Below are 129,727 nucleotides of genomic sequence, written 5' to 3'. Positions count from 1 at the left end.
GGCCTCTCTTGTTGAGCTAGTGATAACCAGATGGCTTTGCTCTAAGTTTGCTGATATCAGTCCTTGGTTTACAGATTACACTTACTCTTTCTTCACTTTAAGTTTGGCAGCATTCACAGTGTTAATTGTTATTATGATTGAGAATCCACTCTTAATTTCTAGAACTTTTCCCTTTTTTTTGTTAAGGAAAACAGCGGTTTGCAGCAGGTGTGGACAATACAATGTTTTCTAAGTAACAGGCTAAAACTTCTCTTTAATTGGATTTCTAAGCAGTTTTCTCACCCTAATTCCAGTAATACATTTTCTCTACTTACATGTTGTCCAAAGTGTGTTCAGAATCAGAGCCATGATACTCACTCTGGATGATACATCTCATTTTCACCTATAAAGCTAAAGTGGGACTTCATGCTGCAGGTCTGAGCTCTTGGATAGTCTAAGGATGTGAGTATTAAATTGAAAATGTGAATCCTAAAATTGTAGGTGGTGGAAGGCAAGCTAGATTGATGTTAGCCTTGTGTAACTTTCAGTTACTAGGTTTGTGAGGACATTCTAGTTAAGAGAGTTGGGTGCTGGTGGAAACTCCAGCAGATAGCAGTGCTGAAGTAATTTGAGAGTGGTGGTTGTCAAGTGTTCTTTTTCAAACAGGTGAGTTTGTTCTATTTTCACTAAAACCAGTTGTGGATATAGTTTTCATTGGTGTATGTCATAAACAAATCTTTTAAAACTGCAAATATACGTACACGTGTAATAGGTCTTTTTACAAATATATAGAATCTTGCTCACAAAAATCAAAAGAAGAGCTCAGTGCCTTGTGCACTAAGATTAACTCTAAAGATGGTTTGGTATCATTTCATGCTATAATCTGAACAACTTGTTATCTGGTAAGTACCAATCGCCACACTTTTACACACTGTGACATAATCACTATTACCTTGTGAACTGCAGGTGGAAACACAGCTGTTCTGTTTTGCTAAAGATTTGTAGAGTGACATTGAAAAAGATTAAAAGGTAAAAATGTGATCATTAGCTTTTTTTACTTTACCGAGATTTGTATTTATGTAAAAAAAGAAATATTAACAATCCCTTCACGTATGGTAGTTGTGACATAGTGCCACACATAGGGTGTACAGATGAATTACAACGTGCTGGTTTAATTAAGTAACAGGATTCATTGCTCCATGAAGCCTAAACAGGGGGTGATGGGCAGCTCTATAGCTTTCACGTGGCAGTATGAGCTAAGCAAGATTTTTATCACAGTGAAATTTAAGCTTAGCTGTTACTGACTGCAGCATTCAATTGGTGTGTGTTTGTGTATGTATATATAATAGCCTTTCAAAACTAATTTGGAGACTTGGCAGCCCTGGGCAAACCTTCCATTCCTTCCTTTACTATAGAGGTTTGTGCCATCCAAAGCCAAAGGATGTTTATTTGCTCCAGAAAAAGATATTGCCATACAGTATCAGTGTGTAATTTTAGAAAGCAGTATCACTCAATCTGTTTGGATATTTTACACCTGTAGCTCTTAAGAAGCTGAGCACTACCCACAAGTGAACTTACATTTGGAGATAATCCTCCGTATTTCTTGCATCTGCTCTTGGTCTCTCTGTATTGCACCAAATGCTGCTTCTTAAAGTTAGTTTCTTGTTGTCTGTCTTACTACATGGGAATACTAATGTGGTCCATGACGACAAAAAACTGGTTTGTCCAGCAATTAGTATAATAAATATTCCACAAAATTACTGTGTTTGATTGGGTGTAGATGAACCAAATACCAAGGTGTGAGGTTTTTGTTTGCTTGTTCAGTTAAAACAAAAAGCCAGTTTGAGTACGGGTCTCAACCTGATAAAGTGCAAAGCAGGACAAAAAGAAGGTGCTTGAGGTGGTTATGAACAGTGTCTTTTACATTAAAAGTTTCCCATTATATGTTTATGATTCAGCATCCTTGATGTTACTTCTTAGTAACAGAAGCAGAACAGCAGGTATCAGATGCGTGACTAGCTGAAAGGCTTTTGCCATCTCCTCATTAGATAAACAGAGCTAGACTGTTCTGATGCCAGTGGTTTTCTTATTAGATGGTCTGTACAAGAAAATTCCCATGTTTTATTTGAAAGGGACAATCTATGTTTGCTTCATCTTTTTTATGAGAATCAAGTTAACTGAAGTGTACAGTTGTGTAATCTGCAGTGTACATACTTAAGAAATACTAAACATTTTGGTAATACCGTCTTGCAAAATAACTATCTCACTGTGGTGCCAAATTTAGTAAGCCAGTAGAACTATTTTTCAGTTTCTAAACCAGAAGGCATGGGTCAATGCCTTTTGCTTCTGTGTATAATAACAAAAAGTAGAACATTAAAAAAACAGTAATTTTGAAATATTTACTATGTTAAAATGGAATAGAAAAAAATCCTATACCATTAGAACGTAAAATACAGAGTTGCTAAAACGGAGACGCTTTAACATTTTTTTGCAGTTGTAAAATCGGCATTTGTAGTATCATAGCGATTTGCTCTGGAAGATTCTTACAGGGTCCATCGTTGTCGCCAAGCCTTCTACTGGTAAGTTCTACCTGCAGTGAAACAATTAAGATTTTGTAAATTTTGAAAAAGGCCAGTCCTTCTATTATAATAAGATTATATTAAGTGCTGTTTGAGGGTTTTTTTGGCTGGTGCAGTGTGTGTGTGTGTGGCTTGCAGAGGGTACCCAGGTGACTTGATTGCAGTTCGGGAGAGGGTGTGGGAATCCAGTCTTTTGAAGATATTTAATAGGTGAAATACAAAGTAGAACCAGGCTTAGTATTACTTGTAGAATTGGCTGAGGACTGTTAAGTATGAAATAAAATGCTTTTGATTTGAAAAAATAAAAGGCTCACAGTAGGGCATCTCAGTGTTTTTTTCAAATTTAGTGGTAGACTTTGCAGGTGTGTTGAGCTGTTCTTGAACTAGCTGTAACTAGCTAGCGACTAGCTGTGTAATCCAACAGTGCCACTAGATGCCCAAGGAACAACACTTAAAGCTACAGGTAACTTAGAGATTTCTATTCTAAACCCCTTTTTACAGAAACTATGTTGGCATCTGGAAGCTGATCATTGGTACTGAATGCGACCAAATACAACTGGGCAGCTGAAAGTTGCCTTTACTACATTATTTTTTTAATCAGATAGCTAGAATAGGAGGAAAGTATAATTATGCCTTATTTTTCCTGAACTCCTACCAGACTTTAAATTATGTAAGAATTCAAATTTTTATGCTACTTTCAGGGAATATACTTTGGAGGAAGGAATCACTACTTGTTTCTGTGCATTTGTGCTGTGGATTTACACAGTTAAAAGTTATACAGACTAATTGAAATGTTTGTTCAGGATTAATTTTTTTCCTTACCTGTTAGTGGTGAAGGTTGCTGGCCTGGAAGTTTTGGAGATGCCTCACACTGGCCTGCTTGAGTACATCAATGTGAGTCTGGAGATAATTGCAACAAAATCGTGATTCAGCCTTCTGCTGAGGTTATCTTCATAAGTAATACATGTAAATCGTGGTGTTGTTTTTTAAAAAAAATCATCATACTTGAGACCAAAACATCAAAACAAATGGTGTTCAGTTAGGCATGGGGTAGCACTTTCAAAGGGCATTAAGCATAGCAGGGCTGCAAGTTCCCTGGGCACACAAACGCAGTGTATGATCTTCTGAGGAGCAGACTTCAATGTTCAATGAACTGGTGTATCCCGTTTAAGTGAAATTTCCAAATTTTTTTTCAAAATAGTCCCATTTCTACTTAGGTATGTAAATATAAGTTTAGGAACTAAAGATTAAAAAATGCTGTTTGTGGTTGTTTTTTTCCCTGCATAAATGAAAGGAGTGATGATCTTGAAGACATTTTAACCATTAGCTCAGCTCGCTGGCAGCTCAATATGAAGGAGCACAGGTTAGGCTTAGCCCTTAAAGAGCTCTTTTTAAAAGAAGGAAAAAAAAGTAAAGGAGCCAACCAGGAGCAGGATTTAGCCTTTGATCTGCCTTGCAGTGAGCTTCCTTCCCCTTGTACGCTGTGGAGTGCAGCTACCCCTGGTTTCAGCACTCAGCTAACAAGTGGGGACAGGAATTCTGTGGCCAGTGCCAGAGTGGCACCAACAAGCTCTGGAAAAGCGGTGCAGTGGAAAACTATATAAAGAGTTGAAGCAAAAATTTAGTTATGGAGAGGGTTGGTGGGTGGTGGGTTTGTTTCCTCATAAAAGGAATAGGGTAAAATTTAGGATTAGGATGCAAGCACGCTTGCTGCTAGCCTTTGCAGGCTGTGTTGCACCTTGCTATGAATTTAATTGTTCACCCGTTTTTTTGTAGTGGTATCTGTGGTCTGGGGTCTTTTTGTAGAGTATCCTTGCATTTGGTGCACGAGGAGGAGGGCCGTTTTTTAAGGCATGGGGCTAAGGATCAGAAGATGTTGGCTTACGCTTTTTCTTGAGCCAGCCATCCAAGCTGCCCTGGGATGTCGTCCCCTTGGAAGACTTCAGCAAGAAGCTGAATTCGGTGCTGATTTACGGTCAGGTCTGGTCTTGAACTGTGAGAAAAGGCATTATCACAAAACTGGCTCTGGAATAAACAGTGGGCACATGTGGTGAGCTAAAACATTGTTTCTGTTGCATTAAGGAATTTCTGAAATTAATGTCTAATATATTTTGCAAGTGTCGATTTTTTTTTCTTCTTCTTACAGTGAAAATCAATGTATTAACAGTGATGACGAAGCTGTACCTGTGCTGATGTACAGAGTTCTTGGCTTTGGTTTACTTTTGGACTTGATGGGTTTTTTTAACAGGCATAGCATGACTTTGATGGCTCGTTTGGCTGCTTGGTTGGGGGGTGGGCGGGGTGTGTGTCTGTGTGTGTCTGTGTGTGTCTGTGTGTGTCTGTGTGTGTGTCTGTCTGTCTGTGTGTGTGTCTGTGTCTCTGTGTCTGTGTGTGTGTGTCTGTGTGTGTGTGTGTCTGTGTGTGTGTGTCTGTGTGTGTGTGTGTCTGTGTGTGTGTGTGTCTGTGTGTGTGTGTGTCTCTGTGTGTGTGTGTCTCTGTGTGTGTGTGTCTCTGTGTGTGTGTGTCTCTGTGTGTGTGTGTGTGTGTCTGTGTGTGTCTCTGTGTGTCTGTGTCTGTCTGTGTCTGTGTGTGTCTGTGTGTGTCTGTCTGTGTGTGACCTGTTGCCTGCAGCACCATTAATCTGAGACTGGAACAATGATGGTGACAGAGAAGCGATGGCATTGAAGTAGGCCTGATTATACCTACCTTTGAATGGGACAGTCCAGCTCAACGTTAGTGTTGTGAGGGGCTAGAAAAACTGGCAGTACCTAATCTCACTTGCGTAATATTTTACTTTCGCATTTTAAACTAAACTTCAAAAAACAACAAAACCCCCTAAGATCTGAATGCAAATGAGGCACTCTCTTCTTGTACCTTCTTGAATCCAAATGACTACCATACATCTGATGGTGTGACCTGTGACCGCAAACAACTCTATTTCATTCCTTTCATTTCCCAGACTTTGGGAAGATTTACAGTGTTGATACATGTGCAGCGATGCCTATTAGCATAATTGCTGCAAAGCTAATAGTATCATTTAGAGTTGGCCTTACTTGTGATGTTTCAGTTTCTTGTTTAACAAGAAGTCATCTAAAGATTATTGAAGTTATGATTACACAACTGCACAACAAAACTGAAAGACATGTTGCCTGAGAGATTTGACAAAAATCTGTAATTAAACTACTCTTCACTAACTTCATAGGCATGTTAATAACTAGTTGTCTCTGCAATTAGTACTGGCTGAGGGAGGATTTTTTGCATTATTGTGTATTTGACCATGTGTTTGTGTTTAGCACATCTGTAACCCCTGTCATGAGCTTCTTTATGCTTTTAATTGAAGTTCTCCATATTCAGGCTGTATATGGTCTGTTACGATTTTGTGTGTTCATGAGCATCTTTATGTTAACTTAGAAAGTCCTCTTTCCTGTTCTGGCTGGGGTTTTGGGGTGGGGGAGGGTGGTTTTTTTGGGGTGGTTGGTTGGGGTTTTATTGTTTGGTTGGTTTGGGGTTGGGTTTTTTTGTGTTTTGTTTGTTTTGGGGTTTGTGGGGTTTTTTGCATAGTCATCTGCTAAATTTCTTGAAGTCCTGAAAGCAGAGGAAATGTAGAACCTTTAGTCTGACTTTCCACTTTGGACAAAGAGATTTTTTAAAAAAGTATTATGCCCACCCTCTGTACTTATTAGAAATCTAACAGTTTGCTTTATTTTTGCCTCTAGTTGAGCCTTTTCCTCTGAGCATGGCAGAGATTTCAGTAACTCTGCTGTTCCACAGCATGGGTCTCTTCGCTTGGAAATAGCTTGTCCAAAATTCTGAGGCGGGAGTTGACTCCTAGTGAGGTTGCTCTCTTGCAGTGATATAGGGTCCGTGGCAACTTCAAGTGAGTGATACTGAATAATGAAATAATGGATGGATTAGAGCTAGAACTAGGAGTTTGTTGAGAAGTGAGTCATCCATTCAAAAGCATTTGGTTTGATAGTATCCTGTTATGGTTATCCAAAAGTACTCATATGGTATTGCAAGTTGTATGCAACCGCAAGGGTAATGTTTTACACCCCCAGCCCCTGACGTGGCAGAAAAAGAAAATGCTGTTTCTATTGTGGAATTCAGGTTTAGGCTAGGAATATTTTCTAATATATCTATATAATGTTTCACCATTTGTTTGGGGCTGGTATTTTCTTGCATATTAACTTTGACATTTTGGTAAAAACTATTCTATCTCTATGGTAAAGGCAGTTTCTTAGGATTAAGGGAAACAGAGAAGCTAAAGCCATAGCCACGAAGATAAAACCAATTTTGAAGTAGAGATGAACGATATGGTGTAAATCTTTTCTGGTAACAGGCATACAAATATCTCAACACCACCCATGGACATGGTACTGTTTTATTTTGCTGGATGGCTGAGGATCAATGAGATCTGGATGGAGGTGATGCTTTTCTCCCCTCTCCACCAAACCAGATCTTACCTGGCGATTTAAGTCTGATTATAAAGAAATGCTTTCAAAGATGCTGAAACATCCTCAGCTCTCTTCCCAAATACCTGAGTCCTTCCAAGGGATCTTCTACCCCACTTTTTTTTACCACTGGGGGTGTGAAGAAATGGGGGAGTGTAGCTTGCTTCCCACCCTTACCTATGCTACACACCACACAGGCAGCACTGCATCATCTGAAGCAACTCTAGAAGCGGAGAGGAGACAGAAGCTGAGGCAGAGCAGATTAAAACTGGACTCAAGACTATGCTGGAATAATATAGGTGGCTAATTACTACAATTTAGTATAATTTGCTGCTGCATGTATTTAAAAGTTAAAGCCGTCTCCCTGAATGCAGAGAAAAGCCTTTAGCGAAGCTCAAGGACTGGGTTTCCATCTGTGATCAGAGATGACAACGAGCAGTGGGAAAACATGCCAGTAAATGTGTTATTAGTTGAGAAATCCTATTCTAGGAAAATTGAGACTTTCTGGGAAGTTTTTCTTCTGAGCTGTTTTGGCACAAATGAACTGACACAACCTTTTGGAGATGTCAAACCTAATCATTTTAACTTCAAAAAAATTTTGAAGTATGTCTGTAATAAAAAACACTGGAATGAAGAGTTGCAATAATCACCGCAGAGATGGGCTCCATTTAGCTGCTACCTGCATGGTTACAGCAGTTTCTCAGGATATGGCAGAAGCAGCTCCACAAACCTGTGGAGCAGACTCATGGCTGCGTCTACATTAACACTACTTGTGAACACGGACATGCCTACAAATGTAACGGTCTGCAGGAGCAGATCTGCAGAGCAGCGCAGCTGGCGTGGAGTACCCGGCTGCCCCCACTGCGTGCCATTCAGGGGACTTTTGCTTCAGAGGAGCTCGGGTCTGGCCCTTTGGACTTGGCCAGCTGGAGTGTAGTAGCGGTGTCTTCGACTTACTTTCCTGTTCGGTATCGTCCATTTTGTGTGTCCCAGGGTTCATCTGGGACGCACGCTTGGGTAGGTAGCACGGGGCAGGGTAGGGGGGGGCGGTCAGTGAGGAGCACTGCTGGCCTGAGGCAAGGTGGGGGGCAGTGCAAGTGCAGACCTGCTCGGTCACATCCTAAAGCTGGGGGGGCTGCAGCCTGGGGGGGCTTCAAGCCCGGAGCAGACGCCATGTAGACGCTAGGAGTGTAGATGCTGGTAGTATAGTATAGCAGTACTAGTAGACATGGGCAATGTAACCCAGCAGGCGCTTGTCAGTTGGTCTGTAGAACTGTTCCTCTCCTTCAGCCTCGGCCTGGCCCCTTCAGCCAAAGGCAGGGAGGGTGACTCGCGCCCTGCTCAGAACTCCCCCGCTCCTGGAGGGCTGCTCTGTTGCACTGGCACACGTTCTCCGGGGGACCTGCTGTTCCACCGCAGCGGCGTCCTCCTCGCATTTTACATTGCAGCGTGCACCGTGAGGGATGGCGGTCGGCTCTGGCCTCTCTCTTGCTTTTAACAGCCCCAGGCCGCGATCAGGAACGCGCGGCGCGAGCCCTGCTGCAAACGGGGCGGGTGTCTTACCGGCAGCGTTACCGGCGCACCGGTTCTGCTCCCCCGCCTCCTTGCCACGCGCTGCCGCCCGCACACCGGGGCGCAGGTTCCCGGCGCAGCGAAGCCGCCGCCGGCTTCGGCCGGGGGGCGGGGCACGAGCCGCAGGCCCCGCCCCGCCCCGCCCCCTCGGCCGGGGACCCTTCCCCGGCGGCGCACGCGGCGCACGGCGGCACCATCGCTGCGCCAGGCGCGCGGCCCCGCCCCGCCGGCCGTTGGGCGGCCGCGCGCTCCCCTGGGCGAGCGGTGGCGCTGACGTCACAGACCCCCCCCGGCGGCGGCGGCGGCGGCGTTGCGAGGCCGCCTCCAGTGAGGGGCGAGGCGGCGGCTGGCGCCCGCGCAGTGACTGCCGGCGCGGCGGCGGCGCTCTCGCGAGAGCGGGGAGCCGGCTCGGTTCCTGGTTGGTGGGCGCCCGCCGGGAAAGCCGGGGCGGCAGCGGGGACGGGCCTCGGCCGGCGGCCGCGCACCGCGCTCGGCGCGCCGCTTCTCCCAGCTCCCGCCGGGCGGCCGCCCGCAGCGCGCAGCCCGCCGGGCGCGGGCCCTGGGTTCCGGCGGAGCGTTGTCCGCGGCGCGGATCATGTCCGCCGGGCAGCCGCCGCCGCAGCCGGACGAGATGCCCGCGCCGCCGCCAGGCGCGAACGGCAGCGAGGCCGCGGGGACGGCTTCCTCCGCCGCCCCGCCCGGAGCCGACGTCGAGATGGAGGTCAGGCGCTTCTCCCCGGCGGGCCCCCCACCCTCACACCCCCTTTCCCGGTTCCGCGGGGCTCGGCGGCGGGCACGGGGGCCGCGGCGGTGGGGGGGCGCCCGGCTGCTCGGCGGCAGGTGTCCGCCATGAGGACGGCGCCGGCGGGGCGTCCCCGGGCCGCGTGGGGCCGCGGGAGACAATGGAGGGGCGGGCGGGGGCGGGCCGGGCCGTGCGCCGCGGCGCCTCCGGGGCGCTGCCGGGCTCCGGCGGGAGAGAGGGCGGGAGGGCGGCGGCTGGGGGGTCCCTGCGGTCCCCTCAGCGCCCGGGGTGGGGGCCCGTCCCTCCGCTCCCCTCAGCGCCCACCGCCGCGCGGATCCCCCTGACGTCGTGTTCCTCCGCCGGCTGCGGCCGCGGGGGTTGGGGGGGGAGGCCTCGCCGCCTGGTCGATTCGTTATTTATGTTCTGTGGAGCGGGGTCATGGCCCCCGGCCTCTCGCTTGGCTGCGGGGTTCGGGGTTCGCCCCCCTCCCTCGGTACCCGCTTGGTGCAGGCAGCCTGCCGGGCCTTCCTCCCCTGCCTCCATGAAAAGCCCTCCCGGCGTCAGAGCTTCCTCAGCGCCCCGCCGGCCCGTAGTCTGGCGAGCAGTAGGGTCTTCTGTCCTCTGAGGTGGTACAAAACTTTCTTTTCTTTTTTTTTAATTGGGGCGGGGAGGGTACAGGCCGTTGTCTGAGCAACCGTTGTTTCGGCAACAGGTGCTTCTTCCAGAAATTTCAGGGGGTTTGAGCGACTGCCTGCAGATGCCGATTTTGCCGGAGCATTGTGTCTTTAACGCGATGAGGAAACTGGTTGGTCCTGCTTGCGGCGCTGGGTGTTGTGTGCTCTGAGTCACGCTGTGCGGTCCAGCCTACTCGATCTAAATAAATTTGCAAATGCCATGTTTTCCGGAGGAGCAGGTCGCCAGAGCACTGTGGGTAATGGGTCCTGCTGGAACCTGCCGAAACGGGGCAGCTGCGGGCCGGGCCGGGCCGGGCGCACCGAGGCGCCAGGGCTGCTCTGCTCGCGGAGGCGAGTTGGCGCTTCGCCTTGGGAAGAGGTTGCCTTGCACCGAGCCAAGCCCCGGGTGAAATAGCCTTTTGGTCCCCTGAGAGACGGCTTTTCCTGATCGTCGGCTAAATCGCGGGGTTTTGTCATCTGTGTTGTGCGTGGTGAGGTCAGACGGTGCGCTGCTGGCTGCGGTTCACCTGTTGGGCGTTCCAGGAGAAACGGGAGTTTCGTACAGAGGTTCGAACGGTCACTGATAGGTGGGTGTTGGTTAAATCCAGTAGGAGATTAAGTAAGAAGATTTGAGTACGAGTTCAGAAGATCTTGTGGTGCAACTTTTTATGCTCGGTTCTTGATATTTTGAAGGGCAAAGGCAACACTTCTGCTAGGATTTTTCTCTTTCCATGTGCCTTACCTGCCAGAGTTCTGTGAGGAAACAACCGCCCACAAGCATCCCATGCTCTGCTTGCCTGCCTTTGTTTCATGTTGTTTCTTACTTTCCTGTTCCTTTGTTCTGTGTCAGCCAGTGAAGATTGAATTTAGCTCAGTTCTTGGCTCAGTTAAACAGATGGTTATTAATGATTTTGAAGGCATCTTATTTGTCTCCTTTTCTCACCTTTTCAAAATTATTTTGTAATATGCTGCCTTAGCATGTTTTACCAGGGAAGGATTATCCCATTTTTTTTGGTTTTAAGAACAGAAGATGAAATTAAACATGGGAGATGATGGGGAAAGGGTTAACCTATTAACAAGGCAAGGATAAATAAGCCCTGACCTGAAAGAATAATTGAAGGCAGTATGTAAAGGATTTGGCAGGAAGGGGATGAGGGAGGACTGCCCCCTCCCAACCAGCTTGTTTGTTTGCCTATTAGTACTGGTTCCATTGGTGATAACAACAATTATTTGATTTAATAAACTAAATAGGGAACAAATGCAGTGTGTCTAAATTCCTCTGCTTCCAGGACAAAACTGCAGTCCAGATTCTTACTTAGACTTGTTCCTTTGCTACAAAAGGATGAGGGATTGGGGTAACCTGCAAAAAGGAAAAAAAACCACCCCAACTTTGAAACTACACTTGCCTGGGGACCAGAGCTAGTTCTTTCACAGTACTCTCCAGAGCCAGCTTTAGGACCGTTTTGGCTCAGCACCCTAGAATCGCCATGCCAAGCTCCTGGACCACAGCTGTCTCTCTCATTCACATTGATGTGATGCTTTAATGATGTAGCTAAATCGGATTACAGAGATCTAGCTCTGTCCCTCACCCTGTGGTAGGGATCTTTGATCCATCTCCAGGTAATTTTACAGTAAGTAATAGAAAGCTGACTATATCAAAGCAGCAAAAGATGGCTGTGCCATCTGATGTAGATAGATGATAATTTGAAACAAGCTTGTTGTTCTTTACGTAGGTATCTTCCCTTGTTCAGAAAGTAATTTTTTTTCTAATTCTTTTTCATCTCAGGAATCTTTTGATGATGCATCACCAGGAAAACAAAAAGAAATGCAGGAAGCAGATCCTACATATGAAGAGAAAATGGTATGTAATATTTGGGACTAAGTATAGCTGTCCAGTACTTGTGCAGCCGCTTAAAATAGAATTGAGTTTTCTGCTTGTTTAATATCTCTGAACTGGGTTTATAATTTTTTTTCTAGTTATTAAAAAATACTAAAGTAACTTGAAACCAAAAAATATCAAGAAAAAAAACCTTCAGACCCTTCTCCTTTTTAGCGTTTTGTTCACTGGTCCTCTGCTCTTTCTCCGTTTCCATTGCAGTCGTTTGTGGCAATAATTGTTAATGTGTTTTGTTGTTTCCAGGAAGTATAGTACTAGCAGCTGTGAGGTGCTCTAGATTTAGAAGAATGATATAATGGGAAATATTTAAATGTCTCAGAGGAAAAAAAAAATCATGAAAAGCTGTCAAGTTGCTTTTGAAGTTGTCTGGAGAGTTGTCCTTCCTGTAGGCAAGGGGGATTATGAAGAGTTGAGTGTTCAATTTCTCTGTCAGAAATGGAAAGATTCTCTAGGAAAGCGCCCATAAGTATTTAAATGGCTGGTACCTTACTTTCTCAACATATGGAATCAGTTGAAGTCTAGAACCTTTTTTAGATCATGGTTGAATACAGGGAAATAATATCAAACTTATTTTTAGACCACAGGAGTAGCAGTCCTTTGTAGGAAGAGTACATTAATTTGTAGCTGGGGAGGTGAGCAGTAAAAAGAATGGTTTGGCATAAGGCTTTGAGTAGGCACTGCTTTAATTTTCAGTGGAAATATGCTTTCGTAGGAGGACTACAGAATAAGCAGAGGTTCTTTCAAACAGTTTAGGGGTCAAAGTAAATGAAAGTTAGCTTTCAAAATTCACAGGAGGCTGAGGAAACGTTTGCTGTTTGGAAGTGCTGATTGTAAGCCTTGGCCAGCTGTTCAGCCCTTTTACTTTGTCTAGACTGAAAGGGATTTTGTTAGAATTTTCTGGAATTTAATTTGTTCTTTGTGAAATTCTAGTTGGGCTCCTTGTGAGTCTTTTGAAGATGGGTGATTCTGTGCTTCATGGGTTAGGTAGGAGAAAACTTACTATTTTTATTATTTTTTAGTTTTTGTAATGTCTTGAATGTAAGAGATGGAGCTGTCTGCTCCTCACCATCTTCGTGCATTTTCTTTCTCTGTTCCCCTCCCCATTTTCCTTTCTTCCTGTTCATATATAATTCCAGTGTTTGTGACTTCATGTAGAATTTCTCCATAGGAAAATGAAACTTGATTCTTCTAATTTGCTGCTTCCAGTGTTGTTTCTTCTTGCCACTGAAAATAAGCCAGTCTTCTGCTCATTTCTTTGTGCTGCTTCCTGGCAAACTGAAGGAAGTGAACTTGGAGTTGTCTTTTCTAGTCTCTAGACAGACACGACTACGGGGAGGATTGTATTTTACTGTCGCGATAGTCAGAAGATGGCAAAACAGGAAAAGTTTCTCTGTTGACAGGAGGAGAGCTTGAGGTTGCAGAGTACAGCCTGTTCTTGTCTGTCCCCTATGTAAAAAATACTGATCATGTTTGTTAGTCCTTTGAAGGAGTAGCCTTAAGTGCAATGAAAACAAGTTGTGGGGATGTGTGTACAGCGCCGAAACTTGCAGAAGATTCCTCACTAAAATTTTAGAATGAGGCAACTTTTGCTTAGCAGTCTGTATCTCTTCTCTTTTGCACAGCCAGTGAAACAAGTACTTAAAAATAAGGTTCAGCAATTTGAATATCAGTAAGATCTTACCTAGTTTAAACTTCAGAAACTGTTGAGAAGTAAACAAAAAAACTCACAACCTATGAAGAATAGACAGGGAAGCTTAATTCAGTGGATGTGGATTGTAGCTGCCTCAGTCAAGCTTGAACTGTAGTTAGAGCAAGTCTGACTCTTCTGTGGTACATACGGGGTCTCTTTCTTCTCTAACTCTGTTTTCCTGTCTTTTACGTAGTTCAGGATCGGCTTGCTTTAAAGAGGAGAATGCTCACAGAGCTGGCATTGCTCTTGCAGAAGCCTGGAACATGTGGTCCTTTTTACTAAGAAAACTCACTTCCTGTAGCTGTGCAAGTTGCTAAATACCAGGTTACGCTGTGGCAGCTGGCAGAATGTCAGGGTGGTGGTTGTTAAGCTTGGAGCTGTTTTCTGTCTTGATTGTCTGTTCTAAGGTTTTGATGTGGCCTGGGGAAGGTGTGTTGATTCCCAGTGGAACCTGTCTCAAAGGAACTGGACCCTTTAAACACTCATATTGTCTCCTGTAATCTTTTTTGCACAGCAGATAGGGCGACTCATATCAAAGTGGACAGGCTGACAAGTTAGGTCGGCTGAGCGTATCTGAGAGGTGGCTGGTGCTGAAATGGGTGTTCTGGCTTGTAGCTATGGGCTCTTCTGCCCCCTCTGCTCCCTCTCATGCCAGCTCTTCAGCTTATCTGGCACCACAGCGAGGTGGTGTATCTCACTGAGCAGGCAGGAAACTAGTGCAGTAAGAAATAGTTCTTGGTGGGTTGGCGAGATGAGCGAGGTCACTGAAGGATCCTTGCCTGCTGGGCAGGGGTAAATTCCTGGGAGTGAGAGTGTCATCTTTGATAGGATAAGGTTGTTAAGGGTAGTCTGGCCTTGTCTAGTGACACTCATGCGATCTTTTTGCCAAAGTCAGATTTCAGTTTTGGCGCAGGTCTGTCGCGCGACTTTGATCTTACTGTGTAGCAAAGGCTAACCTTGACCCAAGAGAAATGAACATTGAGTCTGTCAGCAACGGTTACGTTGTTGATGTTGATCATCTCTTCTTTGTTATTGTAGCTATGTATGTAAAGAAATGTGAATCTGTATTGTTTAAAAAGCATTTGTTAGCTTTTTCTTCTGAATGAGTAGATACTGTAATGTCTCACACTTGTTCCACTTGATTTTCCTTGTCAACAGCAAACAGACAGAGCAAACAGATTTGAATATCTGCTGAAGCAGACAGAGCTGTTTGCTCATTTCATTCAGCCTGCTGCTCAGAAAACTCCAACTTCACCTTTGAAAATGAAGCCTGGACGACCACGAATAAAGAAGGATGAAAAACAGAATTTACTGTCAGTTGGCGAGTGAGTGATGACATGTAGGCCAGCTTGTACTGTAATTATGGATTTTGTTGTACTTTAGAAGCGTAAGTTAAACTTGCTAGTCTTTTGTCTTATTTTGGTGTGTATTTTATGCTATATAATTGCGAGTTTTTTTCAACTGCCCACCTGGAAGTTGAGGGTTGTTTAAGAAATCTAGGAGTTACAAGAATTTTGTATTGGTGGTAAGGCACTATCGTGATTAAAAGCATTCCAGCATGAGGAAAAGTGGGAGAAGTAGTGCACTTGTGTCTGTGAGCTGTAGGAGTTTGTGGAGAGCATCAGTGTACAGCACCTTGCAGGCAGCTTGAACAGCAGAAGTCTAGAAATTTGGATTGCCTTCATTGCAGCTCGTATAGCTAACGGCGCGTCTAGCGTTTGGCAGATGTTCCAGAACTCTTAAATAAGTCTTGTTGCCAGTCTTGTAGTTAAAGGCCAGTAATGATGCACAGAATTTATCCCTTTCCGGTCACTTTGCTCTGATATTTGAGTCTGCTAACAGCGTGGTCATCTTATGTTATTAAGACGCTAGTGGCTGTAAGAGTTAAAAAGCAGCATTTCAGTTGATAGCTAAACGTGAGTTCTTTTGAAGAATCTTGCTAGAAGCTTCTTTGGGTGTTGGTGGTCTGTACTGCAGTGACATTAGATTTCATTTCAGAACAGCTTCACATCTTTTTAGTTTAGCCAGAAACTTACTTCTTTCTTGCACTTTTTCAGCTACCGCCATCGTAGAACAGAGCAGGAGGAAGACGAGGAGCTGCTAACAGAAAGCTCCAAGGCAACTAATGTCTGCACTCGATTTGAAGAATCTCCATCATGTGTGTTTCCCTTTTTTTTTTTTTTTTTTTTTTTTTTTTTTTTTTTTTTCCCTCTCTGTTCTTTTCCTTCAAGATGTCTAAAATGAAGTTTATTTTGGTCTTTCCCAGTTCCCCCAATGAATCATTTTTGGGGGACAGGAGATGGAGGGGAAAGAAAATCCAGCACTGGTCTAATAGGACCAAATGTATGAGGGAGGGACTGTTTATTTTCAGTGAGGCTACATAGATCATCCAGTGAGTCTTGCCCTTTAGAAATCCAGTTGCTATATTTTGGTTACTAGGTGAGAGAGAGTGTTTTTCAGTATGCATCTTAATAATTTTTATATATGTAATGTGTCTTCTGATACAATTTGAAGTTCCTAACAGCTTTCTGTTCATTGAACAGAATTCAGTATTCTGTTGTTTTAACCTTTGACTGTGTTCTGATCTGGGCGGCGGTGATAGAGTTAGAACTTTTATGTGCTTTGGGTTCTTGCAGAAAACAGAGCTGTCGGAGCAGCTTGCAGAAACAGTTAACATGTCGCTGTCTCCAGTCTGCCTCGTGCTGGGAATTTACTGCATGAACTTTGCTACTTGATTTTGTTCTGTAGCTTAGATAATTGACGTCAATTAGCCGGCAAGGGGTGGTGAAATTCTTTTAAGTTTTTACAGGTCTTTTCATCTGTTCTTTCGTGTCTTTTAGATGTTAAGTGGGGAAAGCTGCGTGATTATCAGGTCCGTGGACTGAACTGGCTCATCTCTTTGTATGAAAATGGCATCAATGGTATCCTGGCAGATGAAATGGTATGCATGTAGTCCGTCTTTCGGGGGACTTGTGAACACATGCGATACAATACAATTTTAGTTTATATATATATATATACGTTTAATAGCACAAAATGCGGTAATAATTTGCCAGATCTTTTCTACTACGTTTTAAGTCACTAACATTACAACTGTCACACACATCTTAATTAACGGTGTAGGCAGTTTTAGAAATAGGCGTATGACAAGGGAATCTGTCAACCATTAGAAAAAAAGGATTCAGTGGAGAGTAGTTGTTCTATAGAATGAAGTATCCTCAGTTTTTTCTCTCTAAATTGTAACTATTTTGTTATGGTATTCTCAAGCTGTCCTTGAGAAGAGAGCGTCACATATGAGAAGAGCAACAAATGCGGAAATGCTTCCTGTTGTTGTTAGGGTGAAATGCCGAGAGCAGGACACAAGTGTCCTGTGTGGACTGATCTCAGCAGCAAGAGCTACGCCAGTGGGAAATTTTCTGGGAAAAATGATGCAAAGATAGATACAGCTGGAGAGCTGCATTAAAAATTTCACACCGTGACCACATAACATTTCAGTCAGCACTGGCTGTAGTAGCTTTTGCTTCTGTTTTTATTATTTTTCTCTGAAAGACAAGGGTTGAATGCAGAATAAATTGCAGTATTTTGACGGGCAGATACGTTTTTGTCCTCTAAGTGATCTTAGTTGTATCTGGTTTTCATAAGGAGCAGGTAAGGAAAAACAAAAATCTAATTACATTTCAGTATGCTGTATTTCTTATACCTTCTGGTAATTACTGAGTAATAAAGCTTCTTCAACATAAATTACAGACAAATGAATTTAAATTATTGTTCAGTAACATGTTTTACTTTTGTAGTAAATCAAGGGTTTTCTTCAGCATACGTGCTTAGGAATAGAGTAATTTTTTTTCTTTTTTTTGCTGAGTACAGTTCTAAGTGGAGCAGGCTTGTTTTAACAAAAACAACTGGGAAACTTTTTAAGTCCTTGGGTTTGTGGTACTCCAAAATCCATCTTGCGTTGAGGAGTTAAAATATTTACTATTACATATTTTTAGCTTTATTCTTAAATATTAATCCTTTTGAATTTATGCCTTTCACACAGCTTGTAAACACTTTTCCACATCTTACACCAGGTGGAACGTGGTTATTTTGAAGACAAAGACTTGAATTTTGGAAGCAAACATAACTTGTGCTGATGGTTTTTGGTTTTTTTAAATCTCATGTGCTTGAGTCATAATCTTTTTGAATTATTTCAATGATCTGGTTTTTGCGTGTCTTCCTCAGTGTTGTTTTAATTAAAATTCTATGCTGAAAATACAAGTTTTTAATCTGTCTGTTAAATACAGAGCACTTAAAAGAAAAAAAACATCTAAAGAAGCTCAGTATTTGTTTTATTCTTTGACATATGCAGCTGTTCACATTTATGTTTGGCTTTCTTCTCACAAGAACTGACATCACGTAGTGGCCTGTAAAAGCCTCTTTGCAGGGTTCTTGATTTATTCACTTTATTTCAAGTTTAAGAGAATGCATATGTCCAGTTTCTAAAGTTCGTTGACATCTAAATAAGTAATAAACAAAATCGAAATTTTATGAAATAACGTTTTCTTGCACTTCAAAGCATGTGTCTTATATGAAACATAAGGCAAAATTCTGACTTCATAATGTCACTCTCTCTACTTTTTTTTATTAAACGTGGGAAGCTATACAAGCTTTTCCTAACCAAGATTTTGATGCCTTTTGTGAGCAGCAGTGTATTTAATAGATCTCACTCATTTGTTCAGGCTGCTGTGTCTTCCATGTTGTACTGGGGAGCTTGCTCTTGGGTTTTTTTAAAGGTGTTTCCTGAGAGATGTGTGGTTTTTTCTGACACAATGTCTCTTACAGGGTCTTGGGAAGACACTGCAAACAATTTCTCTCCTCGGATACATGAAACACTACAGAAATATTCCTGGTCCTCACATGGTGTTAGTTCCTAAGTCCACTCTACATAACTGGATGAATGAATTCAAGAGATGGGTACCTACGCTTCGAGCAGTTTGTTTGATAGGTGACAAAGACCAGCGAGTAAGTTTTGATGTGATTGTTTCTGCTGTGTAAATCTAGCATGTGATCTTGCTGTCCTTTACCTTTTGTTCACAGGGAAGGATATTAACTTGGATTTGTAGTGGTTAAACAGTCAGGCCTACAAATGCTGCCTATTTAAAATATAACCAGCTTAGAAATCACACGTATGTTGCCCAGGTATTGCTTCGTCACTGTACGCTCCTCATTTCTTGGCCAAAGATTTTCTCTCTCCTTTTGCGAAGGCAGTACACTATGTAGACCAACAAAACCCAACAAGTCTTAAAATAGGAAAATGAAGTATTTGATGTAAAGTGCTGTCATTTGTATGAATATATAAATCTATAAAAAAGGAAATTTGCTTTCTCTCTATACGGTACAGCACATTGTATTGGCTGTAAGAGCTACTCTTAAGAGGATTATGGAGTCTCACTAAGGAGCTGTTTTCTGAAAACAGGCATCAGCTTGATGTTGGAGGGGACATGGTGGCTTGGTCAGTAAAAGTGGTACATGAATGGATCTTATTCAGCTTCAGTGTTGTCAGAGGAAATATTGTTCAGTTGTTCAGTTTCTTATGACTGTACTGTTTCAGTCATTCTCTTTTTGTTAGTTCAGTATCAATTCTTTGCTACCTTTTTTTTTTTTTTTTTTTTTTTTTTTTTTAGCCTAGCAAAGAAAACAAAAAAACATGGAATGTGATGGTGCATCTGTAGATTTGGCAACTAGAGATAACCTGTGTGTTTATGGAAGGAAGAGTTATTACCGGTGCCATTGAAATTCCACTTTTGTCAGCAGACTTTTTTTATTCTAAGGGCATCTGGCTCTATTTTCAGTTTGTTGGGTTAGAAATTGCAAAACTATTGATGGAACTTTAAATAGTTGTGGAGGTCATTGGTCCAGGTCTCATATCTCGTGGGGTTTTTTTAGTGCATCTTTTCTGAATTCAGTATTTTTTATTCTTTCTTCAATATATTTCTTGCTTGTTTGAGTTAAGTTCTTGACATTTATACATCTCTGTTTTGAATTCTGGCTAATTACTGTGTCCGCTTTCAACCTTGGATGTCAGCATTCTAGAAATTGTTCAGTTAGCCACATAAAGCTGTGCTTGGGATTATTTTTTATATTCAAACCCTACTGTTTTCTAAACTAAAAGAGAAAACAAAACAAAGCAAACGTACAGAAGATTAATTTTGAGTTCTGATCTTAGAGTTCAGCTATTGAAAGCCTTATGCGTGTAGGTAGTCATTCGCAGTTTTCAAGCCAGATGTTAGAGCTGAAAGCCCTTCCGTGCTCTGCCCCAGGGGCTTTAGCAGCTTCAGCACTGACAGAATTGTCAGGATTTGCCTTGGTTGTGTGTTATATTGCCTCTCTAAATAATTTCATCTTTTCATTTAAATTTAGTAGTAACATTTAACAGTGCTGGTGTGTTCTTTTTATTTCAGATTTGTCAAAGCCTCAGAAACTAACTGTAACCTTGATTTCTAGGCTGCCTTTGTCAGAGATGTGTTGCTGCCTGGAGAATGGGATGTCTGTGTAACATCATATGAAATGCTTATCAAAGAGAAATCGGTATTCAAAAAGTTTAACTGGAGATACCTAGTTATAGATGAAGCCCACAGGATTAAAAATGAAAAGTCAAAGGTAATTTATATTTTCACTGAAGGAGACATTTGTGTGGGTTATTAGGTGGCGGTGTGGGGACTAGTAATATTTTTATATTTGCTCATGTTTTCATGTCCTTCAGTTATCAGAAATTGTGAGGGAATTCAAGACTACAAATCGGCTGCTATTAACTGGAACTCCACTTCAGAACAACTTACATGAACTCTGGGCACTTCTTAACTTCCTTTTGCCAGATGTCTTTAACTCATCTGAAGTAAGTTTTCATTTCTGCTAATCAAATTAAATGAACTTGCTTGGTTTTCCACATTGGAAAATAGACCTGAATACGTACACCTGGGTGTGTGTGTGTGTCAGTTACTACTGATAATGATAGATTGGCAGTTAGAAATTTTTCCAGAATTGCGAAGTGTAGTAGGGTAGACTATTTTTCTCAGCTTGGCCATTTTTAAGGGCTGTTGTGAGTTAGCAGAAACAAGATGTTTTTAAAATCATGTCATGATCTCTGCTGCATTTCAAAACAACTTTAAGGGCTAAACCAACTTTGTTCTTTTATTTATTTAACTGTAAGTTACATTATTTATCTAAAAGTTTTTTCCTGTGAGTTCAGAGATAGTATGTAAGGAGCAACAGACTTCACAAAGTGAAGCATGTGCTTAACTGTTTTGATGAATTTGGAGGGTAACAGCTGTAGAAACAGGGGGGAAGCCTTGTGGTGCATTACACCAAAATTGTACTTTTTCCTTTTGATCTTTCATCAAATGCTGCAGTAGTATGTTTCTTCCAGATGGAATTTGTCCAATGGAGTGATATGAGTGAATCCTTTTAGAATAGAAAAGGACTCATGTATTGGTTCTTGAGGGTTGTTTGTTTTTTTTTTACTTGTGATAGTACAGAGGTTTTCTAGTTTGTTTGGGTTTCGGTTTTTTTGAAGACATATTATAAAGCTTTCCATAAAAATATACCAAAGAGGGTAATTTGTTCTTTTACTTACTGCCTGTGTAAGAGAATCACACTTGTATTTATTTACCATTGTAATGGCATTGCACCTTGAAAGGAAACCTCACACATACCAATGATTTTGTTGATACAGGACTTTGATTCATGGTTTGATACAAACAATTGTCTAGGGGATCAAAAGTTGGTGGAACGTCTTCACATGGTGAGTCTTTCTGCTTTTTGTATGTGTTACGCTTACCTAAGTTAAGTTCTAAATAATTCTTCCAACGCTTCTTGTGACAGAATATTAGGGTAGGATAGTTTATTCCAGAAACTGTGGTAGACTTTCAAAATAGGTTTATCAAGCTTAGAACGTGATCCATTTGTTGAAAAGGAAATGGTTTTGGAGGGGAGAAGAAGGGTCAATAGTTCTGCCTTTCAGCATTCTGAAATGCTTACATAAAAAATACTGGCTATGAAGAGACTATATTTCAGTCAAGCAAAATTAAAAAAAGAACCAAGGGGCATAGAACCATCTGAAAGATGATTCTGGCCTAATCTTGGAGTCTTCCAAAGAAAGCACGTGTATATTGCCATGTATGATAACTCTCCATATAGACTGCTTTTTCAGACGATCTGGTAACGGCTCTGGTGTTTGAGCATTTATGACAGTCTGTCAGCACTGCTTTGGTCTGTGGATCCGCTCAGTGTTTCATTTCCAAAACCTGTTTAATGGTGTATCTCTTTCAGGTGCTACGACCATTCCTTCTACGTCGCATTAAGGCTGATGTAGAGAAAAGCTTGCCTCCAAAGAAGGAAGTTAAAATTTATGTGGGTCTCAGCAAAATGCAACGAGAATGGTAATTCATGTGCTTGACTGTGCTGTGGTTAAAGTTTAGAAGGAATGTGCTGCTTGTGACTAGATTATTGTGTGGAACTTGATCTAACTCCTTCTGGTGTACTCCCAACTCGTACATATTTCCTTGTGACACTTTTGTGATGACAAAACCATGCATATCAAGGAGAGTTACCTGGTGAAAGGAGCAGGAGGGGGAGCTGTTGACTAGACTTAACCATTTAAAGAAAGGCCAACTTCATTTTAGTTAAAAAAGTTTTTTCTTTCTTTGATGTAGGTATACACGGATCCTAATGAAGGATATAGATATCTTGAATTCGGCTGGGAAGCTGGACAAAATGAGACTGTTGAATATCCTCATGCAGCTGCGGAAGTGTTGCAATCATCCGTATCTTTTTGATGGAGCAGAACCTGGTCCACCTTACACAACAGATATGCATCTGGTCACCAACAGTGGCAAAATGGTAGTATTGGACAAATTGCTACCTAAGTTGAAAGAACAAGGTATGCATCTTGTTGTTGTTTGAGGGTTGTTTGGTTCAACAATAGAAATGAAAGTTGATGCTTCTTAATGTTTTCATGCATCCTGAGCAAAAACCAGCACACTTTAGCCAGGATTATTGTTGTTTTCTAGCATGATACCAGCTTGTCAAGCACAGTATCTTAAAAACAATTTGTGAAGTGCCTTCATAAATAATTGGGTCAATTATGGCTTTTTGTAATGGTAAAGTGTTCTGATTTTTTTCCTTTCTTTTCTTTTGTCCCAGCTAAATTGAGACCACAGAAACATCAGTTCATCTGGGCTTCAGGCTTTCTTTCTTAGCGTTATTAGCTGTTTGAAACATAATCATGTTTGCATTTTAGTCACTCCTTTGATTTGCCATGAACTACCATTTCAGATTCAAAGTCTTCATGTAGGGTTAAACTCAAATCCTTTGTGAAATGTTGGTCTTTCTTGCTGGATGTAGTTTTGAGCAGCACCTGAGGTTTTTTCAGTGAATTTTTTTAAGGCATGCAGACATGGGGGGACCACTCAGTTATTTTAAAGTTATTTGGTAGTAGGGACAAAGCTCTGGAATAGATTACTGTAAAACTCAGTCGTCACAGAATTTTTGACTCTGGAATACATTTTTAACTCATTATTTTAATGAGAATGCTTACTGAAGTAACTTGGCTAAAGGAGTGGAGGAAAGTTTGTGACTGGGGAGACATTGCAGAAAAGTAAAACCAAGTCCAAACCCCAGCCTTAGGTAATATAAAAGTAATCTGTACTTTGTGTCCAGGTATCACTCATGCAACTGTGGCGAGATGCATCATTGCAAGACTGAAAAAAAATAATTCAGTGGTTACTGTGCTTTTTTTGATCATGGTTTCTTTCTGCTATGAGGCTTCTTGTTGAGATGTGGCAATTAAAATTGGCCTGGTCTTAAATCAAATTATCATTTTACACAAAGAGTTCGTTATTAGACCTTGAGTCCCAAAGGACAAAAAATAAAAATCATACTAGGAGAATATAGGGGGAAGTGGAAGCTTTGTAATATTTTGTTTTACCTACATCTCTCAAATAGGTTGGAGATGGTTGTGTGTATGTGCATAAATTACTGTACATTTATGTTCTTTGGAGGTTGTTCTTGGCAGGTAAATGAACTGACAAGTCTTAAAGAAGAACTTTCTTTCTAGGTGTCTGAAATACAAAACACATACTTCAAAATTTCATTGTTTATACTCCTTGACGTTTTTATATTTGTGTTACCATCTTGCTGTGCTGTGTCTGGGAACGTTCTGATAAGAGGTACAACAGGAAAAAAAAAAAAAAGCCAAAAGGCAGCCACTAACTAGACTAATACACAGTAAGGCAGGCGAGCCTGGCGGCAGCGCAGAAGCCTGCCAGTTAGTGGCTGAACAGCCACGGATTGAGTCTGGCGGGCTGCAGCGCCTGCAGTCATGTCTGTGGTTACCTGGAACCCTTCTGGCCCAGGCTGGGCACGTTTTAAAGCCCCACACAGCCGCTGTGACAGCAGCAGCTGCAGCCCTGCGTTACGTACTGGGTTCTGAAATCCCAGTGGCTTTTCTTTGTAGTACATGGAACTGTCCGCTTGCCCTTTCTGGTGACACAGACTTGCAGAGTTTGGTAAATTTTAAGTTTTACTGAGACGTAAGAAAGCTTTTAACCCAAACCAGGTTCAAGAGTCTTAATCTTCAGTCAGATGACCAGAGTCCTAGATATCTTGGAAGATTACTGTATGTGGCGAAATTATGAATATTGTAGACTGGATGGACAGACACCACATGACGAGAGACAGGTATTTAAAATTTCAAGTGTTTCTTTAAGTAAAAATAGTACTTGTAAAATATTTGGTTCAACTGATATGTGCCTTTTATTTATTTAGGCATCTATTAATGCATATAATGAACCCGGTAGCTCAAAATTTGTGTTCATGTTGAGTACGCGGGCAGGAGGTCTCGGAATCAATTTGGCTACTGCTGATGTTGTCATTCTGTATGATTCAGACTGGAATCCTCAAGTAGATCTTCAAGCTATGGTAAGAATCCAGATGGAAATTACATTCTTGTTTCTTCTCTTTCTCATGGAACTTCCTAGAAATGTGTGGCATGATGTAGTATTTCCAAAATAAATTAGTATTTTTCCTGGTTTAGCTTAGAAGTAAGATTTGTAAGACTGCTTCTTGGTTCCGGTGCAGCTTCCAGGGTGTGGAACCCTTAGTCACATTGGGGTACAATGTGTTATGCAGGAGGAAATGCTGGGTGCATGTTACAGTATCCTTAGCAGTATTTAATAAAAAGACCCTGCTTTGGTTTTCACAAAAACAAATCCCCCCAAAACCCTAGCATGTTAATTCCCAATCTGTAAAGCTTTACTCCTGTGGTGAGTGGAGGTGACTGTGTTTACACTGTCTTCTCTGAGACCCTGGAAAAGAGACAAAGAGCAGCTGAATTAAACTTCTCAAAAACTGCTTTTACAGGGGTGATAAGTGAGCAAGCTCCATTTAGTAGACATCTTTTATATTTTTTTTAGGCTGATTTGCATGCATCTCCAACCTTGGAACATGTCAGGAGCGCTACTTATCACATAAGAAAGTAAAGCTGTTTAGAAACTACCAGTGTTTTTTGAGAAAGGAGGCCTTTCAGTGACAAATATTGGATATTTCTTCATAATTATTCAGTTAAGCTGTAGGTAGGTTCTCAAGTATTCTAGCAAAAAAATTACTTCAGAAGAATGATGTAACTGGCGTTTGGAAGCTAAAGCAAGATAGTTCCAGCTGAAGGTGTATGTTCAGAATGCTGATTCTCACAGTGGGTACTACTTGCCAGTCGGGTGAGGTGGTGGATTGTATTTTTCTTGAAATATTCATGGCACAACTGAACAATAGATTTTGGTCAGTACAGAGATAACTTCCTAAATACGTTGGGTTTATAGAAGGTTACATAAGGTCAGGAGCCATCCAGGCTTCTCCCCAGTGTGATTCAACAAAAAACCCCACACTATTTTTAGACACGACATCTAGAGACATATACTCATTGCTGATGTTATTGAACAAAACCACCCCAAAACTTGCAGTGCGGATAAGAATGTGCTACCTGGGTAGTCATGTTAACAATGTTTATAAAGATTTAAGTAACCTATGCTATTCCATTTTTTTAAACTAGGATGTTGAAACTAATGAAAATTGAAGAGTAATTGTATGGTAATTCTCTTTTTTTTTTTTTTTTGCCTAGGATCGAGCACACAGAATTGGCCAAACAAAGACTGTTCGAGTGTTCAGGTTTATCACAGACAATACAGTGGAAGAAAGAATAGTGGAACGTGCAGAAATGAAGCTCCGGCTAGATTCTATAGTCATTCAGCAAGGCAAGTATATGAGGACAGTTTGTTTGTCTATATGATGTGATTCTCTTCTCCCCCGGCCCCAGCTTGTAAACTATGGCAGAATCAGCTAGTCCAAACGTCTGGGAATGCTGCTTTTGCCTCAGCTGAACTCCAAAGGTAGGGTGCAAAGGCCTGAGCCACTTCAAAAAATTTATTTTACTGTGCAGGCGTAGTAGGCTTTTCCTTATCTCCCTAGTGATACATACGTACAAGTGTGTATAATCAGATATCTTTTTTTTTTTTTTTTTAAGTACTCAACTTCTCCTGTGAAGTGGAGAAATTAATGCCTTTTTTAATAGATGGGGAGAAGTCATAGCAATGTAACCTCCTTGGTGTCTTGGAATTGGTACCTTTATTCCTGAAAAAAGGATTCAGTAAGCTTTAGTCTGGAAATTGTGAAAACATGCACCATAACAAAGCTTATATGGAAGACCTCACATCCAAAATTATGTTTCTTGAACACAATTCATGTATAATAAAGCAAATGTATGTGATCCCTGGGTAGCTTTTGCTGGCCTCCCCTCCCCCGCCTTGGAATTTCCTTTACCAAGAGAAAAGGATATAGCTTTAACGTGGAAGTGCAAGAGGAAAGAAAAATACTATATTGCTCCTTCTGTAATGCAACCTTTTTAGTTAATTGCTATCCTCCAATGCTTTGATCTTCAGGAAGACTGGTGGATCAAAACCTGAATAAACTTGGGAAGGATGAAATGCTGCAAATGATTAGACATGGAGCGACACATGTGTTTGCCTCAAAGGAGAGCGAGATTACAGATGAAGATATTGACCACATTTTGGAACGAGGTGCAAAGAAGGTGAGATGGAATTTTAAGAAAAAAAATGGAAGCCCACCTGTAGACTTAAATTTGATGGCAAAATCCCTAGATGATTGTAAGCTGGAGAGAATAGGGGATGGCTGTTGAGGGTTTTCAAGTCGGTCAAGGATGTTTGGGGTTTTTTTCCTACTGTTGTAAATCAGATGTTTTATAATGAAGTACCTTTCAAAATTGCTACTGTTTTGTTTTTGGGTGTTGTTTTTTTTTTTTTTTTTACCCCATCCAAGACTGCGGAAATGAATGAAAAGCTTTCAAAGATGGGTGAAAGCTCACTCAGGAATTTCACAATGGATACAGAGTCCAGCGTGTATAATTTTGAAGGGGAAGACTACAGAGAAAAACAGAAGGTAAACGCTTAAATTTCTTCTGGAGGAAAGCACTAAGTTGTATGAAGGAGCTATATTTATTTAAGAAGTGTTGGTTAAGATAAAATGTAAATCTATAAAACCTAAGTTTTAAGACTTATTTAATGAAGTAGATGCACACCTAGTTTTATATAAAACTTGGAGCTGGACTGAATGTTTTGCAAGGCTTAGTATTAATATTCTTTGGGGTGGCGGGACTTGTGTTTATAGATGGCATTTACAGAGTGGATTGAACCACCTAAACGAGAAAGAAAAGCCAATTATGCTGTGGATGCTTACTTCAGAGAGGCCCTTCGAGTCAGTGAGCCAAAAGCACCCAAGGTGAGTTGACTGACTTAGAAAAAAAATAATTGTTCATATATGCAGGATAAATGGTTAAAGCTGAAAGCAAGAGATTGGACTTTAAAAATGAATAGTGCAGTTTTTATGAATATAAACTGGGGAGGCAGTTAAAATTTGGAAAAATCCAAAGGATTTGGGAGAAACTTCTGTAACAAAACAGTAAGAGCAGGATGAAACTTGTAAGATGTTAGGAGGGTAGCACCAACGTGTTTCTTACTTTATTTTTATTCAAGCAGCTGTGAATTTTCCTTACCTGTGGAAGATTTACTTATTGCTGCTTAGAACATCGGAACTTTTTTTGGTGGGATGCATGTGTGGCTCTTTCCCCAGCCTTCTCTTCCTCCCAAAAGACCCTCTCCCGTTTCCTCTCGGGTCTTTTACTTTTAGAATTCTTCATGGCTGTAGTTGTCTCTTGCATGGTGAGGCCCTTTTTTTTTTTTTTTTTTTTTTTTTAGTTAAGACAGTGCATTTTTGTAACAATAAAGCTTTTTTTTTTCTTCTCAAAAACTGAAATCAGTTATTACAAGCAAACAGATTCTGGATGTGAAAGGAAGTCATATACAAACTTTGTATGTGTTTCAGGCACCACGGCCTCCAAAACAGCCAAATGTACAGGACTTCCAGTTCTTTCCTCCACGCCTGTTTGAACTATTGGAAAAAGAGATTCTCTACTACAGGAAAACAATTGGGTACAAGGTAATTAAAGAATTCAGGCATTGCAAAAGGTTGTGCAATAGTAGGAGAGTATGCACTTGTCCTGCCTTTCACCCTGTTTTAAAAGTAGTAAAATAATGTTGGGCTGAACAGATCATTAGGATATATAAACAGAAAAGTGACAATTAGCAATTATCTGTGAAACATTAAATGTTATAAAATGCAAAACCTTTCAGGTACCTCGTAATCCCGATCTGCCAAATGCAGCCCAAGCACAAAAGGAAGAACAGCTTAAGATTGATGAGGCTGAACCTCTTAACGATGAAGAACTAGAAGAAAAAGAGAAGCTTCTAACCCAGGTATAGTTGGGTCTTCAGCGAGATCAAAGCCGGCTGAAGCTTGCTTTGTGTTACAGCTGTTACAGTATTACAGGAACATTTCTTGGTGGTTGATGCACACACAGCTACAGATTTTGTTCTGGCTGAAAAGAGGTTTAGCAGTAGGTTTGTTGTGGGCCTGGGTGCCTTTGAAGAACGTGCACCAAATCAGCGCACTGGGAATCTACTGCATCTGACCCATGTTCTGTGTGTCTTAAGCCTGAAGAGTAAGAGCTACCCCAGTGTCAGCCTGGCCTCCCGCGTTTGCGCTGACCGTAGGCTGTGATATGTTCCCTCAGCTGTGGGACCCTGCAGACTGGCTGCAGAGCCGAAGGTGCCGCTTTCCACGTTATTTAACACATATGTTCTGCCAAAGTGTCACTGCCATGTGGAAGCGAATCCTGCAGGACGAATGGTCCGTTTTCCTAACCTATGGCTGGTAGTGGATAGTGTCCCTCTCTTAAAGAGGGTGTGAGCTACATAGGTATATAATTAGGCAGCACGTACATTTAAGTGATGTAAAACAGGTTAATGCCTATTATGCCTTATTAGGGTATTATATTTTCACATTGTATTTTGGGGGGGGATGGGACAGGATCTTGCTGGAGTAGTAGTGCACTGGAGCAGTTCACTATAAAACCAGTACAGTCAGAATGTTTTACTGCCGACTGTTTGTAGAAATTATTTCTAAGATGAAATTGGCTTATTTTGGCAGCTGATAACTTCAGCAATACTATTTCTGTCCCTACTGAATATCACCACAAGAAAGCTTTAGACTTTCTGAGGGAGGGGGGACCAGGGAAAATGGCTGATGGGGTCTATGAGGCACTTGCTGGGCCTTTTCGACAAAACAAAAGCATTATAGACACTAGCTGCCTCACTTGAGGGATTTTTCTTCTTAAAATGTGATCTCTTGTTCTCTTTCAGAGAATACTGGTAGGAGGGGTTAATTCATGAGCTGAAGACTTTTATCCAAAACTAGTAGGGCAGTTAGAGAAGCCGCGCTAATCATGACACTGTGTTTAGAAGGAGAGACTACAGTGACAGCAGTATAAAACCAGTTTTTCTAACATCATTAAACTGCAGAGAAAGCAGAGCTTAAATACTGTTGGAGTAATGGAAGTGTTACAGGTGCTTTAAAAAAATCTGTTAAAACAGATCTGGAGACAGACAAATCCTGAACTTCTGTGCAATGTTTCCTTTTGATTGCTATAAAGGGATTCACTAACTGGAATAAGAGGGATTTTAACCAGTTCATCAAAGCTAATGAGAAGTGGGGCCGTGATGACATTGAAAATATAGCACGAGAAGTAGAAGGAAAAAGCCCAGAGGAAGTCATTGAGTATTCAGGTAACTTACTTTTTAAGTAGTCGGTGCTCTCAGTCCGTGTCTAGTGCTGCTTTCCTAGTTTGAGCCGCCTGTGAACCTGGAAACAGCTTACTTCGGAGGATTTTTTACAGGGCTCTTTAAGACTTTCAGGGTGGAATTGTACTGATGGATTTGGGATCTGCTGGTCTGGATTTTCATATTTAGCCCCTGCCTAATTAAAGCTGTACTAAAATGTGAATGTAAACTATTACTGACCCACCTTAATATATCCTGAATCTGCTCTTAACTGGATAGTGCTGTCTTCAATACTTGTTAGTTTTTTGCAAAAGGAAATGCTCAGAAACAATGCTTGGCTGGGGAGATTTCACTTTTCCTTAGTAGTTTTCACTAGAAACTACTGATTAGTTTTCTTGAATCTTTGCACCTTTATTACCTCATCCTCATCAAGAGTGGGATACAGTAAACATTTTGTGATGGAATATGTAACAATTGGCTACTTACCTCTGATGTCTCAGAACTGTTTTCTGCTGTAGTGCAGCTGCAAATTCCTGGGGCTACATTTCTAAAAGTATATAGCAGCTTACAGATGTGAAAAACTCTTTAAAAAAAAAACAAAACAACTTTTATTGAAACACCCAATTGTCTTCTAGAGATTTGCTCTTGTATTTGGCCACCCAGTTGCCCTCCTGCTTCCTGTTGTAAAAACGTATTGTCATTGTATTGATTTCCATGTTAAGGAATGTTTTTTCCTGAGAAGGAAATTGACTAACAAAAACTTTTCTGGCACGTGTTGCACCTTGTTTAAACTGAAGACTCCTGTATCTACCCCCTTCAAAATAGCATCTGTAATACTGCGACATGTGATACCAGGAAGTGAAGGTTCCTTATCGGGTAAAAGCACGCCTCTTGTTAGAACAGCAGTAGGTTCTGGTAAAAGGAAGTAACAACTAATGTCTTTTTTTAAGGTAAAAACCTAACTTTTAAAGATGCATGCTAAGAAACTAACCAATTGTTCTTTTCTTAGCTGTGTTCTGGGAAAGATGCAATGAACTCCAAGACATAGAGAAGATCATGGCTCAGATAGAAAGAGGAGAAGCCAGAATTCAGAGACGAATCAGCATCAAAAAAGCACTTGATACAAAGGTACCTTAGCTGGGTTTCTTGCTTCCTTTATTTCCCTGTGCCAGCGAGGTGAGGCGAAGGACACTGTGCCTAGCCAGCGTTACTAATGTGTGAACACATGGTGGGCATAGTGTTTGCCTCCGTTGCATATTCCTCAGCAGTTGCTTCCTATAGCTTTTCCATTCTATAGAAATGCTGTCCTGGCTGATGGCTATGATGAAAACTTGGTGTGTCCTAACCTGTTGTTAGTAACAATTATCTTTTGTCGTACGACAAACAGTTCATAGTGCCATATAACAAACTGCCCATAACTACGTGCTTTTGGAAGAAGCGGAATTTCATTTGGACCCATATAACTGAAAATGCTATATATACATTTAGAGCACTTAAAAAGGGAAGACTTACCAAGCAGGGGCAGCTTTATTCTGCTGTGTGCGTCGCCAGTCCAGGTTTGGTAGTGAACAGATTTGGGGTAAATTAAGGCAGTGGAATCAAATTCCCTCCCCCTGCTTCAGGTTTGACTAGTTAGTTCTCTCTTCTAGTGCAGTCAGGGGAAGAACGGTGGCTGACTCAACCAGAACACAGCTGAACCATGTGCTACAGTCTCATGTACCTTTGTACTCTTACGCTGATTTTGACCATTCCTGAGGATTTGTGTGTTGAAAAGGATGCTTGCCATTTGAAGCCTGGCAGATCTTGACTATTGTCGTATGTGGCAACAGGCATGAAGTTAGCTGTTAATCAAAAGATGACTGACAAAGCTGTCTGTTGTCTAAACCAGAATTTACTAATTTAGATGGTGTTGGTAAATGTACTGCCTAGAACACACAGTGCCTTACGTGTGTGACTTAGCACCAGGGATCATTAAAAATATTTAGTTTTCTAACTTGGCATTGTTCATCTGCCTGTCTTCATGTGGATGTATTGCTTTCATATAAAACAGTTCCATGCTAATTTTGAACTGTTTCTTAGTTTTATATGATCTTATTTGTTTTATTTAGATTGGCAGATATAAAGCCCCTTTCCACCAGCTGAGAATATCATATGGTACTAATAAAGGGAAGAATTACACTGAAGAGGAGGATCGCTTTCTGATCTGTATGCTTCACAAACTAGGATTCGATAAAGAAAATGTCTATGATGAATTAAGACAGTGTATCCGAAACTCCCCGCAATTCAGATTTGACTGGTTTCTCAAGTCCAGAACTGCAATGGTATGTGTTAGTCTGTTTTGCTTTTTTGTTCGTGAATGCCTGTGACAGCACAGTTACACACCAGGCTAATTAAATAGCTTCTGAAATACCGAGGTATGCGTATGTGTACATTACATTGGATTAGATTCTCGTAGACTTTCTAGTAACTGTGGAGTGTTGATGTGGATGGCAAAAGCAGTAAACTAAGAAGTCTTGGGGGAAGAGGAAATGAAAATTCCAAGGTACTGTTTTTCAAAATCAATATGAGTTTGAGTTAAATACAAGCATGTTTTTAAAAGCAAATATCTGTGATCAGATCCATTCCTGCGAAGTCAGCCAGTAACTATCAAACTCGCCTGTTCAGAGGCATTTCTAACATTCCATCATGATTTTTACATTAAGTGGCTGCCTGATGTAGTAAGTTACTATGTTGTGCCATTTAGGAGCTGCAAAGGAGATGCAATACTTTAATCACCCTGATTGAAAGAGAAAACATGGAGCTGGAAGAAAAGGAAAAGGCAGAAAAGAAGAAACGTGGACCAAAACCATCTTCGGTAAGATTTAAAAAGGCATTTCTATGGGAAAGCTCATTTGAAGACAGGATACTTTTCTAATTGACGACTGATATCTAAAGTTACTTGAAAACAACAACTCTTAGAGGGCCACGTTCAGAGCTGGTTAAAGTTCACGCTGTCATTCAGCTAGCGCAGTTGTGGATGCCAAATAAAGGAAAGTAAGTGTAGGTTCTAAATTGTAGCTCACGTGCTTTGGAGCAGATGAACCACTTAGTTTCGGATCACTGAGATACGGTATGCTGTGTAAGTTTACCCTGGTAAAATAAACCACAGATCTATTTTGGTCTTTCTGCATATCTGCAAAGAAAAGTTGAGAGTGGTGGATTAAAAAGTTTCTTAGAACTGTTCACAGAATATTTAAACAAGTATTTAGAAATACCATTTCATAAATGGGAAGCATTGGAACATCCTTCTTTGCTTCTATACTCTTTTTACCTCTGCATAATCGTACTCTTCCCGATATGGAAGAATACAAAACGATGACTATCCTGAGGAAGATGTGTGTATTTGCCATATTACAACATTTGCAAGTTACTGTATTCTAAAGCTGCCAGGGTGTAAACATGTTGCTTACTTACAATCTTTTCGTATCACAGTAACTTAGTAAAAAACTTACCTTACAGGCACAGAAGCGCAAAATGGATGGTACTCCTGATGGTCGTGGAAGAAAAAAGAAGCTAAAGCTGTGAATGCAGAAGTTTTTTAATCAATAAATTTAAAAAGTAGTTCTTTAATTTACGGGTCTTCATAAGATGTACTGTATAATGCTCAACTATTATGTCATTAAACGACATCGGGTTCATCTGTTTACTGAACTAGGAACATAGTACTTAACGTAGTTTCACTTTTTTAAATGCAACAGCTGTGCTGAATTTTTTTTACCATTAACACTTGAAGTAATAAATAGGCTTCATTTATTAATAAGGCCTCGCGTGACTATTTTTCGTTAATGTTTCCACTTCAATACCTTTTTAGTCATCCCCCAATTTTTTTTCCTCTTAGAGCGTTGTGAACACTTTTTCCAATATGATCGATAGAACTATTTAGTTGTGTTTTCTTGTTACAAACCACTACCCATCATACCCCATTTCTGAAATTCTGTGGAACTGACCTTGCCTTTATTGAACTGAATTTTACTGCATAAATATACTTTATTCTTTGGCGTTAGTGGAAAGGCCAGTATTTACCTCAAGAACGAAATGATCAGCGTACATCCAGACTGGAACAAAATGATAAGATTTTTTCTGCTTAACCAGAAGAAAATGAACCAGAAGAAAGGTAAGTCAGTCAGTCATGCTGAAGTTTGTATTTAATTAGAATGGCCTAACAATGGTAGAATTTTTATTGCAAATAGCAACAAGTCAGAACAGAAAACTTAATATGTAAAACAACTCGCTTCTCTCAAACAGCTGCGGTAAATGCAGAGACAGTCTCGATTCCTGTGAGAAGAGCTGCTGCCAGCTGAAGGTGTGCAAGGCAGGAGCTGTCTGGCAATCCCCGCTGTTCCCTGGACCAGTCAGACGGTACCATGGCCACGTTTCCTATACTGTGTGTCCTTTTTCGTGTATCTGGCATGTAATGACTGAGGTGAAGTTGTGTTTCCCAATGCCATCATCTAATGTAGCATGATTTTGGAATTGATTAGGAAAAACCCACAGAACAAATGCTTGGTTTTGGCCTAATTAAGAAGGCATATCAAAAGGCACCATTGCTGTGTAAGCAGAGAAATGCAGCCCTAGAAAAATCAGCTTTTTGGAGCTTAAGCACTTAAGAAAAAGCTGAGACCTCACACATGTAGATTTCATGCACAGCAGTACAGTTCTTGCTAGTACATTAAATGAGTTCCTGTTTGCAGGTTTCCTCATTTGCAGACACCAGCTGGAAGCAGGTGGAGTAACTGTACTTTTTGAAAGTCAGAAGAACTCTGCACGTACAGCAGAGTCAACAGCCACTCCGCAGCACTTCACAGGCTGAATTGGCATGGCAGCCCTAGAAGAAATCAGCCGAACTGCTTAGGCATGGTGTACCCTAAACAAAAATGCTGCAGCCTTCCTTTAAAAGCATCCCTATTCACACAAAAAACCTGAATGCCACCAAAACTTTATAACCAGCCTTAATTAAAAACCTTTAGAGGAAGCAGGAGGAAAAGATTTGTTAAATAGTTAAGCAGCATTGCCTTTGTGCTCGCAGTTTTCAAGTGCCAATATGAGGAAAGCCAAAGCAGCCAAACCGTAATCTCCCAAATGACATCCTCTTAGTTACACAAAATCCGTTTTTTTTCAAGCAGAAGTAAAAAAAAAAAGCAAACTATTTGCTCTAGGTGATACAAGTGCATTCCCCCAGTGCCATCTGGCAAAATAAGCTACCTTTTACAAGTATTTGCCTATATTTTGATGTTATAATCAAGCAGAGGAAGAGAGGCAAATATTGTATAAATATGGGAAAGTTGTTCTGAAGTATTAGATTGTGTTTAAAGGTGTTTGAAAGCATTTAAGCATTAACATATTGTTTTTCTAGTGTAGCTTTACAATATAGGTCTTACTGATCGCATGTAATGCTCTCCTTACAGATAATTGCAATTACAGCCTTACCTGTGTGAGGCTCCTGTCCATGTCCGAGGTCCTCATAAAATTTGAGACAGAACTGTTGGTACCATTCATTTAAAAGAATACTGTCATCTGCTACTTAGCTTCCATTCTAATACTACTACCTTCTTCCTTCCTCAGCATTAATTAATTAAAAAACCCCTAACAACAAACAAAAAACCAAAACCCGTTACACAAAAACTAGATACTGTACATGTCATCAAAACCACCGTCTTCTAAGCACCAACCTTCCGTGGTGGATATAAGGCACATTTACAGCTGCATATTCGAAACATTAAAGAAAAACTAGGTTTAAAAAAAAAAAAAAAAAAAAAAAAAGAGAGAGAAAAGCACCAACTGTCATTCATGGAGTTTGAATTCCATAAATGCCACTCATATGTGACCCTAGTACACCTGCCCTGTCAGAAATAGCTGCTCATTACAAATAATTGAGCCAGCATTAGAACTGGAGCAGCCAATCGTCTGTGCAAAGGAGTCAGCCAAGAGCTAGATCTGAGAGCCTGCGTTTTGGTGACACGACATGTTAAAAGACAGGCACCCCACAACTTGGCTAGACTTCTGAACTGTCACCGCTGCTGTGTTGTACGGTCATCGTGTCACTGCCACTGGAGTGGCTGACGGGCGTTTTGCTTTTCCCAGCAGAGGGCTGCTGCCTCTGCTTCAAGAAAAAAAGAGTTACAACCACTGTGCAGACCAGAAGCAGCAGTCCTGTCAGGCCTCCAGTAATGGGTACAATACCGTTGCCAGAGTCCCCACTTGCAATTTCCAGTACCGGCCTGTGATGCGGCGTGCCTGCTGCGACCACATCTTTGTGGATGATGACAGCTTGGTCAGAACGGTCAAGTGCGACATGCTGGATATTCGTGCCCCTGTTTTTATCTGCTCCAGTTTCTTGCATGAAGACTGGGTAGTCAGGGTTGGCTCTTCTGCTGCGTTTAAAGGCTGCGGCGCTAATTCTTCCTTTAGCAGAGGACGGCACATGGCGATAGTCCAGGCTTCTTTTGCCATTGTGCCTCTGTGCATTTTCTTTCGATTGAACTGTGTAAATCGTATGGATGTACCATTCTCGGCCAGCTGCCACCTTAAAAAAAACCAAACCACAAACGCACCAGAACAGCCCCCTCATGCACTATAAACTGAAAAACACCAAGCATCAGATTCATCCAGACAGATGTCCCCAGTTTGCTGCCAAATATGGCTAATTAAAGTCAATGGCAGAAATAGGCACTTGGAGATAGGATTAATCTTTCCTTAATGCAGCCTGCTGAAGTAGGTCAGATAGAACATTGTTCTAAGAGAGCCTGTTTCTTTCTAGAGTTAATGCATAAAAGCTACTGCATTTACCTGACGAACACTAGTCTTAATTTAGGCAGGAAGAACCCCACTTTAGGAGACCAAAAAAAGACTTGAGGAATTTGAATTAATCTGACTTAAAGCAGGATGCGCAGTTGTCTTTTTTCTCTTTTTTTATTTTCCTATCATATACAAACCTTTTTTTTTTTTTTCAGTTGCAAGAAAATCAAGTCTAATTTCTTAGTTTTCTTCTGCATAAAAAGGCCTCTGTGGTAAGCTAAACCAGCGACTTCTGCTCCCAGCCCCAGGTGTACGTGTCTGCAGTAACAGCAGGGCTGCAGAAGGGTAGCTCCGTGTTACAGAGCAACGCTCTCATTGTTTCTGTACTGTTAGGGAGAGCGAACAAAGCAAAGCTGTTGCTGAAGCCTGTCACTGCCAACATAGTCCCCATGATTACCTGCACGCTCTGTTCTCCACCCGTCACCTTTTCCGTGTGAAAGAATTTCTGGGATACACTTACCAGACAACTTACCTGGAAGAGTGGAGCAGATGACAGGCTGAAACCATCCGAACCAGGCTGTTTGACTAGAGGAAAAGCATCTGCATGATCAGCTGCTAATGTAGCATGAAACTCCAGGTTTCCAAAGGCTCTTGCTTGTGTCTCAGGTTGAGCTTTATCCTAAAGGAAGTAAGTTTGGTATTTCCAGATTCACATGGAAATCAGCAATCTAAAAATACATGCTACCATAACTCATTGTTTACATACCAAGATCTTGAATCTGTACAAGAGGGAGGGTGAGTCAGCCAGACATCCGTATTCCTGAGTGTCTGGGCTGTACTTGGGCACGTACCCGTCGGCACCAGTGCAGAGGAACACCTTCTCGATGCTGCAGCTGAAGGAGTCACCGAGATTCTGAACTGGATCCACCATCACTCGGCCATAGATTTCAGATCCTGGTAAAGCAGATAAATGCATTTTACATTATAACAGTCAATTTAAAATTATTAAATCAAGTTATTACCAAACCGTTGTTATTAAAAATTCTCAGGACAGGAATTATCTAGCTTTAAATGTATTTCCCTTTGCACGAGAAGACAGTAGGTTCCATGACTGTTACTACTAATTTAGCATGGACTTTAGTCTTTATTTTCCGTTATGATTTGTACTGACGTTCAGTTCCTGCAGTGCAGCTCTTTTTTTAAGCAAGCTTTTCCCTTCTTTTCACTAGAGGGCAACCCATATTCACATATAAGAAACTCCCCAACCTGATAGCATTATCTCAAGCAAAAGAAAGTTCTTAACAGGGCATTTGGGATTTAGACTGGTAACTCAAATAAGGGATGGATTAGAAACAAAATTATTTCTGGTCCAGCACCGCCATTACCAGGAGTTTCCCTGGAACCTGGTAACAGCTCCAGTCAGTGAGTGAATACAATGGTGTGAGAGCACCTGCCCTGAGCCTGAACACACAAAAAGAACAACCAAAAGAAGGTGCCAGGTGCAGTTATTGTGCATCCAGTCTGCAATTGAGAACAGCTGCATGACCAAGTCAAGGAGCCTCAGGTGTACAAGTATTCAATTCCTGCATTTCTGACTAGAATAACCTAAGAACTGAAATTACTTGGCCTCCTCAAAATGGGGCAAAATGTTACAGTGTGGGCAGCTTCAAAGCAAAACAAGCGGAGTGAGGGGAATATGTGATTATGCAGTAACTGAGCAAGAGTTTCCAGAGCTGCAGTTGCAGATACACACACTTAAATTCTGCACCTACCTTTGGAAGGCTTTTCCTCTCGGAGCCCATAAATGGAACCGAAGCATGTTTCAATTACACTAAATTACATCATATTTTAGTGCCTCTGTATTTTACTTTTCTGCAGTGGAAGTATGTAGACCACATAAGGGTTATAAAACTAGTAAAATACATATTCAGCTCTTGTTAGAAGCAGTCCTGTTCTAGCTTTCCCCATATGCTGAATGTACAATTGACATTTTACCTTTGGTAAAGGCTACGTCAGCTCCTTCTCCAAATCCCATTGAACCGTCAGATATCCAAAGCTCCTTTTTGGACAGCAGAAACATTTGAGTATTTAGACTGAACTCTGCTGCCACTGGGTCACTGACCTGTAGGGAAAAGTGATAGGAAATGATAAAAAAATGCCTTGGTTGTAGCTTTACAATGATCGTTGTACACCACTGCCACAGCATTGATGCGTGGATCAAACCTTTCAGCAGTACACAGCATTTATAAGAATCCCTCCTATACACGTACATACATAAACCTCTCCTTGTGCTTTTCTGTCACAACCCATTAAAGTACACAAACGTAGCGCTTTGTTTCAGCGTTGGTAAGTAAACCGGCAAAAGGTACCTGAGGAAAGAGATACAGGACAGCAACGTATCTTTCCAGTGGCACTTGCAAAAGTTACTGGGAGAACAGGGCTGTGGGCAAGGGGCCGATAAAATAGATCAGGACCGGAACCTAGCTCGACACCCGCTCATTTCCCCTACTCTAAACAACGCGCGTATTCAACAAGCACAGGATGGGAACCCTCGTCTGCCCCTCCTGGGCCCTGGCTACACTGTACGAGTTACACTAGAAGCTGCCTGCAATTCGCCCAGAAAAGTACCGTGGGCCGTGCCTGAAGGCCAGCCCAGGATTGCCCTGCAAGTAAGTCCAGTCCTGTAGCGCAAGGAGAAGTTGCTCCCAGGCATCCCCTTTCTGCCTTCCCCGCTGCAAACACCTCGTGGCTGCAGAAGCCCAAGAGAGCCCAGCACGTATCGACAGAGGAAGCTGGCACCAGCCTGCTGATCTGTGCCTGCCCTGTGCATCTGACACTCCAGAGTGCTGGGAGACAGGTGTAATGCCCAGGAGAGACAGTGGGGAACAGGAGGGGAACAGCTCTCCAACACAGAAATAAGGTAAAGAACTAAACTGTCTTACACCAGTGTTTAATCTTGTTAACCACAATAAACCCAGCATCTAGGGGCAACAGTCCTAAGGGATATATATGTGTGCTTATATGGACAGAGGTACAAAATTTACTTCATACGCAAATGCTACTACAACTCTGGTTATTTTCTTCCTCATCATTTTCCTTTTCCTGTGTAACTCATGTCCTGAGTTGCAGCATGAAGTCTATTGCTGAAGCAGTATCTTTAAAGTAACATTTCAGCTCAACACCGATTGATTTAGCAAACACGACTGAGACATGCATGTAAGTGATACAGGTGTCTGCACACTTGCCAGAAATGCCACACAACTGGGTAACGAAGCAGAAAGTTAAAGAACATCTCCAATGGTCAAAAGGGCTGAACGGCTCTGACTGGCACTGACAAGGCCTTTGAGGTATCCAGTACTTAGAAGGTCATTTTTCATGTATTGACTGAAGGATGCAATGTCACATTTAGAGGTTTTAAAGTTTGGAATGTTCACTAGAAGTTAAGTCTCAGATCCTTGGTCTCCAAATGCTAAGTCATTCCTCAAGCTCACCGCAACAAAAAAATCTGGCCCTTGTGACAGTCCACAATAGTAAGTTACTGCTACTTAGCACACTGCCTTTTTTCTTTTTTTTTTTTTTTTTCCTTTAATAGGTACAGGAAAATTGTCACAAAGCCACACTAACTCCAAATGAAGTGTTTCGCACTGCTTGAGAAAACTGAAACAATTCTATTGCATTGAATCTCAGTTTTACAAAGCAGCCTCAGTTAACTCTGAAAATAATCTCACTTAGAACTGAGGAATAGGCTGGACTAAGAGGTAAATAAATAATAAATGGAAAACCAAGATTCTAATTACTGGAAAAAAATCAGCTTAGTTTGATTTTATCTCACCTGAAAAGATGAGATCTAGAGCAACCTACAAGCCCTGTAAAACTCCTGAAGCCATCTGAAATAACTCCGTGATGTTCTCTTGACACCTGGTACTGGATAGCCTATGCCAGAACATCTCTTGCTGGTTACAAAACACCTTCTTTTGAGCTTAAATTGGCTTTTAGCTGGTCTTGGCCATGAGGCTTTATGGAAAAACATGCAAGTCCCATGTAAAACGGTGTACCTGTTGGAACCTGATGTCCATATCAAATGCAATTGGGTCCCGTGGGTTGCAGATGACAGGGAGGGCATATTGCTGGCCGGGTGCAGCAGTGCAGGGGATGAATTTCACAGTGTAAGTACCTGAGTAATCTCGTACCTGTGAGAAGATTAGAGAAATGAGCGTTTCTCCACAGCCTACGAACAATCACTTTTTCAGCTCACATTGCCCCCACGGTGAAGCTGAATTCCCAGCAGCATCCTAAACACTTTTGCAAACGTGGACGTTGCTGTTTATGACCGTGGTGCTTTACCTCACGCACGCAGCATGGGCAGCAGCACTGTCGGCACTCCTCAGCAGCACAGGCACGGCGCTGACACATGCTGTCTCTCCTCTACTTCTCTGTCAAAGGATAATACAGCACACCTGCTATCAGGCCTCTGAAGAGCTGACCTTCCCGTGGTGGTGGGAATCAAACATGCCCATGTCCAGACCTAACCTACTAAATCTGACTAGAAGTTGATTTTGCTCATACTTTTAGTGAATGCAAACGGCTCCTCTGCTGCCAGCTCAGCAAGAGCTGAGTAACTGGGCTGTGTCCCTCTCACAGAAGCAAGACACTCCTAAGCAAGCCTCTTCTGCCATATTTGAAGCGCAGACTTTGTCACCACAGTAGCTCCCACTGGCTCCTGAGCTCCACAAGAGCTAAGCAGCTTTGTCACACGCCTAAAAATCCAGCTTCTCTTAATGGCAGCCGCAACTCCTGGCTCACAGTTTCCCAGCAAGGCTGGAAGAAGATAACATTAAGGCAGATTCTTCAAGAGATGCCACAGCTCCAGCACTGACCTGCGCAACAATGGTACCAGCTAGTGCTAGCGGGAGCACTGGTTCAGGCCTCTGGACTCAAGCTCCAGGGATTGCTGGCTGCCCGTTATGTAATGAAAATACATGACTGCATCCAAATGAGCTGACGCCTACTGATCTTACAGTGCTGACAACCGCACAGGAAGTATGTTAAAAACTGACATTTCCTTTGCTTCCTTAAATTCAAGTCTGAATGCAGACTCACAGCAAAGTCAGAGATAAAACTCCAGTGCTGCACAGGCTGGTGGAATGTTGGCTCGCTTCGTAACAGACTGAGTGTAAACGTGAGGCCAGGGTGGTCAGCAGACATCACCATTGATGCCAGAGATGTTCCTGAAAGAATAGAAGGTGAATTATAATTTGCCATAACTAACAATGCCTGGTACAGTATAAAATTAGCACACAAAAGCAAAGCAGCAAGAGAACAGAAAGAAATTAACTTACCCCCCAGAAAAGGAAATGCCTCAGTTACTTATTCCCCTTCTACACCGAGGCAGACCCTTTTCTGGGGTGTCCTTCTCTGCCAAGTAGACAGCACTACAGGTACTCTGGCTAGCACAGATGGACAGGCTGGCTACGCACCTGGGTGGGACATCACCAGCTGGCCCCGGAAACGAATCTCTGTTCGGAAGTTCACCACTAGTCGCCCTTCGTCATTGATCCGCATACTTGTGGGATAGAGGGAGCCTAGGGAGGAAAATGCCAATGATTTTACCCACCGACATTGCCCAAGCGCGTTTTTAAAGGAAGGTTCTTCATGTATTTGTTTGCATCTGGGGATCTGCTTCCTCACAGATACTAAACCCTGTCACATTTATTGTTCTGAGAGAGACCTCCAAACCCACCAACTCCAGAAGAAATGTACACATTTACACCTGCTAATGGTTCGATCCATTGAGGCAGGTTTTGTTTCTCCCTTTTGCTTACATAAGACCAAGACTCACCTGAAGTCTATCCACATATGATGATAAAACAGAGTGCAGGCAGGAGAAAGGGTCTGGGACTTTTTGTCACACAGACACCAAGGCTGCTCACTCCCGTAAGGTCCCTTTTGCAGGCACTTCTCCAGCACAGGGATATGTAAGTGCTTCCGTTGCCCTGTAACTGTGCACCAATTCAGCACTGGAGTCTTATCTCTCCATAAGAACATCTGCTTTAGGGTTGGTCCGTGCATTAATTCATCTCATTTTTTATAGATTAAAACCAGCATGCAATTGAGGGAAGATTCAAAACATCTAGTTTAATAACATACAGCACTAAACACCAAACCTAATTGTCCTTTGGGTGGGTGTTTTAACCGAGGGAGTCAGCATGCTGTTACTGCTTTTGAGATTCTCTGCACTAAAAAGCATCAAGTTACCAACCACATCTCCCATCATCAGAACAGGATGGAGTTTAGAAATGGTGTCATCTGAAACAGCTCACCTTGGAGCTCTGATTCAGGAGGGCTGCCTATCCCATCTTTCCACAGGATAGCTGTGTCGTACACGAAGGTGAGTCTCAGTTCAGACTGCAGATCAAAATGTTGCCAGCCACCAACGGCAGCAGGGGAGTGGAAGACGTAGGAGACAGAGAGAGGAACCCGCAGAGTCACATACGACTGCACCAGATTTAAGACCTGAAAAATATTGCGGTACCAGGTTACTGTATGCAACCTGAAAAAAATTACTTTGCCAACCTTGCATTCTCATGAATTGCACTCTTTAAACCGGAGCAAAACCATCTGCACAGGAACATTTTTTTATCTGTTACTGGCATCACTATTATTTCAGGTGCTGCAAACACCTCACTTCATAATGTCCCCAAATTTTTGCCAATTTAACATTACAGGGTTCATACCGCTTCAAAAAAAAAGGACCATCTAAGATTTTGTTTTACTTTGGAATAAAAATAACGAAAACAACCCTTCAAAACAAACTCCACAGAAACTGAAGGAGGTCTAAATGGAAGTTTCAGATCAGAACCACAGATTCCTTAGGCATTCAGAAAAAAACCCACAAATTTAGAAATAAGTTCTGTAAGTAACACCTCCCTTTAAAACAGATTGAACTCTATAGATTATGGCACCCTGAAACACTGCAATTTACAATTCTGAGTTATGGAAGTCTCTCTCTACCAAGCAAGCAACAAGCAACCAGAATGGGTGGCTAAGCAAATAATTAGTAAACAAATCTTCTTTGGCCACTGAGCACCTATGGAATGGGAAAGCATCAAGCTGCTGAACCAAGGCTGATTCAAGGCAGAGCCAGCACACAGGGTCTACAGCCCCCTGGAATGTCCTCTAATTTAAGTGAAATTGCTGTAGGGCACTTGTGTGTTGGGTTATTTTCCAAGGAAACACAATGTGCTGTCAGACACTGCACAGGGGAGCCACCATGCCTGCTCTGTGACTGATGTTGATGTAATATGTATCAAAGACCTGGAACAATAGCCTGGTTTACTCAGGCAAATTATATGGAAAAATCATATTTTGGGTAAACTTTTGTTTGTTCCTTATCAACCAAGCTTCTCTTTAGAAAAACTCACCTACTTGGCAGCTCTGTCTAAAGCCTGAACACTGTCAGCCTACATTAGAGCTTCTAATTAGAAGCGTGGTTTGGGTTTGGTTGGGTTTTGTTTGGTAAAAGCATTTTTTTCTGTAGCCTTAGAAAATACTTCCAGGGTCAATAACATACCACATGCATATGGTTTATTTCTACAAGGCAATGGAGTTGTAGCCTCTTCTTTGACTATGCTGCTACATGGGCTTTGGGTGACAGCACAAGCATGTACACAGTTCGGAAAAGCTCTTCTGAGTCAAAACTGCAGTTTCTAAAATCCAGACTAGGAGCAACAGCAATGCAGTAAGCTGTGCTCAGTTAACAGGAAGATGAACCATGGTTGCACACAGAAATACAGTACAAAGGAACAAATCTGTACTTCTAAAAATGTTTGTGCGAAGGGAACCCGTGTCAAACTGCTTGCATAGTGACTAAAACCTTTCTCATGCAATCCTTAGTAACTTTCCGTTGGACTTGTGCTTCCAAAGCCTCGTGTTGAGAGAGGAAGGCACTTCAGTGCCACATACCTGCCCATCTGTGCCAACGGAGCCACTGCAGTCCGTCAGCAGCTCAGACATGTCATAGTAACTGTTGAACTCCCAAAGGCAAGCCTCAAGGTTGAGGTTCTGGTAGAAACGCAAGGTTTTGGCAGACCGCAGTGCACTGCTGTACTGGTAAGGTGATGTTTCTCCAATCACTTTGGGGATCTTAATTTCCTCTGTAATAAACCCATGTTTGGTCTGGATCTCATTATAGTCCAGTAGGTTGGAGCACTTGTGGTGTCCCACACGAGTGCCGTCTGGGCTAAGTGTTAGCTCAAAGTTGGATAAAGGGCGCGTGGAGATAACTGGCAGCATTCCTAAAACATAAATGTCACATGACCCATTAACATCCTGAATGAAAAAGAGCAGATGAAGTATTCATTAACCGCCTGTGAGCATATTTTTAGACTTGGAGTCTGGAAACAGAGGAGCTAGGGGCACCCAATGTTTCATCCATACATTAACCTTACAATTGGCAAGTTGTTCATTAAACATGGATTATTCGTGGTTCTGCCACAACGCAGCAAACTGTGGAGACAAACCTGTGGGAGAAGAAAAGTCCAAAGCAGCAGTCCAATTAACCCTCACCACTTGATGCTTACCATCTGTATGGGGCATTGTGACTGTTAGTCGGATCAGATTGGGATAGTCAGGATCGTCTGGACCCATGTAGCGAATTTTAGCTGAGAAAGGTTCTGCTCCTACCGTTCCTGGGATGCGAGGCTGGCAAAGACCTGAGCAAAGGAGAAAGGTTTGTAAGATGTTGTATCTGTGTTAAGCAGCTTGGAGATGTCTGTCTATAGAGCTAGGTCAGAAAAATGCAGAAACACCGAGATGCTCATTAGGGAGCTCCTCACAGCTCTGCTCAGGCTGCCTGGTCTAATCCCTAGGGAAAAGAGGTCCTTCTCCAGACAAGCGAGGGCAGTGGTATGGAAACACTTCGATGCCCAGCAGTGGCTGAGGAACCCGAACTCTTCATAATAAGGATTTGTTCTTCCTCCCTAGAAACTGGGAGATGGCAATTTTATATCAGCCTTCACCTTGGCAGCCATCGCTTACTGAAGTGAAGGGCAGCCTTCACAATCACACCTGAGCTCTTGCCACAAAAAGCAGGCTGCCTGAGGGGAGCCAACATCTTGCAGACTAAACTACATAGGGGCAGCTTGTGCTGTTCTGCAGGGTCCATCACTTACACTGGAAAGGTATTTCAGCTTCTTTTTCTGTGTGTGACTGAGGCAAAGATCATTTCTGATTAAATTAGACAAAAATCTGGCACTTTGGGAGCATCACAGTAAATCCGCAGAGGAGCTATGGTGCATAATGGACACTTTAGACCTATAAATCTAACACTTAGGAGCCTCAGGGAACCTTGAAAACTTCACAAGCCACTGCCTAACTTGCTAACAATGGAAAGCCTCAAGGGAGCTACTTTTCAGCCACTGAGCATGAACTCAACTGCCTAACACCTTGATGGATTTCAGACCAGATTACATGCCCAAAAGTTTCCCTTCCTTCCCCAGCTTGTGATCTTAACAAAAAATACTTCCTCTCTGCACAAGCCTTGTCTTCTCTTGAGGACAGGCCACTGCCACTACAACAGGACCGTCACTAATACCCTGGCAACACAAAACCTTTTCAATTCTTCCTACACAGTTCAATCCTACTCAGGGGGTTTGCACTGTGGCTGGAAGAGATGGAGGTAAAGGGCTCTGCGTTGCAGAGATGTAGCAGAAGGAATGAACTGCACAAACCAGCGCTGAAGCAGCACAGCATGACCCACTTGCATAGTCACTAAGCTGACTACAATGAAAACATTTTAGTCTAAAGAGACAGAGAAGAGTCACCCCCTAGCACCCAATATTTTGGCCCTGTGAATCCCAAAATGCAGTGGAGTCAGGCTCCTGCTTTAATTTGGGCAGAATAGGACTTTAAAGTAACTTCCAAGTAACTGTTCTAGTCACTGACTGAGCAAAAAGGTGCATTTTCCTCAAATGAATTTCTGGGGAAAAGCAATAGATTAGATGTACACATCCAGGTATGGATCACAGTTAAGAAACCTGAGGGATGTGGGCTAAACCCAGAATTAGGATGTCTCCCTGCCTTCTGAGGCAGAGTGTAAGTTCTCAGCAGAATCACGCATGCAGTGCTGCAATATCTGAATTTCCTCAAGGGTTTCACGCCCCTACACTTTTCCAGCACCTCTATTTTAACTGTCTGAATTATGCAGTCTTTAGACAATATCAGATTCAGTATACCTACAATACACCCTCAGCATCAGTAGCTGTGTTGTTTAAACTAAAACCACATGGAAATAGAGGCGTATCCCAGATATGCATATCGAGACAAGCAAAGGACCCAAGACTGGGGAAGTCATATTCTGCTCTAGTGACTAGACAAATTAGGTGTAAGAAATCATTATCACCCATACACCCACCAATCACGCACATATGACCTACGATGGAAGCAAAGTCACGAAATACCAGACCTGATGAGATAAGTTACAAGATGTTTTTGCTTTTCACTAGCAACAGTCCCGTACTGGTATGAAAAAGAACTAACTAACATACAAGCACTAATGCCCTAAACCAAAACACTCCACAGCAGACCCCCATCAGCTGCAAACACTTTTCCAAGAAAGGCCACCTAATTCCCATCACGAAAAACTTACCTTCCTCTCTGTTTACTGTATAAATTGCACTTAGCAGCTCCAGACCTGCATTGCCATTGACGTTCACAGCTCGAGCTGCACACTGAAGCCTGGAGCCTGCTTGGAAGTATATAGAGTCCAGGGAGATGGATTTGGTGCTGGTAAAAAAGGTGTTGGAGTCCACTTCCCTCATCGGGCTGGTGACACCATCACTCCCACTTGGAGCACTGACAAGCCAGCGGTACATGGTCAGAGTGTCATTGATGTTTTCTGTGGTGCAGATGGATCCGGTTTTGTAGTAGTCTGAATACTTGGGATTGCATGCCTGTGGGTTGGCATTTAGACAAAATAAAGGAGGTTATCTATTCTTACTTACACCTGCTCCAGGCAAGCAAACTATTAAGCATTATTCTAGCAGTATTGTGCTTATTACTAACGCTGCATCAGCAAAGTAAGACCTTCATGCAGGCACACTGCATGATTCCTATTAATTGAGGGGATATGAATGAATGCCATGGGGCTTTTAAAATTGAAAACAAGAACAAACAAACATAAAACCAAACCTCAGACAGCTGTGAGTTGCTGTTATGATTCCCGTGTCACCTCTAACCCCACAAACCTGGAAACTGCTAGTACTAACTCAAAAACCTGAACTATTATTTGACAACATCAAAGTAAGTTCTCCCAAATTTAGACATGCTAGCTTGAAAAATCCCAGTCTGCGACCACTCTTAATAAATTAGAAACTGTTAGAAACATGAAATAAGTGGCCTGAATTCATACATCCCTGGCGAAGAGCTGCCAAATTACAACTGCACCCTTCCCAGCAGTCTGTTGCTGCTTCCTCACAATGGAATCAAGCAGGAATGAAGATGCATGTGTGCCTTTTGCAACTGCAACATTCATCTTCCCCCCGCCTCCCAAAAAAAAAAAATAAAAAATCGCCCTTGATCAACAGTTTAAAACACCTGACTTCACACAGAAGCAGCAGGCACACAAGTCCATGTCCCTCTGCCAGCTCTGTCTGGGAGAGCAGCCTCCTGCAGATGGGACAGATGGCTGATCCCAAAGGCTGTTCAGTCAACTTTGGTAAAATCTGCTGCTCAGCTGCTCATGGCACAGCTCTGCTCACAAAGTCAGAATGCAAACCGCTTCTGGAAAGCTCCGTATGGCCCAGCCACTGCCCTTGTTTGGGCAGCACTTCGCTCCTCTGTGCCTTCCTGCATGCTCAGCTTTGGGTTTAGAAATCTCTGGGTTTCTGGCCTTACTTCTATGTGTCCAAGTCATCCCCTGGAACTGGTTAATTAGTTTGACAGCACAGCCAGTACAAGAGACCTATTTAACTCAGCAAGAAACACTCACTGCAGAAACAGCTGTCACAGGTTAGGGGCATTAGTAACCCTCTCTTAGAAGCTCTCCTCCTGAGTTAAGACAGCATAAAGACAACAGCCTGCTGCTTTTAGTTGTCATTTTCCAGAATTGAATACTTTTTCAATTTTCTTACATGCTCCGGAGCATGGAATGAGTAAGCTGGACAAAAGCATGCTGAGGCAAGCCTTACCGTTACACAAACAACAGGATAGCCAGTTGGAGGGTGTGGATTCTCTTTGCTTTTAGCAGTATTGTCATACATCAGAAGTGAGACAACCTGAGGCACAGCTGGAAATGTCACATCTGCAACGCTGTCCATTTCTTCAATGTACACAATGGCTTTACTCATCTGAGTTGAGAGAAAGAAAACTTTATGTATACTGCTGAAAATGAGGAATGGAGGGAGAAGGAGAAGTAGTGCCTGCAACTTAATTTCTGCCACCAAGCTCATTCTGGTTTTACCCAGGGTTCTCTGATAAAATGGTGGCTTGTATCAAGGAAGATTTACTTCTATGGGTTTTACAGGTTTTCCACTTAAAACCTGTTCACCAGCAACTAGCTGAACATTAAGGAAGAATTATTTCCCCAAACACTACAAAAAGGGAAATTAAAATATTCCAATTTTTCCTTAAACACCAAAGAAGTTAGTCTTGGCAAACAGTCCAACACACACCCAGTTGCTCACTCACTCCCCAATATTCAGCATGGCAGGAGGAGAAAATAGGATGAGAAAGCTCATGGGTCCAGCTAAAGACAGGGAGATGGTTTACCAATTACTCTGATGGACAAAACACACTCAACTCAGGGAAAATTAATTTAATTTTTTGCCAAATAAAGTAGATTTGGGTAGCAAGAAACAGAAGACAAACATTAAATCACCACGTTTCCTTTTGATTTTCCCATGCTCAACTTCACTCCTGACTCACCTACCTCCCCCAAAACCTTGCCACAAACATAAAATACAAACCCAAACCTTCAAACGCTCCTAAATTAATTCCAGAGACCATGTACTGTACTAGCTTCAGCCTACACAACGATCTGATCTCACTTGACAGCCAGTTCAGGCTTTTACCAACTTAAGTATGAAGACTGTGCGTTAACTTTGGAGCTTCTGTTTTTAAAATAGGGGCCAACAAATTTATCAAGGTATAATATACATGATGTAATGGATCCCAGGGCCGTAGTTTCTCTGCAGGTAGTGATTTACTGTATATAGTATTGAAGTAAGAAGCTGCTAGTGTTTAAGTCAAATCAGATGTTAAATACAGCCCAGAATGGCAGGCGGTGCCTTTCAGAACTGTAGCAGCTCTAACACTTGCTGCGCTCTCCTCTGCCTTACCAAAATATAGAAGAAATGGGAAAGGAACCTATGCCCATCTGTCCCCACTCATGCCTGCCTCCCTGCCCACAGACCTCCTACCACAGGAACGGGCGAGAAGGCCTCACTGAGCTGTACGTGAGCCCATGAAGTCATGCAGAGCGCCCGTCAGAGCATCACAGCATGGCTGCAGCTGCTGCATCTCTCCACACATGTTTTAGAGAGGGACTGACGCAGTCTCTCTATTGTACTGGGTTGGGTAGCAGCTGGAGACACAATTAACACAAATAAAAACTGTCAGTCACAGCTGCTTGCTTTCTTTTTCTATATTTTTAAATGTTTTGATACTTTTCACCATCTATAATAGCAAAAGACAGAACAGGTTTCTACAAGCCAGTCAGTGCACTATACTTTCCTAAGAGGTACACCAATAACTTGGGAAGAACAAGAGAGCTCCCCACTGCCAAACTCTCTGTGAAGCAGGTAGTGGGTCACACATAAAAGCTGTAATTCGAGACTTCTAAACTTTGTTCAAAGTGTGTGGATTTACAGCTAATTTATACCAGGATTTAGACAGGTATGCACCAAATTGACCACAGGAGCGTGTCACCAACAGGCTGTCATGCATGCTGCGAGTACATGGGTTTTTAATGTTTATGCAAACAAAAAAAAAATCATTGCAAATGGCAAATTTTGTTGCCAGCAGTGGTTACCTGTGTCTCTGCTACCATGTTCTCATCAGCTTTCAGGTGGACAGTAAATGCTTCTCTCATTTCTCGTATGCCATCATACAGAATCTCCACTTCAACAAAATGTTCAGTTTCTCCTTCTTTGAATTCAAGATCTGATTAAAAAAAAAAACAAACAACAAATTAATGCAAAATCAAGACCCAAACATTGTTTTCTTTTTCAGTTGTGATCAAGTAACATACTCTGTTGCAATAATGTGGTTTTGCCCTAAGTAAAACGGAGTAGTGAACTGAGGTGTTAGTATCTGTTCCTCAGCACAATGATGAAGTAAAAGTAACCCACTTTTGCTGGACAGAAAAAATGAATACAAGTTGATATTGATAACTTGATGGAAGACTTAAAATAACATCAAAACATAACATCCTGACACAATTTTGTGCCTGGCCAACTAGTTTTCTTCCAAACAATTGCTGGACAAGTTTCTGAATTAGTGTGGACCAGGGACGCAGTTTGCACGCAGAGGTCCTGCTTTCAGTGACAAAGAAAGTTCAGCAGAATGGGTCTGCATGCCAAGGAATGGTCCCAGATATATTATTATACCAGTACTGATACTGCCTCAGGCTCCATTTGCAGTGCATATTTAAGCAGCATCCAAAACACCTGCACTTTGAGCTGAAAAGTCAACATTCTTGGCGCTAGGTCTTTAGGAGACATGTTCATCTATATGAAATCCCAAGACAAGAATGGTCTATTAGAAACAGGCATCCGTGGTCCTTCCTCCAGAAATCAACTGGCTATTGTTATTTCTTGCTAAAAGCCAGGAGGAAGTGGTACCCATTTTTCTGACACCAGCCCAGTCAATAGCAAGAATACTCAAGAAATGAGAGACCTTGTTTGTTTGTTTATTTTAATTGTATTCAAGGTCATACCTCCCCCCCTGCAGAAGACACTGTAGAAAAGTTACTCCCCAAGGGAGCCTGTGTAAGCACCAGGCTTATACATTGTTCCTGTGAGGGTGACACTCCATCCAAACCACGTCACTACCATGAAAACAAATTGAAACGCAATAGGTCACAGGAAGAGAAGATGGGTCTGTAAGCCTGAGGTTTGAACTCTTTCCTGGGAGACAGGGGACCTGGGTGCCAGCTCCTAGGGGTGGGGTTTTCTATGAAAAGCATCCCACCACGGGCAGCTCCTTACTGTAAGTGCTTAAGCAGATCTCTCTTCCATACTGCTGGATGATGAACGCAGAATAAATCTAGATAATTGCCTTAAAATAGCAGAACCAGGAATCAGAGTATATTCCTGTATCATCTTAAGCTGTCTATCATAAGAATATCCCAACCCTCTTGCCACCTCAGGGGACCTGAGGGCAAAGCTCAAGAACCAAATTCTTCTCAAACACATGATGGGTAGGTGACAACCTCAGCTATGTGTGAACTCTGATTCTTACAAAGAAATCCTGAGTTTGCACTCCAGGTTAGGAAATTCAAAGTAGCCCAGACCAAACAGGATCTTGCATCCAGTTCAATCCCTTACAGGTCCCACAGTTAGCTTGGAGACAGGCAATACTCAAATCTCCTATTCCAAAACACACAAAATAAAGCAGGAACTCTTAGTCTAAAGTACGGTATTTGCCATTTGGATATCAAAGCAAGAATTCAGCTTCCTGCCCAGTATTCATTTGCGGGAAGGCACTTTCCAAACTAATCTTTCCCATCCCCACACCCAGTGAAGCCCTTACCTTCTGACATTGGATTGTAGTCTTCTCCTGAGGTGGCTGAGCCATCCTTTGTGTGCACTCTGACAACAGATACTTTGGAGCTATCACCGAGGCGTAGAACATGGATTCTTACTAGTGCAATTTCTCCAGGTTCCTCAGGCTCCTGAATGCTGTATTTTATTTCAGAGAATGTAATAACTGGTTCTAGATGAGAAAAGAACCTCAACGTTAAAAAAAATAAATAATAATTTTCTAATATCAACTAGACCAAGTGCAAATAACTTCTCTGAGAGTGGGTAATCCAAAAGGAATGAGAATGTCATAACTAACAAACCTGAAAATTCAAAGTGATTGTCTGGTTATTAATATATTTGATTTATTGATTGCTACATGGAATGATCAAAGTGAAATACTTTGGAAACTGGAATTCAGATAGAATTTTGTAGCTATTATTAAAAGAAGAACACCTGATCCCCTGGTATTTGCTTTAGTAGAGTCTGAATGGAATATTTAGACATAAAACATGTTTAGCTTTTGAAGAAAGCAGTGACTTTTCCAAGTTATTTATTCTAATGCATTGGGAAAGGTATGGGATAAATCTGATTTTCTTAAATGACTCTACAACTTACAAGGAGTCCATTTTACAGCACTATCAATTATGTTACGGTTTTTTTGTTTGTTGTGGGCTTTTTCTTTTGTTTTTACATGTCATTTGACATCTTCAGATGCATAACCTGTACAATCTGTACATAAAAGTCCCTATTACATTCCTGAAGGTTTTGTGAATTTGACCCAAGGCATCTATGGTTCTTTCAACTTAGTCAAATTTCTGATACTCTTATCAAAGCAACACATATACAGCAATAAATGGAATGGAAAGAAACAAGTGAATTTCTCAATTTCTCTCCCCATTATCTCACAAAAGGCAGAGCCAGTGATGCATTCAGAATAGAATAAAAAGGTGCAAATTCAAAACATAAAAATAAAATACTTGACAGGATTTTTAAAAACTTGGTTGGGTACTTTGAAAACTGTTGGCCCAAACAATGAATGGAATTAGTCCCATTTTCCCATTTGCAGCTACATATGTAATCAACAATTAACAAAAAACTCACTGTCATCTTCATCTTGAATCTTGATCATTGTCTCTTTCTGATCCCCAATGGAAGCACCAAAAGTAGAATTATTTTTTGGTGTTCCAAGCACCAATCTGAATTCCTCCTCCTCCTCATAAATTACATCATCCTCCAGAGTTACCACACAGGGCTTCTCAGTTTCTCCTGCAGAAAGGTATCAAGCGAAAACAAGACCTTATCATCATGGGAACACAAAAGACCAGGATAAAAATGAAACAAAACCCACATCCCAAACTTTTTCAGGCTTGCCATAGAAAAGTCTCAAGGACATGGAAGCAGAGACTAGCGTGGACTGGCACACTTCATTTTTTTTGTTGTTGTATTTGAGTCAATCTCTGCTAAGGAAAAATCCCATGACACTCCCATTGTGATGGGAACTAAGCAGCACCTTGCGCAGCATTCAGCAGGGTGTTGTATGGGGAAGAATCTGCTGCTCCAATTGGCTTCTGCTGAAGGCACTGTATCAGTATTATTCCTGCATATTCTCATGAAAAAGTGCTAGGCTCAAAAGTATAGGAGAGGATGTTCAATATTCTTTATTAATAATTCTTTATTGTTTAAATTTGGCCATATAAACCTTTGAAAGTGTGGCTGTCGCAGTTATAAAACTATTTGTAACTAGTCCTGTGCTGCCTTCTTCATCCACAGAAGCTCAACTAGCATAGCAACTCCCAGCATGTCCCGGAAGTCTAGCTCTTATTTTATTATCAGATTACTCATTAGACAAAAGTAACACATTATTTTCAAACTCCAATGGGAAAATTACCTGGGAGAAACACCACTACAGAATCATCTGTATTTGGCCTCTCCTTGTAGTCCATCGTAACCTGGGCAGAACCCTGACGAGTATAGCAACGCACTGTGGATTTATGGTTAACGTCACCGCTTCGATAAATGAGGGCCACCAGCTCTTCATCTTTTTCATTTACCATGTACATTGGTTCTTTGAACTGGACTTTAGGTACTGACAACAGAACATGTATCGCAAGTTGAAAAGGACCCTCATACACGGGCAGAAAATATTAACCACATTCAATTTCAAAACAAAACAGAACAAAAAAGTAGCCTTTTTCTTTAATTTAGCATTTTATTTGCTAACCTTTTACAATAAACTGAAGAAGGTTCAGATTTACACATGCTTTTTAAACATAGATTTTGAATGTATATGAATTCAAACACTTTCCTGGTCTACAGCAACTAATTGCAAACTTAGTACTAATTCTGTCACCAGTCTTCTTACAGTAGCTAGGACTTTGTGTTTTTTTTAAAAAAAACCAGCATTTAAGCAATCTCTGAGCTGTGGAATTATTTTCTATAAAGCAGTCTCTTTTACCTTTAATGCAGGGAGGAAGTAGGTGCATGATACCACAAGGGCAGAAAGCGGTGACAACCACAATTCCTCCTCCACTGAAGTCAGTATCATCCTTCTTGCTGACTTCAATGAGTATTTCACAGTGAAACTGTAACTGCACTTCAGAGTTCTATTTGAGAATGAGCTTTCTAAAACAATATAGCTTCTTTAAGTCTTTGAAGTGCAACAAATCTGCAGAAACCTGAGGCTGCTGAGAGTCAGCTTGGTTTATTTACCAAGTGCTGGAGAACCTCTAAACGGCGCTGTGTTGACTGCTGTTTACTTTTTTAGAAGTTTTACACCTACCTTGTTTTTTCCCCCGCTTAAAGCTGCTCTAGAAGCGACAGTACAATTACAGCTTCATGCAATAGCATGAGCATCAATACTTGCATAATTACTTGAAAAACTTCGCTCTCTATGATTTTTGGTGTTCAGATATTACTAGGGGAAAGAAGGTTTAATTCCTTTGGCTTATCTACCTTCAAAATGAATATTTTGTAGCCTTAATGCACCAGGCATAAACAAATGCACTTTCAGCTCATGGCACAGTCCCACTATTACGTTTAGTTGTCCAAAACAGTATCTTCAAGTACATCATGAGAAGGAAGACACGCCAAAGAAGCTGCACTATAGCCCTATGTTCCAACTTCAGGTGTAGCACACAGCTGTTAATCTTTATAGTGTAGCTGGGGTAAACGATACATCACAGCACTTACACACACAGCAATTTATGCTACTGCCAAGAGAGCTCTTCCACCTTCTAAGTGCACTTAAAACACTAAAAGGAAAAACCCTTGAAAAAACTCTCCCCCACCCCCTTTACACTTACAGTCAGTGACGGTGTCATTGATAAAGACAGTAGTTCTGCTAGGGTCTCCGAGCACTGCATTTGTTGGCATGCATAGAACTAGCTCAAACTTCTCCAGACCTTCCAGAATAGGCTGGCCCAAATCATCAAGGATGATCACTCGTAACACTTGCATGTTGACTCCAGGTGTAAAATCCAGGTTACGGCTGATGCCCACGTAATCAACTCCAGCTGTTTGGGAAACAACAAGACTTGTATGGTCAGTTGCTACTATGTGTACATTTGTGAGGTGTGTTTGCAGCAGTTTCTACTGCTGTCCTGGAGAAAATTTAATTCAGATTTTTGTCATGTGCAAATAAATTTGGGAACAGTGAACATACAGTGCAACACACACCAATACATATCCAGATCATCATTTTGCTCTTTATGCCATCAGCACAATTAAAACTTGTTTAAGAACCCTTAAACTGCAGAGTAACAGGCTACAGCCTCAACAACATCCAACAGACCTGCTGTCCACAGCAATAAAATCCTTTTGCTCAACTCTGGACTGCATACATAAGATTTTACTTAGCTATTTACCTTTAAAGGAGCAGATGTGTGTCTAAGATTAGTTCCAGCTGTACCTTAAGGAAAAGCATCTTGCGCTACTAGGCTAGCTCACTGAGCTTGCAAATAGTGCTGTTACCATGATCTCATCAATGGAAAGGAGCAGGCAGCTTGAATGCAGGTGAAAACACGTACAATGGCTTTTTTTGTTTGTGTAGGAGACTTTTAAATCTAAACTGAAAGATGTATAATGACTTCTTCCTTTGCTTATGTCCCATTGTTTCACTGAGATTCTGTCTCCATCATTTTGCACTCTTTTTAACCAGTGTTCCTCCCTATCCCCTCTTAAATGTTCTACTTGTTGCTTGTAATGACAGCAATTCTTTCCCTTCTTAGTCACAGTATGTTGAAATTTACCTAAAAGTAACTGTGCCTTTTTCTGTTCCACATCATTTTGTAGCCTCTGGCTTCTCTGCGTAAAAGCTGACCTCCCTGGTGGGCTCTGTGCATTATGAATAGCCACAATTCTTGCACAGGTTTTGTTCTTTCCTTAATCAAATATTGTGTGCACAAGCATTTCACATGCAACCATCTTTTAGTGTGTGCAAAAATCTATAAATACTTGAAATTAGGAAAAGATTTAGTGAAAATCATATTTTGTCAAAAAATCATAACTAGGCTTTAAAAGAAATTATTTTTAAAAAAACTATAAATACAAAATTAGAAATGCAACATTTTAGTTTGCTACTTTGTACACAACACAGAAGATCCTGTAGGACCCAGTCGTATTTCTTTACCTGTAGAGTGAGTCTCCATGTAATCATCACGTACACTGTCTATTTTGCTAACCACTTGCCTGTTCTTCAGTAACTGTAGTCAAATCCTATTTTCATATATGTATGTTATAAGTTCATTAACTGTCCCTTCAATCACACATGCTGCATTACTAGTTGCTGTAATTCTTTTATTTTGGTAGTAAATTTTATCATATATCACACACATTAAAAAAAAGAGAGTTTTGCTTTCAGCTTGATTAATATGAAAATTTCTGAAGCCTTATCTATCCCTTGCCAGTGTGTCATCAATCTGTTGGGCTGAACATAGAAATTCTTGTTAATGCAACTGATTTTCTTGACACCAAGCAGCTATAACTTCTCCTTAAAATTAATTTAGCCTAGTAACTTAAGTAATTTAACCTAGTAAGTCAAGCAATGTATTTAAGCAACTGCAAAATATTGGACAGCCAAAATTTTGGCCAGTATTCCCAAAATCTGATAGGGAAAATTATTTTTTGTTGGGACTGAGAAGCAAAAAAAGGGTTTTTACAAAGACAGTCACCATATCTTGGGTATTTTGGGTCAGTGTTGGACAGAGAAAATCCTTGGAGGTCACACTGCCGGTGCCTTCCAGAATTTCTCTCCACAGATACACCAGCCCTCATAGATAAATAAAACTTCCTCAGCTAATGCAGTGATAACATCATTTCAGGGCAACTGCAGATTTATGCTGTAAATTCAGTTTTATCCCACGAAACACAGTGCTATAAGACAATACTCTCCCTTTCACTCCAGCTGTTCCCCCAATGTTTGCCATCAGTTAAGGTGCAAGTAAATTAACGATCGTTTTATCCACATCCATTCTGCAGTCTCCATCAGAAAGTCAGTGAGCTTAGCAGAGTCTTCCTTGCCACACACAACTGGTACACAAATGTTATGTTTTCTACCTGATAAATCCACATCTGACGTCTTTTACTTCACCTTTCCACCCCATATATACACTGAAGGTAAATAAGAGTGAATGCCAGCTATCACATTTTCATGCTCACATACTCTAAAGCAACCCGAGTGATATTTTTATGAGTAACTCACCCTCTGCTGACACTGGTTCTGTTTTTCTGGAACGCACCGTGACAGAAGCTGCTTTGGACAGATCTGTTCCAGTCCTCCAGACACGAATCTCCACGTAACCGGCGCTTTCATCCACTTGATACTCAGTGTTACCGAAGTACAAAGTAGGTTCTAAATACAGAGAGAAATGCATATATTTTTGAAATCGCCTCTTTTGGCCTGCTCTTGTGGACATGTATACTTAGTACTTAAACTCTCTAGTCTGACTTAGGGCTCAATCTCTGCAATTTGACTTTTAATGTTAGCAGCTGGGAAAAAAAAAAAAAAGTCATTACCAATTTCCACTGCAAATCCCGGTAATATCTACTGTCCAATTACATAAATAATATTATGCACCTGCCTACCACTTAATGAAAGGTTGGTGTTTTTTTTTCTTTTAAAAAACAAAATAAATACCTCTTGAATTAAGTAAGTAGTGTCATATCTATATATTTTTCGTCTTATCGGCAGCTGAGAGAGATCTTCCACAGGCAGCTGTTTAACCTTACTGTTCACCTTACTGGCTGTTTTGAAACAGCCATTTCAAAAATTGTGACTATGTAACATAACAGACATAAGACATGGGATACTTCTTGTATTATTTTCTTGTTAAGTAAACCAAGGCAGAATTTTAAGTTTACTATTAAAGGAAATATATACCTAAATATACCTTCTCACCTCCCTAAAAGATAAAGGTAGTTTGCAAGTTTAAAGAGTTTAGCCTTCTCTTTTTTTTTAATTGTTTCCAAAGCATACATTTGACATGGATGTGGCCGATTAAAGCACTACAAGCTGGTTTTATCTTCAGTGTGTTAAAGTGCCTTTATTTATTCATAGAGAATACAAAACGTTGCACAATCCAGGTCATGGAAAAGGTCAATATTAAATTGGGTTTAAGCAGAGACTCGGTTGTTTAGAGTAAGAGATCAAACATCACAAGACCGTCTCAAAGTAGCGCCAATTTAGCTGCCTTTCTGAATACCCATCAAGAAGAATGATGAGGCATACACTGGAGACCTTATACCTGCTGCTTTTACTAAGTAATGGATAGAGATTGCTAAATTCAACACATGGCCTCCTTTACTTTTGTCACCTAAACAATAGTAGGCTTTATCTTGCTATCAGTGTTAATAAAGCCTGACACATTTTGTCTGTGTTGCATGTTATTACTAATCTATATTAACACAATGTAAAGAATCTCTCCAATACCACAGCAACACTATTTTAGCACAATAGCCTGTATCTTCTTTAGTAGAACCGCCACAGTTGCACAAAAGCCTGGCATTCATCCAATACGCTGCATTTCTATTGTACCTCTTGGGGAAATTAAAAGAACTCTGAAAAGCTTTAGAAGTCGTGATTGTTGTCTCCTAGAGCTGGTGAAATGGAAGCTTCGAGTGAAACAGCATGGTCCATAAAGTTTTTTTAGTTTTTGGCTACCTGGTGTTTTCCAGAGCTCAGTTTATTACTGAGCTCAAAGCCAGTTTTTCAGAAGGGACAGCTTCCAGTGGCTCAACGTGCCAAATAGAGCACAGAAAAATACAAACTTTTCTATATAATGTGAAGCAACTCAATAATAAGAGTTGTCCATCCTAGCAATAATTGTTTTACATTCTGCATCTCACCTTCCCAAACCTAAATAAATGTTCTTTCGTGAATGGGGAAGAATATCTAGCAAAGTTCTTTTCTCGACAGGGACAGACAGCGCTACTCAGCTAACTGAGAATTTTATATTTGCCTAGAGGACTATCTGTTTCTTCCATGTATATATAAAAACATCAGAACCCCATCTGGCCCATATCTATATAAACTTTGCCACTCCAGCTTGCAGGCACCTTTGGACGCTTACTGTAACTTTCTTGAGCCACTGAACTGTGAACCTTCGCAATAGTTTACCATCAGAGCAAACCCTGACAATCACGAAGACTTGCTGCAGAAACAGATGAAGTCTTTAGCACACAGTATTAAGGCGGGTACAAATGTTCCAAGCAGGACTGTATTAATATTTATTTTCAGCCTTTTGATAGATCACCTTTAAACAGGCTGAAACAATTCCTTCCTTAGTCAGCCCAGCAGGATGTCTGACAAAACAAAGCTTTTGCATACAAGCAAAAGGTTAGAGAATGAAACCAGACATTTGGTGATGGTTTAAATAATTTAACAAAACACAAAGCTCTTTGAAAACGTGGGATTTTGAGGGACAGATCTAGTCATCAGGACTGCAGGACTTCTAGCTGAAGCTCGCAACATTTGGGGGATTGAAGGTGTTGGCTTTCTTCTTGATACAATTCTTTTTCAATTCTTGAAGTATATTTGTGTTTGAAGAAAAAGGGTATCGTGACTGAAAGTCAAACTGAATGTCTCATTTTATGTCAATTAAATACCTCAAGCTGTTTTCAAATAAAATTTTACTTTGCCTAAAGCAGCACCTCAGCACAAATTTTTCTCCCCACCTTCCTCCCACCCCTTCAATCAACATTTTTAATGATCAGTTATTTGCCGTTTTTGGCATTTTTACCCCTGCCATGATAGGTAAGAGTTTGAAGATGGTCATATTCCCTTCCCACTGGCTATGCATGTTTTACTATCAAGGTCTTCCCCACGTGGGGGGGAGAAGAGTAGAGTCTACAGATCCAAACCCGCATGACTTTTTGTCACAGCTAATGGATTATCAAGTGACTACCGATGCCCTATAAGTTGTTACAGTTCTGTTTAACCAACTTGTGTAAAGTAATTCTGCACAAGGCAATGGCAACACTCCAGGTCACTGGGACCAAGATCCTACTTCAACAGAGTGGGCAGAAAAATTATTGGAGTCCCTCACCAAAAGTGAAAAAGTAATTTGGAAAAATACAAATTAACAAAAACTGTTACAAATTTGGCCACATTTCATGAAGATGGACACTGCAAGGGTAATCAAGAATCTTGGTAATTAAAAGAAAATTGTTATTTATATTTTTTAAATTAAAAAAAATATTTGTAATACAATATAATCTACTCTTTCCCATTCCTTCTTCCCCTCTGAAAGAACTCTCCAAGATTCTAGATTTTGTTTAAAAATTAGACTGGTTAATTTTCTCTACATAGGAATCTGCTTTCAAATATCAGGAGTCTATTCATTTTCCCCGAGGCACAGCTTAATGGATTTTCAAGTCCAGGTTTTTAATTCTTTTGCAGTTTTAAGAGATCAGGCAGTTCAGCTTGTTACAGTCCATGATGACTGTCTTGAACTGGCCTTTAAATACCAGTCTCCTTAATTGGGAGAGTAACTTTTTTCCCCCCTTGAATGTGCATACCTTGTCTATAACTATACAGACTGTATGTAACATTATAGCTTCAGATGTCAGTGCTGCTCCTTTTGATAAAAAGGTTTTTGTTTTGAAATATGGCCTTAGGAAATGCAATAATCAGTTATATTATTCTTATTAGAGTTATTTTCCCCATTTCTACTATACCCACTGTAATTTGTCATTTTTAATTGTGCTGAGCTTTTTCTAATTCTCCTGCCAAACTTGAAATGCTTGCTGCAATGATCTGAAGTTTCTCAATCTTATTGCATTATCAATTAAAAATACTGAGTAAGCAAATACTTTTGTTCATTTCCAACAGAAGCAGATGAAAATAGATAAAAGAATAAGTCTTTCTATAACTATTTTTCAAAATCTTCCAGATGAACATGTTTCACATATAAATATAGTACAATGAGACAGAATTATTCTTTGGATAATGTGACCAGTCAACTATTCAACAGAATTTTCTGTGCCTTCAGAGTTTCTGAAGATCCGATCTAGATATACCTACTCTCCCCAGAACAGCAGGGATAGGAAACATCAGGCAATGGGCTACTAAACATACAGGTCCAGACCTCAAGGAAGATGGCACTTGTGACTCAGTTATTACAGCAAATTAATCACTTGTCTCTCATACACAATCTGCTCTTATTATGGAGCCCAAAGGTAACAACAGCATCCTGTAAATTCTACCAGGGCAATATACTTTAAAGATGCAAACCTTATTTAGGATTCAACAGCTGATCGCCAAGTCAGGAAAAAAAAAAAAAAAAAAAAAAAAAGGAGAAAAAAAGGAAAAAAGTAGAAAAAAAACCCAGAAAAAAGAATAGGGGTGGGGGGAAAGCAGTTTTACAAGTGCAGGTCATTCACGTATTTATACTCTTCTTTTCTTTCCCTTTTGGGATGGTCAGTGAAGAAATCCTTACATTACCAAACATTTAACCAAGAAAGCAGAACAGCATCTGAGCTAACTGGTAATCTTTAGTAAACAATATTGATTTCAATCATAAAATGCCATTAACTATTAATTTAAAATCAACTTTCACTTATAAAATAATAGCTCTATGTGTTACTTTGGCCTGGAAAGCCAGTCAATTTTCTCTTTTTTTTTTTTTTTTTTTTTTTTTTTTTTTTTAAGGCTGTGGTCCTGAAACCTGTTCTACCTGTGATTGCACTTAAACACACAAGCAAAGAGCTAATGTGAATTTCCACTTGCTTAGAAAACCACAAGCTCTTTGCACCTATTTCTTCAAAGCCACTTACTGAACAACCAGACCCTTTGTTCTGCTAGACATGGACAGCGCTCCCAGGCACCCACATTACAGGAAAATAATACACAACTCAGACTTACTGGTTTGGGATCAAGAGTCTGCTACAAAACCTGCATTGTTCTTTGGCTTGGAGATCAAAGAATAGACATTATGTCTTGACTATTAACTTGCTGTATCTTTTTTTTTTTAACTTTTGAACACTTCCTTTATTTATATGTTACTATGATGCTATGAGACTGTGGAGCAGTAATTAGAGATATTTAAGTTTTAAACCTTTTCATGCACTAAGATATATTGAACTGGTGACTGAAGACTCTTGAAACCTAATAACGAGTTATTGCTGGGTTTACGTGCATGCGACATGGCTCTGTGAGGAGCTAGGGATCTTCACTTGAGGCAGCCTGTGGGAGGCCTCTCCTTATGACACTGACAATAAAATTTTTAGGACACTTTTCCTTATAGTCTTGTTTTCACTTTAAGGAATCCCTGGGCATATGCCTCTCTCAGAACCACACTTCAAGCTTTGATTGATGCCCTCCCCCATATAATGCACAAACTATATCCCACCTAAATTGAGATGGTGAAAATTTGAATCCCTCAGATGCTAAATAGGGATAAATTTCTAGAGTTGTAATCTGAGAGATTAAAACAGACCTGTGTACAGAACTAATACAGAAAATTTTCATGCATTTCACAGAAAAAACTTCACTGTAACATGTGTTTCATTTTCCAGTATAAGGCCATTATAAAGAGCCATTTATTCAAAAATGCAGCAAGATGGAGCTCTTTAGAGAGGGAGACCTAAGCAGAATATACGTAAGAAACATGTAAGAAACCTCAAACCCTGAAACAATAAAACCAAGAAACTGCTTTCTTCTCATTTTGACACACACACAGCACCATGGATACCAGTGGTCTCACACTTTTATGAAGCTTTCATGAGACCTCTCAACAGAACAGCCAGCAAGACAAAAATAATTTCCATTCCTGCCTGTGCTCTGGTATCAGACTTTCAAAATGGGAACAGTGACTGCGATAATTTAATAATGTTTGAATGCCTGGTATTTATCTCACCTTATGGTGACGTTTTCTTTACTGACAGAATGTTTGTTTGGTTTTTTTTAAATATGTTATATAATTTGTGAAGCACTCTGCATAAATATTTAAACAGCAGTAACCTCACTAACAGAAACTTTGTTAACATACCTGACTGCTTTCCTTGATGATGCTAAGTGGCTTTCCTTCTTACTGTAAAGTTTAATTTGAGTAAAAGCATTTCAGATCACTTAATATAACTAATTCTTCAACTTTCACTGACATGCGGCACCACTGAAATGATTGACATTAAAGTTATGGCATTTACCCTACAGCTTTCTCTAGCCTAAGAAACTCAAGTTTTTGTCTCCAAAATTTCTTTTATTTCAGCTAGTTGACAAGAAATATATTTTTTACTTCAAATCTTAGGAATGTTAAGCAATACCAGTGCTAATACCAAGTAATAACCTGCTTTCTTTGTATTTGGTCATTGTGAGATGAGTAACGCTGTGAATAAAAGTAGCACAAGCTATTTGCTTTGATATGTATGACAGGGAGTGTTGACAGAATCTCATCATGGGTGAACAAAAGAGCAAAGTAATCATGTCCAAAATATTTTTATTTAGGTGAAGTGTGAGGAATATTTCCTGTGTTCTTGCTACAGCAAGGAGCACATTCATACTGCATACATCTGTATGCGGTCATAAATGCACACTTCTCTAAAAGCCCTTATCTTGCTGTCAACAAAAACTCCACTGACTGCACTGATGTAGTCTAACACCTCTGTACGTAAATGCTTATGATGTAATTGTTCAAGCTTATCTGTTATATTGGCTTTTACTCAATCCCAGTTACATTTTTACCATCTGTATTTAGAAAAAAATGGGTTCAGACCTCACAGCTTGCCATTACACATGAAGGACTATGCATAGTACTTTGCTGCAAGGTTACCTACTTTTTATTTGAACTGTTAAGCTGCTCATAACACTGTAAAATGCTGGAAATGGTGCCACTATTATGGATATTTCTGTAAAAATTTGTGATACAACAAAAGCCTACAAATGCAAAAAATAGGTATTGTGTTCCAGGTTCATTTATATTAAAGCTAATCACAGCCTGAATAAACTTTTATTTATGCTGTGTCTGTGTGTCTGGTTATTTATCCATACAAGCAGTTTTGGAACACTGTCATATCTTAATAATAGAATTTTGCATTTTCCTTTTTTTAGAGCTTGGTAACACAGGATTACTATTATCCCTTAATGCTGTAAATAATTCTATTAATACGCATATTAAAGTCTTACTCTCTCAATTTCTTCCTTTTCTTCCTCACAGGGTTTGCTGGTCTTTACTATTAGAGGTATCACAGCACTCCATCATGACTAACTTGACCAAAGGATTGTGTGAATGCAGTCACGCCCCACATAACAAAGTCGTACTCAGCCTTCTTCCATGTGGAAAGAGGCACTTTCAGGTTTATTATTGCCTTATTCCTTTGCTTCGTCTAACAAACGTTCCAAGTTTAGTCTGCATACTTCAGCAGTTGCCATATTGCAGTTTATAATGGGAAATTTTGTCTGTTTAAACAACCAGTTTTTCCCAGTATTAACAAAAACCCCAAAGTGTTCATCCTTCAGGCACAATCAGGTCTACAGCTATGAAACCTTGTTTTTTACTTTAATGGACTGTAGGACCATCCATTGCAGGGGTGGTAAGTATATATACTTAGCCATTGTATATACACTAACAGTAACGGGTAAGTATTCAAAATGAACTGGTGGACCAAAGTATCATTCTGTAGAAAAAATGAACTGGTGAAATTTACTCTTTGAAACTCAAATTTTACACATTTGAGAAAGAAGGTTGTCCAGTTTCCCATCAATCAAACGCTAGCAGTCTTCTCCCAGGTCAGATCAAAAAGAGTGACAGCCTGTTTCCTGTCCGTTTACTCAAAATGGAAATAGTCTCACAGAGTGATGTATTCTTAAGAGACTTCTCATTTCAGAGAACACTCTTTCACAAATTGAGCTTATGCCCTGGCTGTCTTTCCACGTGACATAGGCTGAGTTCAGAATTACTCTGAATTTATCTGATGATAGGTTGGCAAGTGTTTTGCTGGATGGTACTCTTAGAAAGAAAGCTTTGTAACAAAGAAAGAAAGAAAGTGAATATATGATAAACTATCAATGTTGTATTGAAAAGTAGAAGCATGATAATTTTCTGTCAATTAATATGAAATAATTATCTATACAGTAATTTAACTTTATATATATAAATAATTTTCAATCTATTAAAGCTGCATAGAAAGCTGTTTTGATCTGCTGATAATAAATAATCTTGTTTCCTATGAAAATAAAAATTTGGTCATTGAGTCTGGTAAAGAAAACAACTGTCCTGCCACATTGGCTTAATTCTGCATTATTTTCCCTTTGTGTTCTCTCAAAAAGATAAATAAGCCTTTCAACAAATCTAATCACAGAATCATAGAATCATTTATATGATACTCCTACTAACTTCAGTTTTTGGCAACTTCACTTCTAATGTAAATCCTCTGGCCTCAGAGAAATTACACCAGTGATTATTTTGGCCCATTCACGTTTCATTTGAGAAAACAACATTTTTCCCTCATCAGTTTGACTGTGTCTGTGTTGACTGGTTGACTTCTGCAGGACATACAAAATGGTAGAAATAAACAGTAGCTAACAGAAGTATCTTTCTGGATCTTTAGCTTCTTCCTTTTATTCATGTAACAGAGTGAAAATTACTTTTTTGTTACAGGACACAGAAATCAGCCCCCAAATCCTCATTATTTTTGAAGTTAACCAAAATTTCCAAAGAATCAGCTCAATATAGCTTAAATACTGAACTTGATCAAACTACAGTATATTATGGATTTGTCTAACCACAGTACAAAACTCCTGCCTTATTTAGCTTAATTATATTCACAAGATTATATTAGAGAGAAAGATTTAGGCTAAAGCAACAAACAGAATGACAACGAAGTATATGGCTTTTCTTCTGCTTCTGTCTAATAGTATCAATTCTTGAATTCTGTCTCTCCAACTGCATAATAAAAGGGGAAGACTTGAATTTCTACCTTAAAAGTGCACACTTTGAAGTCCCTTGACAGGGCAGGAATTACTGTGTATGACAAATCAGGTCTATTAACTATTTCTACTCTTTAGCTTTATCTGATGATACACAAACTTTTTCATCTATAATATTATCACAAAACTAATCCTATACCTGTGTAAACTACTGTAATCACAGACTCTGCTGCAGTAACAGTAAATCTAATAACAGATCTACTTCAGAGTAATAAACCAGCCAATTAGTCCTATGCCAGTAAAGAAATGAAACCTAATCCTCAACCTCTACTGTAATAACACAACAGTATAAGCCAAAGTGCATGACACATATTTACACTTAATCTTAAACATAGTTCATGTCTGTTCCATCAAATTTTCTACTGAGTAAGCAAATCTTAGACTCATATTTTCAGCTTTTTAAGAAACAAAAACACAGTGGAAGAGATTATTTAATCAGTAAAACTTCCGAAGAGGAAAGCTGCAGCAAAACAAAAGTGCTTCTTTGTACTCACCATCATCTGTGTCAGCCAAGATTATCACTTTAGTGCTTGGGAATTCAGTGCCAATTTGGCCACCCACTGGCATGCTCAGAGAAATATTGAAGGTCTCATCTTCCTCATAGAGAGAGTCATCAATAATTATAATACGACAGGTTTTCTCAGTCTCATCCTTATTAAAATGAACAATGCTGCTATGATCTTCAGGACGTGAGATGTAGTCAGAGTAAGACAAGACAGTGGATGGTACCGTGCCAGTAGCAGAACCTATGAGGAGAGAGGGTAAGAAAAATCAATTACAGGGACTCAGGTTTAAAGAAGTGGAAGAACAACAGCCCTTTAAATGAAACAAACATACAAAACCAGATTTATGCTGGAACTGACTACTAAATGTGTTTTAGTAACAAGTTACACACAGGAAATCCTTCCTATTTATAATTACAACTTCTCCAGTAGCAAAGATGGGGATTTTATTATTGCCCAGTACCCTCATGAAACTATTCCTGCTCCCAGTTCACTGTTATCTCCACTTATCCTGACTCAACTTTTTTTGTGGGCCTGCACTTCAACCAGGTGAGAGAAGTGAGTCAGCTAATTAAAAAAACAACAACAAAAAAACCTTTCAAAACCACATAATTTGTATCAAAGTGTAGAGCACAGCCCCATCAGCAGTTAACAGTCACGATAAAAAGCAATTTTTTGTGGGAAAATTATTTTACTGCAGCATGTTTATGAAACACACAGATCATGACAACAATTACAGCAATTGCGTGTGTGGGTAAATGGCTGGCTTATTAAGGCCAGACAGGTTGACAGCCTACAAAGACAAAAAAGTCCTAAGTAACTCAGTAAGATTTTCTGTGCCTCAGTACACAAAGAGGGGAGAATTCTCTTAAGCCCTTAAAAGACACTGATGAAGGAACAAATGACCTCTGAATGCCTGACACTGAAGATTCCTGCCAACTACTCAGGCTGACTCTTACAGGTAAGGGCAAAATAGAAACAAAAGATGTTAAAAGGATTTTCTGAACCAGAAGTTTAAATAAAGTGACAGAACTGAGCATGATCCCCCATTTTCCCTGCTCATGAAACATACAGAATGCTGGTATCTCAAGCTATGACTAACTAATAGGAGACTTCTATATAGAAAACATTTTTTTCAATCAGTATTTCATATTTCACTGCTTAAGATAATTGCTGACCTCTGTCTTAAACCTGGTTTCATTTATAAATGCCCATTACCTTATCTTTATTAAATCTATTTTTGAATGCAAATTTTAGTTTTGATTAAGTTATCTGATGTATTTCATAATACCTAGTATTTTTAAAGTCTCGAGTATTTTCTCTCCTCTGCCACCTTGCTTTTTCAGTTTATAGCAGGCTTGCTGTGTAATCAAAAGCTGTATTTGGAAAACTTCAGATTCAAATGAGTTGAAGCAAGAATTACATTATCAATTACCTGCCTGTATTAACTATAGCATTTGAGTGACTATCACCATGCTGAAAATCAGCACACCACCACAAATTTACATTCACATGTCTGTGAATAACTAGTGAAGAAAGGGTTGTGATCTGAACTTTATAGCTGGCCTCTAACCTAATCAAAACCCCAAAACCTCATTTGATTTTAGAAATGGTTTGGTTCTAAATCTACATCTCTTCTCTGTGGTTCATGACCAACTCCATACATTGCCTTCTTTTACAACACAGATTGCCAAATGAGATAAAAAGCATTATTAAGGCAGATCATCATTGCTTTATACATCCTTCTGCATCAGGCTTAAACAAAAAGTGATACTCGATGCCTGTAGTCTGTCAATTTTGAAATACTACTTCCTGGTGAGCCAGCTGAAGTCCTGACTTGGCTTCTTCCAGCTACGCATTCAAAAAGCAAACCACTGCCAACAGGAATCACCCCACCCCCCTCCACTGGGGACCTCAGTTCTTATTCAGGGTCTATACAAATGTGCAACGATCAGTCAGACCCTCAACAACAGGAGAGGTACAGGGCTTAGTACTCAAAAAATCCTTTTTTTCCTCTAAACATTCACTGTAGGGACAGGCGTTTCCTCTTCAGCAGGAAGAGCTGCAGGAAAAAACAACAGTGCCTCTTTGAAAAAAGGTATACATATATACACATATATGTGTGCATGTATGCATACACACACACATATTCTTACACTTTGGGCTTTACAACACTCTAAGCAGAGAACTAGGCACATATAAGTTGTCTGCAAAAATCACTTATTCCAGCTACTGAAGTTACTGGCAATACTTGCTGGCTATCAATAACTGCATTTGCTCTCTTACTTACCTAAACATGAATATCACACTGAATAATCTGTTACCTAGCTAAATAACATACCGTGGTGTGTAGAACAAATGACCATCAGTTCCCGACTGACATCTCCAGATCTTCTAACAGGAACCAGCAGTTCACCTATATCTTCCTCTACTCTATATTCCAGCTGAGGAATATACACTGTAGATACTGAAGAAAACATGATGAGAGAAGGGGGAAATCAAGGCTGAACACCTGTTTGACATTAGAGTATGAATTTAGCCAGGGAAGAGATTTAATAACAAATACAAATGCTTTGTTCGGTTATACGAAGGTTTAAGACAAGGCTGAGCCACAACAGAGCAAAGGCAGATGAGGTATGCAGGTACTCACAGGACCTGCAAGTGAACAAAACTGCACCTAATCACAACAAGAAGTAATACATGCCATCACCAGGATCCACGATTTCAACTGTTGCTATTGCTGGAAACTCAAGGGCAGCCATAACTGGATCAGAGAGAACAATCTGGAATGTTTCAGATGCCTCATATTCATTGTCTGCAAGTATCTTCACTCGCCAGGTAGCTGAAGCCTGTCCTGGATTGAACTGGACCTGTTTCTGAGGTTTTCCTTTGAAGTCTTTATCCTTTACTGCTGTACCATTTTTGGTTCCAATACCTGCATAAAAATTTGGAGGAAATTCTCCATGCATTTTAATATGTTAACACAACTAAAACAAAAATCACAAAGAAGATTTTTAAAATGCTAATCTGGCAGTTACTGACCTTTAGAAAAAAATAAGGATGGTATATCACACTTTCTCTAATACTGTTGCATAGCTCATAGAAAAAATAGGTAATTAGGGCAGGGTCCTGCCAACATTTGTGTGTATAAACAATTCAGTTTGCATAGAAAATTTAATTGAGTTCACCTGCTGGACACTTAAACAAAGTTACTGAGAGATGAGGTTATTTATCAAATATGACCAAACAGAACTATTTAACAGGGCCAATTTTTCCATCTATATAAAAATTTGTGGAGCAAGTTTTCCAGTTATGCCTTCGGAAAAGATGTATCAGTCTGTTATGAAATTTATTTATGTCAATTAAGGTGTTCAAGGCTTCATTGAAGGTATAATTTAGTCACCCACATAAAAACAAACCAACCAACCAAACCAGGAAACAACCCCACTGCTCATCTCTTTCAAAAATAAATTAATCATTGTATGTTTAACACTTTGTGCTTACAGTTTCTGTTACTGCTATGTACAGGAGCTGTACTCTACCCACATTTAAGATCTGTGAAGTACTTCCACCACTTTCTATTTCTGTATACTAAATAACCCCTAAAGATTTTTGCCTCTGTCCGAGTCTGCAGGTGCTCTCCTAGCTAGGTAAGTACATACCTGGGCATTTGACATGGAATTGCAGCTCAGTGCGACAGAACAACATCCTCAGGATTTACTGGGTCCACCATGCAATACAAATTTGCTTCTCTCCCACCCCTATTTTTCCTTCCTCATGTAACTCTAAACTGCAATACTTAGATATTCATCCTCTCTGCTAGGGTATTTTCCAAGCAAAATCTTTTCACTACACGTTCCCATCTTAACAAAAAACAGAGAGGGTAGTTACACAAAGAATCTAGGGCTAGAGATGAATCCATTTAGTTCAAAGTAAAGCAGCAAATCAGGATTTAACTCAAAGCCGGTTTTGTTTGCTATTCAGATTAGATGGGTTTTGCTGCAGCATGAGGAAAGGATGATAAACCATGAATGTTTTTAAAGAGCAAAACCAATATCCAGAAACGTGAACATGCTTTATTGGAAACTCACATGCAGGGTGCTACAGCTGACATAAGGATTCATTCAGCTTTTACTACTTAATGCAGCAGGAGCACTCAATTTTTTTATTATCTTTTTTTGTGAGACTGTACCATACATAAAAATGTATCATAGAAAGGCACTCAAGAAAAGATTTTTTTCAATACAAAAACCAAAAAATACAAACAAAGACTTGCTACACATTTTTAAGCCTGCATATTTTTACAGCTAGGTTTCTTGTTTGTTTTCATCATAGGTGCACACACACCAGCAGAATCCAACTGTGGCTTGTAATGAATAGATGATAGGTAACTCACCATGGGGCTTTGAAATTCATTTCTGCCTTTGGGTTTCAATACAGCATTAGTTCAAATACATGGACATCTTTTTATTAAGGTTCAACACCAGCAATTACAAGTCACTTTACCTCCCCAGCTGAGAATGATTAATCCCTCTCAAGGCAATGGCCTATGTGCTTGTGGGAGGATCTGATAGCTAGTGAAGAGCTCCTGAAGGCTGCAGAGTATGAAAAGATTCCTAAATGATTTAATTCCTAAATCAGTCCTAAATTCTTACAGTTTTTCTATTCTAAAACTGCTTAGGTTTTAAATGCCTAAAATGATTTCATTAATATCATTAATATCAGATAATAGCCTGATACATTTATGTTGCGCAAAGTAAATCTTGTCATGCATGAATTCAAATGATGAAAAATTTAAAACTTTTAACCTTTTATCTTTTTGTTTGTTTTTAAATCAAGGAGAAAAAGACCTTTCTGCTCAGTGCTCCCTGAGTCGCTCCATTGGTGCAAAGATGATTCCTATTTACTTTGCAGAGCTGTCACGATTGGGTACTCTGCTACCCCATGATAACACACTCTTTAACATCAGCGTGCTCTACGGCAGCCACCTCTGCTAGCAAATGACCCTTTGAGAATTTCTAGTAGGTTTTGGTTTTTCTTGTAGCAAAAAGGCCAGAATAACACTGCCCTTGTAAAGTGAGGAGCTGTAACTAACATCTCCACAACTTGGTTCTGCAAGCAGAGACAGGCTACTTCAAGAACTTAATTGTTTACTTATAGCTAAAGTTTATTATGAAACGTATCCTGCCAATATAAAGGAGTATCCCAATTTCTATTTTGTTGTCTGGCAAGTGACCAGGAAAAAGACAGTGGGCAAACAGCAGAAGTTGATTTTATTGATTTGTTCTTACATCTACTAATAGACATATTCACTTCAATTTCTGGGTGGCAGCAGTGGAAAATGAAACACATAGCCATGTCTAAGCAATGAAGATCTATACCATTGATATTCTCATCATTTGGCATTTATCTTGTTAACAGAGGAACAAGCGACTGTGGAACAGCTCCTTAACAGCTGCCTTTTCTAGTGCAAGAAGCTGCAAACGTGAAAGATTTACTTACTGATAAAAGAGGTTTCTCCCAGATATCCTCTGCGTCTGATGGCCACCTTTAGAAATTTGGAGTTTTCATCTACAACGTAGTTTTCCTGCTCTAGTGAAATCCAAGCCCAGTTCAATCGAAATGGCTGGCTCTTTAACATGTTCCCCCCTGTGTCACAGAAAAAGCATCCTGAAATACTATGTATAGTTCACAAAACACAACTGGAATTCCCTAAGGTCATTGCTTAAGTATAATTATATCGCCTCAGGACAAAGCTAGCCTGCTTTTTCACCTGCAGGTATGAGGGACAGAGGTGCATCTCATGAACCACAACGGTTCACTTTCCTAGACCTTCCACGTTGACCTGCACGTCTTCCAAAAGGCTGGAGGCTAGTGCAGGGGTCACAGCCTGTGTCTTAGCGCACCAGCTCCCTAATTAAGCTACCTATTCACCCTCAAAGATTACTTTGGCAGAGATTATTTCTGTCAGGAGTGGGATTAAGCTGTGAAAATAACTCTTTGGGAGGTTTTAGGTGGGACAGATTGTAGTCTTGCATTACTGACTCTTTTTAAACAATGCCAGTATGTGCCTATCAACATCAAACATGAGCACAAGCTGAATTCAGCACCTCCTAGTAAATTTAGGCAACATGTAGTATCATGTAAGGAAGATATATAACGAATTACATATTGATTGGTTGTGCAAAAATATTTGGAAATTGTGACTAAGCTTCTATTCTTTGCTTTCAGGAAATTAATTTGTTAAGAACAGTAGCTATTCTGTATTATACAAATAAAACTGAAAAAATCAAATTATGAATGTAATGCTATTTAAAATATACAAATTCAACAAAATTTATGTTGTACTTTTCTTCTGTTTTGGAAAATTATCTCTTTAGAAGCATTCTGTAAAATTCTTATGTCATCTGGAAAATCCTGTTTCCATACAACAAAGGCAATCAAATAACAACTGATCTTGAAGCCAGCTCATTAATTATTTTTTAGGTAGCAAAATTAGGCCTTAGGCTGCATATGGTATGCTTTATAGTACAAGATTATAACATCTAATTTCATAAAATTTTCATTGCTTACAGATAATTGACAAGGTACAGCTAAAGAAAGAATAGACAAGAAAAAAATTGCTCACATCAAGAACTGGTACCACTCTGTCCTCCACTTGTCTGATGATTTTTCACATAATGAACAGAAACTTGCCAAAAAAAAGAGTACTTCAGATATTTAAGAAGCGTCTACTTACTGAAACAGACAATTTCATAAAATAGAAAATTGTATCCTGCTAGCATTTTGGGGGCTTTTTTGGTTAAAAATTATGTTGGTTAACGTTTTTCTTTTAAAATAAAAATTACATTTTTCTCTATAATTATGTACTTCTCTTACAGAAGGGGACAACTTGAAATCAACTGACTAATTTAGCACTGGATAAAATAAACACTGACACTTTTGGATTAAAAGATCTAATTCTCTACTAGTGCCCGGTTGACATCTAATCAAAATCACCACATAATCCTCATTTGCTTTAACATTGCAAAGTCTTATACTAACGTTATCTCTGTGGGCATTGCCTCAGGCTCTTAGAAAGCATAGGGCAAAGTCCAGCTTGGAATTCTCCTGCTAATTGGAAGCAACTCTAGATTATACATTGCGAGTCATTTCAGTAATTGGTGAGGTTACACCTGTGCAAAACCAGTCAGTCGGATGAATTTTAAGATGTTTTAAGCAGTTACAACTTGGAACTAATTGTGCCTTTGAACAAAATATGCAAGTCATTCAGCAGCATTGTGAAAAAAAAGCATTGAAGATAACATATTTCCAAAAAAATCACCTTAGTTGCAAGCTGAAACCTAAACCTATTTACCATCTGGAATATCCTCAAAAAACTCTCTTTAGCTGTTCAGCTGCTGCCCATGGCTGCACATAGGCTGGAAAAAGACCTCTGAAAGCATAATACACATGTGTTTCTTGGTGACTTCTCCCTTATAGAAAACAGAAAGGCTTCTTTTTATCCTAGAAACATCCCACCAAATGACATTATTTCTGCTGAAAATAAAAGTTTTCAGCATGATCATTATATTTTTGTTAGACATCTTTCCTGGCCACTGTTTATTTTACAGCCTTCATCTCTTGATAGACTTCAGTCTTTTAGTTGGGTTTTTTTCCCATTTTTTACAAAGACAATCAAACACAGTGTACTCCAAATGAACTAAGGCTTACCAGCTTAGAAACAAAGGAAACAAAAGAAAATTCTGACTTAAGGCTAGATTAAAACCAAATCCATCAAAAGACTCACACAAAAAGAAAAAAAAAACTTTAATTCACTAATAAATTAATGATAAACTACCCAACTTCCTACCAGTCAACAACTGCAGTGAAAAGTTCTCAGGTGTGAAACTACTGATGAACTGCTACATATATATACATATATATATATATATACACACACACACACTGAGCTAAATTCCAGATGTGATGGGACCACTTGCAGACTTGTTTCCAGTCACAAGCACCAACATCTCTGGCAACCATTTGTACTGCAAAACCCTCTTACATACATAGAAAACACATACAGCCTCCTCCTCCACACATACAAAATATACTTTTATGTGTAGGTAAATACACTATTATATATGGCTGTTTAGCAAAGACACATTCATCACTCTTCAGGTATTCTACAGATATTTTCTTTTGGAAATGTCTGCTCCTACTGCCAGAGTGGGAAGGGATTTAGGAAGGTTAATCTGCAATATAACTATCCCCAGACTATTAAATCACAATGAAATGTTGCTGGAAAACTAAAGTAAAATTTTCCCCCAAAACTGTTACCCTTAGCATGCAGTACATCCCAAAAAACATACTCTTGGGAAACAGTGGGGCCAGGTGGTGGGGGCAGGGAATTGTATGGCATATGTTCACCTATATCATTGGCAATCTTAGCACAGTGTGTATGACAGGATCTGATGACTGACTGCTGGAGCTGATGATACAAAGCAGCCGCCACGAATTGTTAGAAAATGCCTTTTGCTTTCATCATCACTAGGAAAGATCAAAGAGCAAGACAGCTAAAGATACACTTCACTTCTCAGTGGTATGTATATGACATTCAACTGAACTCAGTACCTGGCTTTTTGTAAACTCCTGCATTAAACAAAATGATCCCAAAAGTAGACCGCAAACACTCCGTAGGCTTAAAAGTAGGCTCAAAGTAGACTCATATAAATTACCTATTTCTGGGAATATCACAGAACTCAGCATCCTAGAAGATAAATGTCTGGAACACCCTTCGGCTCCATTCGTACTCCTAGACAATTTTTCCCTCTTTTCAATAAGTCATCTCATTTGGTAGGTGCACTTCCAACAGCATCTTCCCAACCGTGGGCTGCTGTTCAGTAAAAATGAGGATAGCTGAGGAACTTGTACAGTTTGCACAATACTAAGGCAAGGTTCAACACTTGTTTACCACCTCACATCATCTTCACCCATGCCTTGTTTCAGAACTGGAAAAAAGCTAGAGCAGGAGGTGGTTAAATTTTTAAGATAATACATTTTCTGTAGTTTTTAAGAGATAATGAAGTGTTATCTAAGGGTTCCATTCTTTATGTTGAGAATTTAGTACTTCAAAAACAACAGAGAACTTCGTTCTGTCAAGTGTGTTCCAAATATATGCTTAAACACCTCTGTTTTCTAACTAAACCACCAATTCATTAGATTACTTACATATGCAACAGAAGCTGTAAAATCTTGTAACTTCCCATTTTGCCATTTTTAGAAGCAATTTTTAAGGGGCAATTGCTGGAAAAATTAAGCATATTACATATTTTACATTTGCATTTCTCACAGAAAGAGAGAAACTGAAAATTACAACAGACCATGTTTAAAAACAGGCCAGTATGAAATTAGGTATTTGCCAGTTCTACAGTTACGATAAATGGAGGTACTCCAACAAGATACTGTAATTAATAAGGCCTCTACATAAGGTTCACTACACAGCCCATCAGCCTGTTCGTGGCCAAAGAGGGAAGCCTTCAAGGGTTGTCTCATACCATCAGCTTCATAAATCTAACAAAGCCAGAACTGTTCTTTTCTTGTCAAAGAACATTTCTTTAAAATCTCCCAAATTTCATAAGAGACAGGCCTCCATTTGCAGTGTTTTCCTAAAAATGCTGTCCTAGAGTTTCTGCTTTCTTGGTTTTATTACCCCTAAGCAAGGGTTGATGTCATGCCAAATGTTACCAGATCTTGGGGAAAGAGACTAGATTAATACAAGGAGGTAAAATTGAGCCTTGTGCTTGACACGTGGGTCCTGCATGCTATGAAACATAGATTTTAGTGCTGTAACCCTCACAGACAACATAAATATATATTCAGGAGTTCTAAATCAGTAAAGAATGGTACATTAATAACCCAAATACCAAGACACTCTGTCTTTTTTGCTCTAGTGAAATGTCCATCTGACCACCATCTCAGACTTGGTTTAGCTTGGGTGGTTGGCAGTGTTTCTATCAACTCCATCAAGTGAAATTACGTTTCTTTACAACAGCTGCTCTGTGGATGCAAGCATGTTTGCAGTTGGCTTTGATTTGCTGGATAGCTAAAATTTACTGAAAGGGATCGGGAAGATAGAAAGCAGTTGACGTGAATAAACAGTGAAGGAAATAAAAGGAATGAAAGGTTGGAGAAGCACAGACAGAAGAAAGAACAAAACCCACTAGCTCAGAAAAAGAAAGTAAATATACGTATGTATGAAAGGGAAATTGTTCCAAATGCTGGAAAAATTGAAAAGGGAGATGAGAGGGAGGGGGAAATCTAAATTAATTTGTAACTTTAGCTAAAAATAGTTAAGAGGTGGCAAAATCACAAATGGGTACTTATTCCCCTGCCACCCAAAAATCTTCAAAAAATATTGGGAAAGGGACAGACAGCAGCTCAGGAAATACAGTTTGTTGGGAACTAGGCAGGGTTTTTTTTTGTTTTTCTTTTGAACAAAATGAGTCTTGTACTATGGCTCAAGGAGTTATTTTTTCAGAGAAGTCATGCTCCATGAAACTAAAAAAACATCCCACAACAAACAAAACATCTCACCTGCCCTAGAAACCTCATTTCTCCCTGCATTTATATAGATGCATTTAGAAAGGGCTTTGGTCATTACTACTATTTTTTTTTGTGTGTGTGTGTTTTTTTAATTTTTGTGTACCACAATATCAGGCTGTATTATAACAAGTGAATATTCTTAGCCTCCTGTTTGTAATGAGCAAACATTCTGGCTCAGAAGGAACAAGTGGCTGTTCTGAGCAGACCAGCTACAACAGCTGCCATTAATCCCTAACCTTCTTTTACCTTTCTTCTTTGCTAGCATACGCAGAACATGTAACAGGCTGCTCAGAATTATAGCAGGCAAGCATACCAGGAGACTTAAGAAGAATTTGTTCTCGCAAAAATATTTTCCAATAAACTATAAATAAATAAATAAACACCCAGTAATAACCTCTGACTGAAAATTCAGAAATGGATTTACTGTTCCTAAAAAAATATTTCTTCTTTCAAAAAAAAAATAATCTAGAAAGTGTTTCTATAAAATGAATACTGTAAGCACAAATTTCAAAATTAGGAGATGTAAAAAAAGAGTGGGTCTTTTTCTTTTGATATAATTAGTAGATTTTCCTCTCCAGTGTCGCAAGAGCTGAGGTAACAGCATAAGCTATCAACCTAGGAAAAAACCACCTTTTTCAGGAAAAAGTCATCCTCCTTGGCCTACTCTAAGCAGCTGTTTTTATCTGAGCTAAAGGATATCTAGAGAAACATCAAATTATTGGTGAAATGGCTTTCTAAAGAAATTGATCACTCTGGTCTCCAACATACTGTAAGTCTGAGTATAATGCAAAATTCCATTTTAAGGACATGCCAGCACTTCAAAACACCTTAGACTTGATTTTTAAGAACAAACAAATTAAAAAAGAGTAAGCGAGTTATAAAATCACTTCTTTAAAAAAAAAAATAATCTAACCGTGAAGAACAAAATACATGTCAAAGGTGGCTGTTGTGTAGTATCGCGTTTTAAGCATATACAAGTCAAAAAATAGAAAAAAATTGTTCATGTTGGAAAAGAGCACTAATTATCGAAAGAGCAAAAATCAGCTGACAAAAAAGTATACCTGACCATTTTGATGCACAAATCTAAAACAGTGACAATGTGCCATAGTCAAGACTGCTACATGGTCTTTAAATCAGTATTTAATAGGTCTTTTACAATTCATGCCTGATTTCAGTTATCATCAAGAAATTTTGAGGCCTTAATGAATATACATAAAGCTGCTTATACTTGATTTTTCCTGCTGTTTGATGTGGTTGGACATGGGGGGGTTAAAGGAACAGACACATCGTCCATTTTTCACTGGAGCTTCTTTCATTATTGCAGCTTGTGGTGGAGGGCTGGTGGGCACAGGCTGAATTACCTTGTCTTCTGCTTTTAAATCTAACCCCATTATGAGGATTTCATCTTTTCATCCTCCTGAGTTCCAAAAGAGAGACCTGGAAGTTGACTAAAAGATCTGTAATTTGAGAATGATGAGCCAGTGCCTGCAGTGAAACATGAAGTGAGCCTGTGCATTAGGAGAGCAAAAGTCATATCCCATCTTTGCCTTCACATGCCCACCCCCTCCCCACTCCCACTCCAGAATCGGACAGTTGCAGTGTGTTGTTGATATAACAAGAAATACATGAATTTTATGAAAAAAAACCCACCAAACTGTTCTGCTGCCATATTCTTGATCAAGAAAGAGTGTTACTTCATTTGTGGTTCCACTGTTCTTACTCATGTTCTTTGCCTTAGTTGCTTTGCTTTGTCTTGTTTTTATCATGAGTTAGTAATCTTTACCTAGACCCAGTCATTCTCCACCTAAAGCAAGTATTGTATCCTTCTGTTAAAATTTGTCATTTGCACTATTATCTTTATAGTCTTTCCCTTTCTGGAACCAATTAACTCAAGAAAAGCCCCTCACAATAACATGGTTTGCTGCACTATGTGAAGCTGTACTAGAACTACTTACGCACTGGAAGTCATCATAACACACTGTTCATCCATGCCAGTGTAGCTCACTGGAACACAAAAGCCATGCCCCAATTTGCTTTAAATATTAGCAAGGAAGAACATGGTTTAGCCTGCGTGGCTGGGAAGGCATTTTCCACCAACCAGGCCTTCCCAATTCTTGGAGTTTTTCCAATATATGAACACACTGCAAGAGATCAGGTGGTAAAAGCAGCTCTCAGACAAACTTACTGCTGCTCCAGAGGCTGTAAATGTTTTCAAGTATGAGTTCATGAGAAGCCCAAGAATTTTTGTTCTAGCAAAACGAAGCTTGGTATTTGCAACAAACCGTTATCTTGCACTTTTAAATAAACCAGTTTTGTTGGTAGAGGGGAGTTGCATTTAATAGTACAACTAGGAGAAAAATAAGGAGAAATTAAGTTTTGTATCACAAGCTTGTCTAATTTTTGTCTGCTTTTCTAACAGCCTCAGTTGTAGATATCCGCAGTCTATCCATGACACGTGATATTTAGAAAATTCCCCTTTATAGAAAGAGGTGAAAAATTTAAAAGTGGAGGGTTCAAGAAGAGATGGGGCAGGGACTGAGACAGAGCTACTGTAGAAGCATGTGCTGCTACAAAGGCACAAGGACACTCTTTACCATCATTCAAGGAATTTCCAGTTGCTCCTGAGAGCAACTTTATAGCATTACAGAGATACAATGAAATTTATTAGAGGTCATCCACATACATGGTCTTGCATACTCTGCTTGTTATAAATTAAGCCTAACTCCTACTCCTTATTTAAGAACAAATTAATCCTCTTCATGTAACCAGCCAGCACAAACAACAATAAACTACGCTGATATCAGACCTACTGTCCAACAAAGATATATGTAAAACAGATGGGAAACAGGAGTTTGCTAGCTATTATTTCACAAAAGTCTGTTTGTTTGGAAAGACTCAGAGGAAAAAAAAAAAAAAGAGAAAGGAGAGAAAAATACAGCAGAATAGAGGAACATCAGAACAGTGAAGTCATAAAAAAAAAGTTTAAAATCTGGGACATGCTCCTGAGGGAAGCTAAGAGTATCAATTTTAACAAGCAGAAAAATGAAATTTTGGCTAACCAGTCCTGTTCCAGAAAAAAGGTCTTTATCAAACAAAGGAACTGAAAAACTTCTTTGCCACTTGTTTGCTCTACACGGTTCTTGGATTTTTATCATGCAGAAGACTTAAGGAAGTACACTGTCTGCAGAAAGTGATGAGAGTTCCTTGAAAAATCATTGTAGGTAAACCTAATACTAAAGTCACTGCTTTTCTGGACTGTATTTGACCTGAAAGAAGTCACGGTACCTGTGGGGATTTTTTCTTCCACCACCATCTTTTTTTGTATTGATTACATTTAAAACTATATTCCAAGGAATCTCCTTTATTCCATGTTCAGGTTAATTACAGAAACTACCTGACACTGTAGAAGCAGCAACACCAACCAATTTATTTAATCAGACAGTCTAAATTGTGCAGTATTCAGTTTACAAGCTATCCATACACTAAACACTGTTTTACCAGAGAATTCTACCAGAGCTTCAAAATAACAATCACTTTCAAGAATCCTGAAAGCCATTTGAACTGATAAAACCAGCAAAACTTATGTGGTAAGTTCTTCATTAGAAATTTCTTTATCCAGTCATCATCTTGCACATACTTATGGTCTGTCTGGGCTTTGGTCCTAATCCAACCGAACACATCTGATCTAATTTAGGCTTCCTCAGTATCAGTTGTTTCAAACAGCTATCAATCCATTTGCAAGCTGTCATGTCTGATTACCTATACAAATGATTTGCCAAATCACTAAAATACCATGAGAACCATATAGAATATGACTTTTAACAATGATCCTTTTATTATGAGAAGGTAAGTGCCTTAAGGGCTCTACTTTAGGCTTTTGAAAGGGCAGTATGATAAACATGCTTTATGGATGGTAGTACAGTGCAGCCAAGGGAAACGAACACAGGAAGTAACAAACCATAAATGAAAGAGAAAGGCTAATCCCCAGGCGCCACAGACACCTGTCTAAATTCTGGAGAGGTGCCGAGAGGTACCACAGAAACATTAGATAATGTTTCTTTCATGCTTCAGAGACCTTTTACTCCCTGGTGAAATGCCTGCTCAGCCTTAGAGCCGATTGCCACACAGCTATTTGCAGAGACATAGTCAGACCAGTACATGAGGACAGATGATGACAAAAAGGTTTCCTGAATCCTCCAGCCACTTGATACTGGCTGAGGTTCCACAACTGGGTAATGACCTCAAGCCTCTCCAGGACCCCTCACAGAATCAGGATTTGTCTAACAAGGATCAGCATTACAAGAAGCGATGACTGCCTCTCCCTCTCTTTCTCTTAATTTTCTGCCACTGTAATTCTGTGACAGCCTTGATTTCTTCACACATGAATGCTGCTTGACCATACAACCTGCCCTTTGATATCCTCAAAATAGAGTGCCATCTAGACTGCCCAAAGAAGTGTGCTTGTCATGTTTCAAGAGAATTACATTTTTCAGACAATAAAGAGAAGTGCTAGAGCACTGTGAAAGGTGCTCACGTTAGCACACTTGGCCAGGACATTCTCTAGGCAAGCCTGTACAAAGAAAGATAAAGCAGGTACCCAAAACGGAAATGAAAGCTTCTGAATACAACCTTACTCACTTCTACTCACAGAGCTCATGAAGCAGGTCAGCTGTCTTGGTAAGAGCTTCATCATCTCTTACACACCATATCACAATAAAGCAAGCTTGGTAGAAATTTCATGACATGGCAAAAAAGTGATGGCAATGCCATTTAGTCATGGAGCTGGTTGAAATCCTGCTGAAACCACACAAATAAATAATCGCCCCTGAAGAAAAATTGGTGACTGAGTTATTGAATGTGGTACACAAACAAAGGTATCTTTACCTATGGATGTACTGATTTGGCAAGTACTTCCTTTATGCTAATCCTTGAATCTGCAGAGAAGATCACAACATAATTAAGTAACTACAGACAGATTAACTGGTGCACATTTGTTTTTTTAAAATATTCTTTAAACTTCTGTCCTAGAAACTACATTGTTCAGCAGAGGAAATCTTTGGATCTGGTCTTAAATTATCCCCTGGTCCTTTTGCTAAGATGAACTGAATCCAAAAGGAATCTCTTTAACTGTCAGCTGAACTTGCAGTCTCCTTCCCAACAGCTCAGTTGCTGTCTATGGCTATGCTAGCATATAACAGCAACTACAAAGTTATCTGATGCCTCACATTAACCAAATGTAATAAAAGGCATAATGACGCGTTCCAGTCAGGATAACTATGATGAATTAACTATGCGTTGTAATCTTACAGAAAATAAAAATGAAAGATTTAGCACCTGGATTAGAAGAAAACTACAATTCTTTCAAGTGGACCATGTGCCTGATTTTGAGATAGACTATTCTTGTTTGAACTGCCTGATTTACATGAAGATTAATTGGTTCACTATGCTGGGACAAGATCAAAGTGATGTAGATAGATATATACAGCTGAGTGGGTATACACGACAATCTTAAAAAAGGCTGTTCCTTCATGTGTGTGTTCTTCAAACGGTACTCATCACACAGTTACAAATGTAATCTCTGTCTCAGAGAACAACAGCTCTTTGAACCTCTCTGGCTCCTTTAGGAGAAAGCAGGAGGAAAGATCAATGGATGCATTCATTCTATCCGATACTCCTGCACACTCCATCCTGAACAAAATATAATGCTGTTACATGGTCAGTGCCAAAATGCATTATATTTCATAACTGTCAGATTAAGTAGAGAGAAAAGATATATTACCAAGTTTCTCATTCTCTGTGCAAAAAATAATGTGACTGACAAAACATATGTTCAGTGCACAAAGGATGCAATTATCTTTACGATTATGCTAATCGTAACTCAGAAGTGCAGAGCTTCCATTATAAACAGAAAGCTTCTACATTTTCTAAAAGGTAACTTTCCACATGTGTTAGCATGAGATATATAATGCAAAAGTTCCTCCCTTGAATCAATGCTCTCTTGCAAAGTACACTTGGCATTTCACATCCCTGAAGAAGCTGAGGCTTCATCCTGAGACCTTGGAGATGCTGTAAATCAAGAATCAGTGCAGGAGATTCACGTTATAGTTTGACTTTTAAAGTGTCCCAGCAAGAAGCAGCTGACTGATCTGTAGTTTGAATCTGCAAGCCAGAGTAATGGACAGGAACATGGCTGGCCTTGGAAAGAGAGTCTCATCACTGATGACAGTTAAGTTCTAATGACATGTGAGAAGTCAAATACCTTAATAAGTATTTTCCTGGTCATGGCATTGGAAGTAGAAAATCCTGCACCCTGCCTCCCCAACCCAGCAATGCTCAGTCAGTCAGGGCAAAGCAGTGCAGGCTGTGCCTTAGAAGGAGCACAATGGTTCTTCCCATTGCCTACATGGAAGATGAAGGTAACAAGGTAGAACCTTCACCAAGATGAGTGCTATCAATGCAGTGGCTGTGCTGCTCATGAGTCCTGGAGACTCAGAGACTTGGTTGCTGGGACACAACCCCCTTATAAACTCCTTTGGAAGATACTGCTTTGGAGCAACATCTGGTCTGCATATTCTGCCCATTAAAGTACCGTCACTTATTCTTTTACAGGTGAGTAACAATAATGAGATGCGTTTTCTAGTGTTTCAGAACAGCTGACTTCTAAGAACTGATAACAGGCTGAAACAAATAGAAAATATTAGACTTGGATATCAAAGAGGTTAATGCCGAGAAGCCCCATGCTGATATTGCTAATGAACTTCAAGGAAATTTAGGTGAAACCAGGTAACAAGTTTGCAACTTGTCACTGCTTCAGTTTCCATTTTGCTAACCCAGCTTGAGTTCCAAACATCTGAAACTCAATCCCATGGTATCACAAAAACGTTCTGAGTACGATACAAGATGCATGTTGAACATGACAAATACGTTTATATTCTGTTTGAGACAGGCATATTATATGGAACAGGTTTCTATGTCCTTTTTTCTTCCCCTAACTTCAGGATAGTGACAGGGAAAGGAATAACCACACTTTCCTGAATGTATCACATCTGTAAATGGCACGATCAATATGCAACAGAAAAGCAGATAAATTTTTAAGTTCATTAGCTCTATGTTATTTATAAATACCTTCTGGATTCAGGTTTTATACTTTGAAACTATACTTCAATTCCTAATCAGTCATCTAAGTATTCAGATGATTTACCAGATGTTAAGGGAATTACAGGGGACTCTCTGCCCTATTAGTTACAAGAGGTTAACTAGAAGACATTTCATACCATTCTGAATGCACACTTAATCCTCATGCTTAAAATTCCCATCACTGACAACACTTATGGAACAGAAATATTTTCCTTTTCCTAATATGTTAAAGAAAAATACCTACTTATGCTGTCAAAGACATTAGAAAGACAAATCACAGGTCCAAGTGAACCCTGAACACAGAGACAGTAGTTGAATTTATTTTTGCAGAGCTTACTGATATATAACATAAGGGAGGGGGTTGGGTGGGAAATGAGGCAGAGGAATTGCTAAAAGACATGTAGAAGAAAAAAAGCTGAGATTTGAAAGAACCAGAGGAGGACAGAAGACTACCCAAGGCATGTCAGGTCTTCAGGAAGAACATGATGGTCCATCAAGTCACCAGTTTTAGCAGCACTTGAAAATTACATCCTTTAATTAAGTATGTCCTGTTCCAGAAAACAATCCTCCTTAAGCGATAGCTATAAGAAATACTCCCTCCGTTGGGGAGAACTGGAATCCAGTATTACCAAAGATGTCAGGTAAGCAGACAGAAAGAAACTAACTTTATCTACTGTCCAAGGACTTGACCTACATTAGCTCTCCTCAAAGTAAAAACCTTACCATGCCATTCAGTAAGAACTTATCTGCTGCCACACGTTCACAATAAAACATCAGTTGACTGGGGTAACTGTGTTTTACTTTAGTTTCCATTCAATTTCTGTTACCATTTTGATGCAGTGACAAATATGTCAAGTGCCTGATATACAAAAACCTTCCGGATATGTTTTACATCTCACAATAACAGGTTGAGTACATCAGAGACTAAAACACAAGCATGTCTGCTTACCCGTATACATTCAAGCATAACCCAAAGAATTGTACTGTCTCATGTTACAGTTACAATAAAACATCTATGGAACACATTAACTCATTGGCAATGGGAACGGAAGGCATATGCACATTATTTTTGTTTTAATGGTCTAAAGATAGGTTAATTTCAACAGCAAGTCATAAAAGCTCCTAAATGTCTATTAAGGTTATCTTTTAAATCTCTCAGGCTAAAATTGTCAAATGAAGATGTAAATAGATTGAGATATGAAGAAATTCTAATCAGTGTCCATAGACAAATTGCAAGAGACATCCATCCCATAGACGACTCCTTTCATAAAATTTTCCTTCTTTCTCACTCTTGCACACTCTCATGTTCTTTTAAATTTTGTCTTACAGCTAAAAGGACGGAGAAAAAATTTTGTAGCAAAAATAAGAGAACTAAGGAAAATGTTTTGATGCAGGCAAGGTATTCTGGATTGGATAAATTAGAAGAACAGGAAGATTTTCCTTTAAGGCTTTTATCATTCTTGGTGAACCAGTCTATTGCAACCACTGAACTAACCAACCAAGGAAAAGAATAAAACAGACCAGCTGAATTTTCTGTAGGAATTGCCAAACTAGTCAAGCCCATCAAGAAAAATCAAACCACACAACTCAATGATAATAAGTCTTTCGCTGCTACTACTATTTAATCACGTTCTTAATATATGTAGTTTGGTGCTCTTTTTTTACATGCCTTATCCAGGAACATGCCACTACGGTAGGTGGTGCCTTAGGTTCACCAGCCAAGTGACCTCAGTTGCTTTGCACCATCTGAGCAGCTTTATGTAGATGGAAGCAGCTTACTGAGGATCTGTTGCTCCTCTTTAGAGAAGATAACAGTCTGTGAGGCCTAATAAAAGCTCAATGGATTTTTAAATTTTTTTAAGTTTTCCATTGACTTCAGAAAGTTTTTGTCAGGCTCCTAGTGAGAAGGGACATGAAGCCAGAGATAGAAAAAAGTGAATGATTGAAATAAAATTGTAAATCATACAGCAAAACCATCTTTTTTTAAAGTATACCTAAAAATTTATGCACATACCATTCATTGGGTTCTTTATCACTAGGTTAAATGAAAAGCAGACTTGTGGGTTGTTCAAAGGCAGCAGTCAAATTTATGCAGAGTTGACTGTAAGGGCCATTGGGCTACCATATGCAATAAATGTTCTTTGCTAAAGGAAAACCTACTTTTTAATTTTTTTTTATAGTCTGCTTACAGAAAGTACAAGAGAGATTACTGTGGCTTTTGAAGGGCAAGATTTAGGTTTCAGTGTAATTACTATAAAAACAAGAAGATGGCTTTTTTTTTTTAAGAATTCATTTTATCCTAAGCTTTACCCCAGCGAAAAGATACCAGCAATGGATTATTTAATACATGATTCTGAAAAGTTAATATAGACTTCTCTGTACCCTGTTTTGCACGATTAAAATGAAGTACTCAGCCATAAAATTCTGTATGTACAAAGAAATGTACCTTGAACATTGCCAATTACCTGTGCATGTTGTTTAGTTTTTCTATACAGTACTTTTAAGACATTTTTAAATGACTACGGTTTCCTTCCCTATCAACATGTCTCTTTAGAGGTGCATATGCTGGCATTAATGTTAAAATGTGGTATTTAACTTTAAATAAGCATGAAAACGTTTTTTGACAAATGAAACAGTAGTGTTCAGAAACAGTTCTCAGTGTGTGCTTTTAAACACGTATAATAGGCTGGTCAGATGACCAGTGATGGCAAAAACATAGTTGCCCTGCTTGCCCCAACAATTACCTCAAGCACTATGAGAATGGAGCTGTGCAGCAGATCCCAGCTACTTAAATTCAAGATTTAAGACTATTCGCTATGTTCAGTGCAAACGCTCTGGGGGAATTTTAGTTTTATTTGAAATCTGGTATTTAACATTAGGACAACCACTGCACTAACAAGAAAATAGTGCGAAAAAGTTTCTAAGCTGCAAAAATCCCTTTCCCTCCTTTTAAAGTCCTTCAATATGCTCAAATAAATATTAACATAATTAATAGTAATATTTGACAGTTTAGCTCTCATCACTAAAGTTTTAAAAACATTTAGTGGACTATCAAAGATCATACTCCAACATTAATCTGAACTCAGATATAACTCACCTGTGTGGATCTCCAGCTAAAGTACATAGGACTTTCAAGAAAAGCCAGGAAAGAAGAATCAAGTACTTTTTCCTAAAAGTCTGTATTACTGTTTGAATATAGCAAACTTACGGGACTGAAAAGTAATTTCTAAAAAGCCATAATATTGGTCAAAACTCTCTCCCAGCTGAAATCTTCTAAAGTGGGTCTTGTTGTGACATTGACAATGAAGAGGTTCTGTGTGAGAGAATTTTCAGGATTTAGAGTGCCCTGGTTTTGATTTCATTCCCACTAGCACACTATTAGAATTACTTTTTTAGCACCCACCTTTAATTTCTTAAAATCCTTGAAATTAACAGTTCAGTCACAGCCAAATCTCATCTAAATCCTAGGCCTCATATGCTATGATTATTAGAAGAAACAATAGTCAGTGGAGTAGTATCAACATGAGATGAGACTTGGGACTTTTTTCTTTTAGTTGAGGAAGTCCTCAAACCCAAACAAAACATACAAATTTCTTATTAGATGCATGGCAACTGAGTGAGTAGCTCTTGAAGCTAGTTTAGCTTCAGAACTGCCAAAGCATCTTTGTTGCTTCATCCAGGCCTTGTGAGACCCCAGACAAAAAAACCCAGAGTTCAAACATAAAGGCAAACCAGAAGGCAGCACCTTCACAATACTTGCTTGGCATACAGGGCTGCTTCCATACAGTCAGCTTACGGTGTAGGTAGTACTACTCAGGGTGTCTGCTCCCACTTCAGATATGAATTCTATTTGCTAACACACATAAAGGATACAGATTTGAACCCAAAGGCTACTGGCTAGACAAGAATTTTACTCCGCAAGGACAGCACTTGAACATAGCAGAAAATAACAAGGCTTTTACAAATATGACCTTCTAGCTCTTAAGAACCAAAGTTCTTAAGTACCAAACAGGCACAGTCAAGAGATGGCAACTCTGCTAATACCCAGTACGTCTGAGTGAAGACATGAAGGCAGCAACTCGGAAAACAGCAACATGTGAGCTAACGAAAAACAGAGTGCAATCAGTGCAAAATAGAAATTATCAAGTGCCGAGGTTGGGGTTATGCTTGTATCTGTTCAAAGGAGATGATAGTCTTAAGTATTACGTCTTTGGTAGCCATTGCTGCTGCTGTTGTCAGAACAGAAGAGGCCAGCAGGCAGAGATAAGACTCTTTGAGCTATTGCCTGTTAAAGCCTTTGCATCCCATCTTGTCTCATGTTTTGGGCCTTTCCTGACACAGGGTATTGATAAGGAACAGCAATACGAGGAAAACAAAGTTAACACTTTTAAATCAAAGAATCATTCTTTCTATCCCCAAAAACTCAAAACCTAAATGACAACATATTTTTTACAAAGAGATGCTTAAATGATTAATGATGCAGGAAGGACAGAGAAGTTCAGCAGAGATCTCTTTTTTATTGATAGAATCAGACCAATGGCCTTGTACTATATGAGAAGAAGGAACCACTTTCTAAAGCAGCACAAGCCAGTTTCTAAACTGCTACTAGAAAAGATTGAACACCATATTTTTGAAAAACAATTAACCCATGTACTCTTCAAATACAGGTAGTAGGTGCCAATAACAAAACAGCTGGCAGATCTTCCTCCTTTCAGAAAGCACTGTTTCTAAATGGGAGTAACAAAAATTAGGACTCTGTGGGATGCTAATCTGTTGCTTTTGTGATCTAGGAACACATCATCTTCTGCGGTAATACTTGATGATAACATTGTTAAAAAACTTTAAAAAAGAGAAGCAAGAACAGGGAAAAACTTGCTGAATTGAGTAAGCTGCTCAGTAGGCAGTCCTTTAAAACATATCTCGTGTTTCAAAATATCCAGCTGTGAAGTTTTACAGAGATTGTTGTAGATCTTATCAACATATGAAATAGACAGTATGCATGGAATAAGGCACCTTGTCCTGGAAACCTGTGTTTCTGAAAAGAAACTTATGCAAAGCAGAAAAAAATATCAATAATAAATAATCTTCTACTGCAATACTGGAGGTAGAGAATCCTTTGTTTTACAAAGGGAGGAATAGCAATCATGAGCTTTAAGGTTATTTTACTTCCCTACATTACCAAGAATTGGAACTCAGCAGCACAGTTCTGCTTTCTGCAGTTAAAAACGGCCTTTGAGAAAGTGGGGTAGTCACAGCAAAAGGGACACAAAAATAATTAATGCCTTATTGAAAAAGTATTTCATATTAGAAATTAAGTACCTATAGATATCTACATTGTGCAAAATAATGCTGTAGCAAGAAACCTGACAGCTCTAGCTGGCAAATAGGTCAACAATAACAAAGCAGCACCACATGCAGAGATCCAGGTTTGGATTCCAACTGGACTTCAAAAGAAAACCAAAACGTACTTCGACTGCAGAGCAGAAATACTATTTCTAGGAAAAACTCAAGAGTGATAAATAACTTTTCAATCTAGCACTGTCATGAGAAGAATTTGTAGCCCAAAGGTGAAGCTAGACTTTTACAAGCTTTTGTAAACACACAACTTTTCCTCAGTGAGGATGATTAATTACTAGAACATATTAGCATGGAAAGTTATGGCTTTTCCTTTTACTTATTTCTGCTTTTAATCTAAAACTCGAGCCTAGATAGTCTATAAAATATGTTCGTTCAAAGAAGAGGCTTCTGGGCTCAGTAAAATAATCGAGAGAAATTACCTGGGGTACACAGCACAAAAGAACAAATGACCTAGTAGTCTCCCTTCAGCTGAAAACACCTGGCTTGAAGAATTTACATGAGAAATGTCTGGTTTCAAAGTTTTGTTTTGGTTTTTTGTTGTTTTGGGTTTGTTTTCTTAAACACCATGGAACACATCATAGCAGGGAACTAACAGAAGGCTGCAAAGTTGGATTGGTGAGAGAAGAAGAAAGCAGTCAAGCAGCTTTAGAAAGTCAAGAATGGAAATGAAACTGAAAGAAATATGGTTTGGGAAGGAGGGGACATAAAACCTTCTTGCAGTGGTAGTTCAAAATGGTAAGGATTCATGATCCTAGTAGCATCAGGGCACAGAAGGGAAAATGAAACAAAAAATGTTCAAAGAGGGATGACCATTAGCCTCCACAACTTTTTTACTCTCACTCGGGCCCATCAAGCACCTAAAGATGCCAATAATGTTCATATACATAGTGTGAAGGCAAAATAGACAAATTTGTGAATCAAGATGTTCTTCTGCTCTGCAATTTAACTATTGTCATCCAGGACAGGCATGTCGCATTATACAGGCTGCTAAAAGTAAACTTTGCTACCCATAGTGGTAAAGAACAATTCATTCTCTTCCTCTTACCTGTATTAACAAATGTCATACGTATCCATCTCCATCTCCTCTACTCCAGACTGAACAGAATCAAATCCTTTAATCTGTTCTTACTGGTCAAGATTTACAGATCTCTGCTGATTCTCATTTCTTCCCCCAAGACAGATTCTCCAGTTTTTCTACATCTTCACAAATGCAGACAATCTTTATATAAGAAGTGTAGTATGGGACTCACTAGCACCCAGTGAAAAAATAATTTCTTGCATCTTAAAAACAATACTGTTATCCACTTCCTCTGTTCTAGTATGATTGTCCTTTACTACACAGTAAAAAAACCTAGTATCTTGCATCAGCAGAAATGGTATCCAACACCTCCCGTTGGAGGGGAGGATTAAAATAAAATAAAACAAACCTTGTATTCAGGTGTGCAACTTTAATAATTTGGAAAATCTGGCTTTAGAATTGAAAACACTGTAGAGTGCATACCTTGAAACAGCAATAGATGAAGGGATGAACCACTTCAACGTTTTCATTCCACAATTACTCAGGTTCTCTCCTTTCAGCAGAAACATAATGCCTTTGCAAACAATTGTATCAAAAAAAAGCCTCCCCACCTTCTGGCTTTTCATTCTTGAGGTCAACACAGGCAAAAAGCATCATTCAGTGCTGTCAAGCATGACAGCAAATTAAAGCACCCTGAAAGTACATTAAACATGGAAGGCATTTTCCCACTGAATTCAAAAGATTCCTGCAGTGCAAGTTATTTGACAAGCTTCGTGGCATAAGAATTCATATATCATTGCTGACAAATGTTTTCAAACTTTATTAAAGTCAAAAGTTTTTGTAAACCCATCAAAAATCTACTTAACTTTGAAGAAGTGTAGCTTTGGGTTTGTTTTAAGGCTGCTTGAAAATGACTTATTGGTTGGAAGTTCTTTGCCTCCTGAATGATGCACCTTGGTGTCTGAAAGTGGTGAAATCATACCACTGCAATGTCTTTTGCCAGGTCTGCAAACTATTTTCAGTTTTGTGGATGTGAAGAGAGATGAACAAAACCTGCCTACTAAAAAGGAGGATTACTTATCAAGAGGATGGTACTCTGACTTATGTATGGTAACACAAAGCTGATTTGTAAAATCATTAGTAAAATTAGAGGAAATATTACCTACATATAAGAGTAGATAAATATAGTCTAGATAATTGTGCTAGATAAATATTGTCACTAACATGCACAAACCTCACCAGTTTTTAAGTTGGACCAGTAACTACATTCTGCCAGTTTAGGTGATCAAATTCAAACCAAGGATTGCTAACAAGCTGCCGGAACTGCCATGTTTCAGTTTGTGTTATACATGGAAACACCACCATTTAATTCTGCAGAGATTAATTTTTCACTTCCACGTTGTGCATTAGCAAAGATACCTACTCTTAAGCAAGTAGGTATCATTACATTTCTAGATTTTAGAAGAAAATACATGACTTGCTAGAATATTGTATTAGAATCTGCAAGAACTGTGTAGCCCACAGAATTACAAAAGACTGCTTTCTTGTACCTTCTCAGGTGCCAGCTTCAATCAAAACCCTGAAAGGCTATTCAGAATTAAAAAGCTATACTCCTTGCCTAGAAAACATTAACAAGCTTAAAGATAAAAGGCTCCTTATACCAGCCTCAGGGAAGCCTGGATCAGCCCCTGGATCGACTCCCTGGCTGAACAGTCTAAGTCTTCGGAAAGCAAAAGCCAAGAAAAGGGGTGGAAACATCGCATACTACCAGTAAACTGTTAGATTTTCCTTAGGGTTTTCACCCAACCACACCTCCCTCATGCAATTTATTTGCAGTAGCACCAACCAAATATGGGTGAGAAAGCCTCTGAGTGAAGTCCCAGGCCAACTAGAATTAATAGCAAAACACCCGCTAACTTTATAGGGTCAAATATTCACCCTGCAGACCTGGGAGCACGTTGAACAAAATGCACAGAACAAATTCACACTTCAGATAATATTCTAACCTTTCATTTCTATAGAGCTATTTTTTAGTGGCTTTTCTTTAACATTTTGTGGATTGCAAACACTCTTTAGTGCATTTTGGTAGGATTCCTTTATCCATAGGGAATTCTAAATTTTAAAATTACATTCCACTCAAGGTTTGAAAGAAGCCTGAAGTAGTCCCACAAAGTTCACACGAGCAAAACATTGTAGCTTGCAGTATCAGCAAGTTCTCATTACTCTTTTGGCAGTAGCAATTGAAAACAAGGTCCAAAGGGCAGCCAATGACAGGAGTGTCAAAAGGTTAAGTGTACTAAAAAACTACAAAATAAAAACTTGCACTCTACAGGTAAATAAAGAGTTACTTACTCACACAAAATATCACTGAACATAAACCAGAGGGAGAGGCATTGGACTAACCAAGTCTAACTAAGCTGATCTTTACATAAAAATCACCAAGGAAAAATAACAAATGCTTCCACAATCAAATATGGTGAAGTCAAAAGTAACTACTCTAGGTTTACCACATGTCATTGCTCCATTACATATTTTTGAACAAACTTAACATTACACTACCTGTATGCTCACTCCAGGAATAAATCATTAAAACCAGCCAAACCCTACCTACTTCGTATTCAACTTGTACCAACATTTGTCCTGTGAAATGAACTGCAGGCTCAACACCGAATACTCACAAACCAGAGCTGCCAGAGAGCACCATAAATTAGTAGGTTAAAATTCTAGTACTTCTGCCCAAACGTCCAGTTTAATGGCAGGAATGGGAACAGTTTCCTCAAGTTAAAGGGATCGACTTTTCTGAAAGCTGCCAGCCATTCTTTCTTACACATTTCACTGATAAAGGCTTCCCAGCAGCTCTCTTAAATAACAAAACAGGTACTTATCCATATAAAAGAACTAAAGGTATCTTTCCTACCCTCAGGTTAGACAAAATACTGTTATTCAAAAGATATACTCTCCCGTTAAAGGTTGAAACTTCTGTCTGGAGAAACCCGATTGTGTTTGTGCAAGGGAAGTGAAGAGACAGAAAAATACATGCATTTTGTCCTCACATTCGATACCCACACACGTTTCATCGCTCAGTTTCCTTTGTACTGATGCAAATTAAATGCTTTCAAGAGGACTTTAGAAGCTAGAACATAAACCCGTGGAAAATAGGCATTTTCCTAAGTGTTGCTGAAACAGTTGCAAACTGTACTAAAGCAGCGTACATTCTCTTCCCCTGCTAGGCCTTTGGGTATTTTTTTCCCAGTTGTACAAGAACTATTACAGTTGTGCCTTCCTTCAGGCACTCCCTTGGGACGTAAATGCCCCTGAGAGAATATATTTAATGTATTTCTAAGCACCAAAGCCATCGAAAGACTAATCCAGATAGAATTTCTTTTAGAAGTATTTCTTTGTGCTATCGTAGTAATGACAGCATTGACTTTTCAACCTTCTTTCCCACACCAAACAAGTTCTAAGTGAATTTCCAGGTGCTACTTGCCTAGCAAACCTTCCTGTAGCCATGTACTCTTCCTGTAGTTGTGCTAGTCACATAAGTATACAACAACCCCGCAGCCAGTACATACTTTCATTATAGGGATAGCTGCACACGTTTATTGCCACAGCTTTTCTTACTCTGTTGATATCTGCAATATGTATGATATATGCAATAATGATGAAGTAATCTAGCTGAAAGAATCACTCCATTTAGCAGAGTCTAAAAGCACTGTTAATGAAAACATCTAGTAACTGACTCTTTTTAAATCCCTGGGCATATAAGGAATAAGAATTACCATCTGCTTAGTCACACAATTCCTTTTTACCCATTATTTCTCATCATTATTAGATTAGCCCACTTAGTCATGCCACAAAGATTTGTATATTGATCAAGTGACAGCAAAATAACACATAAGAAACACTGGCAGCAGTTCATGACACCTCCTCCTCTGTGCTAAGCGAAACATAAGCAAAAATAGACAAAGCAAGCACCTCCAACCTTTCTTAAATTAATAGCCCCATTTGACTTCAACTGCATCAGTTGCACATTACTTCAAAAAGAGCTGGAAAACAATTGGCTTGTGAAATCTAGCTGCTCTTTTCCATCCTCCTGAGCTGGCCAATGTTCAACCTTTTTCTTTCAGCATAACCAGAGGAAGCACAAACCTAAAACCATTTTCAGACTGTCATAGCTTTGTCTCCCAGTTACTCTACAGGCTCCTAAAAGAGAAGATCTTTCCAGCTGTAAAGCTGCCAAGAATACAAAGTGCCAGCCATGGGGAACGGGTTGGTGCATTTTTGCTTATGAAACAGGTCTTCCAGTTACCTGAAGCCCTGTGTCACAACAGCTGAATGAAATGATTTACGTACCTAAACCTTAACTAGAAAGGAAATAATTTCCTTCAAGCTATGAATACTATGCACATTCTCAGCTGCCTACTATTCCACCTTAACTTGTAAACGTAAGAAACTTGCCCCTGACAGGATCCCAATGAACCAGAAGTGTGGTTGATCTAGTATTAAAAATGTTTTTCATGTCCCTTAAGCTACATAATCTTTCATATATGAGCAAAGTGACAATACCAAATCACCAGTTCCAAACATTCAATTACTTTGTGGACAACTGAAAATAAACAAGTAACATTTCTATTTCTTCGTTTTGCTAACCGACACCCTCAGTGCACTGCCTCAAAACAGTAAGTGTTGCCCTACAGATGTGATAAAGAAAACACTGGAAGTCATATCCAAGGTGCTCACATTCATCTTAAAGTCATAAAACGAATAAGTTCATCTCAGCTCATCAAAATGTCTCAGTGAACCACAGTATGAGACAGTTCTTAATCCAAAACAGAACGCTTATTTCTCAGACACATACTAATTTGTGGGTAGATTGGTTTATAGCAAATGGTGGGCATAAAACTACAATGATTTATACCACTACAAGAACAAACCCAGACTGATTATAGATAGAAAGTAATAACTGCTTTTCAAGAGACCAAGATATATGTTTTCTGGTTTGCAATAATTAGAACAGGAAGCCCTAGCGAACCCAAAGCAGCTACTGTTTTACAGTGACTTCCTCATAACTATTAATGTGGATTTCTTTTTATTGAGTCTGCCAATTCTGGACAAAATATTATAATAGTGTTTCAGACTTATTTTGAGGCCCATTAGGAAATACTCACAAATTTTCTATCAAATGCTGTATTATAATGCTATTCTGACACGTTCTATGCACTCAGGAGTACACCAGCCTAGTCAGGAAGTTTACAGATATTATTGTGAAGGCAGATCCTTACACAGAAGTAATTTAACTAAATTGCATACTTATTTTACGAGTCTTCCTCTCTGTCTTTAATTAAAGAGGAACTTGTGTAAAATTTTGATGAATTCTCAGTGAACTGAATTAATGTGGACGATTAGGGAAAAATATTGCAACCTACAGGAAAAAGACAATACACAAACAGAACAAAACAGATTTTAAAACAAGTGTCATCAAAGGAATATGCAAAAAAATGCAACATACACACATCAGTTGATATAAATAATCACCGGTCCACTGAAGCCTTTGAAACAATCTATGCAAAACAAGGATGTGTGTCTGTATAAGTAAGAGCAAAATGGACTGAACCAGCCTATCTTATCATTTCACAGGCTCAACTGAACTTCCCATATTTACCAAAGGTTAGCATTAATTTTCTCTTTCGAATCGGTAGTTGGCCATGATTCCAAACCCATCCATGTTCCAGTATTGAGACAACAGTATATCTCACTAAGAGTTCACATCTTACCACGCAGTTTGCATTAATTGTGACTTACACGTTAAAATGAATAAAATAACCTGATTTGTGTTCCTGTGTGTTCATGGCACTTTAGCATATTACTTATAAAGAAATAATAGATGACATGTTTATTTATTGTGAACAATCTTCCAGATGGTGTAATTCTATGATATGTATAATTAAGCATCTTAATCTTACCATTGTCTTCAATAGAGAAATAGAAGATGTCACTGGTAGCATTATCACCTTCCTTCAGGATGTAGCTGATCTTCATTTCATCAATATCAGCTAAGGAAAGAGTATACTAAATAAATCATCATAGGATTTTACTACAGAATATAGGACATTTCATTATACCTTTACTATTTGATTACGTACTAGTAAGTTGGCTAATTTGTGGATAAAGTATTTCAGCTACCAAACTTGTATAATGTGGCATGGCTTCTTATGCTGGTCTATACTCAGCAACACAACATAAATTTAGTTATTAGCTCAAAGAACAATGGCAAAAAGACAGCGAGATGCAGTTTTACCATAAATATTTATTTTTAAATACTAAATCAAATCCTTGTTTCGGCACATAAGGATGAATTACTTTGCTATAACTAAATTGAATCTATTGGGAGTAAAGGTCTGCCAATTTTTTGAAGATCAATTTACTTCAATCAATTTTTTAAGCTTTTCTATGACACACAAAACTGTTGCATATACATTAAGAATGAATATGAGAATGTATTAAACAAATCACAAATAGGCCTAAAAGCCAATAAAATTTGGGTTTGATATTCCTAGTGAATAGGGGTAAACCATCAGGCAAAAGAAAAGTAAATAGGCACATAAAAATAATGGAGACCTCTAATCCTATTACAGTATCTAACGAGAATTTTGGTAAATGGTTTCCCCCCTCCTGATAGTCAAAGCACACTGGAGGTAGGCAAAGCCTAGGCTGAAAGTTTCTTTGTGAAAGCTTTCAACATTCTATTCCATCCAGGACAGATGAATGACAGTCCTAAATCCAGCAAAGTCCGTAAGATTGGCTGGAGCACAGGGGCATATTTATAGAGACGCTGGGTGCTGTCACTGTCGCACCATTCTCTGAGGTTCTTCCCTCTGCACAGGTTTGGTGGAGCGGAGCTGACCTGAAGGAGGCCTCCCTACCTGCTGAGCTTTCTCTGTGGAACAGAATCACACAAAATGTCACCCAAGCTACTGAGGCTATACTGAGTGTTCCCAGTATAGCCCCAGTAGGTTTGGGTTTTTTTTAATCTAGTGATATGCAGAAACGTTAAGCACCTTTCTAAATGATTTTCTCTGAAGACAACCGTGATTTTTGAGCCTAGGATTAATTTCCAGGCAGGCAAACAGGTATAACAGTCTTCAAAAAGAAACATGTGGGATTTGCAAATCACCATTTCAGGTTTTATCCCATCTCTTTAGGAGCAGTACCATGCTACGTACACAGTAAGATGTACATTTAACATGCAGTAGAAAACACATTAATGCATGCACGTACAACACAGAAATTTTCTATCGTGTCTTCATAAGTAAAACAAATCTTCATTTCTAAAATGCATATAATATAATTCTGATCATTTGCACACACTTCATAGTTTAGAAGCCATTACTTTCTAAATCCTTGAAACAAAGATTCAAATAATATAACACAAAATAACAGCTCTTTGAGCCCAATATTTATAAGCAAATACAACGATTAGCACCAACCTTGTATAAATGTTCTAATGCTCTCATTTCCAAGGGCAGTATTAATGAGGAAGCCATGCTCCGGCCCATCTGTTATTTTGTATTTCAACAGCTTGTGTGGGCTGTCTCGATCCTCTGCCTTTAGTGCTTTACTAGTGATGAGGAAGCCTAGATGCCCAGCTGGAAGTCTTCTCAGAGTAGGGGCGCCCTTGTTCACCACTAACTGTGGCACTCTGTTGTCCAGTGAAGTGATCTGAATCCTCATCATCTGGGATTGATGGATCTCCTTGCTAGTGTCAGGGAAAACATAGAAGTTTGTGTGGGTCCCATCGGTCACAGAGAAGGAGAAACTATCCTGGCTGGTTTCTGTACCATCATGTCTGTAGCTGATAAGATTCTCATTCAAGTCTTGTTTGGTGAAGCTGGTAACTGGGTAGCTGCTGTTGTACAAAATCTGGCCATGCACTGGAACCTGAGTGACCCTGAATAGGAGTAAATGGTCAGGTGTATCCCCATCTTCCACAGTCAGCTCAAAAGGGGTGATCAGCCTGGTCCCCCCTTCCTCAACAACCAGGTCACCAATGGTTAAAATTGGTTTTTTATTGTCCACGTCTGTGATGAAGACCCTGAAAGTACGGAAGACCGGGTTATATCCATCTGTCACTTCAAACTCAAAACTGTCCATCTTCACCTCATCCTGTGCAGTGTGAATGTAGTAAATCTTGTTGCCAGCAAGTTGGAGTTGAGTAAAGGAAACAACTGGTACTCCAGGACTGTCTGAATTCTCTAGGTGGCCCCAGGTTGGCGACCGGGTGACACTGAAACACAAATTTTCATCAGGACTGTTAACATCACTTGTGCTAAGCAGATCAGTTGTGAGTGTCACTTTTCCACCTTCTTTCAGAGTTACACCCTTGTTGATCACCTCAGGGAAGACCGTATCAGTGCTGCCGATGGTAATATAGAAGTACCTGTCTATCAAGGCATTAATACCATCAGTAACATCGAATTTAATCAGATCACGCACTCCATGTAGGCCAGTATGAACATAGCGGATAAAACCCTGGTCTAAATCATGTTGGGTGAAGTTTGTGCCTTGTGTAATGTTGAACAGCACTTCCTCTTGTCTGTTCAGATGCTGTAAGAAACCCTGCACAGGTGCCAAACGGATGATATAGACAAGACTCTTGTCCTCTGAATCAGTATCTGTGGCTTTAAGGTTTTGACTAGAGATGACCTTTGACTTGCCAATCTCTACTTCCAGACCACTGTTGATTGCCATCCTGGGGGTCTCATCATCTACCAAGATCACCATAATTGGTACATTCTGCTCCACTGTGTGGTGTCCATCAGTCAGCTGAATTTGGAAACTGTCTTCTTTCATCTCCGAGTCGTCATGTTCATACACAATGCTGGAAGTCTCCTGGATCTCCTCCAGGGTGAAGCTGTGAACAGGCACACTGCCTGTGGATAGCTGCTGCACAATCTGCCCGTGCTTAGGAGGGACAGCAATAACAAAATGCAGGTCATCTGGAGGCACATCTGCATCGGCTCCGTTGAGGATGGGGGTGTCAATCACCAGGCTCATCCCTTCAAGCACCATGAATTCACGCACAAGCAGCTGCGGCTTTTCATCATTGGTGGGGATGACAACAATGGGAAAGAACTGGTGAGGTGAGAAGTTAACACCGTCAGAGCACTGGAAAGTGAACCTATCCTCCACAGGCTCCACGCCCTTGTGGATGCTCTGCACGTAGTTGACATGGCCCAGACAAACATCTTTGATGGAAAAAGCACTGATGGCAGTACCGGCTCTAGACTTCTCAGACCCTGGGGCTGGAGAGACGTTCTCCAAATATCCTGAAGTGGGCTGAACTGTGACAATGCACAAGATGTCATCTCTGGGAGTATCTATGTCCTCCACATCCAGCTGTTCCAGAGTTAGAGTACTCTTCCCTCCCTCGAGGACACTGAGCGGCTCTGCTGCAACCATCACTTCAGGTGCAATGCTGTCCACCGGCAATATAGTTACAGCCACACGCACCCTTTGTAGAGCACTGCCTCCCACCACCCATTCACTGGAGAGGTCAGAAATGGAGAGATTGAAGGAATCGTACCTCTTTTTCAAGCCAATCTCTCCACTGGTGTGAGCATAGACTACTACTCCACTGATGAGGTCATGCTGGGTAAACTTTCCTGATCGTACTCCATCCATGAGGATGTCACCCAGCTTGGGTGGATCCTGCACAATGAAGGTCAGCACCAAATCATCTGTATCCTCGTCTGTACCCTGGATAAGCGACATAGTAATTTCAGTAGCACCATTTTCCAGGACATCAATGGCTGCTCCCACTTGCCTGTGACCACCAGGGAGAGTGATACTTGGGTTTTCATCATCCACAGGCTGCACAGTAATCTTGACTGTGATTGGCACATGGTGGACACCATCACTCACTTCCAACTGATAAGAATCACTGCCAAACTCATCACCACTGTGCTTGTAGGAGATGTGCCCACCAGCAATATCATCTAGCAGGAAAGATTCCCCTTGCACCATCAAGCCCTCCTCCCGATAACGGAGATGGCCATGGTCTGGAGCTTGAGTTACAGTGAAGACAATCCGGTCTGCAGATGTGTCCTCATCTGTAGCATCCAGTTGATTTCTGGTGAGAAGGAAGCTGTTTCCCTCAAGCACGGTGAAGCCTGTATTGGTGATCTGAGGTGGCTGGTTGTCCACTGGCCGCAGGAAGAGAGTAAAGGTACCTTGTAGAGAATTGCCAGCTGAGTCCTCTACACGGAACGTGAACTGAACCACCCGTGGTGTGATTCCCAAGTCCTGAGCCGGAGGTCGATACGCCACCTTGTGGTGGTTGACCTGAGCTTGGGTGAAACGCGTAATCGATATCTCGGGACTGTCAGCCAACACAATCTCTCCAGTGACCACAGAGTGGTTCTCATCTGTGTCGGTTGGAGGTGTCAGTAAAGTGTACTTCAGCTCCCTATCATCTGTATCCAGGTCAGTGTACCGTAAATAGTGCTTCTTAAAGACAGTCAGCTGGTATTCCTGCACAGTCATCTGCAGGCTAGTACCTGGGTACAGTGCAGGTGGCAAGTTATCTACTGGTTGGACTTTGACAGTGAATACGTGTTCCCCTGATGTGTTAGGGGGGTTGTTGTCATCCTGCAGCTGGAATACAATGTGGCCTATCACTGGGCTGGTGCTGTGAGCTCCTGTGTGTCTGAAGAACAGCCTCCCATCCAGGATGTCCTGCTGCAGCCACTCGTTCACCACCCTCTCGTACACATGTTCATCCTCCACAAAGTGCCAGGGGGAGGAAGAGGAATCATTCTCCAACCCTGGTTCACTTCCTTTGCTCTCATAAGATGCTGGTTGCTCTGCCTGACGCAGCAGCAGCTCACCAAAGTGGTAGGAGTGTAGCAGGGACACTGCAGAGTCCCCAGCTAGGACAAATCGGATAGCAGTATCATCAGAGTCAACATCTGTGGCACTGAGGACAAAAGGTGAGATCTGGACAGTCTGGTGCTCACTCAGCACCAGCCCTGTATTTGCATTCAGCAGCGGTGGCTGATCATCATCAGGAGCAATGGTGATGGGGTACAGAAACTCAACCTGGTGCTGCCCATCTGCCATGTGGAAAACAATGTTATCACTGTAGCTGTGCTCGCTGCCATCGTGCTGGTAAATCACCTGCCCTGCTGCTAGCTCTGCAGCAGTGAAGTACTTGCGACCGGGCGGTACACCCAGTACCTTGAGCTTCCCATACTGTAGGCCCCGTATGACCCAGACCTTCACCTCTTTCAGGTTGTCCTCATCACTGATCTCCAAGTTACCAGACAGGGGTCGTGACTGGCCCTCAAACAGCATTAACTGCGGGCCAGCCACGCGACTGAAAGTGGCCACAGGGGCCAATGTGTTCATGGGCTTCACCAGGATCAAGAAAGCAAAAGGATCTGAGGAGGCACCATCAGAGTCCAGCACTTCTATTTCCACCTGGAAAAGCCTCTCCTGGTCTGAGTCCAGGGTAGGGGGCTGGTAGGCAATCTTCAACTCCCTCACCTCCTGCTGCGAGAAGGAAACGAGGGGGTGTCGGGGGTCATCGGTGCTGAGCAGGAAGCCTTGCTGCCGTGGGTCACTGGGCCAGACAGAGGTGAGGTTGAAGATAAGGAAGTCCGGGGGCGTCTCCAGGTCCTCAGCAGCCAACATGTCCAGGGTGAGGGCTGTGAGCGCAAACTGGTCCACCTCCATCATAAGCAGCGCCAGGAAGCTGGGCTTGGGCGGCTTGTTGTCGGCCCCTTCGTGGATCCGCACCAGCACCTGGAAGTATTCCCGCTGCTCCGGGCCGGCAGCAGGCTGCACGGACACCCGCGCCGGGATGCAGTCCCGGCCGGGGGAGGCGGTGGCCGCCGTGTGCTGGTAGCGCATCCCCGCTCGCAGCACGGCGGAGCAGCCGCCGCTGTAGCCAGGGGGCAGGGGCCGCCCCTCGGCGTCCAGCAGCCGCCCGTAGGCGGGAAGGGGGGCGGCGCCGGCGACCTCGGGGGGGCAGCAGGGTGAGGCGGCAGCGCCGGCCGGGCTCGCCCTCAGGGAAGCCCAGCACCTTGTCATCCAGGGGAGCGCTGAGCCCCCGCAGCTTCTCCACGGGCAGGGGCAGGTTGCGGCTGAGCAGGCGCAGCTGCTGGAAGAGCACCTCCACCTCCAGCGTGAAGGGCACGACAAGGGTCCGGCGGGGCGAGTCGTAACGGAGCTGGAGGCGCAGGCGATACCGGCTGGGGCTGCGGGCCCCGAAGTGGGTGTACGTGACCTGCCCGCGGGCGAAGGCGCAGGGGAAGCGCGGGGGATGCAGGGCGCCGGCAGGCTGCGGGCCCGGCCCGCTCCCCAGCACCGCCACGGCACACCTGTCCCCCGGCCGCACCCGCAGCACCAGCTCCGCCGCCGGGTCCAGCGACACGGAGCGGCCGAGGGGGACGCGCAGCCCCCGCTGGGAGACCAGGATACCAGAGGCTTCGTGCTCCGGCGGGGGCTCCCCCGCCCCCTGCGCGCTCAGGAGCCCGAGCAGCAGCAGCGCCGCGGCAGGACCCCCCCGGGGCGCCCCGGCCATGGCCCGGCTGCTGCGGAGCGCCCTGCGCTCTGCGCCGGCCCCCGCCCCGCCGTGGCTACTGAAGGGCCGGGGCGGGGGGCGCCGCCCGAGGGCTGGGGGGCGGAGAAGGGCCCTCCCCCGGCGCTGCGGCGGGGGTGCGGGCGCCCCTAGGCGAGCTGCGCGCTGGGGCGGCGGAAAGCCCGAGCGACCCGCGCACCCAGATTGGTGCGCCCGCCCCCGGACCCCTTGCGGCGCGGGCACGGCCGCAGCCCCGCTCCCTCGGTCGCTGCGACGGCGAGCGGGTGCGGAGCGGTTAAGGGCGGCAAACAAGGAGCGGCAGGTGCGGCAGGAGAGCGGGAGCGAGCAGGTCAGGAGACGCAAGCAGAGGCAGAGGGGAGCAGGCACCGAAGGCGGCCAGCAGCAGCCACGGGGCTCGCCTCGCTGCCGCGGCAGAGGAGCCCCCCGAGCCCCTGCCGGTGCCTGCCCACCAGCGGCTCTCCAGCTGAAAACCACAAATACCAGTTTTCTCTCAAAGGGGAGGCGAACTCAGCGCGAAGAGGGGCAGATGCACAATTTCAAAGCCAACACGACCATCCCTTCGTGTTCCAAGGGGCTAGTGATATTTCATCATTTCTTACAGACGCAGGAGGTTTCCTCCCTTCACCCCCAAACCTGGCATACAGCTCATGCGATGTGCGGACAGCGGGGGGGGGGGGGGGGGGGGGGGGGGAGGAAATCAGCAAAACTGTGCTGACTTTAGGGTGCTTACTTACTGCTAAGCAATTTCTCACGGCTCCAGAAAGGAAAGCAGCCTATGCGCTTTCCACTTTGCTTGGGACCTTTCCTATTAGCTTCACTTGCAGGTGCTCAGTCCTTGCTCAGGCTACTGCATTTTAAAAAAAAACAAACCCAAGGTTTCCCTTAGAATTACTACTGCCCTTTTTAGTATTTTTGGATATTTAGCCTACTACTTCATTAAAGGAACAAGTTGGTTATTTACTGCTTATGGTTTTCTTCCAAATTCTTCAGAAAAATATCAGCACCTTACCAAGTTCCACTGTGCATGAAGATCAATTGCTTACCTGCTCAACTACCATAAAATAGGACTGGGCTTTTCTTTCTTATGTGTTTTGCTTGTGTTCTGGTATCTTTATTAATATCAGCACATATCTGAAAATAAAGTGCATAGGGAAACCAAATATACTTCTCTGGTTTGGTACAAGGTTTATACAATCATATGCTATTAGTTTATCAATGGCTGTTTTAAGCAAAAAGATGACTTTCTGGTATGTAAGTTTCCACGTACACTAGAAAGCAGTTCTGTACTCTGTGAAAGTGCTGTCTGGATGACGACTGAACCCCTGGTGTGGTTGACACTAACAAACTTTTACTGGGACTTTCAGGAACCTAAATGTGGTTCCTGAAGCCAACAGGACATTTCTGGGCAAATAGAATTGGACTAATTAGTAACAAAACCACTGCTGAATAATAACTTACAGATGGAAAGGGATTTTTTTTTCTTGATACGTTCAAAGTCATTATGCCAAGTTCTGCTCTTTGGTAGAACTGTGTAACCAATAACTGAAGTTACCCACTGAAACCTGTGTGTACATCTACATATATATAAAAGCATGCAAAGTTCACACAATTTGCATTTTTGCAATCCTTAATCAAATCTAGGCATTCTATAAGGAACAGTGCCACTACACAAGGTCTGTGTGAAACTCAAAGACTGTATGCCATTTCCATCAAGTTTCCTGGCAGGTAAGAAAATTTCCCTTTAAAATAAGTGGCATGAGGTATGTGTTCAATTACAATTTTTATCTCAAGAATGTGTTGGGCAGGAAAAATTGAGAAATTGTTTTCCCATGTACTTGTGTTCAACCTGCTTCTATCTTTCAGTTTGTTATGAGGCAGTATGATTTACCATAAATATGAGTGTACACCAGAAAAAAGTAGATTTATTATGAAGTTATGGAAACCTGACATTAAAGTGTTGACCAGCTAAATCCAAACCACATGCAATGGTTCTGACTGCCTTAGTCATACCTATTCTTGACCACGCACAGTACAAGAATTGTTTTTTTTCTGTTTTGTTAGCTTTCGAAATAGTTGCATCTTTCTTATGTCACTGAAGCCCAGTGCTATAAGCATGTAGCCATAGGTGCTCATAGTACATGTTAAAAATGGTGGAAATGTTTTCAAATATATTTGCAAAAAAGGAGCTTGTTTTCCCAGCTCTTAGGACTCAATTCCAAGCCCTCTTAAGTCCTGCAATTCCCTTTCAGTTGTTGCTGATGGGCTTTGGATGAATGTTAGTTATACAAGATATTTAGAATCAAGTTCAAACATCTGTTAAACATAAGTTTTACTTGCTCGGGTAGCTTCGTTGTGCCTCAAACATAGCCAAGTGGCTTCCTTCCTAAAGTCATATTCCAGTGGAACCCCCCCCAGCTCCATATTCCAATATTAAAGCAAGTTATGACTAATGGTAGAGATCAGGCAGTCAATAAAACACAGATGCTTGATATCAGTGAAAGATTCTAGAGATCTTGATTTATCACCATGTTAGTCCAGTGTTATGGTAGCATAACTACAACTAAAAACTGGAAGTTGCCAGTTTTTCCTCTATGTCCTACATACCTTTTTTTTAATACTCCTGATTCCAGATTAGACTCAAGAACATTTCTACTCTACATTCACATAAGAGCATAAGGCATTCATAGCTAGAAGACAGTCCAAACCTTGGTGCAGCACAACATACACAACTAGGTCCTCAAGTTGTGTCATTTAAAAATAATAAAAATATATATATATATAGTTGCTTAGAGGGTTCATTAAGCTGGAAAAGAAAGTCTCCACCTGTTCCATTAAATATCTTAGTTTAAGTGGCAAACTGCTTTTTTTTTTAAAAAAAGTGAAGTTAAGGAAATCCTTGCAAGTGTTCCCTTCTGAATCAAAACTTTTCATAAAATCACACAACTATAATTTCTTTTGGATGCACAAGCACTAATGCACATTAACCTCTAGTAGTCAAGTAGTTGAGCCAATCTGACAGTTCACTGTGGCAACTGTGTTGTGTTGGGCGTTAAGATCTCAGAACCAATTACCATGGAAATTATGACCCGCAGCCCATAACAGCAGACAGACTTTCCACAGAACTAGACTTAGACTAACTAAGATCCTTTTTCACAGCCACACAAATATGTTTAAAATTGCAACCAGAAAGACGTTTAAGTGAATATTTGCTACGTAACTGATGTGTGAGCACTGTAAAAACAGACAGTATGTCTTCCAAAAACTTTTTCTGATGGTTAGGTTATTTCTCATGCTTAATAGTGAGCATGATAAGCAAGCCGGAACAAGCATCAGTTAAATGTGTGGAAATATACAGAGACACAACAATAGGTTGATATTTTTGCTTACCTTGGAGTTTGTTGCCTAGTTGCCTCTGAATTCACTATTAGTTGTATGGCTCCAGCTTATTCCAGTTTAAGCCGCTGGTCTTACTCTCTGGACCCTTCGGTGCTTCAGAACAGTCCTTTTCATCTAGCTTGGTTTCAAGTTTTCAAAAAAAAAAAATCAAGGGCATACTCAGCTACTAGCATTAGTCCATCTTTTTGTATATCTGACCTTGAAGTGAGGTAAGAGGACGTGTTTTCTTGGATTGATCTTGGACACACTAGTTGAAGGGAAAGAAGGTATTCAAATCTGAAAACATGAATGAATCTGAAAAAAAGTAAAGCATAAAAATAAATGATTTATTTATTTAACCTAATGAATATAACTGTTTTGCTTAGTGCGTAACATCATCTGCTTTTTCTTTTAATACATTTCATTTGTGAATGGCAGTATGAGATGCAGCAACGATCAAATTGGATATCCGTCCCCCACCCTGGAAGAAATGAGATTTTAATTCCATAGTAGTGTCAGACAAACACTGCTTTGCAAGGCTGAGCATACTAGTGCTAATTTCACTTAACAAGCTTTTGATAACAAGAAAAGTCAGCAGGGGCTCCCTTTAAAAAAAAATTCTGCTTTATGCAGATGAGATGCCCTGGCTTGGAAGTATCAAGACCTTGCTCCATATCTTATGGGAGCTTTTGCTGTGTAATCTACCTTTCTTCTGCCCATGCACCAAGTGTTAAACATCCATTTTCAGAGGCTGTGAGTAGTGCACCAACCCCTGGCACTGCACAGCCAGGGTTTCTGCATGCATACCGGCATTCATCTGCACACTACCTTTGAATTTCACACAGGGCTAACACTACACGTCTAAGTGGAATGCTAAGAACACCCTCAGTAAGTAAAAATCTACTTACAGCAGAGAAAGGAAAATTATTGCAAAAACCCTAACAAAGATCAAGTTAATTTGTACAGTGTTTAATTTGTATAGTTTTATTTTTCACTTGAAAAAAAATAAAAATTCCACAACTGGTGATTCAGCAGATACTTAAAGTGTGTTTTGTTGTACTAGTGTAATGAAATCTCACTTTTTAAATAATTAGAAGAAAATAAAAGTACCCAAGAGGCTCTTTAAATAGCAATAGGAATAGCCTTAAGAGTAACATTTTCAAGTTAAAATCAGCCTTATATTGAGAGATACTGGAACCTTGCATACTCGTTCATTCTTTCCCCTCCCTATAAATCAACAAGGGTTTACTATAATGCTTGAGATAACAGTCCTTAGGTACGTTTATCTTCAAAGGAGGCCATTCACACTAAAGACTCCATATCCATGAGACACTTTTTTAACTTGATACTGCCAAGATGCAAGGGTATTTGCCAAGGCTGGCTTCCCCAAGTTTATTTCAAACAGGCAGGGTGTCATGGAATCAGAAAGGATCATTCATGCAACACCTGCAACCCCCCCATCAGCTGAAGTGCTGACTTACTTCACGTTAAAGCACAGGGCTCCTTGCATTCTGATGAACAGATATTATAAATGAAAGCTAACAAATGCACTAATTAGAAGCTTTTGATGTAAAATTATTTTAGGGATAAATCACAGTGTTACTATGAGGACATAAGATATTTAAATCCACATGTAGATTAAGAGAGCTCCCTCTGAAGTTTATTTAAATAAATTTATGAGTGGTCAATTATCACTTAGAACTGAGAATCTTCCAACTTTGTACAAAATCATACAAGGGCTTCATGATGTTCATATGAAAATTTTGTATATTATTGTAAAAATACGACTACTACTAAAGAACTTTGTAATTATTACAAAACAGTCACAAACATTATGATGAAGTTTCCGAAGCAGTGTATGACCAGCTAAAGCTTTATACATGTTTTCACTTGTATACCAACATAAAAAATATAAACACTAAGTAGTCCATCTATAATATTCCTTTCCTCATAGACAGGTTAGTTCTTAGTAAGATGTAATTAAAAAAAGAAACCAGGTAGCAATTTGAATACTATTCTGTCACTTTCAATATCAATTTTTAGAAAAGTCTATTCCATTTAAACAGGGTGAAAAACAATTCAGCTGCCACCCTCAGGACCTCTTTAGACCCTCTCCATCTTGCAGCTGTAGAGCACAAATGAAGCCCGGGAGCTCCCTGTGGAATGCTCCAATAGACATTTCATACAATAACTCTCCCCTATGACAAAGCCAGTGGCTACAGTGAGTTTGATTGACAAGGTGAAGCAATTGGGCAGTGACACATGCAAACATCAAGGAAGCTCCCCTGTGCACAAGGCTCCCAAACTCATGGCTTTGCTGTCCCTTTGCTAATTTGCAGTAGCGTTCTGGGGTACACAGACAAGGCTTGCAGTTACAGATTTTGAAAAGACCTTTTTTTTTTTTTTTTTTTTTTTACTTGCATAAAGAGTAGCATCAGATCCAAAGCGTTCTGCCCCACCAAAACAGTATATTCTACCACAAGGAGAGGGGAAAACAACAAGTCTACAGGCTCCAGGTACACCCTTGGGCAGTTCTACCCTGTCCGCCACAGAGACAGGTTCCGCAGACTAAAGGGGAAAGGCAGTCATCCAAAATCATGTGCTTCTGCACACATAACTGTTCTATCCTGTACAGCGAGCAGGAGCAGCATTTGCCTTTAAATGCATTCCCAGACTGCCCAATTAGTACAGGTATGTAACAACAAAACCGACCCTTCCTCTTCTCTCCAAGAAATTTAACATCTTACAGAGCTAACAATACTTGCCCCAGAACACAAAGCCAGAACTAGACAGCAGTATTGGGAGAGGCATGTTTTGAGCCAATGGGATTTCCCAATCAATTTATCATAATATTAAAACCAGATGAGCCTATCCAGTGACTACCCATGAAAATAAGATCAGGGATAAATTCTTTAACCTCACATAATAGTCCAGAGCAGAAACAGGTATTGCCTTACACCTCAATTAAGAGAAAGTAGTTAAGACCATGACCAAAGGCTATTTCATAAAAAATATGTTTTCTATAAATGTGATATTCTAAAAAGTTTACAATGTCCATCTTTTAAAACTGTATCTATATACAAACATAGTGAGATCCCAATGCTTATGTGCACCTTTGAAGAAGTATAGAAACAGAAAGTAGCCCTTTATTCTTATCACTCAAGTTTCAAAAACATTTCAGCGTACACACACTTCATTTGTGTTTGATTTCTGGTGACCAAGAAGCAACCCAGGCATGTTTACCAAGTGCATGGCACAGGTTTCCTTCACGCCATGGTGCAGGTGTTCCTCCTGTGACATTTCCTGATTCTGTAGAAGATACACAGACAAAATTTTGCCCAGGTAGGTCAGGTTGCTAATTTATCTAATAGTCTACTGCCTATAATTTTCCTTCAATCTTAAATAAGTAAATCCCAAACGATGCATTGGGTTCTTTGAAATGAATAGGCTAGTTCTTCTCTTCTCAATACCTCTTCATACTTTCTAGAATAACTAGGAAAAGGTCAACAAGGTTGTTCACATGAGCACTACCAACATCAGAGAGGATTACAGAATCAATAGCTGCCCTCTATGCTCAGGTAGACTAGCCAGCCTTTCAAGCAAGCAGCCCACAGTGCTCCAGGCAAAACCACTCTGACCAGAGAAATGGCTAGAAAGCTTTAACTCTTTCACACACAGAGGAGTTTCCTGTTCACCTGTGTGTGGAACAGATTAAAAAAAAAATAAAAAGGCAGAGTAGACCAGGAGCACATTTGTATTCATCTTAAGAGGTTTATTTGAGAGGTGTGGGTTCCTCTAGCTGCTGCCCTAGCAGAAGAGAAACTATGCAATTTTAGAATGCATCTCACCACGTATGGAACTTGGTAGGTATGAAAATTAGACAAGAAATGAGGTCAAGGGAAGTTAAAGAAACCTTAAGCTAAAGCAAATGCCATGTATTTTACCACAATACAGAAACATGGCAGTAAATTACATCTGTTATTTATGGACATTATTTTTTTTTAATTCACATACAAAAAAGTTATAAGGTATTGATACATCTTTTTGGATTTTGTCACTGTAAATTCGATTCCACATGAAATGAAAATGGCTGACATGCCAAATAATTTCTCTGTTATCATTGCTCTAATTCATTCTAAATCAGGATGGATTACATAAATTTGGTCTTCTGTGGTGATCTGGCCCATTTTATAAACTGATTTTATTTTCATCAAATCTGCAACCTAGTAACTTTACTACAAAGCCAGCAAAATTTTATTTAGATCCACTATTTAGCATAATAAAATTTGGTAACTTTTTTCACTGACAATTGTTAGAAGCTACTGCCACTCTGGAGACTTGCTCCCTGCATTTACAAAACCAAAAGCAGTTGGGCAGCTCCAAGAATTGGCCATTTCTCATATTTTAAGTGAGAAAATCGCATGGTTTTTTTTATAATATTTGATGGCTGATGGATTAAAAGAAGCCTAGTGGTTTAACCGCAGCTGGCAACTAAGCACCACACAGCCGTTCACTCACTCTGCCCCCACAGCAGGATGGGGGAATAGAATTGAAAGGGTAAAAATGAGAAAACCCATGGTTTAAGACAAGAACAGTTTAATAATTGAAATTAAATAAATTGTAATGAAAGAAAAAAAAAAAAAAAAGAGAGAAATAAAACCCAAGACAGACAAGTGATGCAAATGAAAAATGATTGCTCACTACCAACCAGATGATTCCCAGACAGTTCCCCAGCACTGGCCCCAGCCAGCTTTCCCCCTAGTTATATGCTGAGCATGCCATATGGCATGGAATATCCCTTCGGTCAGTGGGCATCAGCTGTTCCGGCTGTGTCCCCTCTCAGCTTCTTGTGCCCCCCAGCCTCCTCGCTGGTCACTGGTGGGGTGGGACGAGGAGCAGAAAAGCCCTTGACTCTGTGTAAGCGCTGCTCGGCAATAATGAGAAGGTATCTGTATTATCAACACTATTTTCAGCACAAGTGTGAAACAGCCCCATACTCTCTACTGTGAAGAAAATTAACTCTACCCCAGCCAAAACCAGCGCAAGAACGTAACATATAGGAAAAGCAGCGGGATTGGTCAGAAGTCCTAGCAAACTGAAATCAAGTTAACCCCATTTTGTTTGTAAGAGCCACCATTTTCACCTTGTACTGTTATGTTTTAGTGCTGCTATTCTTTTCCTAAGCGGAAACCGAACTTAGGAATCTGAAATGAATCTGCCCCTGAAGATTCCCAAGCCCTATAGCAACTATTCAAATTATTTTGGTGAAGAAATATGGAAGCAGCTTACAGAAACGGAAACCAAAACTTCAATATTCTACAAGGAATGGACTTGAAGTTGCCCTGTATTTGTATCAAAGTTTTTTCCCAGAGGTTTCTTTTCAACAACATACTGGGGATTTTTGGCATGTGATGTGCTGCTACAGTGATATGCCTGCTTAGGACCTATGGAACAAGACGGGTAGCATCTTATCTGCACCGTCTGCTCTGACAGAGTTATCAGAGGATCTAAGTTCAAATTCTAGCTGTTGTATGTTAAATATAAAGAGGATTTAGTTGGCTCCTAGTCAGTGATGCCATTCTGCTCTAGGGAGTCATATGCACACTCCAATGTTCAGGGGATCTGATCCATATCTTTCTCTGGGACAAAGATCCTTGTGTCCCTTAAAAAAATTAGAGCAGAAGTGCATTGCTAGATTACAGCAGTACTTTTCTGAAATTCCTGTTCTGTGAAGTGAGAAGTTGTTTCTACTTATTTAGCTTCCTTGTAAAGCAGAAAAATAAAAGTACTGTTGATGCTATTTGAAAAATAATTCCCTTTTTCACACCCCCCCCCGAAATACCTCGACCCATATGTAATCTTTAAAAGATTCTAGAATTAATCTTCTTCTTACTGCATTGTTTCTGTTTATGCTAAATGAGAATGTTATTCAGATTCACAGGACAAAAGAGACTGAAAGTAGGTGCTTGTAATATTATCAAGCTACTCAAAACAGCGCAGAGGAGCAGAGAACGAAAGCAATAAAACCACTTTTCAGGGTTTACATGTCGTGTAAGTAAGTGTAGACCAGGGTTCACCTGGAGGTTTTGCTTGTTTTCTTCTTTGACAAAAAGGTTCTTTTCCAAAGGAAAGCACTGATTTGACAGGAAAAAAAAAGAAAAAGAAAAAGCTTTTCAACACAGACAGCTACTTCCACAGTATGAAATGGATACTTATGATGCAGAGCACTCACTCAGCCAGTGGAACCAACTGACTCCAGACAGGACTCAGGGGACAGGTTCAAGCCTGGGCTCCAGGCAGCACAGCTACATGGGAGGATAGTGCCAAAAAGAAAATCTGTGGCATATGTCCCCCAGGCCGCCCGGGGCAAAAGGCAAAGTGGGTACTCGAACACAAGTCTCCCACAGCCTGAATTAATATCTAGGGCTAGACTAGATCAGGTGAATCCACCCTGCTCAGGTTACCCTTAGCACAGCATAACACATCTTATTAAGGCTTTTCCCCTTCTGACATCTCAGCATGCAGTTTCTTGCCTACTCTGGTCACCACATTGCTGTAGAGAAACAGCAAGAGATTTTAAAATATTCACTTTTTCCATACCCCAACTTTAGGAAAATAGTTTATGACTTAAGCCTTTTAGAAGACCAAACCTATAAAGTCTGCAAAAAAACATATACAGGATACATATTTGTTGACATGAATGTCCGCAGTAGGATATTCATGCAGTCTAATTAGCTGTTGCACATGTCAAGGCGCACACGAAGTACAGGTCTTGCAAACATCACTAGAAAAATTCTGCTCAGTGACAGCACACACAGAAGAAATAACTAGTGCCATGTCTTATTTTGTTTGCTTTTCCACACTGCCTCCCCAAGAAGGTCACCTTCACCTTTTAAGGAGTACATCTAAGTTCACACACACACACATGCTTCTTTTATACAATCATTCTTCTATTAAGAACTGACAGAATAGAAGTAAAGGCTAGGCAACTTTGTGAAAATGAAGACTATTCACAATAGATTAAACAAAGACAAGGTTAGAAAAGAAGGAATTTAAAAAAGGGAGAGAAAAGAGGGAGAGCGCTCTCCTATTGAAGCAAGAAACCTCTTTTAAGCAGTTTTGCTTTGGTGGGGGCACCGCCACTTATTGATCGAAGCATCACATATAAGACACTATGCGCAAAACTGTCAGAATTCTCCCATGATCTGCAACTACGCATGGAAAGCAAAAAGCTAAGTCTCCAGCTAAGGTAGAAGCAAATCTATCAACCTATCTCTCCAGTACTATATTGTTAGGTAGTCAATATGTAAGTAATTGACTATATATATAGTCAATATACATGTATTGACTATATATAGCAAGTGTAGTAATAAAACAGGAGATTAATTAGACACTACAGGCATTGTATGAGCCTCCCATAGCAGTCCTACTTTCTTTCAAGTCCTCTGTCCAAAAGTAGACACCATCAATAGAGCAATAATAACTTATATTTACCGGTAGTCCCTCCACAATGCATATATCTACACAGCACTACATTAAATCTAACTCCGATTGCCAGTTTGGTCTCCAAAAAAATAAAAGCATAAAGATAACACTCTTTTCAAGTGCTCCTGATTGATTGACTTTTAATATACTTCAGCAATACTCTTGAGGTTAGCATTTAGCAGTTTGGTTTACTATCATGGATGGTGTCATATTTCGTCTCTCCAAGATAAGTCTCAAATACACGTTCAGAGTCCAACGCCATGCAGAGGTAGCAATCACTTTTTTCTGAACAACTGCTCCTCTTCCTAATATTGGAAAATCTCATGTTTGGGATTATTTTTAAGTTTGATAATTTTATGGTCTGTAAGCTGACAGAAGTGCTTTATGTTGAATACATACATGGGGAAAACTGCACTGAAAGCTACCTCTAGATTTTTATATATCTTATCAGAACTCAGTGTAGAGTTGTAATTATTCAACTTAAACTATAAAATATTAGAAAAGTCCAAGATAAACTGTTAAAGGATCATATTCTATTATCCTGCCACACTGTGTTGAAGCTGGTAAGTATCAGGAAATACAAAGCTCTAAATATCACATGAAAGTTTTCACGGTAGGAACTGCAGATGGTGTTTAAGAGCAAAGTGCTTCTCTGAGCTTTAGTAAAAGATCAGAAAGTCTGCTAGGCTAATATTAAAATCCTCATTAACACCACTTTGCAGCAGCAAAGGGTGTAATCTGATAACCAGGAAGTTCATAGGAGCTCCAGCAGCAACAAGAACACTTCTGTTCCAACTGGAGAGCTTATTTTAAGTCTGGAATACTTTTTCAAGGCTAACTGGTACAATTCAATGGAGGAGCTATGAAGTTTAAGATTAAGAGCATTCACCAATACAATACTTTACATTGCCAGTATAAACAGAAAGACAAATACCAACATAGCAAATACAACATAGTGAATTTAGAATAATCTAATAAGATTTTGGCTCTTGACATTATTAGTGCTCTTTATTCTATACTACTGAGGTCTCCATTTATTGATTCCATACCTCAGTAAAAAATTGTTTAAGTACAATGTCAGACTGAAACAATCATCTTACATCTTCAGAAACCACTTCTTTGGATAGGGACAAGGAGTTTATGGACCATACTTGATAGCAACTTGCAAGGTCCACAACACACCCCAGGGGCTCACAGGCAGCTTAAACACACATGAGCAACCAGGGGCTTAAGCGGAACTCTGGCTGTGCACAGGTACAGCAGCAAGCACAAGGTGTCTGATACATAAGCAAGGTTAACACAAATGGTAAGAGGCTCTCAGGAGGTATAAAGTAGTGTCACTGCACCAAACTGTAAATGAAAATATATTCTAAGTTGCTTGTAATTTAATGTTTCTCTCCTTTAGCCAGCCTCACACATTTTCAGGCACTCAGACCCAACCAACCAGTATTTATTTGTATAATCCTACAGTCACTATGGCCAATCAGAAGCAATTCCCCCACTTACACAATAAACAAAGTTTGGAAAAAAAAAGTTACAGCTTAAGTCTTTGAAAGCTGATGCTTTAATTTTTTTTTTTAAATGGTCACATATAGTTGTAGGAATTTTAAAAAAAGTAATATACAAATTTAGTCACTATGACTACAAAACACAAACACTGCCTTAACCCTGATAATAGCTTAATCAGTAAGAATTAACAGCCATACTGATTTATTTGGTGATAGAGTCAGAATATGACTGCACTACTTTAAAATGCTGTGCGATGTCCAAATTTGCTTTAGATTCACCTGTTCATGTCACATGCCCTAGGGCACACAAAGAACTTCAGTGGTACCAACGAAGGAGACTGCTTCTCTCCCATCCACAAACAATACAACTAACTGTTGCAGAGAAGCAGTGAGCTTTTCCCAGGGTTAGAAATCAGACCTCTCGTGGTGTCCTCTAAGGGTTCAGTGCCTAGGAAGTTGCTGGTTTGTAGCACATGCCAAAAGAATACTCTGCACTGTGCCATTACCATGGCAGGTTTTAGCTAGGAACACAACAACAGCACAGTAGAAGCTCCAACTAAAACAAACTTGCCTTCTATATCAGAAAATAATCTAAGAAATGGAATGCTACAGAGCTTTTTCTTGTTCTCTTCCTTAATAAAAATAGCATTACATCATTTGTGCCCCCTAGTATTTATTTCTCAATAGTCACAAACACTTTAGCTCGTCACATAATTTAAAAAGATAAAGAAAACACCCACCCCACACCAGAAGACAAACAAAACCTATTTGTAAGATGAAATAGAAGCTAAGCAAAGGGAAAAAAATTAAGACTAATTTGAGATATATTCAGTTAGGTTATCAGTAAAACAAACCTCCCCAAGTTTAGAGGTGTACAAAAGCTGAGAAAAAAACTTACTAAAATCATTTAAGCCTATAGAAAAAAAAGCTGCCTACCTCTATAACTGGTAACAGACACTCGTTTTCACAGACTTGCCAGTGCTTTTTTAAAACTTCCACTCTCTGAAGTTAGCTTTGACTACCAGACACTTGACTCTGCACACTGCTGCTTTAGGTTCTGATTCTCCTGTCAGGTGATGCTCATCTGACTGACTGGCACCAGCCTTCATTTACACCTGGGGAAGGTGTTGCCCAATGCCCTGCAGCAGCTGAGATAAATGAAGTTATCATATACATTAAGCTGCCCTGTTGCTCTGAGTTTGCAAGACCACAGGGTAAAGAAGAAATTAAACAAGTTTTGGATCTAAATTATACAAGTTCTTTGGGGTAGGGTTTTTTTTGCTTTTTTTTTTTTTTTTTTTTTTTTTAAGAAAAGCTTATAGCTTTTGAGAGGAAGAGGCTTTACAGCAAAACCTGTAATTTGTAGGTTCTTTCAAGGCAGAAAGGGATGGTTTAGATCACAGAATAGTCACATTATCACAGAAATCCCACCACAAAGGGACTATTGTAGGTCTCCCATTACAAACAGTGAATTCCTTTATTTAAAAAAGCAATGTCCACAACCGGTCTGAAGTAACTGCCTCTCAAAACTTCTTCTTTCTCCACCCTAATAGCACATTTGTAAACACTGAAGTAGGAAAGTAGTTCATTTCAGGCTGCAGCGTGCATACAAGCTCTCATCATAGCTTATATTTACAAGCTAGTGGTTATTGTCTGTTTACAGCATTGAGTTACACAGCAGGTAGATAAGTTTATTAATGTGTTTATTATGTGCTTTCATAAGCCAAGGTGCAAGCTATTCTGACTTGGTTCCTCTAGCAATTATTTAAATCTTTGATCTGAACAACAACTTGTTATAACAAGTTATAATAACTGGTTATACAGCCAGAAGATTTCATCTGAAGAATACCACTATATTATAGATGTATTTACATATTTCTAATTCTAACTACTTAATTAACCTTAAAAGCATGGTAATGCCTATCATAAACAACAGTATGCCACAGTATGCCATTTTCTCAAAGCCTTTACATTCCCTGTTTTCTAAACTCTCCTTAAATTTAATGCTTCTTTTATTACCATAAATGTTAGCAACCTGCACTGCCGGTATCTGTACTTGCCATTATCAAAGCTACAAAAAGGTAAGATCATCTTTCTACTTTTGTTAGTTACTGTCTTGGTTATACATCCAAGATTTGCATTAACTTTCTTAATCACACTTGAAAACTCACACTGAGTTACGCTCTGGATCTGCTTGCCTTCCAGAATATGGACCTGAATTCCTTGATATCAAATGTATGTTTCATGGTCTTTCTCTCAGCAAAATACTAGAAATTGTAGCGTTCATAAGCCTGTCTCAGAGTGGATCCACACGCCTTTACAGTGAATACTACACACCCTTAGATTGATGTTATGATTTTCTAAAAGCTTTTCTTAAGTAGAAAAATTCTTTAAGTAGCACAGGGTTGTACATCATCTTTTGCATGTCTAGTATAATATGTGCCTCAATAGTTTATAAATCCTCAAATAGGTAGGATTTATAATTTCTTACAGTTTAATTTTTCTGAGAAGGCATGAAAAAAATGCAATTGGTCATGCTAAAAAAGCACCTCAAAGCACACACTAGTTCACATTTTCTTAACGCACATACAAAACCAACAAGAGCATCAAAAGAGCTTGGAATTCCTACCTAACCTATTTTAGAAAACCAAGTCTACCACGATGTTCAGGGCAAAAGCCTATCATGCAATTTATGACATTTGGGTAGTAATAGGAGGCTTACAGGTGGCTATTGGCACTCCTTTGTTGGTTTTTATCCTGTCTGCTGTGGAATAATATGATACTTTAAACTGAGTGCACAAACATGAACTGAGGCAGTAATAAGCAGGCAGAGGATATTTCCTGAATGTTAGTAAGTGAACAAGAGAAGCTGATATCCTTGGGATTAACGCCAGGTGCTTATTAACAGTCAGGAAATATCCTGCATGCTGTGCTTTTTTGCTCTGGAAGATTTTAAAGAAAAATCTCTCTTGTTAAGGTATTTTATAATTATCAATGGTTTTGATCAACAAATATAGTACAAAATATTTCTAAATGTAACCTGTATTTAAAACAATGGGGGGTGGGGTGGTTGTATTGCCTCAGCATCAGTTTCATCTAATTAGTGGAAACACACATTTACTACCCATAAGGAACTCTTTTGTCCCTGTAGCACTATACCTAGCATTTCTTCCAGTGCTTTTAGAATCTAAAGGATACATGACAGTTGTCTGTGAGACTCTAAAACCTCAAGATTTAAAAAATACAGGGATTTCCATCCTGTTTATGTTTCTGATTAGCTCCATCCTCATCTTTGTATAGCAATGATGCTATGTCTGTCACCAGAAATAGAAGTTATTGTTAGCTGGCTTTAAAAAGGTATCTTTAGAGATATTTGTTCTGTATGCTAGATTTGGGGGTTGTCAAACAAAAGCATGCTATAATCTTCCTTAGGCACAGGCTAACAACACAGTTCCAAGGTCCTGGCCACATAAACCGGTTAACATCAGGGAAACCCTGGTCCCTCTAACACCAACAGGAGCTTCGCAGTCAAGTTCCACAAGAACTTGGTTCATTAGTATCGAACTTTCATGTCATCCAATTCTTCGATCACCTACTCTGCCTGAAGTAGAGAAAAATATCTTTGCAGGTTTCAGATATCTGCATGCGTATCAAACAGGTATGTTTAGGCCAGCCAGCAAACACCTCTGGAGTAGCAGGTCTTGGGAAATGGAAAATGGAAATGGAAACACTGCAAAGCTTCACAAAAAAGCATTTTGCTATGTTGGGCCCATCACAACATTGTTGCAAGCAAAGTGAAAACTGACCCTTCTTTTGGGCAAGTTCCCATTCCCTAGAATAGCTGTCTAGAAACAAGATTTAATTTTTAATCAAATAAAAAGCCTAAAAATAATTAACCACAGTATGAAATACTTTTTTAAAGGAACAAAAGTTGGGACCACAGTCATTTGTTTCATTTATTTCCATTCATTCATTCACTTCCATTTGATGGAAAACAGATGAAGGGAAGAGAGGCAGGCATTTACATTGAAACCAACGGCACTTCTCATATCATTCCTAAGTCATCTTTCCTGACACGCAGAAAGTGATTCTAACTATATTAGTGTAAATTTCCATGTAAATTTTTGCCTGCACAACTTCAGCTGTTGAACACCTAAAGTTATGACAGTGGGACAGGGCTCTGGCTGGCTATGCCTGGAGAGTAGCTATGGCATGTAAAAAATAAATTCAGGTCACAGTCAAAACACAGAGATAGACCTCATTCAGGAAGAAAGGTTTAGCTACAACATGATTGAACAAGGTATTTTACAGTTTACCAAATTGTAATGTTGCATGCATGCACTAGATTAACATGAAATCTAGACCTTGGCCTCATTTGCCTCCCTTGAATACAGTTCTATCATGAAGGTGACCTGATCTTTCCAGGACGATCCCACTTTGCTACACCTTTGAGGACATGAAGACAAACTTCTGCACCAAGACTCAGTCCAGTCACATTTCCCTTCATGATCCCACTCACTCCCATGTTCTGCTATCACTTTCCCTGGATCTGCTCTCAGAGTCCTCCCAAGCTGTTTCTGTGGCATACCTCAGAGCTACAGAGGTCACTACAAACCTCCTCTGAGCACTTCATAATCCACACTTATGGAGGAGGAACTATACAATTTGGGGGTGTGTGTGCTAAATAGTTTGGCTTTTCTTCCCTACTAACATGAATTCTTGCAACTTCGCTCCCCCAAATTTCCTTACATCTGGCCAGCTTCATTGGCTTTTACAGGACCTTACTGACTGACCTACTTTCATCCATTTGAAGCCAGCAATGTTACTCAATTCTTCAACAAGGGAAGGTGAACCAGAGCAGATGCAGGTACAGCTCAGCTCCAATGCTCTCCCAGGTCCAATCCACCCTGTGATGCTACCAACAGTCCAAAAAATAGAGACTCAAGCTCCCTTGAATCTTGTGATTAGTTCCAAGGCAAGAAAGGCCACCAAAAGTACCCAGAAAAAAAATTATCAGTAATTGCTTATTAATGTTTTTCTGAAGCTATCTTAGGGATTTTAATCGTCTTTACTGATAAGAAAAATGTGTTGAAATTTAGATCCAACTCCAGTATATTGTACATTATTTCAGTTGGCTTTTGAATGGAAATTGATACCGATACATAACAACAATACAATGCAATAGTGTTCTTCTTGAAACTAAAGCTATCTCTCAACAGAAAAATAAACAGGCAAGCCAAAAAAGAAGGTACTAGAATTTGACTTACTGATTAGATACATGTGATCAATGTAACCTATAAGTTTGGAGTATGATGTTATATAAAGTGTTCTGCTGCAAGGACAATATTGTTTAAAATGGAAGATTTTTCTTTTTTCAGCCTCAGAGAATGGCTGCTTGTTGTTTTTGAATTTAAGTAATCGAACGAATTTTTTCATCAATTTTTACTATTCATAAATGATAAACCATTGTTGTTAGTTAACAGCATACTTCAAAAAAAAAAAAAAAAGAGGAAACATTTGTAGAGAACTATGCACAGCGTGTGCCTGTTTGCGTAAGTGAAGAATCTCCTTCCCCGCCCCCCCCCCAAAAAAATCAGAAGCTCCTTCCCATCTCTCAAAACACTCAAAAAACTGAGACATGTAACTGATCCTGCTGTCTGCTCTGTAATCTCTTACATGTGGGCAACATCAATGCTTTAAATCAGCCTGACTTGGAAGGATCAGTGACTTACACAGGTAGAGCAAACCAACAAGCAGATTCAAGTACCATTACTTAGTTAACAATAACATTCTATTGGCAATGACACCCAAAAACATTTGATTAATCTTGTTCTCCCTGACATGCTCTCTTCGTAGGAGCAATACATAATCTCTTGTTTTCAGAGACTTCCTGGATGTCTGACTACTTAACCTTCACAACTGATGGACTTGCATCTTTAACAAATGGTTTTAACAAATCCTACTTGGGTCTCATATCTTCTTCTCAGACAGCCAGTACGTAAGTTGAAAATTTCTGCAAGAGGTAAAACTCCAAGCTCCTTTCCTCCTATCTGAAGTCCTGCTGTTCATCTGTCTCCTGGCTTTATAACAAAACTATAATCCATGGTCACAGCACTCAGCAAAACCCAGCGATCAGCTGCAACAACGGAACAAATATCAAGTTACTTCATATTTAAATGACAATTCAGTTTGAAGCATGCCATTTGGTTGCCTTGAAAACCTATAAAACCGATAAATAAAGCAAAGCCCAGACAGTTCAGTAAAACTCTGGAACTTAGCAGAATAGCTCACATGTACTTCTGCATCCAGCCTATTAACCAGGTACAGGGATAGAGAAATACAACTAGTATTCATACAAAAATAGGGCAGAGACAGCTAGGCAGGCCTGTTCCCATGCTCTCTGAAAACAGCGGGTGGAGATAAGCAGTGCTGGCTGCATGGGGAGAAACCTAGTTTCATTCCCAGTACAGTATCACATCCCAGACAGACTGTCCAGGTGAGAATTCCTTCTCCCAGTGCCACCTGACTGACTGAGCTCTGCTTACCCACACTCCCAAAAATTTCTTCTGAGGAGTTGAAAGCACGAGGAATCATTCATACAAACCAGACAGGCGAAGCCTGCTTTTGAAACTGAAAGAAACGCTTTGCTTGCTTCTCAAACAGACAGAAGTAATTTAAGCAGCAGACCGGTCAGAGTTCTGCTGCCACTGGTCCCAGGGCAAGGGGGACAGGATTCACACTTTTAACCTTCACAGTCTGGAAGCCAGTTACAGAATGGCACAGCTGTGGGTAGCGAAGACTATCTTTGAAATTTCAGCCAAACCCTCTTGGGAAAAGGTCTCCAAATGCAAAATGAATTTGTTGTATTTTGTTTATTGATAACAAAAATTAGAATAGCTTTTTTGCTTAAATATGGCCCACTGAAGCCCATTGCTTAATTCTGTGGGTCATTGTCATGTCTACAAAATAAAAGAACAAGATGGGATGTTGGATATAAGTCCTCTATGCACAAATTATTGCAATATCACTATGTGGCTTCTTTATATTTAAATTCACTTGTAGGAGACCTTTTCAAACTTCAGTGTCTGGGGCACTCCAGACAATATTATTCAAAGGTGTTTCATAAGCTGCTTACACATCTTCAAAATAACGTCACAGGTCTGTTTTCAAAATACACAAAAGCTGGGAGACTAAGAGTGAAGGCTGAAATAGAAGTTGTGAACTTCCTCCTCCTATCTGCCTAAGCATGATATGTATGCATGCAAGTGCAGACATACGCCAGCAATCTACAGGCACAATGAAATAAATTAAGAATAGATTTTCAGTCCTAATCCTAATGTCATGGGTTTTTTTGCCATTTAAGACAGAGTTCTAAACCTGTTTTTCCTCATAGTCCTTTGTAGCAATAAAATTGACATAAGACACATAGAAGAAATTGCGTTGAAAATTAATGGAAGGTCCTATTCTCGTTCACTGATAGATCACCCCATTCACCAGGCAACCAGATGGTCAAAGAGCACTTCTTTGACATATTGATCAAATGAAAGGTAAACTTTAATGAGATTTACAGAAGAATTTCATTCACAAAATAAGGGTCCTTCAGACAGTTCTTCATTTATTATATAACCACAAGAAAAACTGGTGGGAATATTCAAAATCAAAGACAAACAATTCTCAAGAAAATGCCAAAATTAAGTTTCTGCTGTAGAGGTATCATGGGATTCAAAGCATTCACTGATGCATTTAGAATTAAAACGTAACAGCAATCCCCCCCAAACCTCACTACCTTTCCCATCTCTCATATTATAGACAGGGATAGCAAGCTGCTCACAGATTAACCCTACTTTTCAGCTGTATTTCCTCTTCCTGCACAGCAAAGGTGCCGTAAGTCTCATCCCAGCTGGAGCTGCTGGCAGGGAAGCTGAGCCCTGGAGCTGCTGGGTGGAAAGGGCTGCAGTGGGAGCCTGGCTTGTAGCTGTCACCACTTGCTGGGAGGCTGTGCTAGACTCCCCCTCCACTCCAGCCTGTCATACTGACTTGTCTTCTAGTGGGGGCACAAGAAGGAAAGAGACAGCCTCATACTCTGGCAATCTCGCTGCACTTTCCTTAAGATGCTGTGCTACAATATTTGTGAACAGAAAATAAAAATAAAATTGGAAAGGAGGAAAAGGAACCACTGCTTTTCTCAGCCTTCTCTTGTTCTCCAAGTGCACCAGTACAACTGCTCATTTTAGCTCTCAGGTCCCATGTTTCAAGGGGTATTGAGGCTCCTAATTTCTACTCTGTTTTTTAAAGGAAAAAGGAGAAATATATTAATAAATAAGGCCTGAACACAATTTGAGTTAGGGCAAGGAAAAAAACCAAGTGATTAAGGTAATCCAGCCCCTTTGAGAAGTCAGGTCAAAATTCTCATTACCAATACACACTTCACAGCCCCTTCCTCTCTTTGAGAGCTAGTTGACCCAAACAGAGCTGTCTGCTTTGGAAAACTGTGTCACTGTAATATATGGAGTCAGACAACAGGTCTTTCAAAATAGCATACAAAAGCAGTAAGAAGCATATATCAGCTTCATTGCCAAGTTCATATCCATGCGAAAATGCAAAACATAAACCAAACTTCTTCCTTTTCTGCTGTCCTCCTTCCCGAGTGCAAATTGACACACGTGCAGACAACACACACACACACGTGTTTTTTCAGTTGTTATGGGCTAAGAGTAGCTTGCAAGGTCTCCTCAGCCAACAAACATGAGTATCAATTTTTGCAGTGAGGAAATGGAAGTGCTGGTGCAGAAAAACAATAAACCACACAACGATTTAATGAGAAGTGTTGACAGGGAGGCTTGCTATTAAAACAGGGCATAACATATGAGTACAGTCCTGAAGCGCTCAGAAAGAAGAAATTAATATATAAACATTCTCTCACAGTTATAATGATTTGAAATAGATAAATCTCTAAAGATGTACTGGGAGACCTGCCTCTTGTTTCAGAAGCTTTAAAAACTAGTGGGGAGAGCAAACCTGGTGACCCAGGGGCCAGTACAAGTACGTGTTAGTTTGAATCACTTACTACTCAAGACTGAGAAAGAAGTCAATGTGTTGCAGGTACACTGATCTTCTCTCACATCCCCACGAAGTCAGTAAAGGCCTTTCAGATTTCAGCTTGGTCTCAAAGAATCTTACCCGGCACTTTCCCAGCATAATCGACTCCCATGACTAATACAATAAAATTATGCAAACAAACAAAAAAGAAAGAAAGAAAGAAAGAAAGAAATGGTTCTGTAAATTCCCACCCACAAATCCACAAACATCAAGAGTTAGAATAATCTTCAGCTGGAGTTTAGATTGTTTCTTCTAGGCTACTTTGATACCTTACAGTTGGCAGCCTGTAAGAAGGGCTCCAAATAAGGAGAGAACAGCACATGCAAAAGCTATGGCCTAGGAAACACTCAAGTGGAAGAAAGGATTAAAATTTAAGCCCTGAGGACAAGGAAGTTCAACACTGACACACAGGAGTTTAGATTTTGCTGCTGCAGAGGACACCTTTTGCCTTTACGCAGCATTGCAACTCCACCAACTTCAGCACCGAAAAGAAAAAGAAGCTGTTGAGCAGAAAGCTGTGAGGAACCAAAGCTTGCTGCCTACTTTCAGGTTTCTTGCCCTGAGGGTAACTTTGATAATTGTAGAGAACCTGGAGAGAAGAATCTGCAGAGTCTAGGTCAATGAGTGACAGATACACACTGACAATGACCATAGGGAGGTGTTAGCCACACCCCTGAACTACACAATTTTGTAAAGATGCTTGGGTTTAGATGTCAAAGCCTGCATTTCTCTAAAGAACATGTTTATTTCAGCTGGAGCTTTAGTGCTTTAGTTAAAATAGCTTAATAGAGTGCTAATTCTGTCAAAATAAAAGTACATGTGAGATGTGATAACATATTTGGGATCAAAACACAAGTCACGTAATTCAGCCAAAGTTTTGTACCAGTGTTGCCAGTTCTACAGTTGAATACAAACATTATTTGGGAGGCAGAGTGAGAAGAATATACTTTCCCAGCAGTTCAGTGTTCTGAATGAGAGAATGCAGCACTGAATAAGAATAAGTATTATTTCTGAGCAAAACAGCAGTTCTGATAATCTAAAATCAGTTGAAATTTCTTTTTAAAATTCTTTTTGAATATTTTCCTGCACCCCTTGGAGCCCTTCCTCCATTATGCCAGAAAAGTTTTGTTCAATATATAAAATTGTAATACCTGATATCTGGCCTTTAATTATTTTTAAGATAAGAGAGAACAAACCCACTTTAAACTTGTGAATGCTACTCAGGGGAGTATTCAAAATACCAGTCAAGTCAAGTGTCATCCAGGAAATAAGACACAGAATGAAACAAGATCCAGAGACAACTGCAAACACTTGAATCAGAAACTTTGAGAACATTATTATGACAACCAGGCAATAAAATTCAGGATTACCAACACAGAACCTAAAAAGCTTTTGCAAGTGCAAAAATCTAGACCAGTATACTAGTGCAATAATATTTCATAAAGCTTTAGACTGCAACTGAAATTCATAACAGATTTATTATATGCCTTGCTGAGTTTTTTTGTAAAAAATGCACGCTAAGACTCATCTGTGATAAATGTAGTAAAACAATTATGAGTATTTATATAAAAGGTTGCTTTCATTTGTTTATATCATTGACAAATGTTCATTTGAGGCTGAAATTCAGTAGATTTGATTTGTTTGAGGGACAGTTTGCAAACAATGTTTTAGACCTGTACTGTAAGTACATCAGAGCTAGGTTTCACATCTTAATATATTCTTACTCACTGTGTTAAATATAACCACATAATGTGTTCTGATTAAATAGTTAAATGGTTGTCACCCACGATGTGCAGGTTATCTGGTAGCACCCCACAGGCCTGGGAAGCATTCCTCCCCTCATTTCATTCTCTTTCAAACACACAGTCCTTTGCAACAGTGCAAATATAGAGAACAGGAGGAAAGACGAGCAACAATTTTGGAACAGTAGAGAAAAATTAGGTTTTATATTACATCTTATTAATCTTATCAACTCGGATATTTCTGTATTCTTCTTCCTAGCCCTCAGAATTGTGTTCCTCCCACAGCAGTAATTTACTTGATAGATAAAAATAGCTAACACCTCTTCAGCTGTTGCAGATGCAGCTCTTATACTATGAAATAGTTCCCCTAATACACTGTCTGCTCAAGTGGCAACAGGACATTAGATGCTTCAGTTGCATTTGAAAAATTCAGACATGAAAACCAGAAAGGAAACAAGGGGTTTTTGATGATTTGGACAAAATTATATCCAAATTCTTGTGGTTATTTCTTATGAAACTAAAAACAATAAAATGTTTTGCAAAACAAAAATTCGGCTGCTTTGCAACTAACAACTAACTGATGAGACTCCCTTGCTCCTCAGTCAGTTTATCAACTGCACCAGACAATTCAAAACACTTGAATTTTAAGGTGTTCGGGGTTTGTTGTGGGTTTTTTTTATTTCTTTATTTTCTTTATTCTCCCCCACCCTTCAGAAGTCTCAAAGTAAAGATTACACCCTTGCATGAAGGAATGACCCTGTACTACCTTCCATAAATATCATTTCCTTACAGCAGATTTACAGCTTCTTATGAGTAATTGTTAATAACCATAATCTCAGGATTTGTTCAGCATCTGGTTCTCATTCAGATTTCCCTGAATTGCTATTCCAAAAGGGTGTTTGAAGTTATTCCCTGCTAGTCTCTTACTGTTTACCTGGTCCCTTGACGCCTAGGGGAAAATGTTTTATATCTATTTTGTTAGTTTTAAACATTGTACTTCTTTCTCACCCCTGCCTCCTTTCTCTCCTCCCTGGTGTTGTAGGTTTGACTAGTTTTCCTGTCTTGCATTTGACATTGTTTCAGGTTCTGCTTGAAATCACAGTGGTACTCCACATCTCTTCCCTCTGAACCTGTACATTATGCCCATTCCTTCTTCGTAGCCTAACATCTCGTGTAGCTTTCTGGGAGCATGCAGATAGCTTTCCTTTCCACAGGCTTTTTTTTTTTTTTTTTAAGGTTAGTTTTTAGAGGATGAACTTCTGACCAGTAGTGATTAATGAGTACCAGCTATATATGACAAATTTTCTAAGCTGGAAAGCATCCAAGCTTCATACGTTACTGAAACTGAAGTATGCACTTTACAGCACGCTCTGCAAATTAAGTACTCTGGCTGAAAAAGAAGGCCAGTAAGCACCAAGAAGCTAACCCTGCCTACATGAGTATATTCTATATCATGATCACAAAAATATTTAAATATTTAAAAAGAGATAATACTTCTTTGTTAGATTTTTATCTTGAGACACTAAGACAGCAGACTCGTTTTTTAATGTGCAATAATAAACTCATATAATTAACATACAAATTGATAGTTTTATTTACATTTTGCCCCAAGTTAATGCTTCTCTCACTCATTATAAAAGATAGTCTAAGATCTAAACTACAGTTTGTAGCAGTGCTACATCAAAATAAGATGAGAAGACTCTTGGACCTTCAGGATATTCTCATGACTTTTTGTGGTGAGCAATTTTTAACTCATTAAATATGCATGCTAGTTATTAATCTTTGCACTTTGTTGGTTTCTCTTCCCACTCAGTTCCCCTTACTTATATCCAGGTTATGCTATTTTCTTAAAATCTGTTTGTTTGTAAGAAGCAAGAGACTATTACACACTGCATATGTCCACAGTAGAATGATAAGGATAGAACTCTTACACTGTTTATACCAGATCAGAATCAACTATTTTAAAAGCTGCTTTGATAATGTGTAAGTGTAAATAAGATACTGTCACACCAAAGCAATTTTGGCTGACGTTTATAAAGTATTTAGTATAAAAGCAGACTAATTTTGCGTTCTGAAACTAGGTGGGTTAAAACAATTTTAAGCAGCATTGCAACACATCAAGCAGCCATCAGATGTGAGAATTTGTTACACAGTCTAAGAGCAATTTAGACTTGGAGTCTGTACACCTGTTTATACAAGCAACTGGTTCCAGGTACTTCTTTATGCAAATACTCTTTAACAGAGAATTAGGAAATTATTTGGCCATGGTGAAACATGTTTCTAGATACAGGCAAATATTCCTTCCAAGCAAAACTAAACAAATAAAAATAAATAATAAAAAAAAGAAAGAAAAGGAAAAGCAAGTAGGCATTTTATCTTAAAAATCTTGCCATATTTTACCTGCAAAATCTCAAGGACGTGGAACTTTCACAAAGCATGAAAAATTAGTCTTGCAGTATCAAAGCACATTTTTTTCAACTGTCTCTGTATTTAGGAACCACCAAGCCATCAGGTTAAGGAAATTTTGATCACTTTTTTTGTGATCAGGATTACTCTAAGAGATATCCAAATGTCCAA

At 40.1% G+C, this 129,727-nt stretch overlaps 2 protein-coding genes across 3 annotated transcripts; one reads left to right on the top strand and one right to left on the bottom strand.

Moving 5' to 3' along the window:
• Positions 1–8,966: 8,966 nt before the first annotated feature.
• SMARCA5 (SWI/SNF related, matrix associated, actin dependent regulator of chromatin, subfamily a, member 5) lies at positions 8,967–33,603 on the top strand. 2 transcript variants are annotated; one of them, XM_056362664.1, is made up of 24 exons: positions 8,967–9,302; positions 11,784–11,858; positions 14,743–14,909; positions 15,642–15,742; positions 16,425–16,525; positions 18,406–18,585; positions 20,068–20,223; positions 20,327–20,458; positions 21,296–21,364; positions 21,892–22,001; positions 22,275–22,501; positions 24,179–24,300; positions 24,388–24,540; positions 25,736–25,868; positions 26,553–26,701; positions 26,950–27,069; positions 27,298–27,408; positions 28,012–28,125; positions 28,320–28,442; positions 29,678–29,810; positions 30,814–30,932; positions 31,913–32,125; positions 32,548–32,658; positions 33,303–33,603. In XM_056362664.1, the coding sequence occupies exons 1-24, from the start codon at positions 9,177–9,179 to the stop codon at positions 33,366–33,368; spliced, it is 3,111 nt and encodes a 1,036-aa protein (XP_056218639.1). In that variant the 5' UTR covers positions 8,967–9,176; the 3' UTR covers positions 33,369–33,603. The 2 variants fall into 2 exon arrangements, with proteins under 2 accessions (XP_056218639.1, XP_056218630.1); XM_056362655.1 differs by having other exon boundaries at positions 9,022–9,302; positions 25,736–25,872; positions 26,557–26,701.
• Positions 33,604–33,707: 104 nt separating this feature from the next.
• Positions 33,708–103,923, bottom strand: FREM3 (FRAS1 related extracellular matrix 3). Its single transcript, XM_056328322.1, is given in 25 exon segments — positions 33,708–36,366; positions 37,111–37,257; positions 37,345–37,532; positions 38,574–38,700; positions 40,634–40,768; positions 41,679–41,806; positions 42,056–42,160; positions 42,899–43,091; positions 44,541–44,872; positions 45,158–45,289; positions 47,224–47,527; positions 48,764–48,922; positions 50,605–50,735; positions 52,326–52,508; positions 53,420–53,584; positions 54,207–54,404; positions 55,621–55,830; positions 58,017–58,166; positions 67,232–67,483; positions 69,582–69,707; positions 69,945–70,175; positions 72,743–72,889; positions 97,304–97,393; positions 98,828–103,367; positions 103,369–103,923. Coding segments are annotated over 25 exon segments (9,459 nt in total). The 3' UTR covers positions 33,708–35,835.
• Positions 103,924–129,727: the final 25,804 nt, after the last annotated feature.

Source organism: Falco biarmicus, chromosome 1, assembly GCF_023638135.1.
Source record: "Falco biarmicus isolate bFalBia1 chromosome 1, bFalBia1.pri, whole genome shotgun sequence".
Taxonomy (NCBI): Eukaryota; Metazoa; Chordata; class Aves; order Falconiformes; family Falconidae; genus Falco; species Falco biarmicus.
Note: the sequence above shows the minus strand (reverse complement) of the source record. Positions and strands in the feature narration are given on the sequence as shown.

Coding starts and splice junctions, on each gene's coding strand:
- SMARCA5 (XM_056362664.1), top strand. CDS start 9,177: ATGTCCGCCGGGCAGCCGCCGCCGCAGCCGGACGAGATGCCCGCGCCG. Junction 21,365..21,891: donor TGGTGGAACGTCTTCACATG/GTGAGTCTTTCT, acceptor TATCTCTTTCAG/GTGCTACGACCATTCCTTCT. Junction 29,811..30,813: donor GGAAGTCATTGAGTATTCAG/GTAACTTACTTT, acceptor TTCTTTTCTTAG/CTGTGTTCTGGGAAAGATGC.